This window comes from Cebidichthys violaceus, unplaced genomic scaffold, assembly GCF_023349555.1.
Source record: "Cebidichthys violaceus isolate CVI_PGR_0920_01 unplaced genomic scaffold, fCebVio1.0.p SCAF_3, whole genome shotgun sequence".
NCBI lineage: Eukaryota > Metazoa > Chordata > Actinopteri > Perciformes > Stichaeidae > Cebidichthys > Cebidichthys violaceus.
Window position 1 is genome coordinate 17,416,300 of NW_027176483.1, and position 144,179 is coordinate 17,560,478.

Below are 144,179 nucleotides of genomic sequence, written 5' to 3' on the forward strand. Positions count from 1 at the left end.
AGTAACTTTATTGACCCCGCGAGGGGAAATGATTTAGTTGCAAGCAGCAATAGGTTACAGTAAAAATCTTATTATATAAAAAATGCACACGTCAATACACAATATATTTTTTATATTTCTGTGCAAAAGCGTCATTTTTCAATGATTTCTAAGCAGATTTAAGGACATTTATTTGCAATGGACATTGGGGCTCCCTTCAACTCTCCCTGAAACTTGGCATCATGGGAAATGTGCACATGCTTTCTTGCAGAAAGATTGATCAATATGTAGCTGGAGCCGGCAGGCGCTTAGCTCAGCTTAGCATAAATACTGGAAACGAGGGGAAACAGCTAGCCTGGCTATTAAATCTAATTACCAGCACCTCTAAAGTGCAATAGATTCACATGTTGCATATTGTTTGTTTCATTTGGACAAAACTGTAGTATAAAAATGGCAGTTGATTTTTTAAAGAGGGTTTTCCTAAGATTTAGTCTTTGTGCAAAACTTAGCTAACGAGCGGCTGGATCCAGCTTGATATTTAACATACGATGTGAGAGTGGTATCGTCGTTTCAATCTAACCCTCAACAAGATGAGTCTTTTACCCAAAATGCAGGAAAAAAATCTTTAAAATGAATGCAAAGCAGGAAGATATAACAAAAAGATTGATTAATTTGATTAATTAAAGGTGAGTGTTTGACTGCGAGGTGGGACTCAGCTCTTTCATGGCACACACACACACACACACACACACACACACACACACACACACACACACACACACACACACACACCTTCAGAGTTAACACATGTGGAGGTATGTGTTTGAGTTTGCCAGCAAAAGGACACACACAGAAACACTCACATGCATCCACATCCACACATTCTCATCAAATCCTTCTCAGCGTCCCCAGCTCCCTCTCCATCCTCGCTCCCGTTACGAGCTCAAACAGCAGCATTACTTTCCTCCCCAGAACACAACGTGAAGAGTGGAGTGGAGCGAGAAGGGGAAGCCGTGTCAGCTTCAAGCAGAATAATAAGAGACGGGAGAAGAAAGAGGCAGAAAAGAATGAAGAGAGGACGAAGCTGGCTTTGTCTGCACTATTCTGACACTTTCTTTGAAGCCCTGACGGCCTCTCACATAAACCTCGTCAGCCGTTGAAACCGCTGCAGCTTCGACAGCAACATGGACAACAATTAAGCATTTGCAGCGATACAAGCAATGTTCATTCAGTGCAGCCGGCTTCTTTTGGAGACAGCTGCATGTTATGAAATCCCTCATGAGCAAGCTATCAATAATGTATAATAACTTGCATCTATACGTTTCTCAATTGTTTCACGTTAATGGTGTAATGGTAATTTTTTACGTAGTATATATTTCTACTCAGTATATTGTATTCATGCATAAGTAATTTTGCTCTGGACTTTGTTTTACTTCACCGTGTCTCTGTTGTGCAAAAGAAGAATTCTCCCTCTCTGTTCACAAAGATAACTAACTGTGTTGTATGAAAATATTCCATTTTCTAGGCCTTTGGGCCGCTTGTTCTGGTTGCTGGCTCATTGTTGTTTATATCAGTCTGAGACCAAAAGTCTGAGACCGAGATGTCTGTAACGTCGGCCATCGGCCCCCACCTTTGCTCATTCCGTATAAAGAAAGCTTGTTCAATTTTTTCAAGGTTCTTCCTCACTGAGACTGAACGCATTCTGTTGTGATGATTGAACCTTCTCTGCGCAGAGAATAAATACTTAAAAGACAACCTGGTTTTTGGTATTATGTATTTCAGCATTAAAAGACTCACGCAAAGCAGGTATTGGAATATTTTCCACCACATGGTGCAAACAGAAAACCGTGAGAGGAAAGTGGAGAGCGGAAACAATTGATCCCAGTGTTGCCTATAGAAACCTGAGCTGATGTGTTCCTCACCTACTGTACCGTATGGTTCACTGTAGCATACTTATATGTTTCTGTGTGTGGATTAAAAATCTCGACTGGGTGTCGTATTCAGAGGATTGGTTTTGATTAATGCATACTATCCTGAACGGCCTATCAAGCAGAAACGTTATCATTAGTAAATGGAGATTAAATTAATATTTCGACATCTTGGAAATTATGTTTATTAGCGTTCTTACCGAGCATCATTAGATCAAAAGATCAGCACTGCTATCATGGCTGTATAATACATTAAAGCTACTACCAGCATCCGCTTAGCTTAGCTTGGCATAGCATAGCATAAAGACTGGAAACAAGAAAATAGCTGTTAACCAATGTTAACAAATATGATTGTTTATGTCTAACTGATGAATTTGCTGCTGCACAAAGTTAATCATGTTTGTTCTCTTGACATAACCAGGCTAGCTTTTTTCTTGTTTTCCAGTATTTTTGCTAAGCTAACTGGCTGCCGACTGTATCTTCAAATTTAGCGTATATAGACATAAGAGTGGTATCAATCTTCCCAGCTAACTCATGGCAAGAAAGTGAATGAACGTATTTCACAAACTATCAAACTATTTAATGTCTTCACGGTGCCTTTGTTCATGTTCCTGAACAATTGAAACACTTTCCTTTTGGGGATTTCTCTTATGAGTGTATCCATGTTGTGTGTTTTTTATGCATCACAGTAGCTTGTATAAGTGAAGGGCACGATCATTTTTTTCTGTTTGAAATATGGTCTTTTGACCTCAGGCACTGGAAGCTGTTCAAAGCCAGAGCTGTTTGACAGAAAGAAAGGGGTTTGTGCATGTGTGAGAGAAAGAGGGAGAGATAGTGATGACACATGATTTGAATTCTTTAGGCTGCCAAAGGCAAGCCTACAGAATTTACAGAGGTGAGATCACACTCAATCCTTTCATCAGTCTTTTTCTTACGTCTTCATTGTAATTTCATCATCACTACCATCACTCTACCTTCTTCCATGATGCTTTCTAGGCTTTCCTTCCTCTCGTTAACCTCCTTTCACTCACTCCACTCTTGTTCTCATTTACTGAAATGATAGCGTGCACACAACAATGAAAAGGGGCATATTAAATTACAATTAACCTACAATCACTGTTCGCTGTTCAGCGGCACAGAGATGTTGTACAGTGCATTAACATATGGGTGGGCAGAGCTGTTCTGGGAGGCAGAAAAGGCCAACTGTTCTCACTAATTGTCACGCAGGACTCGAAACAAGAGAGCACAGTGCTGCAGGCAAGCTGGCTGGTTCACGAGAGAAGACGTACTGTAACGGAACGAGTTTAGAAAGAAAGATCGCAAAGAAAGTTTGAATGCGTCATCGAATTTCACCAGCTCTCTGGTGTATTTTCATCCATTTTCTGTAATTTCTAATACCTTTCTTCTTATTCACAAAAACAAATTAACACTTGGTCTTCCTCCAAACACATAAAGTGAACAGTGTGTCAGAGTAAAACCAGTAAACCACAGTAATTGGCTCATTTGTAACTTTCTGGTTTACATCTGTGTCCTTGTGCTTCGTGTTTTGTGTGGTGTACGACCCACAATACCGTCACAGAGACAATCAAAAGATGAAAATGCAAATGAATGCAGTGTTGCTCTGATTTAATGTATGGACTTCCTCCTTTAATTTTTCTCAGCTGTTTTGAGGATATTACATAAATGATACACAAGCTGGCTAAATGCCATGTTTTTGTGCCAGTGGAGTTCCCATCAATGTGCGAATCGCAACTTTTCACTTTGGAGGAAGGAAGTATATTTAGTCCTGCCCCTCCTCCCCCTCAGTTGGTCATGTTTCTGCCTCCCCATTTGTCACTCATCGTGATGAGCTGTCTACCTTGAATAAGCGTCGAGCCTGAGGCAAAGGTAACCAGCGTCCATCGGGAACAACAGAAGAAATAAACCACAAGCACAGGGAATGAGCAATTGTAGTTGCATTGCAGTTTTCAGCAGGTCTTGTCTCCTACATCTATAACCACGGCTACATCAAATCAAATTCATCACAATGAACGTCACAGAAACAATTTAGAAAATTGTCAATTTCAGTTAAACAAGATTGAAGCAGGCATACAAAAACATAGATATATACTGTTTCATTTGTATATGTATAGGAAAAAAAAGAAAAAAAGAATAAGAACATGAATAAAACCAGGACCTTGAAACTGAAGCGGTTAAATGGAATTCAGAAATCCTATGTAATATGATATCAGAAAAGACATACGGCCTTAAATCATTTTCACATCCCTGTATTGATGTTACTTTCTATTATTTTATATTTCCAAACAAAATAACATTAATATTTTTCTTGCGTTGTACAAAAACAGGAAGGAGATTCTAGCTTCCCAGATAGTTTTCGGTGTGCCCAGGTTTTGCGATATCTGTGAGATATCATCCTCCATACCAATTCTGATTTTGATTAAATTTGGTTTTTTGTGGTACTCGAAAAAGGTCAAATATGAAATTAAAATAATTTAGGAGCATCTGTTTCCAGACTTTTTTAAAACTATTTATCTGGATAATGTCAACAATGTACTTAGGGACTTTTTTTTCTTCTTTAGAAAGTCACATAAATGTCAGAGTCTGATACATCCACATTTTAGCACATACAGTTAAACCAAAGTGACAATTCATAAGCAGAACCAGCCAACTTACCCATTCTCGTCTGGGAGTCATGTCTTCATCTAGCCATCTCTTTTATTATTCAGGGCTATCATTGAATAGGCAAAGAGTCACATATCACACGCTTGAAATGATACGTTGAAAGGAACTAGGGATCCATAATAATCAGATGATCAAATGATTTCCGCTCTGTGAATAAGACCCTCTCTGTGACAGTAAATGCAGCGTTTGCACTTTCTGATCCTGGTGGTGACTTGCTACGTGGTTCACCATCCAGACTGGATGGAGCTGTAGATATTGTCTATTCCTGTCTTAAAAAAAAGCTCCATTGACAGACTTTGAGATGCTTTTCAGGAATTTAATAAAATGTGTAAAAATATACATGTATGGGAAAATACCCGTACCTCCGCTATCATTCCTTTGCCTGTAACTGGTTTCAATTCTAAGTAATGTTTAAGACACTTTGGGGAATACACCATTTGCTGTGGTCACATTGAGGAATGAGTTGCTATCAAGCACTGGGAAGTCAGAGCTAAAACAGCATGACAGAAGCAGTTAAGGAGATCACACACTCATGCAATCCATCCCTCAGCATGCTGAGTCTCTATGGCTGGAGAAGCTTAATGAAATCAGAGACTGATGCTCTAAAGCAGTGTAACTGTAACAAACATACGCACGAGTAAACACGCTGTGCGTAATTCTAACAGATTAATGTCTCCTCTATGAACTAGCATTAGGCTTCTTATTACACAACATTCATTAGCGACATCCAAAGCAGAGAAAGCTGCATGAACCATGTTACGGAGCAGGAGGACTCCCCCGCCTCAGCAACACACTGCAGACTGTCCACAAATGTCTGCATGGCTGGCTGGTAAGTGAGAGGGCAGCGCTGGTAGAAACAAAAGTAAAGTTCTCTTCTTTCAAGCTGAGTGTTTGAGAGATGCTCTCCTCCACACCAGCCTGTCTGGGCTTGCAGAGCGATAGTTAATAATTCACACAGGGAACAAGAGGTCTATAAAGGATCGCCATGATCCAGCAAAGTAGAGGACAGGCGCCTGTTTTAGAAAGCGAGGTGTGTGGGAGGAAAAAAGTCTTCTCTCTCCAGCTCTTTCTCTCTCTCTCTCTGTTCCACGTATCCGTAAGCAATAGAGACAGTGAGTGAGAGATGACAAAGGCAGAGTGTGTGTCAGTATTTGTATGTGTGTGTGTGTGTGTGTGTGCACGTGATGAAGCCATGCACGCTCTCCACGTAGGCAGATAAATCACACAGAGGGTGTGAGGGTGGGAAAAGGTCGAGGAGTTTTTTACCAGCAGAGAGGAGAAGCAGTGGGCATTCACTGAGTGATGGTGTGTGTGTGTGTGTGTGTGTGTGTGTGTGTGTGTGTGTGTGTGTGTGTGTGTGTGTGTGTGTGTAGGTTCAATATCGTATGGGCATCGCCTTCTAAGGGCTGTCGCTATTTGGTTCATCTCCCAGCCCTTGTGCAGACACAAGGATTTCTTTTGGTACTCTTTTTTTACAATTTCATATTTGCTATACTATGACTTTTTTGACTTACTATAATATGACTTAATTTTCTGCATTTTTTTTAATTTTTTTTTGATGTACCACATTATGACTTCTTTTTACTTTTTTGACGTACTGTATTATGACCTTTATTTAACATACTGTACTCTCACATTTTATGACCCACTATACTAATACAAAAAGTAAAATACTATTCTATGATTTAAAACAAAATTCTACATACCATACTGTGACTTCTTTTGACTTTAGGGGTCTATTACTGCCTTCTGACAAAAGAGTCCCGTAAATGACGTCGCATCTCTGGCCTCCTACATGAAAGTCAGAAATGCTACATCCTCATTCGTCTACCCATCCTCCATCCATGCTTTCTGCCTACAAATAGGGCACACTAATTCCTGCACTGGCACTGTCCTTTGGTTTTAGTGTTAATTGTGACGTGCACATTTTTCCAATATGGATGCAATTTTTGTATACTGGCCAAATTTAAACTGATTCTTATTTATTGTTTTTCTGTGTATTTTTTTGTGTGAAAAACCTGAGAACAGAGCCTTGAGTGCCTGACCACTGTTTTTATCTACAATCAATCTACAAAATGTTATGGCTAGACTCCTGTTTCTTTGTTGCTGTGGTAACTCATTGAGAGCATCCCAGTTAGCAAAAGCAGAAAGCCGCATTGCTGCTCCCTCCACGTTAGTCAAGGTAATGTCATTGTCAACGGAGAACTAGGCCTTGCTGACAGCTCTTCAATGTCGTCATATTTCAGCTTTAGTCACTGCTCAATACAAGATTGTTTGTTGCAGGAAGTTAAGTGCTTGTAACATGATGGACCTGGAAATAACAGTAAAATGTGAATTCACTGTTAGTCTGTAACATATTGTAAAATATGAATTTCCTGTTTTAGATCATTTATGTTTCAATCTTGGTTTGGTTTTACTTCTTTTTTAAACATCTTCCTGCTTGTCGTGGACATGACATGTCTAATGTCTTTTGCTATTCTCCTACTTTGGTTCCCCATCAGATCCTCAGCTTATCTAAACATCGTGTGTTGCAGGTTTTCAGCCTAAACGCTAAAGAAAACAGACTTTTGTCCACCACTCTTTTTTTGTCTCATATATCAAAACTGTAACAGAAGCAAATAAGTGACACTTACACAGTAAGTGAAATGCTTTTAAAATCTCCTCTTACCATTTTCAATCAATGTCTTTTCATCCATTTCATCCTCATTACTTCGCTCTCCCTTTCCTCTCCTTCTTAGTCTCTGTTACAGATACCTCATAAAAGGTGAAAAAGGATTTAATTTGTTTATTTATTCATTTTGTTCTTGTTTGCTTTTTAGGGTTAGGGTCATTTTTGTTTGAATACGGTCAGGAAAGCCCATTAACAGTGACTTCTAATGAGCCAGAGTTAGGTTGGCTGTGTTTTGGGCTTGTTACGCGCTTGTGAGGTTGTGCAGTTACAGTCGCTTAACAATTTTCTTGAAACTCCCAAAACTCTGTTTTTATTAATTATTAATCGTTCGGACCCTTATGGGTAGCAGAACAAGCTGGTGAATGTGTTCGCAAACAGTTGCTCATTTACTCATCCAGCAGACTGGAAATGTGCCATTTGTCACACCGAATCCGGAGACGCCTTGAAGCCAATAACTATCGACCAATGAGTTTACTGCCAGTACTGTCAAAGGCTGCAGAGAAAGGTGTCATCCAAAAACTGACGATTCTTAACACAAGCACTTTTGGCCTATATCGGATCCAGTTTGGCTTTGGAGCAAATCACTCGACTGAAACTGCTACCTCACAATTAATAGAGAAAATTAAGTCAATGCTCAATAAAGGAGTAGTCTGGGCTGTATTTTTGGATCAGCACAAGTATATAACACAGCCAATCATGATGTCTTAAAATCAAAACTCTCTAAATGTAACTTTTCATCGAGAGCACTGGCATGAATGTCTTCATATTTATCAGATAGGATGCAATGTGTTAAAGTTTGTGACGCACTGTCCAGTGACAGGAAGTGTACAAGCATTTTGCTTATGTATTAATGATCTCCCTCAACTGTGTACTGATATAGAATTGTAAATGTATACAGATGAAACTGTTGTACACAAGCAAAAACAGCTGAGTTAGCAGCTTCCAAGATATCAATTGCATTGGAAAAGATCCCACACTGGTTTGATCGATCATATCTGAGTCTAAATGTTAACAAGACCAAAGCTTTTCTCTAAAACCATGGCACCACCTTCTAATGCTGATATTTCCATCGAAGGTGAAAGGATTGACAAAGTCACTGTGATCCTGGATCCGAGTTTCAACTGTAAGGAACATGTAAACAAGAAAGGTTGAAACCATACAGTACAACTTGGCAAATTTGAGACATATTAGAAACTCTCTCTGGACGCAGCCAAGATATTTATGCATGGTATGATCATGTCACTTATAGTATAGTATAGTAACATGTTGTTGCAGGCTAATGAAACTATCATAAGACCTCTTGAGTCCTTATGAAAACAAACTATAAAATCTCAAGACAAAAAGCCATTGCATTTACATCATTTTAGGGTACTGGAGAAATACAATTTACTGAGCCATTATTTTGAATTAGTGCCTGGTTCATAAGATGTTAAATGGTTTGCTCCCTCCTCCACTCTGAGACGTTTTGTATTCTTGCACAGTAAGTTCTTTTAGATCCTCATGAATATGCTTTATACAAGATTGTACGGTACCATTTTGCCAAACTTTACAATTTGAGTAATCCGATTTTTCTGTAAAAGCTCCAAATCAGTGCTTGACAAGCAAACATTTGTGAGGTGCTATTGAGTGCTTTGTATTGTGTGTCTAGTGTGTTCTTTCTTGTATGACTTTGTGTTTTGATTCTTTCTCTCTGAAGCTATAATCTGGCAGAGAGCATCAAATGGTGACATTTATATTTGAAACTGTAGATGAGCCCCTTTAAATAAAATAAATTAATGAATGAATACGTCAACATTTGGAGTCGTGTTTCTGTCCACCTGATGAATGGAAGTTAAATATCCACTCTCCTTTTAACTCTGTTTTGGTCTCCGTCAACATCTGAGGGAAATATCTGACTCTGTAGCAGCTAAGCACTTCACGATGTTCACCAGCTGGTAGCTGTGTCTGCAGTTTGGTGCCGAGTCATCATATTCTCACACCGAACTGGTAAAACAATGCAGTTCGGTCAGTGGCCCTGCTCTTTAATCTATGACGCTCTGTAGGCACTCCTCTAGCGTCAGTTTTGGACTCAGGGATGATGACATGTCAGTTTCCACTTGTTACACGCATAGTGTCTTTTCAAAATAAAAGTACATGTTGACAGGAACATAGAGTTGCCACTCTTTACATGCATACAGTCGCTTTTGAAATAAACTTCCAACGTAGGTTTACTTGGTTTTTAGGTTTACTTTTTTACGCAACAAAACTTAAGTTCTGACAACAAAAGCCCTTGGATAGGCTTTCGAAAAGGTCATGGTATGGATTAAATGAACTACGTGTGTTAACATACATGAACTGTAGTGTAACTGGCGTAAGTAAAGTCCGGAAGTTATTTATCAAAACTACGATATAATAGTCAACTTTGACTTGGTTTCACGCGGGTCACGAAAAACGTTCTCCTGGAGGAAAATCCTGGGTTTTGTTTGTGCCATCCAACCTCTTGTCCTACGCCCGCCATAATCCTATGGCAGTTGCTCTGCCCATCCAATAATGAAGCCGATGGGTTTGCATTGGTATCAGTTGAAAGCCTGGTGCATCTCATACAGACGCTAAATGGAGCCTCAGTGCTTCGGTAGCATACGCTGAGGGGCACTGACCAAGCTGAGGTATTCAATGAGACGGGAGTGAGACTGGTTGGGTGCGCAGGTCGTGCAGAGTGTTTATCAGAACCTTTTCATTGAAAACAGCTGCCTATTGCAACTGGAAACAAGGTTGAAGAGAGCTGTGAGATGGAACCAAAAGTTTGCGGGTCGTAAAACCAAAACTATGAGCTACAAGATGCTGAAATGCACTGCTCAGCTGCGGGGAACTGCTGGGTCAGGTGATAACTTTTAGTGAGTTTGTTGCTACAAGCAAAAACCTTTTACATTTCACCTAATCACATTTTCATCCCCACCCACGCAAAACCAGGGAGAGCAACACAGACAAAAACAAGCAAATGCTCTCATAACTTTGGCAAAAAACATTTTGTGTTCATGTAGCACTGCATCACTCATAGAAAGAAGCAGAGTGAGAAAAAAGATTGTCAAGGCCTTCTAAAATCCCTTCCTCACTCTCTCTCTCTCTTCTTCTCTCTTTCTCACTCAATCCTTTGAACTGTCTCTCTCCTCCTCTCCTCCAAGGTCAATCAGTGAGCATCTGGATTGTCCGTGGATCACACAAAACACCTCTCAGCAAAACACAGCCTGTGGACACAAAGCCCTGGTGGACTGAGGAGAACTGCTCAGAAATAATGCAGCAATCATTGATAAATCAGCAGCATGAATATAGAAGCTGGCAGTGGAGTGGCACTAATGAGAAACCATTTATACATGCATTACATTTAAAAAACTGTAAATCATTACAGACTGTGACACATTCTGCAGTAAAGATGACTTCCTGACATGAGGAAACATAAGCTGTGACAGCCCAGCTGCACATTTTTTTCATCTGCAGTAAGGTACTGTGGGAAAAGAAAGGTGTGATTGGTAATGAAACCTCAATATTAAAGGCTTCACAAACTGCACAGCTGCCATATACAAGGCATTTGTTACTCTATCTTTATATTGCCAGAATAAACAGTTACTGTGATAGAAAGCCATTATCAACAACAGACTTTCATCACCTATTTTTATTTATTTTTTTACATCCCAGCACACTCTGAGGAATAATGAGGAGGCAGACATGTACGTGGAGGAGACAGCTGAAGCATACATATTCAATATCCTTACACTCCTGTCCATAGCATTTAAACCCTCTTTCTTTTCATCATCTTTTCCATCTCATGCCTCCTCCCATCCCTTGTCACATAACCTCACGTAGCAAGTCTTAACAGTCAGATTCACCTATCATCTCCTCGCCTCTCCTCCTCCTCCTCCTTGTCCTCCCTTTTCATCTCCTCCTCTGTCCTCTCACCCTCCAGCCATCAGTTATCTCCCTCAGGGTGAGGCAGGGGAGGGCACTGTTGACCTTGGATCTCTCAAGAGCACTCTGAACATCTGTGCCTGGATTTTTATTTCCCTGCAGAGGACAGTGACACAAGCAGCAAACTCAACTGCAATGCGAAACACTACAAATGTGCAGAGCCCACAAAAGGTTACGCATTACCGTGCTATGAGTTTTGCCTTGCTTCTGATCCACAGAGAAAGGTTGAGCTGTATTAAGATATTAATTATGCCTATTATGCCACAGGTCCTGACCACAGCGGGAGGGGGTGCACCGTCAGCTGTGGCTGGCTTCTGTTTGATGACTTATCCTGCACTCCGGGGCATACAAAAAAATAATCCAATCAAATGAGTCCCTGGCCCCCTGGCAAACTGGCCCCACCGGTCTATTAAAACCACAATTCACTGTTTCAGGATCGTAGGCTAGTAGCTAAAGCAATATATGGAGAGATGGAAGAATATGTGTTCGGATACAAGTGGGCAAAACCCTTTTTTTTTTTTTTCCCCAACACAGCTGGTTGAAAATCAGCAAAACTTCCCTTTCATCTCTCCCTCATCCTCCTGCATCTAACAACAGGTGAGGGAGGTGTGTATGCGGTATTGTGCTAAACCTTAAGCCCGCCCCCTTTTTAGAGGTCCAATCGAATGCAAAGGATTTGATTTAAACCCCTCAACTGTTCCATTTCACTGTGAAATATGTTACAGTACAGAAGCTAATGTCATATTCTTGATGATTGTTAATGTTTTCCCTTTCTCTTTGAAAAGACAGCCTATTACATTTAACAACTTTGACTTCTAGTAAGTCTCTTTCACCTTTCAAATAGTGGCTGCTTCATGTTTAGAGTAAGAGCAACACACTGCTTTACCTTAGAGACATCTTAGTTATTTCTGTCGGCATGTTTGTCAACTTATTAATAAGTGCAAATGCATATACGATATAGCTTTTATGTTTTGTTTAGCGTTTATTCCATTATACTTAGCAGCTTACGCAATATTTGTTCATTTAGTTACTCTTTCAAATGGAGGTCAATGGTTGTCAGCAGAAAAAACAGAACATTATACAAAAGAACCAAACCAGATTGACCTTACAGGATTAAAGGCTTTGTCACTGCTTCCTCTTCTAGGACACTTGATTTGATATTTTGCATTCAGCACTTTATGAGCTTTACAGTAACATTTTCAGCTGTGATATTCGGCATCTCTCCTCATTATCCAGACAGAACCTTATAATTCCAAGATGAGGTTAATGAGCTTGTATCTACTTTCATTTTTTGCTTAATGACAAGAAGCTCTGCAGAAGTTGATGTTCTCTTGGCACGCCCCTCGCACAGACGACCTTTGATTACATCCCCATCGGCACCATGCTCTGAGATGTGCTGTTGAGCCTGAGATCTTCGAGCTAAAGTGGTACCATAACATGCAAATGACCCCTGGTTCAATACCAGTCAGTGTTTGTCAGTAATGGTGCGTAAACCCTATGGACTGTGAAATATGCTGATGGACACTCCGCCTTCTACTCCTCGAGTAATTGTGGGTTGAAATCGGTTTGGCGCTGATGGCAATGGTTATGACCCATATCCTCATCATTATCATGGCTGTGTTTATCATTGTCCGCAGCATCATCATCATCATCATTGTTAGCCCCACCTGCTTACATCACCTGTCCACTAGATAGTCTGGGGACTGGTGGTATTCAGTGGTACATTGAATACCATCATAACCTTCTTTCCATATAAAGACATTATAATTACCTCACCTGAGAGCAGGAAATAGCTTTCACCATAAGATTAATAGTCCGACTCCAAGTGTTCAGTTTTACTGCTACATACGAGGTGGTTTAATTTGAATCTAAATTGAAGCCTGGAAGGTGGAAAAAGAAACTTGTTTTGGGGGGAAAGGAATTGGAAGGGATTAAAACATTGCACAAAATGGGAATACAGTGGAGTTAAGAGTATACGACCTCAATTTAATCCTGATTGCTGAGGGAATGGAGGAATCGGGTGTGCGAGAGTGAGAAGGAAAGGAAGAGAAGGATTGAAAGAAAACTTTTGTCAGTCTTGATCTAACACCTAGCCAGAGAATGGCGGTGCAAGGGCAGAGGAAGTTGTGTTAAACGTGCCACTGAGGTTTTCAGTGAAGCTTTCCTGACTTCTGCTTTAGCTGAGGCACTTTGTCTTAGTGCAGAGAAAACAGCTGGTGTGTGTGTGTGGGTGGGTGGATGTGTTTATACGAGTGTGCTGCGTGCGTGACCTCACATGCTAACTAGTGAATGGAGGAGAGAAAGCAGCAGAATGTTACAGAGGCAAAAGGGGACCGCAAACACTTGCACACACAATCACAAGTACACACACACACACACACACACACACACACACACACACACACACACATCTCTCCTGAGCCAGAGAGGCAATACTGCTTCAAATTGGGGCCAGCTGTGGCACAATGACAAGGTGGATATTTCACTCTCGGATTGCAGTCCCTTCTATTAAACTAACTTAAGGAGTCATTTAAAACCTCTTGCACCCGAGCGCACCCATCGGTGGTTCCGACGCATTCATCCAAAAATGCATCCACTCATAACGTGCTCTCATCAGTAACGAATATAATGATGCCGCATAGCTGCTCAAACTGCAGCTCCTGCGCTACAAAGTCATCTCAGCTGTTCGTACAAACTCCAAACACAACATATGACAAAGCTACGTATAATACCAAGTATCACAATCGATATAGCGCCCCCTAGGCAGTCCCACTCGCCACATTTATGCCAATAACGTTTTGAAAAATTCATTCAACGCTAACACCAGTTAGCTCAGGAGATCGCTAGCGACCAGAGGGTCGCAGCCATGTTTTTCACATTCCGCTACGACACAGCCTCGCAGTTTTACTTACAAAACAAAGCCATCATAACAATCCGCATTATCATTCACATCATAAACCAGCTCCTTACTTTGAGATGTTCTGCAGCAAAAAAATATATTAATCCGTTCATTTTTACTGTCTATCTGTTCATCGGACGCCGCTCTGTGTGGATTCAAAGCTGGCGCTGTCGGCATGTGCCTTGTGTGCCTGCTAGCTGAAGGGGCGGGGTTATACGTCTCAGCAAATTGAATTTGAGAAATTTGACACTCGGGTAGTTTTTTTATTCTGAACGGATTCTGTCATTCAAAGTCACGTTGGGTTGTCTCAACAGAGCAGGCTGTGACGCGTCTATGGAAGGTTCATTGGGTCAAATCGGCCCTTCACAAGCGCTGTAAGGCCCTGGAGGAGAAAAAAACTGGAATTCAGATGAGAAAATCCCATGGATGACAAACATTAACAGTCTCAGAGAGGATCCAGGCTCTCAAAATGATGCCAAACTGCTGCATATGGATAGATTGAACACGATTAGTGATAAAAGAAGTAAAATGTATAATTATATAGTATATAAAATTAACAGGAACAGCTGGAACAAGATTACATTTTGGTTGACCTCGTCTGACCTCTCTGTACTAGATCAAGATGTACTCGATAAAGCTTCACTTTATCAAAGTAAAAATGTGTTTAGAGACCCTCAACATATAGTTTTATGATCTGGGAGAGCTTGAACGCTCGTATCTACATGATTTCTAATAAAGAAATATCCTGAAATTGCTTTTTTTTTTCAGTCAAAAATTTTTATCTTAATTTACTCTTAACCAGTAACATATAAACTGATATTTACACATATCAACACATCTCACAAGTGTTAGGGTTATTTTAATACCAAAAGTATTAAAATAGCCCTTACAGTTGCAACGCTACACTCATTATCGTATGGGTATGCTATTTTCGAGCTGAGGGCCTAAAAATAGGTCTAGGGTGCAAGAGGTGTAAGGTATCTCTGGAGAGGGGATCTGGAGGAGAGAAAAAAGGCAGAGAGAAAAGAAGTGAAACAAGAAGCAGTAATAATGTTTTGAGTGACTGATCCTTGTGCAGCTCTGTGGCTCACCTTTAGATGCCTGATAATGAATAAAGTCATTTAGAACTACAGCTACAACCAATGATATTCATTATCAATTAAATCAGAAGTGGATGGTACTGCGCTCAAGAAAAAGTATTGTTACTGCAAAGAAATTTGACTCGAGTAAAAGTAAAAGCACTTGTCTACAAATGTACTTAAATTAAAGTAAAAAGTAGGTCAGTTAAAATGTCCTCTGAGTAAACGTTGCATTATATTTTTTAAGGAAAGGTCACACTGGTGGAACAACATCAGCAACATGAGCTCAGCTGGAGGATCAACCATGAAAATGTGAGCCAGACCCAGCATGCACTTGTAGTACAATGCAAGTCAAAGTACAATACGAAGAAAACGTAAGATTACAGATTTTTAATTGCTAAAAAAAACAGACTTTGTTGGCTCTGTTTAGGTGCTTGAATCACTGTTTTGGCTTTGTGAAATTTCTAGTAAAACAAAACGACACTTGGAGGAGAGTATATTTAAGTCAAAGTTGTGCACTTTCTCCGTGAAGGACAATGTTGTATCTGCATTGCTTTTAAGCAGTAAACCCCACTGAGCTGATATAATGTGCTGGTGTAGGCTTCTTCTATCATCCTCCCTTTCCTGCAGTTGAGTCTCTGTCGCTGCTTATCTGTTTATTGGCCGGCAGGCATGTTGTCTGGCTCCACTGTAACAACAGCAACTAATGTCGTCTTCCCACGTAACATGACACTTGCTGGGCTGCTTTCTCCGTCATGATAGACAGCATGTACACACCCACACATATACACACAGCAGTCAGCGCACACACACACGCACGCACGCATGCACGCACGCACGCACGCACGCACGCACACACACACACACACACACACACGCACGCACACACACACAATCTGTGGCTCACAGTCACACAAACCTCCAAACAGAAAAAAAACTGGCTAAACTTCGTAGATAGAAGAAACTGTCCCCTTCACAGAACTGATAATTCCAAAACAAACCTGAGGGAGAAGACGATGTGAAAAGCTATTTGGCCATCTGTGGACTTGATCTTCAGATTGAAGATGTCAGCAAAAGTAAAATATATACTCCACAGGGGAGCAATTGGTGAGGCACTGTATACTGTAGAGCTTCATTTATAGATAGTCTCAGATGTTATGCATGTCCTTGACATTCTGTCCGCGGTACGATGTTTAACCTCTGATGCTTTGCTCTGATCTCTGGTGTGGTTCTGGTTCCCTGGTTGGAGTCGCAGGCCAGATGAGACCATCCATCAGAGGGGTTTGATCCTCTTCCTGCTGGGTCCGTCCTACCCCCTCATGCTGCGTGGAGCTGCACTGAGCCAATACACCATCTGCCTGTGTCAGGCATGGTCTCCTCCTACAGAAACCATGCACTGCTTAAAGGTGCAATGTGTGATACTGAGCCACCTGCTCCAAAGAAACAGGGGCCAACATTTCCCCTCTACAACTGGGCGGCTGTGGCTGCTCGGATTCGGCAAAGAAAAGCCCAGCGCCGGGAGTCACAGCTGGCTGGTGGAGTGCTGGGTGAAAGCTGTGTAGGGGCAGAAACAGAAAGTTTGCTGAGCAGGCGGGGATTCAGGGATCCGAGCAGGGTTTGCTGGGCTTTGCTCTGGCTGAATTCAAGCTAACTGCTAACGGACATGCCGTATGTCTTCCAGAGCTGTCACACGCTGCACTCCTGGCGAAGGTAGCGGTGAGGACGAGGTGAGGATGGAGGTCATTTCTGCTACTTTGGATGTAATCCAAAAAACTACAAAGTGCACTCGGACCGTGGATATATGATTGACAGGCCCTCAGGGCAGTTCTACTCCGTCCTTTGTTCTCTGGACTGAGGAGCTATAATGAGTTACTACCAGAACTCAAAGAACAAGTGGTATTACAAAGCAGGACGGGCCGGGGCTGGTCGGTTAGCATGTTTATTTCAGTAGATAGTAGTCTCTTTGCATTTGACATAACGTCAACACTGTAACCTCTTTATATTCTGTTGTTGCTAAATAGCAAAAGTCTTTTTAGCTTTCCTACTATGGCACACGGTGGTATTTCTTGTTTTTTCTTATTGTGTCTTCCCATGTGACCTAATAAGACTCACTGACAGATATGACTAATATGAGGTGTGGGTTGTAAACATAATTAGAGCTGCAATCTGCAAATTAATTTGTTGATTCATTGTTTGGTCTATGAAAAGTCAGAAAATTGTGAAAAATGTCACCACATCCAAGAGCCCAAGATGCCATTTACACTCCAAAACACAAAGGTATTTAGTTTACTACCAGAAAAGACTAATAGATCCAAGACAAAGCTCAAATCAGCATCCATTTTTGGCATGCTCGCTAAAATAATGACATGATTAATATATTACATCGAAAACAGTACAGTTGCTATAAAACCCAAACAATGAGCTGATAAATGCTAAAAACGGTGCGATCATAAAGTGACATCTTTCTCATCACTCACAGTCGTTTTATCTGTTGTCAACTTGTTTAAACATATTTGCTGAACGAAAAGCTACGAGGAATTGAATCAAACAAACACTGGTGACCACACTGACATAAACACATCACAGACATTGCTGCCTCTTCTCTGTGAGATGGAGAAAACAGTGAAGAACCTCCAAGTAAGACGTATAGAAGGCAGGATTAACCATGTTCCATACAGCGCTGAAAGAAATATGTTCCTTATTCCACATACAGTCACTGAACATAATGGTGGCACAAGGTCTCCCCATTGAGAGCTTCTTGGAATGTGATAAAGAGTCATGTGGGGAAACACTGAGGCTTCACATTTCTTAGGTGACATGCTTTTTAAATCTAAAGAGAAGGCTTCCAATTAGACATTTGCACAATCTTACATACAGTATATTGATTCAGCAATAAACAATGAAGAGATTTAAAACAAAACGAAAAATGTTTTAAACAACATTTTATTAGAGTCGTCATATACATATACACACATACATGAAATGTAGCATCTGCGTTTAACCCATTCCTAGCTGAGAAGCTGAGAAGCGCCCGGGGAGCAGTTAGGGCTTCAGTGTCTTGCTCAGGGACACTTCGGCACACTACTAGTAGCAGCCAAGGATTGAACCGGCAACCACAACCACCCTCTCTCCCCCCTGGTCTTTCTTTGTCCTTCTCTTCCTGGCTGCACCTCTTTCTTCTCCACAGTCTGCAGTGAACTGGGAAAAAAAACTCATCCATCTTTAGAGTTTGATCATGTCCCGCTGTGCCCAGCCTGTCATTACAGGACATGCTTGAGGGGGGCTGAATGTCCTGGACTGTGGGACAATGAGACTGCTCTAAGCCCAGAGCCATCTGGCTTCGCTACATTTCCCAAAATCATAGTTTGAGCTGCACTTCTGCATTTCCCTCTGGTGCCTTATATTCGCTGTGTTTGTCTTGTGCTTTTATTTCCTCCCCTCTCTAACATTTAGTGTAATAAAATAAACTTTACAGTTCTGTACCTTAATTTCTGCAAATGTCTCCTTTCCTGCTTCTCCCCTATTCATTTAAATGATCCAACTTATGCCTGCAAGGCTGAGAAACATTTGACGACCATCTGGTATAAGATATTTTTTTTCCGTGTTGTGCTGCCTTCTGTCTTAAGAGCCTCTGCTTTCATCCTCTCTGTGCCCGTCATCAACTTCAAAGGTCAATCTCAGAACCAGTTCCCACTAGAAATGAGCTGTAAAATGCTTTTATTAGTTTTGATGACAAGATAAGAGATCAATTTTTCTCACGGTCTCCAGCTGATGAGCTTTTAAAGTGGCTCTGCTGCTTACCTGGGCCCATAATTATAAAACCATCTGGCCGCTTCCCAAAAATGAAATGAGTTTGATCTCTTTTTCTATCTCCGTCCCCCGGTTCATTTCTCCTTCATTAGTTGTGATTCTGCCTCCATATGTCTACATACTTTACAGAAAATGGCAGCAACACAGCGGCTCCCAAGAACCGTAGCGGTTGGTGAATAGGAGACAGATGATGTCCATGTTAAGTTACCCTTACAGGGATTATGTTGAATTGATGTTTTCAAAACATACGCATCTGGGTGCTGTTGATTATAGTGCACAAGGTTATCCAACTATGGGATGAATTGTTTTTGGAAGGAAGTCAGTAACTACACCTGTAGCTGTTGATGACAGTTTGGAAGCATGTTAGATATTTTAGTAAAGCTGGACCACATCAATTTGTTGGCTATGGTTTAGGAAGCAGCTAATTGCTATAATTAACAGTTAAATGTGTGAGTTCTGTTTGTATTAGACTTTAATGTGGCAAAGAACGTTTTCAAAGGTTTAAAACTGTTTTAGCTGTGATTTACAAGTGTTTATTTTTGCAAAACTAGTCTTGGACAAGTTGTCAGAGCTGCTCCCGAGATAGAAGCTGCAGCGCTTAGATATATTTAGAATTTTGTGTTTTGGCACTCTTTGAATATGTGCTTGAATAAGATACAGCAAAAACAAATGATGAAACTTAAAGCCCTCCAAGTCATGGTTTTAAATCTTTTCAAGACATGTGATCGGACTTTTTTAAATCCTTCATTCATTTCTAAATCTCTAAACTACAATATCTTACAACTCTGTCTCCTCACTGGGTAAAACAATGCTCTTTTTCTTTACAGATAATCCTTCTGAAGAGATAGCAGTCAAAGATGATGCAGTACAAGGTAGACCTTTGTAATAAAGTTATGATCAAACATTTTTATTGCAATTAAATGGAAATGGTAGTTTGAGTTTTGTCAGTCTATATATAAACAATTCCAGGCTTATTGGTTTAGTGCATTATAACGCAGCACATTATGTGACTTGTTTTGGTATGCCAACATTATTAAGCAAGCATGATAGCCAATTTACTCTACTATAATTTATGAATAGCTTGATGATATGAATCCATGTAAATTACTGTATTACTTGTTATTACTTTTAAGAACCTCTGAAACTAAACTCCCAACCTTGTGTCCACAATAGTGCACTACATTTGACATTGACTAAAATTGGTTTGTTGTAACCTGAAGTTGGGAAAACTCACTGGGGGTGCACTTCTGTCTTTCGCAGCATGACGACACGCTATCATTAATACATGGAGCAGGGCGGGGCAGTGCGGAACATCACAGACGTGAAGTGCAGGTGGACTATTTCAGACCACCGCATCAATCATTAAAACAAGCCACTGTATAGACAGACATGTCGGACGACCCTCTGATGGATGGGTGGACAGAAAGACAGGAAGGCGGACGATGGCGGGCAGCCAGATGGGTCCTTTATGAACAAGATTTACTATGAAATACCTTGATTATATCATGGGATAAGTCACGCGTCGTTGCTGGCCGAACAGAAGAGTGACAACCATCAGACAAACTGTATGATACCGGTACGACAGACTGCCATCAGGTACACAGAGACGCTCCATCCTGACTTGTAGTCAACTTATTATTAATGGATGGACAAGCCAGATCAGGAGATGAGGACAGTGAATGCGCCAACAGGTGAAGCACACAGTCCGCTCTTGTCCAACTCATCTATAAACCATAGAAAAGGTCCATTATCTACAATATACATTTTAATATTTTACCATCTGTACTGCAGTGCTCCTTTGCACTGCTGACTGTCAGTCGTTTTACCTTGTGATGGTGTATGCAAAGCAACAAACTTCATAATTAACTCGTACTCATCAATTTCCCCTCTTGTGAGCGGCATCAGGCACACTTCGACTCTGCCTCAATCGTTTATCATGATTGATTTGGTGCACAGGTACACTCTCAATCCTTTTTAAATAGAGGAATTTAAGGTTTTTCAGGGACAACAGACACACGGTCTCTATCACAGCTGTGTTCGATAGCTGCAGTGGGAATTGTTGTATACAAAAGATGTATATACAGGTATGTAAAGAACAATTTTTTTTTAACCTCATGATTCAGGTCTGATCTTCCTGGTTGATCAGGATCAAACTCAAGGGCATCAGGTGAGGTTTTAGTTCAGATTTCGGGTAGAAATCCTGTCAAAGTCTAGCTGTAAGTTACAGCAGCAGCCTGCTGGGCTCACATCAGATCAGGTTTTTTATTTCAGTGTCAAACCTTTTCTTTTTAACATGCTCCAAGACATTTACTCACTTTAAAACACACTGCCAGTAACAACACAAGACCACATCCTGAAATATAAATACTTTATATTTGAGAAAATATTTCACATGCCTACAATTTCCATATGTAATGTCATGAGTGCATACTGTCACAAACCATTACATTGTATGGTAACCATCATACCGTTACATGACATTTAACTGATGTGCTACTCTTCAAAATGCTTTAAAAGGCAACAAGTACTTTTTGGTTGTACTTTTGGTTTATCAGATCTTGTAATACATTACCTGAAGAAACATCACATTAAAACATTAACTAAAATTCACAAAAATTCTTTCATGGACTGCTTTTTGTCAGAACTGATCAAATGCAATTTTTTTTCATGATACATAAAACATATATCTTGCATCTGGTGAGGTCTCTCCCTCCTCAGAAAAGACAACCCTATTTCTTATCAGTGTTGCAGTGGTGAGGCAACATGTACGTTTATCATGGAGGGATTATCACAGCCAGGCAGTGTGTGTGCCAATCTGTCCTATTGCCCTTGAGAAGAAAAGGCTACAGGGAGCCCAAATGTTACACTAAATCCTTTGAGGGAGCCTTTCTGAGCTTACTGAGAGAGACAATATAAAGATACACATCTGGTGATAAAAGCATATTGAATACAGAAATAATGCAATCCCAATACAACTGTGGTATGCTGGGTATATGAGATAACACACATACAGATTTCAATATGGCAGCTTACAGATGTAATGTAAGATAATTGGAATTGAAGAATGGATGTATACCCAACATGGAGTTACATTACACAATGGAAGGTCACAGAACAAAAAAAAGGTGAGAGCTTGCAGTATTAGACATCAGAAAAGTTGATCAGCAACCTGGACACTTGTGTAAATGTCATTTTGACCTACTGGTGCTGTATGTATTACAGCACCAGCAGAAGAGCAAGTGGAAATGCTTCTCTTTTTAGCTTTTCTTTGATTCTCCTTTGGCCTGTGGTCTTATAATGCCTTACAATGATTGATAATAACACTTTCTACAAGTTTATCAACCTTAAAGCAGTAGTTGGACATTCTGAGAAATCGGCTTATATTCTACTTTTTATCCGCTTCCTGAAAGTTAGACAAGAAGCCTGATATTACTCTATGTAGCAAAAGCCAGCTCTCAATTATCTTAACTTGGCATAATGACAGGAAACAGCTAGCTCTGGCTCTGTCTAACGCGTACAAGTCCAGCATATCAGCACCTCCAAAAATGATCATCATCTGGGCCAGAACCAGTAACTTCCTGGAGGTGTTATTTTTGAAATCATTGAGTAGTGCCAAGCTAGCTGTTTACCTAATTCCAGACCGTATGCTAAGCTAAGCTAAAGGGCTGATGGCTGTAGCTTCATATTCAGAGTACAGACATGAGAGTGATATCGATCTTCTGATCTAACTTTGTGCAAAAAAAACAAAAAGTGCAACTCCCAAAATGCCAAACTATTGCTTTATTAAAATGGCAGATAATTTAAAAAATGCATGTAATATCATAGCTGAGGTAACATATGATACTCAGTCACTTTTATATTTATTCTTATGCATTGTCATATTATGAAAAAGTAATTCAGAATTTGTATCAAAATTCTCCGTCATGTATTTATTTTCTACATGCTGACCCTGAGGATAATACTGAAGCGTACGTGAGATACCTTTACTAATGTTATCCTATGGCTGAGGGAGGCATACTGGCAGCTAGGAGCAGGTTGTCTGCACGATGCAAACCAAAACCACTGCTGTGTGAAATTTAAACTCAAAACAGACAGGCTTAGACTAACAGACGGACACAAACTGGCTGCTAGGTTCAAAATGAGAGCAAAAGGCTTAATAAGCAGGTATAGCAGCTCTACTACTTAATTAAATCATGCCGTGGGGGAACTACAAAGAAACCTGCGCTGACTACTGATCAGATGCTCTTACTGAATTGTTTCATCCTGCATCGATAGTTTCGATAGAAAACTATACATGCGATGAAAGGGAAACTAAATCTCATCAAAAATAATTTGGAGGTAAGGCAAGGTCAGAAAAAGGGGAATGGTATGTTTTCTTTTGGCTAAAGGGAGGGTAGTCTGACTCTCTGGGAGGGCAGAGAGTGATGTTTTACTTTTTCACCCTGGATTCATATTTCATTTTAACCCTCCCTTGATATAGTTAATCATTACATAAATAGCTAGATCTGTTATGCAACTCAGTCACTGTGTGGGTTATACAATGGGCAATAAGAGCTATAGCTGATCTTATACATACTGTAAGTCTGATTGAATTGATATTTATTTTTTTATTTGGAACGTGGGGTGGGTTAAAGATAGTACAGCTCAGGTTCCTCAGAGCTGCCTCCAGAGCTCAAGTCACTCAATAGGAGAGGTAACAAGTTATTTACTACTAGCCCTCTAAAAAAAATAGAGAGGGACTCTATAAATGTGTCCAGTCGCACTTCTTATGTGTGCATTGGTGGCTACAGTATAATGTCATACATATTTGAAGTATTAAATGCCCAGTGAGTAGGATTTAGTGGCTTCTGGCAGTGAGGTCGCAGATCGCAATTAACTGAACATCAGGTCACTCACCCTTCCCTTTCCAGGCGTGTCGGCGAACTACGGTGGCCTTCAGGTAATGTAAAAATGTGAAAGTGCCTCTCTAGAGCCAGGCTTTGGTTTGTCCGTTCTGGGCTACTCTTACCCTAAGGTGATTATACACTTTAGGGTAAACAATTAAACAAGTTGTACCAGTTCAATATTGATCAAATATTTTGAAATATTGAGGGTTGGGGGGCGTTTTCTTTTTTCTTTTTTATTCAAAGGGAGGGTCAAAAGGAAATATTAATAATGAAGGGGAGGGTCTTCCTTTAAAAAAAGTTAAATATAAGATTTTACCCCACACCAATAATATAATAATAATAACACCAGTACATTTCTTTAAGCATGAAATTAAGTCTCACTTGGTTACATTTCATTTCCAAGTATTGCTTGCTTTAGTGCGTTGACACTAAATGTGTTCAATAAGAGATCAAGGTAAAAAAGACTGTTATATTCCCGCTGATTAAGTTATTGGTTAATTATCCAGAATGCTTATGAGTAATTATTTCACTGTTACTGTCTCAAAGAACAAGAGCGCTTTTTGGAAGAGCAAAAAAGACATCACAGAATGAGTGGATAGAGAGGTACTACAGACAAGTAAGGGGACAAAGACGATGTGATATAAATGACAATGCCACAATTATTCAGTAACACTGTTACATTACATTACATATTTTGATCTGAAGGCTGACGTGTTCTTTGGTGTCTACAAAAGATTTAGTGACTGAGGTGCAGTGCAAAGCATTGCAGCATGGCCACATGTTTTCATTATTTTTCTTATACTGTTTTCATGTAGCGTAAATTAAAAGACCAGCAATGCTTGTCAATTAAACCACAAAGCAGAGTCATAACACACAGATTGATGTCCTGTGTATTTACAATTACTTGGTGTACGTTCTGTGGTCTTGGCTTGGTGCAAAAATCAATTCCGGCTGCACAGACACACCAGCAAGTATGCCACACCCTAACACACACACACACACACACACACACACACACATACACACACACACACACACACACACACACACACACACACACACACACACACACACACACACACACTATGTATCATGAGAACAGTTCAGTGAGGTGTGTAGTGTGAACTGGGAGACTCATCAGTCAAGCAGTAGATTCCAGTGCAGGGCTACCGGTGCAGGACTGGTTGCTACAGCTGCCAGTACAACAGCACCGATCGGCTGTTAGTGAGCTGCCAATGTGAGTAATGTTTCTCCCTTACAGTTTCCATGTGCAGTACCCTTCAGGATCCAGGTAATGTAACAGAGAACAAATAAATAAATAGTATAAAATGCTAAAAAGTCTCCAAAGTGCTGCCTTGTCTTAATCAGACGTTAAAGGCAAATGTGTGGTTATTATTGCTTGACTGAAAATGCTAACTAGTTTGATCAAGGCTAAAACAGTTTGCTTCATTGCACTTGAAGGTAAATCATTTGGGTCTAATGATCCCATATATATATATATATATATATATATATATATATATATATATATATATATATATATATATATATATATATATACACATACATATATATATATCTATATATATATATCTATATATATATATAGATATATATATATACTGTATATATAGATATAGATATATATACTGTATATATCAATGTTGGTTTTGCCTGTGTTCTTGAAGCTAAGTGTCTCCTATGATAAATGAATCAACTTTGCAGCAGATTTTAATTAAAAACTTTAAATAATTAGACTCGTTGAAATTTACACACAAGCCCTGGGTTCTTACGTTGCCCAAAGCAACAGCCATGTTCAACCTAGTTTGACCCGTGTGTCTTGGCTGTATAAAAGTACCTGCAGCAGGATGGCCACGTCAATTATGATCTGAACTGACCCGCAAACCCAAAACTGTGCCGGGCTTTCGTTCAACACGAAGTAGGTGGTCTTGAAGACGTCCCCGGCCGTCCACAGCAGCACCATCTTCACACTGGAGCAATGGGGACACAGAGAGGTGAAGGTGTGAGGACAGGGAGAATTAAGGAGTTTTCACTCAAAGGAATAATTTGACATTTGGGAAAGATGCTGAGCATAAAGACTGGAAACAGCTGACCTGGCTCTGTCCAAAGGTAACAAACTGCACAAACCCCCCCAAAACTGCAGAAACACCAATGAAGTTAGCGGTGCCAGCCAGAAATAGTGCAGCACATAACTCCCCATAAAATCCCAACGTGTTGTTTGTACACTTCGGTTTTAGTGTGGATTAAACAAAGAAGATATAACTTGTAAGTGAGATTTATGAGATACTGATGGGTAGATTTTATTATAGCTCAACAGAGCCAGGCTAGCTGTTTCCCTGTTTCCAGTATTTATGCTAGGTTAAGCTAACAGTCTGCTTGCTACAGCTACATACTGTAGTGGTATCTGCCTTTTCATTTAACTCTCAGTAAAAAGCTAATTTCCCAAAATGTAAAACTATTCCTTTCATTTTTATTATTTTACAAAGCATTCTTCCTGCTATGGACGTTCATCAAAACCCAAGGCAAAAGAAAGTAAAAGTAAAATAACAGCAGCTATCTGCCAAAAATAAGTAGTTGCTCCCTTTGCACATGTGACAGATTTTTAAAAGCACCTTCCTTTAGTTCCAACCGTATAAAAAAAAACATAGAGGATGCAGTAAATAAATAAAATCAATGAACAGGGCGAAGTTTGGCCTAAACTTGCCTGTCTGAGAGCCATAGAGGCTGAGAAGTAAAACCTTGAAGAAGACACTAATCATCTGCTGTGCCAGCAGCCCGATGACAACACAATGCCCTCAGGGAGTCCTCTGAAACTTTATCTCTGCTTCTTGTACTCCTCCACTCATCACTTTCTGTCTTGTTTTCATCCTTCATCAGTTGTTTTTTTTCCTGTGCAACAATCCCTGCCCAACTTTTTGTGTTGTCATCTTGAGTCATTTACTGTCATGTTTCTTTAACTCCTCTGCCTGACTCATACTCCTGCGGCTGTGGCGCTGTGCCCATACGCGTTCAACGCGGGAACCTCTCATGTAGCATGTCATTTCTTTTTGATTTCAACCCGCGGTTTCCAAATCCTTTGTCAGGTGGTCTTTGATTTATGTGATTCAATAGTTCCACATACGTTTGACCCAACGCAATCCCATTGCTGGAAAATTTTTTTCCAAATAATTGGACGATGACGAGAAGCTCCTGTGCCTAGAATTAATAAGGGTGTTGTTTTTGAAAACTAACCTCCCGGCTCTGATGTCCAATCAAACTTCTGCAGCGTCTGTCATGTAGTCACATTATTTTCAGGAGGTGCTGCTCTGCGCAAGCTTTTCCACAGAATTATAAATCAGGCATTACCCTTCACAGTCTCTGCCCTCACTCTACCTACTCTGTGCTCCCTCCTCCATTCTTGCTCTCTGGACAGCAAAGTCCCATAAGGATGAATGTAATATGAGTTTATTCTTTTTTATTATAGGGCTGAATGGGCCTGGGGACGGAGCAGGGCCATCAGTCATCAATGAGACTTAATGTAAGGGTCAGAGAGGGGCGAGGGAGAAAGAAGACCGAGACAGAGAGCCTGCAAAGGACAGCATTTATGTAGCATGCAGTAAGAGAGACAGCACGAAGACAACAAAACCACCAGAGAGAAAGAGAGGGACCTCTATGAATGGGGAGGAGACCTCTGTGAGACAGATATGAAGAAGATGAGTGCGTATGGGGGTAGAGGCAGCCTAATGACTTTGGGGACTGCTTGCCCAGTACTGTCCTTGAGCTCTCCTTGCAGAGTCATGTCAAACGCCTGACTCTCCCCGGGCTGCCTCCAGGCCCCGATGAGGAACCGAAACATTTGCGGCAAACAATACATCCCTGGCATGGAACCGAGGACATCACTATTCAACAAAAATCTGTGAATGTATTAAATCCAGACACTGCATGTGGTATCGAAATGTGATTAACAACCCAGACTTACGCAGGCTGCAAACTGTGCTGTGGGCTGTGCTGGAGAGCTACAGGAGGTGAAATAAAACTTTTCTTTTGCTAAGAAATCTGTAATTATATCTTTGGTGCGTTTACTTATTTTGTCAAAAAATGTAATTCCCAAAATGAAGAAATTTAAGTTGTATTTTGACTCATTTTGGTTGAGTCCGTGGTAATTTAATTGGACCGATATCTGTGTGAGCGGATACTAAAAATAGTTTGTATCAGTTTGACACTATTACTACCCGTTGGCGTGCGCATGACGCTACCTTGCGTATCTTGCATCCGTTTGGTTGTGTACATAGTCAGAGATTGAACGTCTGGTTAAACAGCAAGTATATCTCCGGCCTTAGTCCCAGCTGTAATTTCAGCACTAAATACACTACTCTGTGACTCTGTGCAGTATTACTCCATGTTATGATTCAACACGGTAACACACAGAGTGATGAGATTACTCATTGCTGTGAGTTTTGACAAGTCATTTGCACAACTGGCGCTTTTAATAAATCATACCCACAAGGCTTTACAACAAACTTTTTCAACTAGGTTTCCAGCAGTCTCTGTGTCTCTGGGTCTTGGACTTCTTACAGTGCAGAACACAGATAGACTTAAGTCCTTTACCATCAGCTGTCCTCTCACCATTTCTCTACTCATTATACACCGATGACTGAAGTTACCTAAGTTTGCTGATTATGCAACTCTGGTGGGACTGATTTCCTATAGTGATGACACAGCTTACAGGAAGGAGCTCTATCGGTCAACTGAACATCAACTAAAATAAAGAACTTGTAGTGGACTGAGCTACTACGGCTGGTCATCAACAACCAGGTGGTGGAGAAGATGGACTATTTCAAATTCCTCTGGACTACAATCTCTTCCTCTCTGAAAAGGGAAGACAACATCGCCATCATACAGAAGAAAGCTCACCAGCTAAAACAACGTGTCAGAGGTTGAAATGTTCCAGTGCTACAGAGCAGTAATAGAAAGTGTGCTCCCCTTCTCAATAACTGTATGGCAATCTCTACAGCTCAAGAGAAAAGAACTGCTGGACAGAGTCCTGCGCAGAGCTTAAAAAAGAATTGACTCACACCCTGTAAACCCTCTATTCAGTCTTTAACCATCGGATAAAAGATACGCAGTATAAAGACAACAATATGTCTTTTTCACAATAGCACTTATCCTAAGCAATCAGCATCCTAAATCCTTCATCGGTTAAATTTACAAGCACATGTATGACGAAAACATCAGAGTGTGCAGGAGCTGCCAGATAAAACAGTGGGAATCAGCGCTAATGTTGCTAGAAAGCTATGCTAACTAGCTGTGACCCTGGTTTTCACCAAAAACAATATTATTTGCTTTTGAAAAATGGTGCACAATGGATGGCATCATCAGTATCATTATAGTTTATATTTCCCTTTACAACACTAAAACTTAATTCTTTTATATATATATATATATATATATATATATATATATATATATATATATATATATATATATATATATATCTTTCAAATGAAAAGTTGAATTGATAAGCATGATAACGCACCCTTGATCAGTGTTCTTTCCGCTACACTTGACTTGCTATGGTATGGAATGACCAGTAGCTTATGGAGGCTTATGCTAGCTCATGTTAGCTTACTTATAATGCTGTATAACACTTTGTTTTATTACTTACCCTTATCTAGCCAACAAGATAAAGCCAATCTGCTTCTGTCAACACACCGCTTCTTCCCTCTTCCGTCCTCCCACCTCCAATTTAACCACCTCAGGCTTTGGTAAGAATCAGGCTATTTCCACCTCTCCCAAAGGATGACCAAGGAGCGCTTGTTCAGAGCACATCTGAGTCTCACTGATGTCTTCTGCTCTCCTAACAATTTAAACCTTCAGTGCAAACACTCCAAGGTTTCATTGAATTGCTCCAAAAATAGGTGTGCTAAAGAATTTAAAATCGTTATGCTTTTTACTTCTTTCTCTCTAAGCTGCCGGCATTCCTCAGGGGAAATACTTGCTTTATGTTCCACTGAAGGTTTTTGTTCCTCAGAGAGCACCCTTCGCTGAAATTTGGATTTGTTGTTTTATCTCTCCCCTCATATTTTCCTTTTACCACGCCACTTTCTTCTTTTCTCCGTTGTCCCGCTCAACTGTCATCTTTACTTTTATTGCCTCTGTCATTGCCTTGACTCCGCTCCTCTCTTCTCTGCAAAAGGGAAGAAAGTCAGTGACTTTTATCAGCTTCAACTGCACACCATGATAAAGTCAAATAATGAAGATGCGTACTACGGCACAGTGCGCTATAGCTTGTTGGAACAAATCCTCCCCTAAACAGCTTGTGAAGAACATTACATTTAAAACAATGGAATTAAGAATAACGCTGTAGTTCTTTTGTTCAAAATTCATGTTACTGTTTGAACACGGTAAAGAAAACATTAATATAATAATATACGATCTATAATGGTCTGTTGAAATTCAAAATGTACAGTGTACAAGCGCAATAAGCCATGCCTTGTACTCTAGAGGGGAATGTTCATGTCCGTCTCACCCATATCCGTAAATTATGCAACTGTTCTCTTCACTTACACAAAATGGAGGAAATGTTTTGATTGAGCCGTACTGAACGGATAAACGTGACACGAAGCCAACCGATAATGTGAGGAAGCGTCTTGCGTTCCTCCCCATAGATGGATAAAGATAATGCTTAAAAAGTGCTTGTTAACTTTGTAAAAATGCAATTCCCTAGTAATTTGCCACTGAAGTGAGGCAGCGCAGCAGAGGTTTAATTTAGCTGAACTGTGAGGTAAAAATCAGTGCGGAGCTTTATGGCTCGCACAGCTGCACAAGAGAGCACAGCCACTCTCCTCATTGGAAATAATGGCTTTTCTCTTTGATGTGTCGAACCTGTGCCTTCAGTGTGAAATCTCTGTTCAAGCTTTAGTTCTTGAAAGAGTGACAGCACTGAGACTGCTTGGTCCATTTTTGAATTGAACAAAACAAAGAAGTTGAGTCCTATAGAAAATATAAGTCTGGGACAGGAAGCGAGTAAAGATGGAACGGCTACCCTTTTAAACATATTAATCGTGTTTGCGGATCATTTGCACAATATAACCATATGAATATCAGTAGTAAGAAGAGTTAGATGGCGTGCACATGCATCTGATTAGAGCTGTAAATCAGTGAATAGGAGGACAAAGAAGCAGAAAAAAGAGAAATGATTTATCGACAGAGAGAAATGTTTAATTCAGTGGAGGCAATATTTATTGGTTTTCTACCATATAAAAACGCAGCTTAAAATGCTCACATCTTCTGTGTCCTCTCAGCCTCTGCCTAACCTTCCCTCCCCTCTTTCGCCCTCCCTCACACGCCCGAATTCTCTGTTCCCCCGTTGGCTAATTTCTTTGCTCAAGAGACGGCAAACATCATTAACGAGGCTGAGTCATTAGCAATGTAATTAAGCAGGGCGGGTCATCTGTACAAAAGCGGTCTATGCAGCAGTGCAGCAGAATAGAGACAAAATGCCAGTTTGAGGTCATCTCTGGCAGGAACACACACACACACACACACACACACACACACACACACACACACTTCCCGCATTTTACAAACTCTGTCTGTTTGTCATGCTAGTCTCATGTAGCTCCATCTGGGACTCGTGCCTCAGTTGACAGGTGATGAAAGACACACAGAACAAACACTTGAACTTGGTCTCGAGCGAGGCTTTGAGTGTCCACAGGGAGGAGGAGTTATTAAGGTATTGATTTAGAAATATTGACTGACTGACTGACTACCTCAGTGTCACACACACACACACACACATCAACCAGCATGTGTGACAGTTTGCTTTAACAAATGGAAATGCAGCTCAACAGAAAATACAACCCATGGAATTGCTCATTTGCACACACACACACACACACACACACACACACACACACACACACACACACACACGCTGATGGACACACAGGCACTCACACTGACTCATTTCAGCTCAGCCTGGACAAGTCTCTCATCGATTACTACTGACCTGACGCCTTCATCTGAGCAAGTGGCAAGAGATGAGAGAGGAAAGGGTGAAATGGTGAGCTGAGCACTTCAAGGTTGAAAAGAAAAAGAAGGGAGCTCGGAGATAGATGGATGTGGAAGGATAGAGGTATGAAGGAAAAGAGGGAGATGGATGACAATGTATCCGGACAGGGGGATGATAAATCTAGAGAGGGGTGAGATAGTTGGAGAGTGACTGGATGGAGGAAGCGATGGAGGAAGCAAGAGGGGGGGTCTGATTGCATGCTGGGATGACTGTCCTGTATGCGGGCCAGGCAGCAATTGAGCTGTCAGGCCAGCTATTAGCTCCTCTAAGCGGCTGGAGTGGACAAGTGGAACAGTACTACAGGAAGTAGGGCTGAGTGACATTTGGAAAAAAGGACAGAGAAAGGAGAGGGAGAGAATTAAAAGGACATGAGCGTGGTTCGTGCATTTTAGTGATTTCACGGCCCAAATATTAGCAAAGTTGCCTGATCTTTAAATGTCACTTTGCGAAACAGCATCTTGTGGCAGGTCTAAAATAACTATAAAGCTCATACAATTGTAAATCAGTGCTAAAATTTCTTTTCAACTCTATTCACCTGATGCCTGAATTGTCCAGTTCTGCACATATTGGGTTTATTTTAGTTGGAGACGGGACGCAAACTGCATTCTTTAGTGAGAAACAACATGCTGTGCTCCAATCCAATGGATGTGCAGTAAATCATGTGCTGTAGAATAGAACTGTCCAATACTCCATTAGGTAATATATGCAGAGGAAACATTCAACTTCCTCGATCTAACGTGATGTAGTGATAAAACAATTAGCTAATCGATAAGTCAGAAAATGAATGCGTGACAATTTGAATCATCAATTATTCAGTGAAGTCATTTTGTTCACGCAAAAACACCACACAACCATAGCAAGTGGTTACAGCCGTGCTGCTTTTGTTCAATTTATTTCATCTTAATTTGAAAACTTCAGTTTTGAGAACGTTAGGCAAACAAGAAAATACACCATTTTAAGACTTCTTTTTGGGCATTTATCATCTACAGACTCAACAATTAATTGATCAATCGCTCCACAAAAGGCAAAAAACCCCCGTATATATCAATAGCTAGAATAATTAGAAATTGCATCCTTACACAATACAGTATGCTTTGCAGGCAATTATTGGTCACAACTGTAGATTTTCACTTTATATTAAAATTCCAGAGGTTTCTGAAGCAACCAAATACCTCAATCTGGATTACAGTGATGCCTTTGCACCAGACAACAAGCAGGTTTCATAATGTAATTTATTGGTGCAGCTATATACCACTTGAAACAATAGGGATTAGAAGGCTAACAGGCTGACTGTTACTGCAGCTTGTGGATTTATTGCTTCAGCTATACTTCATCAGAACAGGTATTCGATTAGGTTTACTCTACTCTATGTCCACTTTGCCTCTTTTCACCTCCCTGCAAATTGCTCACTGTTCTCACCTCCCTAACCCCGTGTTGGTCGATCTGTACCAATCTTTCTCTCTTTTTGTAATACATCTCACACACCTTCCACCACTCGTTCTCCTTCTCACTACCCCCCAGCTGTCTTCAACATGCTTCTAAATCTTAATCCACAGCCCTACTTCTCTTCTCTGCCTCTACTCCTGTCAACTTTCGTCTCGTTATCTTCTTGTCCCAGCCTCCTCTGCTGCCTTCCACCGTGTTTGCTGCCTAAGCAACCACTGGATGGATGGATGGATGGATGGATATTGGGATGAAGGAATTGAGGAAAGGCCAACTGGCTGAAAGTTTCTTGCAGGCACAAAGTTGAATGCTAGCATCTTTCTGCACCCATGCAAATAAGTTTCCACATATGTAAATTGTATGACTGCAGTCCAGAGTACAAACGGGGGAAGGTGACCGTGTAGTTAATGACATAGCTGCCATGCAAAGTTTACAGAAACAATGTTGACTAAAGTCTACAACTGTAAAATCAGCAGAAGGAACCGCATTTCCATTTCAGGCTGAGACACACTGGGTGCACTGGTTTGTTGCCTTAACACTAACACTGACGCTGTAATGACAATGGTACATTAGTCTGCAATTCGTGGTGAATTTCTCCTGGTTGAAAACATATTGTGACCAAAAGTATGTCATTGGACACATTTTTTCACTACTGTTGTGAAGTTCAGAAAGATCACAAAGTAAACCCAGTGCAGGCACAACGCTTTCAGTGGGGAATGTATGTGAGACTGTTAGACAGTCCCTGCTTGATAATATTGATACACAAGTTCATGGAAAGAGACACACTGGAGCTGCAAGGGATGACGTTTACCGTTTCAAAGAGCTCCAATCAGCTTTTCCATCTCTTTTTTTTAGAGTAACCATGCATATGTGCATTGGCATGATGTGTATGTGTGTGTGTCTTTGTATACACATGTGTGGGCCTACACATGAGGGTGGGTGAGGTGATTTATCAGCAGGGCTGTAGCTCTCCCTGAGGGGCAGTGGAGGGGGGGGGGGGGGGGGCAGATAGAGAGACGAAAATCAAAGGGCCCAACGGGAGAGAAGCCGAGCTGCTCTTAACCCACTAACCATGAATTATGCATGTTGATCGATCGCACACCAGCAAACTATGAAAAGTTCCCAACCTGCCAGAAAGAGATGGATTCCACTTTACCAAGCGAATCAGAGGAGAGGTGAGGGGAAGAAAGAGTATGAGGCAGAGTTTGCTTGGGGCTATTTTCGGAACTTTGTTTTCGGAGAATGTAAACAAGCCAGAACAGATGAGATGGCCTGCTGGTGATGGCTTCTTCGATTTGTCGTAGCTTTGTTTTAGAAAATGGTTACAGAAAAACATTAAAGCACATTCTGCAAGGCTACAGACTCTTCTAAAATCTATTTTAATAAGCTATAGGATCACTGTATCACTTATACATTTTTAAATCCTGTCATGAGGAACATTTCAAGCAGAGTCCTTCTTCAGTATGCAAAGCTAGACAAATGATGAAAAAACGCTCCCATTATAGAATTATGCAATAGGTATGTAATTGATGAGACGTAATTTATTAGAGAAATCAAACAGTGAAGAAGATTTGTCGTTAAATGAGTGATTAAACATAGATGTACTGATGAATAGACACAAGGAATCCCTCATTCTTTTCGGATAAAAGGAAACCCAGTAACCCCATTACTCACATTATTAGCTCTCATAAAAACGTCTGAGGTTTATGGGATAATCACGATGTTGGCGCTTCATGTCTAAATAGCACAGATGTCTTTGCATGCGGAGGAAGATCTCTCTCCAAAATGTTTGCGTCACAATGTTACATCAGAGGAAGTCAGAACGTTCAGAGCTTTTCTATTGCCTGACATTAGTAACAGGTAACAGTTCAAGACTACGGTACCTTTTATGTCTCCATTATTAAAGAATATAGAACGTTTTTTTACCTGTATCTTGAGGTGGATATGTATTAAAATACAAATAGTGAAAATGCATGTGCCAGATCCATTCAAGTAAGTGCAAGTAGTTTATGCTAATTAATTCCACGAGGGTTGTCCACTAACCACAAGGTTGGTGGTTCGATCCTTGGCTACCACGATGGGTTCATTTCCCCACTGCAGGACTAATAAGAGATTTATGTCTTTATTTAATATGAAGCACATAGTGTACAGAGAAACCATCCCTTCCACATTACCACAATTGAAGAGAGCCCTAAAGCCCAACTCAGTGGCCATCAGATCAGACTGTCCTGGGGAGCTTTCCGGTGTGAATCTGTATAATCATTAGGGAATGAATGAACTTCACATTTAGCCCCCCAAGCTTATTTCCACTATTATTTTCTATTTCCTCACATTGTTTCAAACACTCAGAGTATGACATGGTGTTTCATTCAAAGAATCAAGTTGTTTCTAGTTGTCCATTAAACACGGACTTCCCAGAGATACCGCAGGTTTTCGTCTGACAGCGTTTAGTCGTTGAGTTATGCTGTCCCCTGTTTGGCCTGCTTATACAAACAACAATGTGTTTTTGTGCGTGAGTGATTGCTCAGCACTCTGTGCTCTGCTGCCTGGGGAGTCTGCCTGTTTTTCTCTTCCCTCTCATTAAACCTTTATCTATTTCACCTTCTTTCCAGTTCTCCTTTCCCAATTCTGCACCAAAGCCGCCAACTTTCCCAATGTCACTCAGTGACAGTGGAGGGGACACTGATGGTGGCAGCCTGTCCGTCCCGATGTCTCAAAAGTATGTTATGCTGACAAATGCAGAACTGCTTTCCTTCTCAACTGATCTGTATCTTTGTTAGTTTCCTTTCCCGACAGTTCCTCTGCACTGTGTCTCTCTCAATTAAATTTACTGCATTTTATTGTCACGAATGAGATGTCCAACTACCAACATTCGGTCCATGAAGAGAATAGGATACATGCATGAACACTTGTTGGATTATTGGGTGCAGCTGCACATTCAGCTCCCATTCCCTCTCTACGTCACTCTGTCCCTCTCACACCATCCCAGCTAGCAGCTTGTTTCTTGCTCTCAGTTCTGAGTAACACCCTTCAAGCGTTAATGGAGGTCCTATTACCGTGTCCCTCCAATGGCAGTTGGATGGTGGTTTCACAGTTATCATACCTCGAGGCCATTTCGGACAAAGGGACGGTACCTTTACGGTTTGGCCCTGAGGGACAGCATGCAGAAACTGTAATGACCTCGAAGCACTTTGTGACCTGTGAACCAGAGCTGTGTGTCCCAAAAGGGAGCATATCTGGGAGGTGTGGGTCAGGACACATGGCTGCATATGTGGTACATGTGCGCAGTGTTCTAGATATGGCATCAACGGGTGGAAGAAGATGTGATTAAAGAATATATCTCTATGTCTATGTACTATCAAATAAACAGTGTTCTCCCGCCACTGATTTTGCGATACAGCAAACGTACTGAACCGCTAACCTTAGCTCACACCTGCTGCAAAAAGCTCTAAACATTGATGATTCAAATCATTGTAACTTAGTACTGTAATTTGAATTAATGGCCTATTATTCCCAGCTAAACTACTTGTGAAGCAGACGCTGGCACCACTTCCTCTATTGCCACTTTGGCTGACAGTGTTGTTCGGCGCCATGATAGAGAGATGCTCCGAGGTGCACTACCATTTTATTTCTGGAACGATGACCAGGACACATGATTTTTTATACGTGCAGATCTGATGTTTTCACATCCCAGATGATCAAAGGCACTAAAAATGTTTAAACTGTATAGGTCGTTAGGAGTTCAATCTGAATTGATTGGACTGCAATGTAACTAGGCAAAGGATGAATGATATCATATTTCTCATCATTCTAGAAACATTCTAACCCTAACAATGCTAACATGCTGTTTATCAGATGTTGTAGTGAAGTTATTTTACCATGTTCACCATCTTATTACTGTGTGGTAGCATGCTAACATTTGCTAGTTAGCACCAAAAGCAAAGTACAGCAGAGGATGATGGGAATGTCATTTGTTTTTTTTTATTTGGATCGTTAATACATTTATTTATTTTTTTAAAGGATAATGTTGAGAAGATTTATTATTTTTTTAAATGAAAAATAAGACAGTATGTGATAACTTGTTTGCGTGTGTCTGAATATCTGATAATTTAAAAAACATTCATGTGCTTTGTTCTGGTTTGCTGTAAATAATACAAACATTAGATTAGCTGATCAACAACAAATAACTGACATTTTTCAAATAATTGTATAATCTTTTAAATTATGATCAGAGCAAAACTGTCAGCCATTCAATGGGTTCAACTCTTGCAGTGTAAGGATTTGTAAATTGTAGCATATTTTTTAGTTTGAACTATAAAAAATCTCCAAAAATCTGAATAATACTATCGTGCAGCTCTATTGTGTATATAAAATGTGTGTTTATATGTGGTATCTCATTGAATATCCTGATCCTTCATGTTACTGTGCATATCAAAGAAGCCAAGTCTTTACAGGAGCTGATAACAGGAAGTGTGATGGAAATACAGCAGAAAGATTTTATCATTTAAATACAATTTGACAAGATCACTGGATTTTCCTCTATCAACCCGACCACTTCCATCACCAACAATAGTGCATGTTTTCTTTTCACAGTCATCGAACTAGAGGTCATTCAGGGATTGGCTCTTCATTTGTATTTGTGTTTCTCTCTCTGAGATATGTGCATGTATGCATGGCATGAGAGTGTACATGCATTTCGTGCCTACATCGTATATTGCGTAAGCAGAGCACATATAATAGTGTTCGCTAGGGCATAGTTAACACGATCAAAGCCATTGCATTGGTCGGTGCAGTAGCTCTCACTGCTAAATGAAGTCCTCTACTTTCCTGGGGCAAGACAAGACAGAAGATAGTGTTTAAGAACTCACATTTTCTTTTGTTTCTACAGTACGTGGTGGAGATGTGGAGAGGAGCAGTTTGCTGTGTCTAGTCCTTTGGTTGTACTGTGTGAAGGAATTTATAGATGCATTATTCTTATTATTTGGAGTGCATTAGGAAACACATTTATACACACAATCCTTCCAATAGAATACTGTATTATTTTCCATAATGGTAATGAATTTCGTTAAATGTCAAGAACTCGGGACAAAACTGAAGCAGAGCTGCGTAAATCCCATAAACCCACTGGCAACAGCCATGTGCCCATTATTTTCTATGTAAAGCCAGGGCCAGGATTAGTTGAAGGAAAATAAAATAAACACACACACACACACACACACACACACACACACACACACACACACACACACAGCCAAAATAGTTGGAAGTGCAATCTTCTTTAAACCGTGAATATATTTTCATTATCAATGTTGCTGCTGTTGTGAAAATGTATAAATACGAATAAGAAAAGCAGAACTATACAATTAGTCACACAAAACATAAAGTCACAAAAGCATATTGCACTATGGAAGAACTATAGGACAGCTATTTTTCAGCAGTTTCGGGAGGCTCAAATTGTATCAGAGCTGTGTTTTATCCACCCTGTTGTACGGTTCTGAATGCTGGAGAATGACACAAGAAGACCTCAACAGACTATCAACCTTCCACCCCAAGAGTTTAAGACGAATACTGCACATTTGCTGGCCAAACACCATTTCAAATGAAGAACTATATGACAAATGCCAACAAGAATGCATTGAGACCATCCTAATGAGAAGAAGATGGAGATGGATATGGACATGTGTTGAGAAAAGACCCTGCTGATATTACAAGGACAGCCTTACATTGGACACCAGAAGGGAAAAGAAAAAGAGGCCGACCAAGAAACACATGGAGAAGAACTGTGGAGAAGAGAAGAAGATGCAGAGCTTAAACCACGCATGGGGCACCATCCAGCGACTCGCCCAGGACAGACGGGAGTGGAAGACTTTTGTTGCTGCCCTACCTGCCAGGAGGCATAAAGGGCAATGAGATGAGATGAGCGGGAGGCTCTACAGAGGCACACGTCTGCATTTCCTGGTTGCAAAATCGCTAATTAGGTCATCATTTGGCAACTTCTGAGCGAGTTCTGCATTGATGCTGAGGACAGCAGGACCTCTTGGACATTACTGTCCCATTGAGCGAAAACCTTCGCTCAACAGAGGCAGCTGTTTGTTTCAGATTCTTCCCGGCTCCACTACCTTGACCTCTTCTCACTGGGCCATAGCTGTCACAATGAGGAAGAGGAAACTTATTGTTAAAAAATCAATTAATCAAGAATTAAAAACAAAAAAGACATTTCCTGATAAGCTATAGCTGGATAGGCTGGGTCATTTTTTGAGGAACTGCCAAAATACGTGGAGGACACATGCTCAACAAACCTGATTTAACCATTCTTCACTTGATGACTTTTGTACTGATCTGCAAATGTGTTACCATGGTGGCTAGATTATCTCGTATAATCATATAGATTGTTCTAGAGATAGACTCTCTTGTCTCTTTCTGGTATCTTTCCGTCATCACTCTCTCCCTTCCTCCGTTTCCCTGGAGTTGTGGTATGAATGTGCATGTGTGCGCACGCACATGTGCAAATTGTCAATAGTGACCAAGCAGCATAATTAGGCTGAGCACGATGGAACTTGCCTGTGTGTGTGTGTGTGTGTGTGTGTGTGTGTGTGTGTGTGTGTGTGTGTGTGTGTGTGTGTGTGTGTGTGTATGTGTGTCTCTCTCCCACAACATGCATCTGAGTGAAGGTGATCATTAGACGAGCTGGAAAAGGTGAGCAGTCCTTGATTAAATGGATCCATACACTCACCATCTCACCTTAGTAATAGGACTCAGGGGAATCTGACGGAACAATAACATGTAACTGTTTCACATGGGACAGCATGAGAGGAAGTGCAGACTACGTGCTGCATCATCATATCTGGAAAACAGTTTGCTCAAGCTTAACTGAACAAATGGAAGAGTCCTTAAGTGACGAGGGTCAAAACATCTAAATCATGTAATGTGCAAAGAGACAGAAGTGCTGAATGGGCTGTTTCCATCGCTGCAGGGTCATTCCTCCAATTAGGCCGGGGAGATCGATAGCAAGGTTAGAAAATACTAATGCTGAAATTACGGTATTTTCTGGAAAGAGTTATATCATGATGTAAAGTGTATTCCAATAACTGTGTTGTTTTGGTGGTTCATACTATATCATCATTGAGTATGCAGGGACTTTGCCATAGATCGGAATTTAGCGAATTGATGTTTCTGACTTTTTCATCAGTCATCTCAGAGGCCTAATGCAGTGTTATTGCATAGTTAATCTTTGATGTGGTATTGAGTTGGATGGCTGCTCACGGGAAGTGCAAGCCCAGATGTACACCCTGAGGACACTTTATGTGAAATGGGGCACATTACAGAGGAAGAACATCTTGCCATTCATACAGTAAATCTCCTCTACTGCTGCATCTTTAAGTACACTGCTGCATGTGAAGACTTTAAAACTAAAGTATATTCACAGCTTATTTTGTGTTGCGTTTCTATGGATGCATGTGTGATATGAGGCAAAATATGCACAGGCTTGGCTGGTTTTTCCTCAGGGTGTGTCTCAGTATAAAAGCTACCGTGAGGAGGATCCCCTCCAAGTGTAGATATTAACCTCTCATTCTTAAAAAAACGATTCTTACTTTCAGGTGATGATAAACTAAAGCAAACATATTCATTAATATTATGTTCCATTTCTGGCAATAGATCCCCCTAAATGATACACACAGGCACTTTAAAGAAGAATGTTGGAAGACTGCAGTATGTGTAAAATACAGTAGATGACACATCTGTCTCTTGTCTGTGGTGAAAAGGAATTAAAGGCACTTCTGGGGAATGATCAAAAAAACAAATACACAAAAATATATATATATTTTTTAATTTAAAGGACTGCCCACCAGTCTGGTAAAGACTGAAATATCTTAACAACTGAAAGCTTTGCCAAGAAATCTGTACACATATTGATGTTAAGGTCAGGATGAATTGCAATAATGTGTCCGACATTTTGGTTTATGACCAAAACTAACAACAATTCCATCAGCTGCAGCTGTACTTTGTGTTAAGGGCTTGTCTAATAAGCAAATCTGCTAACTCAAATAAAATAAACATGAGCATGTAAGCATTGTCACTGTGAGCCTGTTGTAATGCTGACAGCATGTAACTCAAAGCACCGCTAGCACGGCAGTAAACTTTTAGTCTTGTTCAAGCAACAATGCTAAACACAAGTTTGGACTGTTGGTCGAACAGAACAAGAAATTCAATTACATCATTTTGAGAGAGAGGAAATTGTAATTGGCATTTTTCTTATGATTTTCTGGCATTTAATAGAGCAAATAAATGAAGCAGAGCATTAGTTCATGCAGGACACAGAAGTCATACGCCCCCAGCTGTAACCAGCTGACAGCCAGACCGATTGAAGCATAGCTTCCAATCTGCCACACACCAATGACAGCCCACTCTCACTACAAGGAGGTTTATTTAAATATGACTCCCTCCCCACTGATTCATTCTACACCGACGCTGTTACAGACCGTACTGCTGGCAAAGCTTTGCCTCCTCCACCCCAGCCTCCTCCACCCCTTTTTAGTTCAGAGTTCACCTTTCATGGCAAATGGTTGAAATGTTTTTAAAAACTGTACTTCTGGCTCATTCCTGTAAACCCTCGGGGGTTGTTGCTCGGTGCTGCCCGTTTTTAGCTTGGTAGCTGCTGGCTAATCCAGGAAGCATTCAAAGAGCGGAGCCATCATCACCAAAGTTAACTGTGTTTCCATTTGTTGCAATACATGTTCAAAATCTATGACAAGGGTGTTCCTGACTGAATTACTTGATAAATCTAAAAAACAATTTATCATATTAATCAACAATTAAATATATCATAGGTTGCAGCCGTTAAAAACACTTATTTTCACGTATTGCATTTGTGTATGAAAGAACTTTGATTCAAGATATGGAAAACAAAACCCCTCCCAACCCGAGGGAGAGTTGTTTATTCCATCCGACGTCACTGCAAAATCCTAATTTTAGGATCTTCATCATCATATTCCCCTGGGATACATGTTAACTTCTGTCTGTTTGACTTCCATACTTCCTGAATATCCACTGAAAACAAAATGACAGGGGCTGTGTCCCGGAGAGAAAAACGGAAACATTTCTGAAATATTTTTGCTTTATGGAATATTTGGAAATATCTTTGTCTCTACAGGCTCTTTTCAGGGATGAGTGACCAGCAAATCATGCGACTACACCCCCCCAACACAATGCATGTATGATTTTTGCACTGATGGCAGACATAATGAGGATATAATGATCATAATTAGTAAGAGGTTCTGTCCCATTAGGAATGCAATTGATCTCACAGTCCTCTACCTGAGAGGCTAATCAATGTTACACATTGACCTTTGTACACTGTGACATAGTCTTAACAAGAAAAACATTAAAAATGCAAGCTAAGCTTTTTTGTTGTCCCGCTCCTTCACCCTCTACTTCCTCTTTCCATTTAAGGTGACCTTGAGTTTACCACGAGTACAGTCTTAACCTCTGGAATTACCTCAAGATCTTGTTTGTAATAATAATAATAATAAATAAATAAATAAAAAATAATAATACTATCGAGAACATTTCTCAGATGGAATAATAGATAGGTTGTTATTTTACAGTATTATCATCACCTTATATATTTTCTATAGTTATTAAAGTTTTCTGCCATTATTGTAGTTTAAACATGAGGCCTGAAAGGACGGATTATATGCAACATTCCACAATTCTTTATGTTAAATCACTGTGTTACTGTTCGTCATTAGTAATGCATTTACCCTTTAAATGAAATGGATAGATAACAGTTGGATAGCTGTTTATAATTGGGTTTATAACTGGGTTTATCCAAACCTTGACTCACTGCTCTAATGATTATAAATGACCTCATTAGCATAATTTGCTCATGAGAATATAAATTACTTGTTCTCCGTGGACATTAAGGTTAATGAGAATACTTTCTAAGAGAAGTTAGGGAGCGCTAATGAAGTTATGTGGCAGTGTGCCACTGTATGCCAATGTGAGTACAGTGAGACGTGAGCTTCCGGCACAGCTCCGCTTGACCTCAAAGCAGGCTTTACCTCATGCCTTTGGTGGAGCAGTTGTGGAAGTTTTGCAGCAGCTGCGGGAGGCCCAGCATGGCCTCAAACATCACGGCCAGGGAGCCCAGCGTCTCCACAAACACGGCAGAGTCCAGCAGCAGCAGGGTGACGACGGCACACAGCACGGTGAAGCCGAAGCAGAAGAGCAGGTAGTCCTCGAACGCGCTCCACTTCCAGAAGTAGCGAATGTCCAAGTCTGGAGAGGGGAGATAACAAAGTAGACACAGAGAGACAATTGAACCTATCCTCAGAACTTGTTGTGAATATTGCTTACAGTCTGAAAAAAAATAAATTGAGTTGATGAGACAGGTAGAGAAGAGAGGAAACAGAGAGGAAAGTGAAGATTGGGGAAAAGTGTGGAAGGATTTAAAGGAAATAAAGCAGACAGAAGAGCCTGGAGAGTTGATCGAATAAAGAAGCGTGTGTGTGTGTGTGTGTGTGTGTGTGTGTGTGTGTGTGTGTGTGTGTGTGTGTGTGTGTGTGGGGGGGGAGCGAGAGAGAGAGAGAGTTTGTAGTGCAGAAGGTTCTTACAGTATGTGCGGATGGAAACAGAAGAGCAAGAGTGGCAGGCAGAGATTGAAAGAGCGATGTAGCGGGAAAAAGACTGGAGAAGGAAAGAGCGGTAATAAGAGCGTTCCATTAAAGGATGCATAGAAATTCTGCAAAGACAGCACTCCTAAATCAATACTGTGCACATGCGTAAGTGAACGGAACAAAGATAAATGAGATACTCGAAAGCTTTTACATTTCTATTACTTTACTTTGGAACAATCTGGCTCTTGGTGAGGCCTTAGAAAGTTTATTAACTTGGGCTTCAAGCTATCTCACTGACAAAACTGAATTTATCGCGTGTGGCTTTTCACTGATAAATACCATGTTCACTGAAACAGATACTCAGCTTGAATGGAAGAGGTTGTCAGCACCACTGACTGCATAGAAAAGTCAGAGTATGATTTCGAATTAGAATTAGCCATCTCCTCAATGGACCATAATGTGCGATGATCGACAGTCTCTCATTGCTTATGCATTACCATGGAGCTGTGCAAGACCAGCTGACATCAGCTAAATGGGATTTACGGCAAAATAAGAGCACATTAGTCAGCTCGGGGAATCAAGTGTGACGCGCCATACAGCGGAGCGCCCGACTCGTTACCTTTCACACCGACTGAATAGGTTGCATGTATATGAGGAAAAAGTGCATGCGAGAGCATGTCCTTGAATTTCTATAGACGAATGCTGAAATTGAAGGCCGATAAAAAAACTAAAAAAAAACGTATCAAATGTGGCCGTTTGAGAGCTGCAACTAATTATTAGTGATTAAATCTATTGATTCATTTTCTTTTGATGAGCCGGTCGATCTATAAACTGTTCTTAATGAGGGCACCCCTGTGATATTAAAAAAGGAGGAACCAGAGAACGATTGGCACTTTTGGTGATAAATTACTTAAATTATTCATCAAAGCTGTTAATGAATCTTTTGTCAACCAACCAATTAAATGAGCAAACGTTCTAGCACCAGTTTGGTCAAGACTTGGATTAGTATAAGTAAGTGTACTGTACAACAGAGCTCAAACAATTAATAGACTAGTTAATTAAAATGTTATATTTGCTGTATGCTCTCCTGAATCTGTGTATCTGCTTGCTTTTCTAAATGTTGTATGATATCATGTTTGAAATGTCTTTTGTAGGCTTAGATTGTTTAAACAAAATCGTGTGTGATGTGAAAAAAATGGTGGTATTATTTTTAGGCCATATTGGCCAGCCTTACCTTGTCAAAAACAATTGCATTCCTACTTAAAGATTCAGAGATGGTAATTAATCCGGTCAATGTTCAAAGTACAAATAGATATAACAAAAGCACAAAAGGAATCAGGTGAGGTGAAAATTCTAAATTCTAAATGTTGAGTCTACTTTTGAGGAAACGCAAATATCCCTGGCTACTTTTCCACTGCAGTCAGTCCAAACAACTTCTCTTCCTCTCGAGCAGCATTTCCTGTTTCAACAGAGCCTCATGCATTAATAGCATGTCACATACTGTACATACTGTATATGTTCACACAAAATATTCAGTGCACACGGACACAGCCAACACCGGGCGTGGGACACTTCCCATTCCACTCCAGTGAGCTGCATCTGATGTTGCACCCTGGGACAGAGAGAGAGAGAGTGAGACATCCTGCAGCGAGTGCAGCGCGGCATGTTTGTGGCAAACAGCGAACGTGATTAATGGCTTTATTACAGAGAGCCACAGAAGACACATCGCCCACTGCTGACAACACACGCGAGAGGCGGGAGAGGAGACCAATACAAGACGCACGCACGCACGCACGCACGCACGCACGCACGCACGCACGCACGCACGCACGCACGCACGCACGCACGCACGCACACACACACACACACACACACACACACACACACACACACACACACACACACACACACACACACACACACACACACACACACACACACACACACACGCTTCTCAGCTCTCTCACACACATCATACTTGACAAATATCGACTCTCTGTGTGTGACATATGTCCGGCCTCACAAGCCATGATACTGACAGAAGCCAAAGAGCTGAAGACAAGCGATCCCGGCACATTTCTGCTACTTCAACACAACATCAAACCTGAGTCATTGCAGACAGTGGCGGCTGGCGATCCGGGAGAGGCCCTTTATCGTCAACATAAAAGCCCTTTCATTTCCTTTCGCACGAGTTCAGGGTGGTGAAGATATAAACATGCTGACAGCAGCAACAATGAGAGGAGTGGTATTTCAAAACTACTGTCAACTTTTCAGTGTATAAAAGCCTCCCGCTGAGCCGTTCCTATTTTCATCTCTCCATTTTTTAATTCAGCTTCCCCTTCCTCTCTCCTGCTTATCATCAGCACACACACACACACACACACACACACACACACACACACACACACACACACACACACACACACACACACACACACACCAGAAACCCTCTTGTCCTCTTACCAAGCAAATTCATTTTCATGCAGAAAGCAACACACCCACTTCCCCCTCCTCTTATCCCGACCCCCTCTCTCTCTCTCTCTATCCCATTTCGTCTCTCACTTATACAGCCTTGTATGTTTACCTGCATAATCAAATTGCCCTGAAGAGTTAAATGAGAAGAGAAAGCTATGCATCATTCATGGAGTCATCTGTTTTATTTGTCCTCCTATATCATGCATCATCCCCAGCTACCATTCCCTGACCAGCTCACATCCTTCCTCTCACCATTTCCTTGCTTTTTATTCCACCCACCTCGCTGACTAAAAAAAGCGTCCTCACTTCACGCTCACGCGTGGCTGCTGTCCTGTCACCCCAGGGCAGGACAGGTGGCCTGGCCTTTTCCGAACGGCGTCCTCCTGTCTGGTGTGTTGTGTCGAGGCCAGGGATGCACTTCAAAAGACCCCAGAGACTGCCAGGAGGGGGGCGAGACGCTCCTTCTTCACACCGACTCTTTGTTTACTCAAAGCCCATGAAAGATCAAACAATTCAATTACTAAAAAGGGCTAGGAAGCAGCCGCGAGGATGTCAATAACTGGTTATAAAGTTACTCAGGGAAGATGTGAAGTTGCTCGGCCGGGATAAGTCAATCAATTTGTGTGTGTGTGTGTGTGTGTGTGTGTGTGTGTGTGTGTGTGTTCAGGTGTATGTCTGCAATTGTGACGGCCTTAGAAGGTGTTGTATCGAGACTTAGTTTCAGTGCTTGTTAGAGCTTAAAAGCACCCTCACACAAGCTGCACAGAGGAGGGAGAGGATGATTAGAGGAGGAAGGAGGGATGGAGGGCGAGTGAGTTAGAAAAAGAGGGAGAGTAGCCTTGAGTCAGTCACGTAGATGTGCGGAGGCTAAACTCGCGGTATTTCCCATCAGGACGAGCAGAGAGTAGAGAGACAGAGACAAGGATGGACGCTGACAGCTAGAGAGCTCCCGAGATATGCTGACTCAGCACTGCAGGACTGCGAGCAGGGCGACTCGGCTCTGCGGAGCCTCCTCTGTGTGTGAACGTTGCCGTTTGAGATCTTTCGTAGGCCGTCATTCGGGCGCTCAGCTCACTAGTCCAAACTGAGAAGGGGTGCGGATCCTTGTAGGAAATGCAGGATGCAATGGACTATTCAGATTATTATAATGGTAAAAGACAACCATACTTTGTTAGCAGTAGTGCATCAGGAAACTCAAGGGAATAACTTACTACACCATCTAAACCTGATCCAGAAACTGGTCAGGGGCGATCGCACAATATCTACGAGCTGAGCCTGCAGACTGCGTTTTCTTTTTCAGCTCATGAACACAGCTCCGCAGAGTATTACCATCACAGGCACACCAGAAAAAATCCTCTTATACCGTCTTGACAAGCTTTTTAATAGGGACACCACAGGGACTCTGCAATCATTTGGACAGACAGAGAGTCACTGAACTGTTCTGAACCGTTCTAAATCCCCCCTCCGTCCCTCTCTCTTCCTCTCCATCCCTCTCTCTTCCTCTCCCTCCCTCTCTCTCTCCGACAGACTGAAAACCAAAGAAAAGGAGGCTAGTTTCTGCAGCACAGACATAACTTGGCTCACCAGCAGCACAGGTCTGAGGGAGGACAGATAGATCCCTCTCTCTCGGTCAGCTCGCTGAATAATACACAAGCTTCTAAAATAATGTCCACTCATTAAGTTACTGTGTGAATGTAACACACAGAGGCGCACACACAAGAGCAAATTGCCCTGCCAGTGGATTCAGCCTCTTGAACTAGTTCATATTTAACTTGAGAGCAGAAAAAACAAAACATCATTACACAACTGCCTGCTTTTGTAAAACACTTGGTTGATATGTTAGGACAATCTAATTCCATCTTCTTTTATGTTCACAAAATCATCAAAACACTTTATTTTAGCAATTATTTAGGTGCAGATCGACACACTTACCAGTCAACACAAACCTAGTTAAAGTAAACCAGTAAAAGTGGAATTAAAAAGAAACAATGATGACAAGAACCATCTCCTTATAATTCTAGAAAAGCCCCCCAATTTTCTGCATCTACCACCCCTCCACACCATTCGTTCCATTTCACTCTCCCTCCCTCCTGCCTGACTTTAGATGCTTCCTAGTGGAGAGGGGATGCTGCACAATGTCAGACTGGCACCATCACTGTGTGGAGAACGGCTCGAGACCAGTCATGCGTTACAGGGGGTTATTTGTGGCAACAAGGACGGCTATTTCTGCCCAAATTCACATCTGTCTAGCAGTAAACGTTCATGTTCTCGAGAGCTTCGCTCAACAGCTACTGCCTTCAATCACACAGATCGGCAACATCTGACCCACAAGAATGGGCTTTTTAATTGGCTGCCAAAAAAAAAAAAAAAAAAGCTCCAAGTAAATATGATTTAGAGTAGTCGAGCCAGAGAAAACCTAAATAACAGTAATTAACGGCTCATTTACCAGAACATGTACAAACGGAATGACTGAAAAATGTGCAAGGAAGTGATAAGCAATGGAAAAGTGCAAAAGACAATGCTGTTCAGGTCATTTTCACTGGGGAGTAAGATAACACTTTGCTTCGCTGTATACTTCAGGCTGATATTTTTATTTTGCTGAGTCATTACAATTTCTGATCTCGTCTTGAAGATGTACACACACTATTGCACAGAAATGCCTGAACACAAATACAAACATACACACACACACACACACACACTCGCATGCGGGACCAACAACGTCCAGTGCAATTACTGTAACTCTTTGATTTCCAATAGCTTCTGTATGCGTTTGCCACAGGGGGATGGGGCATATTGCAGTAGGCTGTACGACACATTCTGCATTTGAATTTTGATTTGTTTCTGTTGCATTGTCTTCTCAACTTACATATCCTAAATCCAGTTTGGGATTTGCTGCTTCACTGCCCAGTTTGTCGTGAGAGCATCCTCTATTTCTATCTTTGATGAGAGGTAAATTAACAGAATACATTAACAGTCACAGAGGGCCACATTGATTCTTCGGCCCCTGACAGCACAGCAGTGGTCTCTCTAAGCTGTGTTTGGTCACATCTGTCAAAATAATAAAAAAAAAGCCCGCCTGATCTTCTAACGCACATCTATTCACAGGGACATCTGGAACATTCATTTGCATAATATTTTTCGCATTACAAAAGTCACTCAGACAGAAACATCCAAGTAATACATTCACAAGACAACAGTTTGCAGTTGCTGGCTTGAATGCCTATGGTGAGGCACTGGCATCTACAAAGACTGTGCTATAGCCTGCATGGTGGAAAGCTAACATGAATGTTATATTATAGGACAGTTAGCTTATCACAATTACTGAATATTCATGAGGTCAAGAGCAGTTCTACGCAAAGAGAGGAATATACGTCCTCCAGCACGCCAACTTTTTCTAAATGTTTACTAAGAAAAAGAAACACACCAAATCCTATAAATAACAGAATGCAAATTAACAGTATCAATTTTAGCACATTTATTACAACATTTTCAAACGACAATAAAATGCTCCTTTATAGCCATCATACCCCTGCCTCTATGATAAAAACTGCTATTAAATGTATTTAACTAGCGCCCCTTCACTAAAACAAAACAAAAAAAAAAAGGTGAAAATTGCTGCAATAAGTAACTACAGTGCATCGGCACAACAAGTACTGGAAACCATATGGGCCTGAATTTGTATACTTGGCATCAAAGCATAGAGCTGTTAAACGCGTCAGCTTGCTGGTTAATTCTGCATTACCTTGGCAGTGTGACTTCAAAGATGTTCCCCCGGAGTAAGACAAATGAATTTATGAATAGCAAAACAAAGTGGTGTGTCTTTCCCTTGGGTTGCTATGGCTAACAGGAGCTAGCTTGTGAGCTTGCGGATGCTGAGCCTGCTTAAGCACAAAGTGTAGCGTCGGTGTTTGCATGGTGTGAACTCTGTCCTCTCCTGTCAGCAGATATACATCCGTGTACACTGACAACATAATATACCTATCAGCTGTCCATGTCCGTTTGGAGCATCATTAAGATTATCTCCACATTTAACTGAGAGAAAATGAAAATATTTAAATAAATAAAATCACATTTCATAATGACTTTTGATACAGCATTTTGATTTTAATCAAATGAAGTGTTAGTACTACTATGTATACTGTGCTGCTGCTGTATAGCTACTATAGATTTGAACTGATATGATTATCTATGGTTATAATAAGCACGTCTAATTCATCTATTTATCCTTTTTTTTTGTTCGCCTCTCATTAGCTGCATATATTTGCAGCTAATTAAAAAACAATGAAAAAGAGAGAAAGAGGAAAACTATGATTTGAGAGAGAGAGAGAGAGAGAGAGCGAGAGAGAGAGAGAGAGAGAGAGAGAGAGAGAGAGAGAGAGAGAGAGAGAGAGAGAGAGAGATAAAAGGGTCTTTTCGTCACAGTCTGGTCGGCTTGCAGCAAATAATAATCTTTCGTCAAGAACACTTTTTCCTCTGAGCTTGTGCCGCAGTAGCACTTCTGAAAGTGGGCAGCCTTGACCTTGCTAGTGAACCATGGCTGTGTTTTTCCACAACTGATTGCTTCCTCGCTGAGTGTATATGTGTGTTCCTTCTACCCTCTTGACCCAGACGAGACTCAACTAATGAACTCTACTGGCATTAATGACCCACAACAACAATTCTGCGACCGGCTGACCTCTGCGATGTACTCGTGTCTTCCACATCCGTACCTGTTTCATTAAATAACATAAAGAGCTCCGTAGCCGAGCCAGAACATACACTCCCTCACTGACGGGGACTCTACAACGGTCACATCACACGCATGGCAGGAGCCACTTCAGTGCAATATTCCTGTTAATGGATAGATAGAGACAGTCAGAAAAAGGTCTATTCAAACATTTTCTGTAAGCATGTGCCGGTGGAGTCGTTCACCTTCACGACAGGGAGATTGACGGCCCACGCCTGCGCTTGTTTGTGTGTATCCTGACAGAATAGCATCTATCAGTACAGTCAGTACATGACTTCTCCACACCTAACACTATTTATTTTTTTTTCAGCTTCAGTTCCATTGACAGTTCTGGCATACTGTCAAACACATCCACCGCCACCATCCAATTTACCTTTTAACATTCATTCTCGCTCTAGCGCCTCCATCCACTTTCCTCCCTAAAAGTCATTGGCAGGCGTCTGCGGCTCTGAGATAAATGAGGGAGTCAGTGAGTCTACAGTATGCACCACTCCCCCGAAAAGAAGTGCAACTAGTCAGGTTCAAGGCCTAGCGTTCTGCCATTACCATGTGGTCCGTATCTACACAGCTATATGTGTTTGCATAGGCTCGTATAAGGTTAGGCAATAATCCAAAAGGATGATCGTTCAATGAATTTGAGATTTTAATTCAAAATTGACTAAATGAGTTGTTTTTGTTTGCAAAGAGTTTTGACTGATGTAATACATAACAGCAGAAAATAGTGCATTGGACATTAATTCATTATTTTTAAATGGTTTTGCATACATTTTCCATATTATGATATGCTGTACATAGAATAAATAGTGATAGATGGAATACTTTATCAATCCATAAATGGGAAGTTGCATCATTACAGCACAATTGAAATAAGTGATAAATTATCCAAATTAAACAATATAACCATAAATAATTAAAATCTTAACTAGAAGCTGAACTTGAAGGGCTCCATTTCAGGTCCATGCTTGTATTTGACCTTTCTACTAGAACAGGTTTACATGCTTAAATGTTCAAAAAAACATTTTTGTCCTCATCATGCATGTCTGAACCCTCCCGAAAAAGCCCAGTCTGCTCGGATTGGCTTGCTAGATAAATATGTTGCACCTTTGCAAAGGTAGTTCTCAAGCTGTAAGTGTAGATATGAAATTAAATGTGTATATTCTAATGAACCTGCATGTGACATAAAGGGAGCCAAATCTGAATGACTTGTTAAATCACATGTTTTCTGATCTAAGCGGCACAAAAAACTGACTGGCTTGTCTTATTTCATAGTTTGTGTGTTGGGCTCTCCAGAAAACCAAATGTTGATGCACAAGCACTGATATATCACCTTTAAAAAGTAGAACTAAACTCTACATATATACTCAGCGATGGTGCCTGGTAACAGTCTGTGTATTGTTAGTACGAGTCTAGCAGATACCGTTCAGTGTCATGTATTGATGTGGCAAGGTGTCTAATTGGAATTGAATATGGCATATTGATGGTGGAAAAACATTCTTGACATTAGTAACGTGATAATGATTTTAATGGCATTTCCATGCTCTGCGTACGCAAATGTCACTACGATGGATTTTCTTAGTCTCTCTTTATTTCTGTCTCCCACGCTCTACTAAAGGTCATCATATGCCCGTTGGACCCTAGTCGCCCACACAAAGTGCATAAGTGAAGTAAAAAAAATGAAAAAGAGAGAGAGCTCCAAACTGAACATTTAGACACAAACCGAAACAGAGCAGAGGATAATGAGACCTGATCTGAAATCTAAATAGGAACAAATGGAAACACTGAGAGTCATTTTTCCCTGCACTTCATACTTCACACTCTTGTGATTATGAAAATGCACCACATGATATGGAGTCTGCTCGGATCCACTCAAGTATAAGTCGTACTGACACACAGACCTGGGACACTTGACTCCAAGAACACCTCTGCTCTCTAGTTCTCTCTTTGAAGCTCTCTTATCAAGGTCCCTCTCACAACCTGTCAATCACAGCCCCTCCTCCCGCTCCCCTTTCTGTACTCTTCATCCCCTGTATATACCTAGTACTGTAAGTTCCATATAGTAGAGGAAATCAGAGATAAAAAAAAGCACTTCATTGGCGTTGTCCTTCAGTTGTCCTGATAGCATCCGTATAAGCCTCTCTATCCTGCCTCGCATGCCAGCTAAATCCCTAAATGTCTCAAATCCTTTCAAGATCGCACAAGATCGGTTGTGTCTGCCGGAGGTTTGGCCTCAAGAAACCTCATTGTTCTCTCTGTGAAGTTCATTGCTCGTTCAGGATTTGCCGTCTATAGCAAAGTCAAAGTTTGACGTTTAAAGTTCTGTACTTCCGTTTCTTGTGTTTTTCAAAGGTTGTGATGAGTGAGCAGATATGTTTTCTTATTATGGCTGTTGGTTGGTGAGCTGTTATCTCCTAATGCCAAACGCTTAAGCTTTCATCTCTGCCAGCTATGACATAACAGACACTTAGACACAGCACCACTCAGTTTCCCCCAAATCATTCATTTTTAACTATTCTTTATTAATAATTTTGTTCTCAGAAACTTAAAAGACGCCGACAGGCTGACTCTCATTTTCACCAGCGGTAGAACAACGGCTGAGGGAACATCAGGAGATTCAGATTGGGCAAAACATCCCAGGCCTCACTTTTATTCACGCTTTCAAACCAGTGTTGTCAGCTCGTGCTGTCAGGCTGGGGTTCAGAGCACCGACACCGAAGCTGAGCCGACAGTGAGCAGGAAAGTCCATCTTTTAAAGCTGTGCCTGTAGTTATAACTACATGACCCAATGCAGCCCCTCAGGATGTGAACAGTGACATATTGTTTTATTGTTCTAGCTCTACTCCAGCACGTTGGATGACAAATGAAACCATGACTTAGAAATGAAAGTGCTGGCTTTCAGCTTTACGGGTTTTTGATGTTCATATTTTAATTGGTCTTACAATGTTGGACCAATGCTGGGTTTTTTTATGTCCTGCAATTTTAGGATAATGCAGCAGGACAATAATGGAATAACTGTCTGTGTGCCAAGAACTTTTTTTATACAAATTCATTTGTATGTCATAAATCTGAGTGCTTAGCCACTCCTGCTTTTTCTCAGTGTGTGCTGGCATTTTATATCAAATAAGCATATTTATAGATTTTGTATTATTTGTCCCAGGCCATGGTTGTGGTGTATACATCCATGAAGAAATGTTTGTGATACACAATAAGCTGACCAATTATGAAGTAACTCACTATTCAAATAGTTGTTTTGATAATATTCTTGAATCATTGGGCGTGCAACAGTTTCATATTCTCATGCTCCTATGAGTTATGAAACTCTCTTAACTGCACAAACGTAACTTAAATGTCGTATGTGTCTCGTTTTAACATGATGAATGCAAACTGTTCACGAGGAGGCGGGCTTTCATGAGAAACCTGTGAATGCAGTTAGAAAGCAAATGGTCTTTTGCTTTGTACATTTTTCTCTGCAGTTTTAAGAACAATGAGATCACAACATTTTAAATAAAACACAAGTTAATAAATAGTTCACTGGTTGGTTTGTAACAATCCGATAGATTCACAATTCTTGTAGCTCTCTTCTGATGCATGGAAACTGGGTTTTGTATGTTTCCCTCCATACAGTAATTAAAGTATGGAACTATGAGAGAACGGTACAATAGTGGGTTTTTATTCAAGATATATTTAAGTGTGGTTTCCAACATACGTAATCTATGATCGACTCTGATGCCCAGATATGTATTTTCATGCACTCTTTCTATTTCTATCATTAATCATATATTTTACTTGACTATTGGTTTGTCAATTACCTCCTATCTAAGTACAAGAAGAAACGGTAAAACTAGTTTTCTTTTTGGCTACTTGGATTACGGCAGACATGACCGGGTTCTGGAAGGCTGTGGTGTTGGTATGCTGGAGGGATGGAGCTGTGTGTCTTATGATGATAACTAGACAGAGCGGTGTAGCAAGATGCTGAGACGCAGTGACCTTGGTGCTGAGGATGGCGGAGTGAAGTGGATGGAATCGAGGAGGCGACGAGGAGGTGGACAGAGATGGAAGAGAACAAGACCTGGACTCTATCTCACACACTCTCTGACGGACACAGGCAGACACACAAACACATGTCAGTGGTGTGGGTGTAAATACAGTACAGTGCTTCATGATGTGCATTCACAAAAGGACACCGACTCCCTGCATCCTTCTTGTTTAAGACACACACACACACACACACACAGGTCAAAGTTAAGCCCGGCTGTTTGTGAAGGTGATCTGCTCCAATAATCAGCTATTGACCAGATGGAAGAGTCGGTGGGTCCAGATAAGGACACACAGCACAGGGGACCTCAAGGGACCATTATTAGGTTCCGGTAGAGCAGACGCGTTATCAATGGGAGGCTTTCTTCTTAAAGAGATAAGCAGGTGTAAATAAAAGATAATGGGACTAGAACATAAAGTCAGCTATTATTAGCTGCAGAGTGACATTGTGTATGTCAAAATCTTTCCAGATCCAACAATGACTACGTTTACATGCACACTCATATTCCGCTATTATGCCAAATATGACAATATTCCAAATTTAATATGGCTCATGTGAACATTGTATTCTGAATAAGGCCTTATTCCGAATGGAGCATTTTCCGACTAAGACATGTGGGATATGTCGACATTATTCTGGTTTTAGGAGCATTATTTGTATACAGCGCATTTTGAAATATGGGAAATAGGGTTTTTTACGGCACTTTGCGACACACAGCCTCGTTCCTGTTAGCGACCAGCTCTGTGCGTTGTAGACAAACCAACTAGTCAATAGTTTGCAAAGCTGGAGCAGAGATGCATTCCCAAAAGAAAAGCCCACATTCCTGGTCGGAACGAGATATCAAATAAATGAGACATGAGATTTAACAACTGCAGATGACAGATAACCAAAAAAGGAAGATTTGTTTTGTTTGATCAAGTTCAAATTTGTATGAGAACACATTAATAAACACGATTTGATTCAGTGCGGCTTATGTCGTATCTCTCCACATCTCCTGCTTAGTCAGTTTTGACAGAGAAAGCTGTAACCAAAATAACCAATTATGTGTAATTTACGCGACTGACATTACATGCACACAGTACAAGTTAACTAACACTTAACAGTTTAATGTTCTGCTTGAGCATAATTCATAGAAAACAGAGAATGTGATGACATAATAGAGATTGGTGAGTGATCCCAAGAATCCTAAAAAATATTTTTTTTCTGTATCTATTGTCACAGGGTGTGACACAAACGTAAGCACACTCACACACTCGCACACACACACACACACACACACACACACACACAAACACTTTATCTTCTTCCTAAGGGTACAATTACCTCATCACCCAGTCAGAGTAATTAGCACAGCAGTGCTTCATTAAAAGTCATTATTTAGCTAAAAGGTCCATTGACCTTCCTCACAACGCAGCTGGCTGCTTTGTTATGTTCCCTTCTCCCTGTGTGTGTGTGTGTGTGTGTGTGTGTGTGTGTGTGTGTGTGTGTGTGTGTGTGTGTGTGTGAGTTTATTGGGATTGTTTAAACCTGTAGCTTGTTAAACAGCTATATTACCGGGTGAGAGGCAATGTGAGGCTAACAAGGCTACTAACTCAGTAAACAGAAGACAGAGAGAAAAGTATCTTATTGATTGACACCAACAGCTGACAGTCAATATGACATCTTTTCTTCCTTTGTCTTTTAGTATTACAATGCTTTTTGTGTTTGTTTTTTACATTCTTTACACAGTGGAGACAAGGAAATAAGAAGAAGCCGAGGCAAACATAATATTCTACAAACGTCTCCCTTTCAAATGACTCAGATGTGATGGTCACGAAATGCAAACGCATTACTTGATAAAAGTCTGCATTTGTACATCTTGAAGTGATTTCATGTAAACAGATCAGCTGATAAAAGGGACGTATAGACTTCATCCTCACTCTCACAAAGGACGGACCGAACTTTAAGGATCTTATCACTTTCCACAAAAATACAACAAAGCCAACACAGCATCTCAGTGTGTCGACGCTGATCGATGTTGAACAACAGGGACTGGGCCTCTCTGGCCCTGTTCCTGAACGACTTTATGAAACACCTCAGAATCTGATCGCACATTGACGGTCAATAACTCGCCACTTGTTCCAGACACGTCTGGACATGTCTTGTCACAAATTAAGCACTTTTCTTCCCTTTGGTAGATGACCGCAGCCGTGGCTCTCGGTGCTTGTTTTTACAACATGATGCAGATGGAATAGGATCCGAGTATCAGCCAGCATGGTCTTGCTCTGGAGTTGCGTCAGTGTCCACTTCCTTTGCCTCAGCAGTTCCCGAGAGAAGAGGAGAAAATTAAGAAAGATGTATAGGGCTGGGGAGAGCAGGGCCGAGTAAATGAATGAGGTTTAAGAATGACAAAGAGATGGTTGGCTGCAGAGATGTTTCTGCTGCTTCTAAACTGAGGAACCTCTCGGGGGAACAAACAGTGAAATGTTTCCTGTAAGAGTTGATTGGACATATTGTCCAATAATACTTCTCCTCGTCAATGCGAGACATGAAGACAGTCATCTGAGGAGCAGTGGCAAACCTTGCCTACTTAGGGTGGACTGTCGGTTTGAAGTTGATTAAAGGGCTAAATACACGATTCCCAACGCCAATAAATCTGTGTCACCAATTTAATTATTGCTCTACCCTAATACCTACAGAGAAACGACCGTCTGATAGTGATTCATCACATTAGGACATACAGTAAAGCAGATTTGCTGCGAGGTTTGAAAATCTATTTAGCTTCGAACAAGAACTTATTGCTTGCTAAAATGAAAGTTTCAAACATTAAGTAATTTAATTATTGTTGGGTGTCCAGCAAAATATAGTGCCTTGTGTTAAAAGAGTCACGTTAAATGGAGTTAGGATTAATCTGACAGCAATAATGATTAAAAACGGTTAATCATAGCCCACTTGAGCCCGTCTCCATTTCTTTTTTGCTCCTATTGTTATTCTGATAATTATCTGAGCTGCTTGTTTAACACCCTGCTTTGTTGTGTGTGTGTGTGTGTGTGTGTGTGTGTGTGTGTGTGTGTGTGTGTGTGTGTGTGTGTATGTGTGTGTTTGGGTTTGAGGGTAGTCCTGCAGGCAGTGATGTTCTCAGGAAGCACAGTGGGACATGCTGGAGACGAGTCAGAGACATCTGCATACGTCTGGTGTCTCATGGACAGCACGGTGCCAATTAGGAAAGTGGGAAAGCAGAAACCCTGCGACATCCTGCACTGCACACACTGCTGCAACTTCCTGTTCCTCTGCAAAATGGATCATCCCAGAATCTTTGTATAGTTTAGAGATTTCAAACTTTCTATGAGAGGAAGTGTTTTATGTCATGGCAAGCTTGTGTGTTGGGTAACCCAGTGTTTGTCAAATCATGACACACGTAGACTTAAACACGCCGCTAAAATCCCTAACACCTTAGATAATGTATATTTGGCCAGTTATCCACTGAAATACGGAAATATACCAATTTTGACAAGTGTTAAGACTGCAGGGGTGAGACGGAAAGTTTTCTCTTAATGAGCGCGCCAGGTTGTGTTTTTTTAAGCTGAACTCTATCGCATATCTTTTGATGAGGTCTGATCAGAGCACAACACGCTGAGCACCGAAGCCGTGAGAGTGAAGGACGAGAGGTTGAATCTCATTCCGGTTATAATGAGCTTGAACCTCACCGGGATCTGTTTATCATGCCAGCTCCTTGACATTGTGGAGTCAAGGACTAATGTGCATTAACCCTCAAGGAATTGCGTGAGTCGCTGGACAATTTAGCTCACCTTACATGCATCGCTGGAGGACTGTCATAGAGATTCCTATGCGGTGTCACAAGCCACTGCCCAAACAAGGAAACCAGGACAGAGTTACTGTATCATTTCCTCGATAGGGGTCATACACTTTGGGAATTTGTGTTTAATGAGGTTCTTGGTGTGTGGCTTTAGTAATCCAGCCACACCACAATGCAGCTGATCAGGCTGCAGTTTGCCTCCATGGTGCACCGGCGGCTGGCTAGAGCAAAGAGGACATCGATTGTGAGGAGAAAACAATGAGTCGGACCACAGAGAAGCAGTGATTTTGTTTTTACCCTCCGCATGTGAGAAAACCCCTCACAAAGCAACATTGGCACAATTCCAAAATACACCTTCAGCCAAGCTGAAGCACAACAGGAAGCTAATCTCCCCCATCACCTGAAAGAGTGCATCCCAGTGAGTATAGAGCAAATTATGGACTCATTCATGCGCATGTCCAACGTGCTAATATGCTGTAACTAGCAATACAAGCGCTTGACCTAAACAACAATAGATCCTGTTCTCATTCGTGGCTGTTAACACTACCGAGATGGAACATTACAGAAAGACAAATATGCATTATTACTCTTAGCTTATTGATCTATTATTACTGTGTCACTAAAAAAACTCCATGATGGCCATGCCACAGACATCTGAAGTGACAGGAATCACACAGCTCATGTGTAGTAAAAACGCTACTTTTGTGCTGTCATCATTTTAAATGTAATATTTGGGGGATTTTAACACTTTTTAAAACTATTTGATGACACCACTCTGGGCACTGAGGAAGCATTTCTCTCTTTTCTTTTGTTCTGTATTTTCTACAGACAATATTATTGATTAATATAGATGATTAATTGCTACTAAAAAATGATTTAGGGTTGCAGCTTTAGTCATGTTTCTGCATTTGGAGTAACTTAAAAATACTACAAGATCTAAATAAACATGCTTTAGTCAATTTCAGGAAACATTTTAAATACTATAGCAGCATTATTTTATTCAAACTGTATTGTTTGGACCAGCGGGTTTTCGTCTAGGGCTTGTCATACTACACAGACAGCCCAGCGACAGCGAACAAGCTGAGGATGGTCTTTCATCGATTTAACAGGCACTCACAACGTATTGACTTTGTGTTAACAGGCATCTGGCCGGCCTGATATATGGATGTCTTTATCGACACGTCAGAAACACACAACACACTCGCACAATCTGGTACCCGCACACTAAAACAGATGTGCAACATGCCCTAAGCCTCCCTCACACACACTCAAATTTACTACACACACACACGTATATAACAGATGGGAACACATACCCGAACACGTCTTTTCTCTCACACACACACACACACACACACACACACACACACACACACACACACACACACCTGTCGGGTATTATGGCGGAGATGGATGGTGATAGATGCTGTCTGTTTGTCAGGTCGTCTCTCTAGTGCTGGTCTAATGAGGCGACACACCGTCCTGACTGACACAACCAGTTCAGCGTGGGCCAAAGACAAGTTCAGGATTTCTAACCCACATCCATAAATAACCACAAGGTATCGGAGCAGACCCTCAGGGAGAGGCTGAGCCATTTCCTCAACATCACATTTTTGATTAGAGAGCCAAAAGCAAGTTTCTATTCCGTTTGATTTTTTCTCAACCGGCTGGGTCTGATGAAAAGTATTTCCATCATTTTCATTAAAACAAGTAACCCTATGACACCCACTCTGCGTGTAGACTGAATGTAGATGTTTTGCCTTAGTTTGGCTGATTAGCTTTCCCGCCCTTTCAGGTGCAAAAAAGCTAACAGACATGAGTGGAAAGACAGGTCAATCGAGCGTCTGAACAAACCCACGCAGTCCTGAGAAGAGGTCTAATCCGCGGGAACAGTGGGTATGAAAGGCCTTTAAAAATCAACTTTATCTAATAGGAAAAGTTCTATAATCGGTGCATTTATGTGCTTGTGGGAGGGTTAGTCATTTGAGATTTGAGAGTGGGCAGCAAACATTCATTGAATGCACAAGCAAGAGGGTCAAATATCAGAGACATACACATACATTAGCACAGTAGCTAGGGGGGAAATACGAAAAATTAAACAAATGTAGATAGATGACTACGTTTTCACCAGGGAGGTATACTGAGATATTAATATACAAGGACGCTTGGAGCACAACACCGGGACACAAACAGGTCTTTATTTCACATTTTGAATCGCCTGAGTAGGAAAAAGCAGGATTCCCTAATTACATTTAAAGGTGCTATGTACGGTTTCAAAGCCTTGATATAGCAGCAAACAACTAAACTAGTTTAGATATAGTTGATTATTATCTACCTGAGCAGAGAATGAAGTCCCTCTACCTCTCGTCCCGGAGGCTTAGCACCCACCCTCTGCTTCAGCACTGTCAGCACTTTTTCAGCAGTTTGCACTGTTAGCTGCAAGCCGACGACTCAGCTGTTGCCATGTTGAGAGCCCTAGAGAGGCAACAGAAATGCTCCCAATCTTGTACATAGATGGTGCGATTGTAATAAGGCGTCCCCGTAAACCGAGACCGCGAGCCAGCATGTACCAGGACCCTGAAACCAAAAGGGATTCAGCAATCATTCATTTGGGTTTACGTGTTATATTGTGTGTAACAAACACACACATATATACGCACACTTTGGAGAACATCAGAAGTAGACCTCGCAGATAGAGGATTCATTTCAGGACACGAGACCAACAAACAGCCCTTGCGGGCCGCCATCAGACACAATGGTGAGAGTCACTCCTCAATCTTCATGGTTTTAATATCCACCAACATGCCACCGCTCCTACTGCCAAATGTATCAAACACTTCTGAGACACACCAGGCAAAATGATGACTGTGAAAGACTGCTCCGTATATCCAAAAGGTAGTGACAAAACACGTACCTTTGGTTTGAGGAAAATGTTTTCACATGGCGTCTCTGGTGTGAGCTTCCGTGAAAACGATTGGAGCGAAAGAATGATCTCGACAAATACTCCCTCTGAGGCGTGTTGTATTATTTCCATTTTTTAAACATTCTTGCCCAAGTAATCCAAAATGCTCGACTGCGAACAAAGCAACTCCTGCCTACCTGACTTCATTTGACTTGCTAATTAAACTCTTATCTGGGGTTTAATTAAACTCTCGACGTTGAAAGTAAGCACAACACTTGTCTGTGTGTTGTAGGATATGTAAATTAAATTGGATGGGTTGCACAGTCTCTGTCTTTGTGTCCGTGTGAGTGTGTGTGTGTGTGTGTGTGTGTGTGTGTGTGTGTCCATGTGTGTGCTTGTTACACCTGATTTGTCTTGCTGCAGTAGTGCTGCCTGAGTGTTGCAGATAAGGGTGAGTGGCAGAGTCATCACACTCTGCACTGCACCATTCAGTAATTCAGAGACAAATGCAACATGCATATATGCAAGTGCAAAAGACGGGACGATTCCGGCCTGTCAGACACAGGGAAACACACTCACGGACAGACAAGGCACTCCTTTACATGTAACACAGAGTATGTCTTCAAATGCAGTCAAAAGTCACACACTAATCTGAGAAAATGCAAAGACATTCACCTTAAGAGTGGCATGCTGACTCAAGGTCACAGCTCACTAATACTGTACAAGGGAGTAAATGTGGAGAGTAGTGCAAGAAGCAGCCTCAAGACTGGGAAGTTAAAAGTTCAAGCTCGGGTGCAGCCTGGTAAAAGTGAACAAATGAATTATTCAGCTTTCCCTCCCCTTCAAGCTGTCTTTCAGGGGGAAAGAAAGCACTGAGCCCCGAGCCGTAATCATCTGTCCATTGATTCAGTCGTTTATTTAAAGGGTATACTCCAAATTAAATAAATTGGTGCTCAAATAAATTTCCCGCCGTATGGCAGCCTAAGTTAGTTACCGCCGCTTAGTGCAGAACGGCAGAGAGCAGTGGCTCTGTAGAACAGTTATGGTGAGAATTTATGAGGGCAATAAGTTGCTAGGAAATACCGTATGTGATCACTTGTTCTCACCTGGGTGAACAAAAGCAGAGCGATGGCTCATTTTGCACCGTTACAGACGACGAATTAGACACCGACTGAGCACGCATCCTTTAACAATTCCCATCACGCGTGCAACGTCTGCTGCGTCTAACCTCTCCCGAAAAGGTTATCATGAGCAAATTGAAATTGCTTTTACCACTCGAGAGCTAAGGGTTTTAAGGATGACTGCGGGGTCAACGCCAGCTATCAGAAGTCCAATCTCGTCCTCTGTTCATGGTCTGGTGAGCTCTCCTTGGTTCTCACAAACAGGATGTTGTGGAGCAATTGTGGCTCTTTGCTAGGGGACTCACAAAGTGGTGAGGGCTGCTATTGTTGGCTGGTTAAAGGTAGGGAGTAACGTACTGTAAGAGGTAGAAACGGCATGCACAGGTTACAAAGAATACCTTAAGAGCTGAGATCAAGCGTTGCAGTAGATATGTTGTGCTTTACCCACTCCAGCCAGTAGAGGAGGATGTTGTTCCACTCATTATTTGTATTAAAATTAACTTCTGGTTGCAACTCAACTCCTAACTTCTATTCAAATTTGAAACTTAAATAATTCACAGAATACTAAATGCAATTCTGTAAATAAAGAACTCATTTGCCTTCACTCTGTTTCCCCAGTCCTTACATTTACTTTCACTTGTTCAAAGTTACTCCCCACTTTCATTGCAGCCAGCCTGAGGTCACATTTGTCTTTGAACATAATCTCTCCCCTCGGCCCCCTATCAGCCTCCCAATCCCGGTATCATAAGGCCAGGATTGTTAATGTGGCACCCTGGGGCAGCGACTGGAAGTCACTGCAAAGTCATAACTCGGAGTCAGCTCAGTGTAGAGACCATTACAAAGACTCTGCTGGTAAAGCACCCAGGCTCCAATTCTGATCTGCAAACCAGCGAAAAAGAAATGAATATTCTTCTGAATAGGTTTTTGCTGACCTTTCATTCTGTACTTAGAGCAACCATCACCATATTAAAGAAGCATAAAGAGCTAAAGTAGAGCATACCAACACACACACACACACACACCACAAAGAAAAAAGATTTAATTCACCCAGTCCTTATCTCCTCAGACTCAATAATGGTAATGAAGGTGACCTCGCTGGAGAATTTAATTCCGGTCTAATCACGTTGATTCTCTCTCAGTTTTCACTTCAATAAAAAGGGCAACACCTGAAAATAAAAACAAATCAGTGTGCATAATTTGCAATGTTAAACCTAGCTATGTGTTGCCCGTACATGCGTGTTTTAAACGTACAGTGTGTGAGTTAACTTCACACAGGACGGTGTTGTCCAACCTGAAAAGGTGCGAGTCAGAATGCAATAGATACTCGCACAACAAGATTTGCGAGTATTCACGTCCTGATAACATCACTGCTGGCGTTCTTGCATTGCTAACAAGGAAACAATGAAGATAAAATACCTCGCTGACACGTGCGCAAAATAACATTTCAACCCCCAACTTGATGCGACGCAACAATTCTTTCCCAGGACGTTTGCTTCCTTGTGGACTTCACTCCTTTCAGTCATGCAAGCGTGGCACCATCCGTACATTGTTCTTCACTTCCCTGCAGACATCAGAAAGGGATCCAGCATTGTGTCCTGGCAACACCGTTAAACACCTACACTTTTTTGCAGCCCAGCAGGCAAACGCGTCGTGAAAACGGCCTGAATATGATTCTCTTAATTCGTATTCAACTTATGTCAAAGCATTTAGGATCACAAAGCCAGCTGTATTCTGAACAACACAAAAAGCTTGGTTGAACCCCACATGAATAAAGGCACTATGCCAGATGTAGTTGGCAGCACATTGAACACCCTTAGGTGATCCTCAGGACTAAATTCCACAGACATTTATCACTAAAATATGGAAAAACACCTACCGCAATACACACATGGCAAGAGTGGAAAAAGGGACCAGAGCAGGTGGAGGCTGAGGACATCAGCACGATCAGCAACAACACAAGGTCACAAGTAAAGGAATCAGTAGCGTATCTATGAGTCGCACAGATAAGTGACAAGTAATTCTTCATTTCACATGCTCATTGAATTGGTGTTTTTCTTATGCGTGTGTGTATGTGTCTTTAGGAAGTGGAAAATGAGGTCAGTAAGTAGGGAACAGGTGTTGGCAGGCAAGGCCAGCGGATCAGAGAGGACCCTGGTATGACACACTTCAGTCTCAGATGTCCAGTGAGGGACAGGAAGCGAAGGAGAAGAGGTGGGAGACGAAACGGCAACAGACGGACGGAAAGAAGAGAGATGAGAGAAGAAGAGGAGCCGTGGAGGAAGGTGGGAAAAAAAAAAGAAGAAGAAGGGAGGCGGGAGAAGAGGAAGATAAAGGGCAGAGAAGGGTGCTGGGTGGGTAGTGGAGAAATGACCGGAGAGAGAGCTCAGCGTGAAAGATCTTCAGAAATAGTTTGTAATCACGCCAAACATGCATCTTGGGGGTGAAGAGAACTACTTTACAGAGATGATGACCCTGATCTGTTGGAAAGACTTAGCGTTGGAGGGAGGGAGGGACGAAAGACTGATCTATTCTTGTCCTGACCCCACCGTCGCCAGTCGTACCCGAGCTCTGTGAAACCGGACCTCAGGCCCGTCCTTCGGAGAGAGGGGGGGGGGGGGGCTTAATGTGAGAGGGTGGTCATGCTGTGTTTTAGTAGCCGGGGGGGTCATAACAGACAAACTCACGTGTGGAGATTTGATCCTGAGCTGCAGCACTCTTAATCGTCTCTCTCTGTATCTAAGCCTGTTTAACATAGAGGACACACACGGCTCACAGGCAGACTTATTGTCCGATGTATTTGCAACATGCGCAGCCGATTCACCACTAGTCGTCATAAATGATCCTATTCACCATGTAAAAAGTTTAAGCGTGGGCTCATGGTGAGTAATACACCAGCTCTTTGCCCGAGACGAGAGAAGCAGTCGAAGATGATGCTTACTCTTACGCCCAAACACACACACACACACACACACACACACACACACTCTCTCGTCCCGCAATCAAAAACTTTGAAGATCAATTGCCACCGACAGCGGACCGAAAGCGTTCTGCTTTGCTTTATAAAGAAACATTCCCCTCCTTGCAAATAAAATCGACATAAAATCAAACACTGATCATAATTGATGTCTTCAATAACGCGCTCCGCTCTGCATGATCAAAGTACGACAAGATCCCATCGTTCAGTTTCCCTCCGTAGGCTGTTGTCTTATAAAAAACTGAACTTAGATTGAGTTTCTGTCGGCCCATTTGCAAAAGCAATCAACTCGAGCGCCTGTAAAAAAAGAAATAAAACACAATTACCCATAAAAGACAGCACCCCATAAAGAGTGACCCTGAAAATAATCTTGGATGTGCTTCCTCCCTTTGCACTCACAGACACACACACGCAAACACACACACACACACACACACACACACACACACACACACACACACACACACACAAACACAGTGGATGCTGATGCTTAATCTTTAGCCCTCTCCATCCCATCTCCAATCCTCCCTCACCCTGCACCGATGCTACCTCCACACCACACACACACACACACACACACACACACACACACACACACACACACACACACACACACACACACACACACACACACACACACACACACACACAGAGTCGAGCCCAGAATAGGCTAATCTCATGTGTGACATTACAGCATCCATAGGACATTTATGCTTTGCACTGTCTTACATATCTTAATATCTATTCCACAGTTTAATTACCATTCAGGCTTTAGCATAGCCAGTGCGCAGAAGCATTTAGTTTAAGACTGGACACAAGGAGCCTAACGTAACTTTTCAATCAGGAATAAGACAATAAGACAATGGATATCAGATAACTGGTAAATAAGTGGCGGTCAGGTGAGGCACTTTGAAAACAGCAGCCTTGTCAGTGAAGATATTCCAATGGCACCCTCTTTTGGCAAGAAGTAGGAGCTGAAGCACTTGACACCTAAACTGCTGACACGGACAAGCGGCGTGCTGGATATGTCGTTCACTACCCTGAAATCATTTCTAACCGCTGCTGTTACATGACAGTGATTACGGCGTTCGTTGTCGGTCACAAGATGGTTTCGGAGCAAAGCTGGTTACCTGAAAGTCGGTGCTGCTTGGTGCTCACTCGGTTGGTGTTCTGGACCGTACAGCAGAGGTGGAGCATGGCAAACATGGTGAGGATCATCACCACACTCTGCAGCAGCAGGGTGAGCTCAAACTGCTTCCCTATCCTGCAAAGGACGCAACCAAAACACCGACCACATTACAGACTTTACCGAGTTGATGTGTGAGCAAATACACACTTATAGTGTGAATATATATATATATATATATTATATATATATATATGGCCTTTGCAATAAAAATAAGGATAAAAACCACAAATAAACAAGGTATGTATATACACCACAGTTAGCACACAATATTATACTATTCAATTACATGGGTTGTATTTTAGGACGTGTCATACAGCCTATAAGCGGCACAGAAAGACCTCATAAATAATACAATGTTCCCACCAGATTCCATAAAGAATTTATTAAATTCCCTCTGCTGTCCCTCCAGTCGGAACAATGACCTGTGCGCTCCGATGCGTGAAACTATTTGAGAAGAAGCCTCAAAGTGAACAGCATATGGCTCACATTATATAATGAATCTCAGTTTATTCTGTGACTTTATTCCTATTCCATTAATTTGTGACACAAAGACTGATCTACGATCTTTTAAAAGGCCTGTGCCTTCCAAAGGGGGAAAATAAGAAGAAAAAAAACATTTCTAAAGACGGATAAAAACACAGGCCTTTCCCAATCTTCCTCACCAGAAGAAGATGCGCAGGATGTTGGCTAGGAGCAGCACCAGGCAGACTCTGGTGGAGAAGCCCTCGCTGTTGTTGCTCCTCTGGATATCCTGGTACTGTGGCACGTAGGGCAGCGCTCCCCCGAACACCATGAGGCAGGACGCCATCCAGAACAGCAAAGACCACGAGTCCTCCATGTCCTCCTCCTGGAGAACCGCCTCTGCATCCATCACGCCGAGATAAGCTCAGAGGTGTCCAGGGGGTCTAAAGGTTGCACCTGGAAAGCAGCGAAAGAAAAGGAAGACAATGGGAGTTCAGCAGAGTTATCGCCGATGTTTGTTCTGAGGTAGCCAGAGGCCCGAATTAACATTCCCACAGCCCATCAGCAGAAAAACCTATTACGCTGATTGCATTTAAATACCTCAGTTATGCAATTAAAATAACTACCCCAGAGAATAAAAATGTGTATGAAACATTAGAGCAAGGGGATTTTTTTCCACTGAATACATGTGACAGCAGAAAAAGCACAGGTTAGAATTATACTATGAGTGATGGCTGGATTACATTTAAACAGTGAGACTTACTCTTGAGTTCATTCGTGAGGTTATAGAGTCTCCGCGAGACAATTCACATATTTGTATCAGTCTTTAACATGCACAGCAGCAGTAACAATACAATATACAGTTAAACTACCATGTGAGTGTAGATTTTTTTTCCCTGTATAGCTACTGTACATATTTATCTAATTCAACATATCTCGGTTTTAGGTTGAGGACGCCAGTATTTCCCTTTTCCTACATTGTTTGTTTCCAACCATTGACAAATCAGCCAGAAAATAGAATTCCCCTTACTGACTGATTAGTGCGTTAAAACAAGTGTAATTCATTACATTTTTTATTGTTTTATCAATATTGTAAATCATTTGGAAGCACCTTCACCTGAACTTTGCAACTTGTCAAATAAGTGGAAATGTCCCAGAGAGAAAGAGAGAGAGAGAGAGAGAGAGAGAGAGAGAGAGAGAGAGAGAGAGAGAGAGAGACAGAGAGAGAGCAAGAGAGAGAGACAAAGAGAGAGCAAGAGAGAGAGACAGAGAGAGAGAGAGAGAGAGAGAGACAGAGAGAGAGCAAGAGAGAGAGACAGAGAGAGAGCAAGAGAGAGAGAGAGAGAGAGACAGAGAGAGAGCAAGAGAGAGAGACAGAGAGAGAGCAAGAGAGAGAGAGACAGAGAGAGAGACAGAGAGAGAGAGACAGAGAGAGAGAGAGAGAGAGCAAGAGAGAGAGAGAGAGAGAGAGAGACACAGAGGGGGGGGGGGGTCGAGGAGGCGTCCTGGGTGGGAGGTGTCAGTATTAGCTGCCACTGTGTGGAGAAAACCCACAGGTCTGTGTCTCCTCCTGCTAAATGACTTCTCTGTGACAAACAGTATCTTCACTCTTGAGTGTTCACACAGTGGAACACATACTCTGACCAAGCGGTCCTGTCTGCAGCACAACTAGTTCTCCTAAAAACACAGTGGTGTTTTGAGCAAAGTGCTGGCAGGCATTCTTGAGGGGATAATAACATCAAGAACTAAAGGTTTGTAATTCCTTCTCTCTCCAGAGCAGCCTACAGAGCAAATAGAGTGATTCATTACATTTCAGACAATATGATCTCTTAATACAGATAAACAGCTTCTCGGAAATGGGATTGGTATGTGGACAACATGTTTGGTGTGAGAGCCCGTATGTTGCTGTGTACACAAAACCATGACCTGCACATTCTAAGCTAATGGTGAGAATAAAAGGGAACTGGTGCGGCGTGATTCCCATGTGACTGTGTAATAACAATAGTGTTGTAACTTAACAGTATGATTTGTTATTGACAAATCTTTAGCAGGCAGTGTCAGCTGATAAGTCACTCAGTATGGCTCAGTGGACACACTAAGGACTGGTTTAGTCATGACACAATAAAAAAAAAAAAAGTGAAAACTCACCAGCAGGTTCTCTGGTGGTGACTTTTGATCACACTATAGTAGACTAATTCAACACAACAGGAGATGCAGCTGCGCTTGGAGCACCGAGAGTCATCCAGAAGATGATCGGGGTCTGATTACCCATGAGACGTCTGTTATTTCACATAACTCAGCTGTAAGTAAGGGCATAAGGAAATCAATATTCCAGCCAAGACCGCACTGCTTTGGAGGATAGAGCCAGGCAGGTGGATCTGGTGGAGCAAAAGCCAATTCTCAAGTAGTCTAGACCTGCGTAGGCCTCCCTGTTATTTCTCTAGAACGTTTAAAAACAAAGATTATTGAGAATGCAAAACTGCAGAGCAGCCCTTGAACATAATCCATAAGGGTGTCTTTTTATAGGTTTCCTTCAGTTAAACATTACACAAGAATGTAACAATCCAAGGTGTCTTGAACTGCTTCCTTCTGCCTGGCTGTGTGAGTAAACCATCACACCCTCACCACAGCAGCCTAATGTGTTGGGCCACTTCTAGTAACAGGGCTTGCTGTTATGCAAGCAAAGCATAGCTTCATGGGGTTGGGTCACTGACATGTCGGAGCATACAGGTATTAGTTTTTGGGCTACCGGGCTACTACAGTACCCGCACACAAAGAAACAGCTAAAACACCGTGTGGTTACATTGTATGCAGAGCAGGTTTAAAGCGTGACATTTCGAATTTCACCACTTTGTGCTTAACTCTAAAACCTCAAAAACAAAGCGTCCTCTGAGAGTCTTTATCTTTGTTCTGTCATTTTTGTTTTTTAAAAATGCGCGCTCACATCACGGACAATGCCCACCGCTCTTCTGGTTGCGTATCGCCCCTGATACCAATGTGTGTGTCTGTCTATAGGTAGCATTATTTAACATTCGGCGTTTTGTAGGTAAAACGTGAACAGCACCCAACTTTACTCACCAGTCGCCTTTATTCACCTTGTCAAAACAAAAACAGCAGCTCGCGCACTCACACGGGTACGAGTGTTTCAGCTTCAGAACACCCCCCTTGTTCCCTGGCTGTTCCAACTTTCAAATCCCAACTCGCTCTCAAGATGTGCACACATCCGATCTCAAGATGTGAACACGCACGGGGCACACGTGCACACTCGCGCACATAATATACACACACACCGTTGTTCACTATTACTTTTAGACTTAACGTTACCATATTCCAACATTAAACATATAACGTTTCCTCGTTAGGACACTTAAGGGGATGCAGCCGGACTCGACTGAACAAATACAATGAATGAATGGGTGGTCTTCTCCATACGGGTTAAACAACACTATTAAGGTAACGTGCAGTAGTATGCCGACTCCTTATTAAAAAAAACTCCATATTCCACATTACTTAGCACCCTGCTATAGCTCTCGCGAGACTATTGGTGTTGCAGGGCAGCTGACTGTGCGGTGGGTGGTGCCAGGGACTGCTCTCTATTTCGAACAGTTACACACACACACACACTCAACTGATAGTGAATATAGTCGGTACACTGCTTTCTGGATTTCAGTACTGTTTAGCCGCTGATAATAACTTACACCACAACATGGCTGAGACGGATCCCAAGTCGGTGCAGGACCTTACCAACGTGGTGAGTCGTGATCGAGATGACAAGCTAGCGTTAGCTACAGCAGCCTAGCTGGCAATAGCATACAATAAATGCTAACGGTGGTAAGCTAGCGTTAGCTAGTTTGCGAGCAAAAAGCTAGCACGACTGTAGCACATCGTTAGCATTTGATGTTTATGTGTTTGTGCAGTTAAACAGGTGTATGGGCTCTGCGTGTTCAACCTGTTTACTGAAGTCCTGACCTTTGTTTAGCACGTTATGTAACATCAGTGGTCCGCTTTTACGTGACATCACATCACAACAGAGTAAACCACGTAGCGTTACATAAACAGGGTTGTTTCTGTGCAATGTTACTTCTGTAGAGACGTGTTCTAATTGTAATTAACTGTTTCCATTAACGATATATTTAATAGTGTAGTATCACTGTTTGAGTGTTGTCATGGAGATGAGCTTACGTGACTCAACATCCTAAACCTTCAACACTCCCCTGTGGTAGTTTTATTTTATTTCTCATTGTTTCCCTATATTTTAGCCTATATTTTTGTATTTGCAGCCATTGTCGAGTAGAGCGTCTTCTAAGAACACTTTCCTCGAGGACGCCCAGTGATACACATGTTCTATTTATGTTTTTAATTAACCTTCATTTTAATCACACTGCCCCTTGTGATCAGGCTCTTCACCTCAAGCAGTTAGCGTCTGAAGAACACATTTGGTGAAATTAAACTGTGGGCACAGACACCCCTTTAGAGAACAGTGTTAAATAGCCACAGTATATGATGGGCAGCGATGCACCAATACAGAATGAATCAGTGGCGCCTACTTTTCTCTTATCACAGGGAATTAAGGAATCAATCTCCCATGGAAACAGAGCTTTTACATTGTTGTCAAGGAAACTAGATACTTCTGTTATCATTGTACCGCTGCTTTTTTTTAAATCATTCATAGACCACAGGCATGGTGCATTAGAGTGGGAGTGCTGATGTTTTTCAGAGCCAGAGGTATTGTTAATGGTACAGAGTCCACTGACGACATCATTACTTAAATCCCCTCGTGTCAAACTTAAGATTAAACTTAAGTGAACCAGCTCTGATCAGTAGATTGATGCATTTGTGTGTTTCACAGGTCCAGACACTGCTGCAACAGATGCAGGACAAGTTCCAGACCATGTCAGACCAGATCATCGGGAGGAATATCCTAATTGATCATTTAAAATACAAGCTATCAATTGTTCACTGATGAAATGCATTCGTGGTACATATTTTAATCTAAAATAATGATGGATTGATGTCTCGATGGTGGACTGACCTGGACATCATTTCACCCATTTAGCAGTAACTTTGTGAGCTCTTGTGTTATTTATATGCCTTAACTGCTTCTCCACTTGATGAGATGAGCACACGCATTGATGACTTGGAGAAGAACATCGCCGACCTGATGACCCAGGCTGGTGTTGAAGAGATCGAGGCGGCACCGGAAAAGGCTAAAGAGGGTCAAGGCTCATAATGAAGGTAAGCCGTAGACACATCTGGCTTTTGAAACAGTGCAACACTGGCATAGTACCCCAATAGCTTTTCAATTCTGCTTCCATGGTTGTGTCCCACTTCCTGATTGACTCGTGAATCCTAAGAATATAGAGATCAGAAGAGTGGAGACTCATTTGCTTTTAGTTTAGTTTCTTAGTTAATCATGTTATGAAGGATGTTTGAACCAGTTTACTCTAACGCAGACCATCGTTTTGTGTCCCGCAGGTTCCCGGTGTGAAGTCAGTCCTACGTTCAGGAGCAGCAGACTTTTCGATCCTGAAAATGACTATTAATTTGGTGTGTCGTTGTGTGAAATGCTTTTTTATATATTGAATATTGTGATAAACAGTTAGTTATGTAATGACTTGAAAAGTTGAACGTCATTTGTAAGTTAGAATAGTGTGCTATGCCCTTCAGAACCATGTGCAGGAATGCAACTGGAGGATTTCTATGCCATCATATATCGTAACTAGTGAAATCCCGTGAGCGGATGGCTGATGGGGACAGTTTTGCCCGAGCCTGTGCTGAGAAGTACAACCTGCAGGCTTGTAGGCCAGAACCTCCATCCCTACCGACATGGGACATGGGCACAGTGAACATCTGAAGCCTGTGGTGTTTAACACAGCACCGTTACTACCAAGCTGTGGGATGCATTCCAATTTCAACAGATTTTCTTCTATTAAAGCTATTTAATACAATGCTCTCTGTCATGTATTACACAATAAATATTTGGCCAGGTGCTGAGTGAGTTTTTAAAAATATAAATAACTCCTAGGTGCTAATTGTTTTTCTGTATTTATTTTTTTAAGCCAGAGTTGCATTTGATCTTGCAAACCATCTGAAATGTCTCAGTGTTGCATGATGGAGTTTTTTTTATGGCAGAGATCGTTTGTTTTAAAATGACAGTTCATTGTTACACTTAAGGGTCAACTAGGCTGGGAAATAGGGAATTTACTGTATTATGGTCAATAAGATGTTTTTAACTAACGTTTATTGTGTACCGAATTAGAGGTAATTGCAACAATGTTGCTTAACTGCATAGTAGGAACCTTTATTCAAATGAGGGCAAACAAAACAAATAAGCAGCAAAACTAAGTGCCAAACACATCAAACAAATTAACAGCAGTAAGCAAAACTTGTCACACATTACCATGACGTACAAAATCAGTAGTAAACATTATGAATGAATGCAATATTAAAGTTCTGTATGTATTGTAAAGTGAACGGTTCCATGATTGCATTTTAAGGTCAGCTTCTCAAAGTTAGAACTCAAAGTCCTCCTCCGTCATGTCGATGGCCCAGGCGAACTTGTCCCTTTGGCTCTTATTGTAGATTTTCTCTATAGGTACCTCCATGTTCTTGCACCTGAACACATGTAAAAATAAATAGTTTAACCCACCATTTGGTCTTCTGACAGGTCCCAAATCTTTTCCCCTGAAACAAAGTACAGAGGTATTCTGATAGAATGCAGTCAATAGAAATAAACCCCCCAGAATGTAATGGGCTTTACAGGAGTGTGAAAATGATTTAAACAGCCTCATTCTACACGGCTTGACTGTCAGCAGAATTGGTATTGAATTGATTATATTTACTGACAGTACTGTGTTTGAAGATGAACCATCTATTGTAATGAATAATACAACTTCATAGCTATAAACACCATATTTGCTTTGATGCTGAAGAGAAGAAAACTACAGATAATTAAAAGCTTTAATTAAAAGATTAGAAGAATATTTTATATTTATCTGGAGACTTAGTTATGCTACTGCAGATATGAATCATCCACAATCATCGTTTCAATGAGTCTATAGAAAAGATTATTTACAAAGTCTCCTTGTGTTATTATTATTATTGACTAGTGTCCGCTAGCTTCCTGCTATTTGTGATAATGGTTTATAGCAAGAGCTTTCCAAGAAAGACTGGTCAGTCAGTGAGTGGTTTATTTATACATTTTGTTAAGATCCAGCATCACAGAACTAGAAAGCCCAAGTTAAGCCCCAAACTGGGTAGGTGACTCACTAATCTTGCTTTGTGATTCAGGCCCCAGGTGGAGGTGGTTCTATTGGAAACCTTCGCTGTTGTCTGTGTGCTCTCACGTAGGAACAGCAGGCGCATTTTGCAGAGTTTGTCGGCAAAATGTGTTTTCACCAAGGTTGCTTGGAGAGTGTTGGTGTTCACTCACCAAGCCACGCTGATGCGTGGGTCCAGGTAGTTGAGCTTCGAGGTACCCAGTGCAATCTGTTTGTTTTCTTCCCTGTCAGTCGCCTGGACCTCCAACTTCAGCAGCTGCTCCTCACAGCGCTTCACTGCTGCCTTCTTCCGCTCCACCAGACTGACAGAAAACACAGGAGGTTCAGTCTTTCAATGTGACTTCTTTCCACAAACTGTGTTTTCGTCGGTATGCAGCCTAACTCAGAAGATGTTTTGTGTAAATAACTCAAAGTAGCAAATGTCCCAAGCGGCAGAAAACCTATGAATGTACTAAAAACAGAACAGTCAATATGGTAAAAAAACACGCTTGGGGATAGGGGTGATAGCCAGGAGTAAACAGACCAATGTGTGGGTTTTGTAACTGCGCGTAAGTGTCCTTTTTTTGTGGTCACAAATGGCTTACATTCTATATTGAAAAGTCCCCCCAGACATCCCACAGAAACAAGTGTTCCTTTTGTGTGCACTACATAATGCTCTCTGAATCATGAGCATCCAGTGAACACACATTTCCATCATGATTTAAAGGCAATACACAGAAAAAGCAGTTGTCCATTGCACTGCATCGTACCACTAACGGAGTGTTTGTAATTGCCTTTTGGCTCTAGGCCCAAAGACTAAAAGGAATAGCAGGGAAGCTCATCTCTGTGAGTTAACAGCAGGACTGCCACCACAACTAACACCATTTCATGGTCAGGAACTCTCTTTCTCACAGCTTTCACCCACGGCTCATTATTCACCGTGAAGCAGTTATCTCTGTTGTTTGGAGGCACTTAAACCTGCCGGGTACCTTTCTCTTTGGTACTTCTTGTTATTAGAATTGTTTTGTCCACAGCTTGCTGATAGTTTTTTTCAGCACTATTGTGACACGTACGAGCTGCCTTTGGTCTTCGCCTCCTTCTTGGCCTGTTTCAGCTCCGTTTTAGCGAGGGCCAGCGTTTCCTTTCGAGCATCAATCTGGGTGGAGCACATATGGAAATGGACATGTATTTCTGTTAAGCTTTAAAATATCACTGATCAAGGCTGGAATGGTTATGAAATCTGCACTGGCCTTCTTTCAACAAACTGTTACAGTGACACAAGAACAGGACAATATCTTCCCCTGTCAATGTGATGACTAAACCAAGTCACGCTATTCTTACCTTGACCTGAAGGTTAGCCATCGACTGATCAAAGGTCTTTGGCGGCGCCCGCTGGTGGTTACACAGAATGGCAACTGCTCTGTTAGCCCTGTTGTAGGACAGCAGTTTCTCTGGCTCATTGTCGGACTCTGTGGAGTGAGACAGAAGAGTTATTTGTATTTTAACAGGACAATCCCACGAAAAACACAAATCTGACCAGAGACAATGTCCAATCTTGACTTTGGAACACACACACACACACACACACACACACACACACACACACACACACACACACACACACACACACACACACACACACACACACACACAATTTTATTTCATTTATTCAGATCCCTATAAGCTTCATCTACTATTCCTGGGGTCCACACAACACACGGTACAACCACATGCCATCCTGCAGATTGTCTCTCAGCGGCAATCCAGCGATGAGAAAAGAGCGTGACACTTCTATCTCTGAGTGAGAGACGGTGGCACAGGCAGCCAATTGTGAGCCAGAGATTCACAGCACTGTGCACCGTGATAATGTACTCCTGCAATGGCTGGAAAAGCTGACTGGCGTAAGGGTATCTTGAATCAAGCAAGCTAAAAAAAAAAAAATCATTAAAAACATTAAAAGTGTGGCAGTTTTATCATGGGACTCCATGACAAAAGCAGTCAGGTAATAAGACAATGGTGGTGGGGGGGGGGGGGGGGGTCATATTCCTAGCTGGTTAGGAATATGAGTGTTTGTAATGTAATGTTCCACTGCTTTATAGCACAGTGAGTGTGTGGGACTTACTGTTTGTGAGCTCTTTGAGCTGCTGCTGTAAGGTGATGGAAGCGTTGTATGTCCTGAAGACCTTGGCAGACAGACCGGCCATTAGAGAACCCAGGTGCTTGTTCAGCATGCCTGTCTGCAAGGAGAGATGGGAAGGAGAGGCAACACATTCACATCAGCGTGCTTTGCAACTAATACCACACAACCAAATGAATCAGACCTCGGCCACTAGGTGGCACTGTGGCATTGTACGACAGCAGTGTTTAAAGCGTCTGTACTGTACCATAACAACTGAAATGCATACAACACCGTCTCTGCCTTCATTACCATCATCAGTCTTTAGAGCAGAGAATTAAAAGAGATCAGAGTACCATTTCCCCTCTGACATTTCGGTAGGTATTATAACAAGTTAGAGCTGTCAGAGCCAGTGGTTAGATAGCCATTAGCTCCTGTCAAACGGCTGCAGCTTCAACAGAACAGGAAAGAGATTAAACAGAGTTAACAGTGTAAGGGCACACGCTGCTATGAAGGAAAAACAAACACGTATGCTCCCTGTTCCAATACTGATATGAGGTGTAAACACATGGACTTGAGAGGCAGATAGTGCGCGCATGCATTTCTAAACACAGACGAAAGCTCACAGGCGTGGAGAGAAAAAAAAAAAAAAAAAAAAAAAAACATCCAGATGAGCGTGCTGGTGAACTCAGCTCTTAGCAGGAGAATCATCATCGTTCTGCTGATTCTGGTGAGGATTACAATAATGATGAGGTTGGTTTAATCAGAGCAGGGTCAGGACCCAGCTGTCAGGGGCCACACACTTGAATGAGGTCGTGAATGCGTCTCCCTGCAGGATCCTATTAGAAACATGGTGAGGGAGGGTTTTCATGTATCCATACGTGTGCTGGAGGGCGCACACGCACACACACACACACACACACACACACACACACACACACACACACACACACACACACACACACACACACACACACACACACACACAGGCTGCCGTGCCTGTCTTGCTAATGAGCTACCAAACTCTCCACCCGCAATGCTAATGAAGGTGTCTGCAAGTCTGAGGGGCAAGTATGATAGGTCTCTCCCTTGGTATGGTGTTTTGTGTGCGCACAATGGTGTGTGTGTGTGTGTGTGTGTGTGTGTGTGTGTGTGTGTGTGTGTGTGTGTGTGTGTGTGTGTGTGTGTGTGTGTGTGTGTGTGTGTGTGTGTGTGTGTGTGTGCCATCCATGTCATCTTCTCAGGCATTTATTACACCTTGCCATTACTGCAGTACCAATATCCTATTTAAAACACAGGACGCTGTGTACTGGAAGGTTCTTATCAACATACTGCTAGACAATTTGTGGTGACGGCGACGAATGTCAGAGTGAAATACTGAGCGTCACCGTGCTAAACTAGCTATTATGGGGTGCTTTTCATTTTTCATCGGTTCCCTGTTAAAGGAAAAAAGGGATGCAAAAGAGTGGAGGCAAATGTAAATGTGCCAAATAAAGCAGCTCAAAGGGAGGAATATACTACACAGCTAGTAGTAATTCATATGTTTTAATATAAACATTGAGGAGCACTCCTGCTCTCTACCTCAAATGTTATTCAAAACAATTAGGCCTCACTGTTTGCAACACTGAATGCTAACAGGTATCTGAAAGCACGGGCCACATTAAACCAACATTCTTCAGTCCAATGTACATTATTTTAGTAAAATCAATATAACCGTCTGCCTTGTTAAAGTGGCCAGAGACACAAAGGAAGGAAACGTCCTGCGCCGGATTTGAACCCAGGATGTTCCACTAAAATGACGTGAAGTTCAAAAGACACAACTAAACAAAAAGAAAAAATACAATTCCTGCCTCACGGCTCTATGCCCGTCATGTCGCAGTTAACACTTACGTCCATCCAACATCATCATTTTATCCTTTTAAATATTTGCATGAAATTGTCATAATTAGCACATGAATGGACCGGACGGAGCACCGGTAAACAGAATGCCTCCGGAGCCATAAAAATACATTTTCCAGCATCTAATTCAGTCTCTATGTGTTCCTTCTCATTCTATATTCCGTTTAACTCCAAAAAATATGCACATTGTTCAAAATAAAGACACTTCAACTTCTGTTTCACTGTGAAGGTGTAAAGGTGAGACAACATATTTTACTACATGAGTTCCACATCCCAGTTTGTACAATCCGTGTTCCTCCCCTCTCTAGCAGCTCTCAGCACTGCTCACCAGTCAAGCTAGTTTAGCTCCAAACACCACAGCGGCTGTTCAGTGAAGAGGGCTTTGTTTCCTTTTCATGTTCTTCATTTCCATTTCAGACCTAATCTGTTTAATATGTCTTCCACCATCTCTATAGCAGCACACTCTGCAGCTCCACCTCTCATCGCCATCATTCTTCCCATTTCCACATCGTCCTCCTCCTCCTCATCTCGGCCTTACAGCTGCTACCTGGTTGTCGACTCCATCATTTGCTTTCTTCCCTCCCTCCATCTTTCCTCCCTCTCTTCCACCTCCTAGCCTTTCACAACCATCTTCCACATTCTCCCTCCTAACCTCCCCTCACCTGGACCATCTGTCACATTCCTATCGCTCTGTCTACTCCCCCACACCCTCCCTCCCTCCGCTCTCTCAGTGGCCTGGCCTTTGCGGGTGCCAATCAAGCCTGCCCACAGCAGCCATTACCATTCCACCTCCAACACGCCCTGACATTTCTTGACACACTAGAGGGCAGAGAGCAGCGGCACCGCACTCCTTCCTTCAATTGCTCCATCTCCTCGTCTCACCCTCTCATTCCTGTCCCGTCTTGCATCTTTCTTCTCCCACCTGTCAATCTGTAGACATGGACACGAGGCTGGCTCCCAAACCTTCCTGGTTTCTTTCTCATCTGCATCTCTTTCTCACTCTGTTCCGTTAACCCCCTCTGCTCCAGAGCGACCAATCGTCCGTTGCGTACGTTTCTACCTACAATCTCGTCTCTCTTGAGTGTATCTCAAGACAAGATATTTCTCAGCAATCACAGCACTTAACCCAAGATTGCCAGGCTGTGAGCTGCTGTCGCCATCGTCCGTTTTCCACTACAAGAAACCTGTATATTGAGCGATTCTGAATACGTGTCCTCTCCCAGGATGATCTGTTGGCCTTGGGTCCAGTCTCAAATAGACAGATTATGTTGTTTTAAAAGGGCCGAGTGCCCCCTGAAGAGCCCCACGTCTCCCTGCGGTGGACTAACCATGTGTACAACCGCTGCATGCTGTGTGGCCTCGCTGCCTGCAGGTAGAGGAAGAGGTTGAGAGGACGGCACATTTCTGCGCGTTGAAATTCATCCGCCCAGCATGTTCATTCTCAATTTCCACTTGCGCAGCTTCATTTTTATCTGTCAGTGTCCATCCCCTCTCTCTTTTGAAACTGCTTTTTCTGCTTTCAGGCTCCCTGCTCCCAATACTCTTCCCCTTCTCTTCAATTTAGCCCTTTCATCTCTCCACACCATTGGCTCATTCAATCTCATCCCTTACGCCTTACAATTTAGCCCCTGCTTTTCCTTTACCGCAGCCTTCTGTAGCCAGAAAACATAAAGAAACATCAAATATTACACACCTTAGGAGAGTGTCTCACTTATTAGTAGTCGGTTATTAAACAACCCCAGAATAAGAAAAAAAAAAAAAAAAACAGGGAATCATTTGTGGGCAGATTTCACAAATAATGAAATGACAGAATGACTGAAATCATTGTAAAACACTGTTAGTAGTTAGTGAGACACTTACATTGAGGCGGTCAAAGAGGTCATCTCCAGGCCCTTTGTTCTCCAGGAACAGTTGAAGATTCTTAAAAACCTGAAAAGACGTACAGACAGTTGATCATGCATGTGTAAGAACTGGGGAACAGCAAACAGGCCAGTCAGTGAGCAGAAATCATTTGGCAACATTACAGGCACAACTGTGGCAATTTGTATGTTTATCTTAAACATTGTATTTATACGAGTTAGAAATGCTTACAAGTCAGATCTAAAACAATTACACTCTTATACATGATAATGAACGTATAATAAAGACACAAGGACCTTAGTGTGTGTGTGTGTGTGTGTGTGTGTGTGTGTGTGTGTGTGTGTGTGTGTCTGCAGTCTGACTTTATTTGTCCATCTTAGAACAGAGCCAGAGGAGAGAAATTGGCACGATTATATCTGACATTTCCAGCAACTCTGTGGCTTCCGCAGACGCACCGTTCCCCTAATAAACTTGTAAAATATGCAAGGCACCAATTAATAGCAACAGATGTGTAGCTTTACAAAACACACTGAAATTTTCACTAACGGATTCGCTTGGCAATTGTGTTCCCCTTGGCAAACAATCTGAAAATATAAAAAGAACAAGTGCTTTTGGGATGAAAATGTAAATCAGTGTCTGTCTGAAAGTCTCAGAGCCGGAGAGACACCAAAGTCAGCGTGTGTAATTGGTTTAGTTGTGTGTGTGTGTGTGTGTGTGTGTGTGTGTGTGTGTGTGTGTGTGTGTGTGTGTGTGTGTGTGTGTGTGTGTGTGTGTGTTAAGAATGGAAATACATAGATACATAAATGCTCAGCAGACTGAACGTACCCAACACAATGCGTTTATGCGTCTGCAGGTGTCCCCACACTCTGGGGCTATTTGATAAAGTCATTCAATGTTGGAACTGGTTTACAAATTGAGAACTAAGAAGAGATTTGTTTTTAAACAATAGAGAGATACACAGAGGCGCTAATCAGTCACTGTGTAGGCATCAACGGTTGGGGAAAGGCACATTAGCAACGGCTTAGTATTAACCCTTTTGGCTCCTCCCCATTCCTGCTGAGAATCAATGACTTGACTTTTTCTTTCCATTTAATAACATATGGAGCATAACAATGTTGGCACTCCATATTACGCACAGCCTCGCTCCACTTCATCCCCTGTAGCCCCGTGTTCTCTGCACGCAGAATTTTAGCAGAAGCAGCAAATTAAATAAACGATACATATAAACCAAATTTACAAACCAAATTATTAAATTAAATGGTTAGAAATGGAAATCCCCTTCCTTCCATGCTTGTGCCATTATTACAGTCAAAGTGACATTTAGCAGCAATCTCACTGATTTCCTTGGGAATTGATGATGCTAAAATATGCAAGGGACTAATTATTTCTAGCTAATGTGTTGCTTTTGAATGCACTCATTTGAATAATTATACATTCTGCCAAGAAAGAAAACACTCTGGCTGTCAGGTGCTAACATTTCTTTTCCCCATCTCTGGAACAGAAGATAGCGTGAGCCGAGGCTAGAGGAGGGGTTGGAAATTTACATATGTGTGCGCGCGCGCGCGCACGCACACGCACACACACACACACACACACACACACACACACACACACACACACACACACACACACACACACGACAGCTGTTTGACAGATTGCAGCGACTAAACACACTAAAAAGTTTCTTGTATTGTAACCTTGGCTAACCTGCTCATTACAGTACGCATCATTATTTACTGTATCACTAGCAACAATATTTAATTACTTTTTGTTTAGAGAAAACCATGTTGGCAGTCTTTCCCATTGGCATTAGTGATAACTGTGAAGTCGCTTGGCAGCATGAAGCCATGCCAAATTTCAATAAGCTAAAATTACAATTTGACAGTAATGCCGATTGAGCGTTTCGCTTTAACTGCTCGTAAAATATTGTCATTATAAAAGCTTTGAATTGATTTGCGTCAGACATATATATGCCTGTTTAGTGGGTGAAAAATAATTAGTAAATAATCACCCAACATGGACTTCTCTTTCCGCTTTCAATTACAGTGATTCTATCATTCTTTACATCCTAATATCAGATACTATCTGGTGCTGAGAGGCAGAGGGATTAGACATAGTATTTGGGAGGGGCAATTCAAGCAAAAATACTGTTTTATAATCACTGGGAACTATTCGATCCCCCCCGCAGCCGCTCCGTGGGGAGAGAGACAGACAGATAGCATGCAGAGATGTTGATTTTTAAATCTATCTTGATGAATTAAAGACACATTTTGAAAGACTAACCAAGAGGGTTTTGGTGAGTTTAATTTAGTTTCTGCTCCGCCCCCTTTAAACAATTCTCCCAACTACAGGGGGCGCTGTGCCACAAACAAGCTGACGGGAAATAGCTGAACTGAACTTGCCCGAGACTGTAAAGTAAAATATTTTAGTCGCAAAAAATACATTTTTTATAATTGAATGACCCATTTCTAACATCCTAAAGCTGTACTGCACTGAAAGCTTTCTGTTAGAACTATATGTACACTGTGAATACCACTCCTGAAGGGCAACAGTACTGCAGATCGCAAAGGTTTTCACTCCACACATGTTTAGTTTACATGTCTTGAGGAGTTGCATTCTGTGGTATTTCTGTCTTGTGATGTCATCGGGGTTGGGGTGAGAGTACACCTGTGTTACTTCTTTGAAGGTAAAACGTGCATGGTGACACTCAGAGTCTGTCTAACGCCACTAAAGCTGCTCTTAAGGATCAGTTAGTCACGTGCACTCTCACACTGAGACTTCCGTTGTCATAAGTGAAAAACAAGTTAGGACTGCAACAAATCATCATTATGATCCACCTCTCTGCTAATTATTTTGATCAATTTATTCCATAAAATGCCAGAAATAAGTTATGTCAACAGAAACTTTGCTTTAAAATAGCTTATTTTGTCTGACCATCAATGTAAAACACCTAATAACTGTCTAACACTACAGAACACCAAGGAGAGGTAACGAAAGAAAAGGAATAAACCGCATTCTAAGATTCGACAAACTGTTGCCAGCAATTGTGTCAGAAGAGTTGCTGCATAGAGACCGTCTAACACAAGGGAAAGAACCGATGATTCCCACCGTACTACAAAGCACTGCTTATGGAGTATAAGCTTGACCGCAATATTCAAACCATGTTATGATGCTAAGATGTACAGACCAACTCAAGGTTACCTCAAGTTGTGGGTTAACAATTCACCAACATGTAACCCAAGAGCAGCAGACTGGAGCAGAGACAAATTAAACCAGCACAGCCACAGGAATCCAATCTACAACTGTGCTCAGGGGACATTCCTCAGTTCCCTCTCTGCTGCAGGCTCAGTGCATGTCGATATGCATGCAAGTGACCTTCTCTGCAGGGACTTCTGCCAAAAACCCAAAGGGCAAAACCTAGATTATCATAATGAAATATTTTGGTTTTGTACTGCAATGAACCATATGTTAGTAGAAGAAGACCTCAGCAAAGAAACAGAGTTGTTGCCTTTTATTCAGTTTGGAAGTGCTTTTGGGGCTCCTTTACCTTCTTGATGACGGGGACCTTGTTGTAGTAGCGAATGGAGTCTTTACCCAGGAAGTCAAATTCCACCACACACTCGTTGCCTTCCAGTTTCTCGTGGAGGGTGATGTGCTCCACACGCAGCGAGCAGCAACCAACTGTGTCCGCCGTCTCTCCCTCCTCCTTCTCATTACCTGCTCTCAGCGCAAGCTTTTGTTTGGGGGGGGGGGGGGGGGGGTCAGAAAACACAGAGATAAATGCACTCATCTACACTCCCAGCAATTTGACCATCATCCTCCCCATTCACAGAGCAAACATGTGCCGACCATTAAATATATACACGTACACACAAGACATGTGGCGGAAATGAAGATCTGCAAATTAAAACACAAAGCGGAATCAGAATCCTTTGGCATGAGTCAAAAGCAATCACACACTCAATCTATCGTCTCACTAAATGCAGACCGAGATAATTAGCGTGGGGTGGCTGAAAGAAAATGGCTACATATAATCCATTATTTCATTGCAAAAGACCTTCCATCCAGCTATGTGAGAAGATAGAAAAGGCAATCAAGACACATCGCATTGATTTCCAATATGTTCACATGGCTCTTGGTATCACTGAGGAGAATCTGTGAAACTGACAGTTTATTTCTAGCACCGGTGTGTAAACATGTAAGAAGTTGGCATGCTAATTGCTGCATCTTAACAAAGTCAAAGTTTTTCCTCGACCGACCAGACCTTGTCTATGAAGTAGAGGGCCACAGCTCTTTGTCGCGTAACCATCTGTTTGGATTTGAGATCCTGGCTGTACTGGTTACGGATGTCGTCCACGCACGACTTCAGTTTCCGGGCAATCTCGTATTTTTCCCAGTCCTTCTCTCCCTTCGTAGGATGAAAAGTAGAGGAAGAAGGCGGAAGAAGAGTGGCGGAGGCAAAGAGAAAGCAACAGGGAGCAGGAAGGGGGGAAAATGAAGAAAAGGACACAGTGAGAAGTCGGGATAACAATAGGGGAAACAGCAGAGAGAGGAGAGGAGGGGGGAGCAAATATGTAACAAAGAACTAAAGAAACAAAATGAGAACAGAAAAGTAATTTTCCTTGAAAAGCCTCTGATCAAAACAGTAATCAAAATGGTAATCATGACATGAAAGCAGGCGGCAATATCACAACTCTATTGACTACATTTTCTTTGCCTGTTTGGCACTGGCTACAGTGTATATCGGGAGACGGGATTAAGACACAATTAAAGCCACCAACGGTGAATACACGCACATATTGTCATGGAGACTAGGAGAGGAATAACTTAACCTTTACACGTGAAAGAAGAGGAAGAGGGACGAAATGGAGGGCGGAAAGAGAGACGGGGAAATAATGACAAGTCACACAGAAGTCGCATTTCTAATTTACTCTGCAAACAAAACCATAATGGCATTTTAATATTTTAGAAACCAAAAAAATATTGATATAATATATATACTGCAAATCTCCCACACAAACATTTGGGTTGTATTGACCATGACAAGGATGCATGCTTGGTGCTTGTAGTTCTACAATACAGATCTACGGTCAGAATCATAGTTCTGGTCTGAGGTCAACAGTGTGAGGACCGATAAAGGAACGAGATGACACCCTCTCAATTTGTAAGCAAATAAAACAAACACGCTCCGAACAAAAGCACAGCCTTGACTGGAAACCAATAGGGTTTGAATTGGCCTTTCTTTATCTAAAAGTTTGTTAAAAGTGTAAACATTATTTGTAAGTGGATTGACAAATTGAAAAATCCATCTGGTCAGGTTTAAAGTAATGTGTTTGTGTTGGAACTACAGTGCTTCGGACCAATCGGCATCCTGTGAGGAGCTACGAGGTTAGGCGTGTCTGACGGAATGACACAGAGGCAACTGTTCGCTCAAAACAACAATGGCGGCTCCTAAAGAGGTTAGCGTAGACGCTGCAATAGCATCAGCTACATCACAACCGGCGAGTAATTCTTAATTGAAAGAAGAGCAGAGGATGGTTTTGCTCGTCCCTCGACTGGCTTCAGAGTTTGATTGACAGATGGTTTATTCAATCACCCGACAATTTTTTTTTTTTTTTGTTAAAAGTTCCTGCCATTTTCCAAAGACGGAGTCGAAGATGGTTTTGTCTAACAAACCATCTGGCACATTTTGTTCTACTTGTTTATATTCTAGCTGAATATATCTCTTTACTCTCAGTTGGATGGCCGGCTGTTTCAGTGTGTGCTAGAGGCAGGCAGCCAATATTATTTGCCAATTTTCAGACACCAACCTGACCTCAAATAATTAGCACCAACAATGGCAAGATAATCAAATGCTTTGAATCGCTTAGTTTAAAATAAAAAAACAAGGATCAGAACTGATTTAGCGGACCAATATATCTTTTTTTCATTTCACATTTTCTTCTTTCTCAACAAAACCTGGCGTCTGCATTACCCGCATTCCTCTCTTGTTATTGGTGTTGTTAGCCCACGGTGCTTTGCTAATAGAATAGGACAAGAAAAAAAGCAAAGGCAGATAAGGCTGAGCAGTTTGTTTGAAAAACTAACTCTAACTCTAAGCCATGTTGACCATTTTCCAACACTGACTACAGGCTTTGATTGATGAATGTGTTTTTTCTTTTCTACCTTCCAGTCAGTGACTGGTCTCCATTCATGTCAGCTTGTTAAGAAAAACAAATTAAATTACCTGTAAAAGTTGCCTTGAGATACATAATCCGTTGTGACTTTAGTCAATATTACAATTTTTGTTGAGTGGCAAGCAGCTGAGAACAGAGGCTGCCTTGGCAACATTTGACTGGTGGTGCATTAAGGTGCTTGCAGGACAATTGGATTAGTTAGTATTTATTAACTGAAAATCCAATCTAAACCTTAAGTCTGCAAAAAACATTTGAGTTAAATAAAGCCACACAGACAAACAGTCTGTGCCTTCCCGTCCCTGAACTACAGCAAATAACTGTTTAAGATAAAAAGTGTTCACTTAGCCCTGAACCGGTTAGTGTGTGTGTGTGTGTGTGTGTGTGTGTGTGTGTGTGTGTGTGTGTGTGTGTGTGTGTGTGTGTGTGTGTGTGTGTGTGTGTCTGTTATACACAAGTAGGAACATTTCTTGCCTGTTTGCAGCAGACTACTACTTCTGCTACCTTGAGTTTGGAGTTGGCATTCAGCATGATGTATTTAATGGCGCCCTGGATGTTCTCAGTCCAGCTGGCCAGCCATGTCACGGTGTTGTCATGTCGAACCTCCTTCCAGCGGTGACCAGTAGGCGGCGCGGGGATGGGGGCTTCTCTGTCAATTAAGGAGAGAGTGCGAGACGGAATGTGTGTGTGAGCAGTCACAGCATGGAAGTACAAGCTACAGCATCCCAAAGAGGCTCACGCCTTCTAAACATACAAGTGTGACACCAGCACCAGAAATGGTGACATGAATTAAAGTACAAACTTTCTTTAAGGTTGCTTTAACATTTCTGAAGTTACCTAAAGCAAACATTCACAGTCAAAATCCAAACACCGCACCATCTGTAGCAGTGTGCTGCCATTAACTGTGCAGCTGTCAATACGGATACGCATTGCTTCATACTAAGAAACATGGGAATGGGACATTTTGAAAAGATTTTCTTATGAATCACAGCTTTTAAAAAACACTTTGTGCATTGGGGTCTTCCAGCTAGAAGGTCACATCAAGAGGTGTCACCACTGGGTTTTTAGCAAACGCTGCTTTTCGTCACACCAGTCTTTACTTATGCATCCCTACACTGTCACGCCGCTCTGGGTACGGTTTCATCCCCTTGCCTCACTCTCACTTGCTGCAGTTGATGATGACATCCTCCGGTTGGATCCTCTTCTTCAGCATGCCCTGTTTTGGGTGCTCGCCTCTGCCCCGGAACAGCCCCGGAGGCTCGATCTTAAAGTTTCCGATGCGCTCTTTGTGGTGGTCCAGCAGACAGTAGCCGTATTCATCCACTACCTTCTGGTTGGCCTCTTTCAAAACCTACAACAGAAATCAAACAAACACAAATAAGTTGAATTTAATATATTTCTTTAACCAAAATGATCCATGTTGACCTTCTTTAGACACTAACGGGAATAATCTTATGATATGGAAGATATGGCACAGACAGAGACATCGTTTTTTACCAGTTTCTCCTCTTTGGTCAGGACTTTCCTGGCCTCCACCTTGGCTTTATGCATGGCATGGAGCTCTCCAAAGTCACACTTATCAAGATCTTTGATCAGCGACCTCTCCTCATGGGTCATTTCCTAAACAGACACAAACACACAAATCTGACACTCTGGAATGTTTGTAAGTTACATTTGCATAAAAACACAGATAGCCTTTAGTGATAATAAGGTGCGTATATGAGAAAATCAATCATCAATTTTGATCATCAATACATCTCTTCAGTCAATAGTTTTTGGTGATGGGCATTTTCACCATTTTCTGGACTAAATAATTATCCATCCATCCATTTTCCGCCTCTTATCTAAAGTTCAATGGAAATTCTGATGAAACCAACTGACTTCTTAAATCAAAACTTCAATACGGATCATAAAAAGTATGCAAATTCAAACACTTGTTCTGTGCAGATTAAAATGTTTAACTAAAGGAAGAACGAGACAAAGGATCCGCACACAATGCTGCTTTATTCAATTTACTAGGAGCTATTAATAGAGTGCACAACCTTTGTCTGTCGCAGTATACAATAATGCATCATAAAAAATAAATAAAAGGAGATGAGCATGATCAAAGCAGATTAGTGACCTTGCGCTTAATTACTCGTCTTTATGGAGGCTGAGCCGACAGTGGCATCGTTAGGAAAGGCCAGAGGATAGACCATTTCCTCCTAAGAAGGCATGACGCAGCAGTACACTGAAGGCAGCAGAGGGGCGGCTGAGTTTCAACTATAATTGTCAACCTTCTAAAGTTATTGCACAAGCGGTCACCCCATCAGAGAGGTCACTAACAGTGCAGCAATACGGAGCAATTCAGTGGAGACTTTATGGTTCATCTTGGACGGTTCTGGTGCCAAAATGTCACGACAACACGAGTGGCGTTTACACTGAATTCATGCACATAACACACACACACACACACACACACACACACACACACACACACACACACACACACACACACACACACACACACACACACACACACACACACACACACACACACACACACACACACACCTCTCTCCAGAAACACTCTTGACAGAACAGACACGCAGTCAGTCTCCGTGTCTAAGGATGACTGACACCCAACTGTGGGCGGGTACTGAGGGCAGTGGAGCGAGGAAGAGTTTTTCCGGCTATAATAACAGTTTAATTGGATTTGTTCATATGCAGGGGAGCTACTTGTATGGATTAGCATATCAATGCCTTCACACAAATCGTGTTTTCAAGTGCATTGAGCACTAAGCAGCGCAAAATTAATTCTGCATGATACGACTTGGGGCTTGGCACGGTGTATTCTCTCTGCATAGGACATCCTGACAGACACCAGGGTACAGATACCAGCCACACTTTACAACACAAAGCTGAAATACAAACTACTAACACTGTACTTGGATGTTATGTATAGGTTAACTTTTGACTAAGCCAAAGCACGTAAGAAAATTATAGTTATATAATTTACATTTCTTTTTTTCAATAAATATTGACTTTTTCAGCAAGGACTGAGATCATTACAGAGGCGAGGACACGGCACCTGTGTGGGTGTGTGTTTGAGAGAATTTCAACATTATGAATGAAGCTTCAAACTGCTGGGTACAGCCCTAGTAGCTGCCCATGTACCCCCAACTCCAGCAAGGCAAATGTCCGTTGTCATTAACAAAAAGAATGCAAGTGCACCTATATATGGCGATTCTTTGGTTTTAAGCCAAACAAAAAAGGAGAGCCTGTGAATGAAGTGATTTAGAAACTGTGCGATTATAAAGTTGGGACTAAAGATGGAAACACCACAAATCTCCACTTCCATCTTAAAACTCATCTTTTAACAGAATACTCAAGTGAGCCTCAGACTCCATTGAAGAAGCAAAAAAACTATCACCAAGAGCAATTTACCCTGAATCATCACCTTCTGCAAAGGCAAGCAACTATAAACATGACAGTCAACAGGGCGAGCCTGTAGGAGGGCAGTTACAACCAGTAGACTGAAGGGGTCAGAACATTTCTCCAGAAGCGACTCGATGCACTGACAAAACATAAACAGGAGTTTAGTCTTTACTGCATTTGGCTGTCATTTACAGTCCGTCACACTTGTTTCTCTCCTCTCCCCTGATCTCCGTTTCTCGAGAGCGGAGCTTAAACACACTCCTTGAGCCCAGAGCAGAGAGGCGACGCTCGGCAGTCCGCTGGCTCTCTTGCTCCCAATATTAACTTCTCTGATTCAATAATGCTGAGCTGAAAAAAGATAATCATGCAGGCTGACAACCAAGCAACAGTAGAAGAGCTATACGTAAGGAAGGCGAGTCCCACGAATACCGCTATTGAAAAGATGCAGCTTTTTACATTATAGACTGAGAGAGGTCAGATTACTGACTACCAGGGTTCTGACTGGTTGTATTAAATCTTGAAAAAAAAGTTTGCAGTTGTAATTGTATCAAAGTGTGAAGCCAGTGAAGATTCACACTTCTAGTTGACTGATGTGAATCATTGATCTCAGCATAACATACACATACATCCAAGACTCGTTCTGGCTTTACCTTCCTCCAATCTCTGAAGTAGTTCTCCCGGAACACCTTCTTGGTGGTGTACTCGTGGTCCAACATCTGGGCAAAGAACAACGCCACCTCTTCAGCTACCAGGCTCAGCTTCACCTTCTTACCTGCACACAGACAAACACAAGCTCAAGTTCAACGCCACAACACAACACGGGGTTCTTCATTTACAAGTTACAAAAAAAAAGTCAAACACACACATTAGGAAGTTCAGATCTACATCCCACATGTTACAGTATAGCAGCCACCATAGTGGTGCCTAGGAGACAAGGACAAATATCTACATGCAGCCCCACTACTAAGAGTGAGCTACACACAAGTACATGCAAGTACAGGAATTCATAGATCACACCATCTCCCTGTAGGACACTGTTGTGGCTTGACTTCTTAAAGCAAACGCAATCACAGTCATCAATCAGCGTTTGACCCAATACACCTTCAGCCTCCTGAAGATCCAAACGTGCGTGTGTGTGTGTGTGTGTGTGTGTGTGTGTGTGTGTGTGTGTGTGTGTGTGTGTGTGTGTGTGTGTGTGTGTGTGTGTGTGCCTGTACACCTTCATCCATACATCTGCCTGCTTCAAAGACCTCTTTTGTTTTATTCGCAACTTGTCCACTGCTCCTCTACAGATTAATACAGTTTGACAATCTACATAATTCCAAGATGATTTCAAAGTAGTTTCTTTTGATGTCACGGTAGAATTTGCCGGTTTCATTTTCATATTTGTACAAAAGAACAAAAGTCTTTTGACTCATCGGGGGCCCCAATGCAATTTAACACTTCAGACATTTCCCTTAACTTTAAACACACCGGACGTTGCTTCAATGCATTTTTAAGGTCAACTGTCCCGCTGGGGGATGATTGCTCTTTGACATAACTAAGCCATCATATACATGATAATGGTTAAATATGGGCATAAAACATACATGTTCAGACAGTGTGTCCCAGAAACCACAGAAAAAGTGATGGAATTAGTTGAATTTAAAAAGATAAAAAGAGAGCTGGGAGAACACTATAAACGAAACAGAAATGATGTCACCAAAAGGTACAGGCCTGAACCTCCTGCCAAGGGGGGGGGGGGGGACAGCACACGCTGTAAGACTTTCCTCAAACTTGCAGCCAAAATATACTTTCTTTGCTATAATTGGCGAAGAAGAGACGAGAACAAAGCCGAACTTTAAGGAGTTCCTTGTAATTGAAACAAAAACTGTGGCAAAATGTGCAATATTCACATCAAATAAGTTATAGCAATAGACCATAAATTAATCATTTGCTCATACGTAGGCCTATACATTAATAAATAAATATACCGTAGCCTATGCAAACAAATAAAATAAAGGACCTGGCTTTGTTTATCCATGTCCTCTCCTGCGTTTCAGAACCCAGGACAGCATACACACAAACACAGCCTCTACACACAGTGAGAAGAACTCCTAATAATTAATGTTGATGCAGTGAATAATGTGGGATTATGATATATTTCATATGACATTTGGAGGGGATTTTTCAGGCTATGCGTATAAAAAACAAACAAAAACCCAATTCATTCGATTACTGCTTTGGGTAATCGATGCTTCGAAGCATTAGAGTCAGTCTTATTTCACTTGTGTTCTAAAAGTGCACATGATCGTAAACTTCATTGAAGTTTATGTTTTTGGTGCATTGATCTGTTGTCTGATATCTATCTTGTGGATTATTTGTTGTCACCATATCTTTATTTTTGGTATCACTACTTCTGCCTCCCCAATTGATTTACTGATCTTAAATAACAGTTTTGTGTCATTTTGAAAGCTCTCCACATGGATTTTTGTTTTTAGAGCTTTCCGCTTTTATGCAGAGTTTATGAAGCGTACGTCAACATGAACCTAGTGCTTTTAATTTACTTTGAATGGTCTGAACAGAGTGGTTCCAATCCTTGTTTTAAATTATAGTCATTAGAAAACATGTGAGAAACTCTTTCAACATTGTTTGCATCACGCGTTCTAACTCATAAAACGTCCATTATCAACTGACCATGATAGTAGAAGTGAACGTTGTCCGGCAGAGGCTGGTACTCAGGAGGGAAGTAGGGTCCATTGTGTTCCAGGAACTTCCACTTCACCCCATCTTCATACTTCTCTTCCTCCCACCTGACAGAAAGCAGGATGGTGAGAAGATGAGGATGCATTCGAGAAAGTGAGGATTGCTGATCTCTGGATTCCCGTGTAGTTTGTGTTTGATTATGTGTTTGATTATGTGTGTGTGTGCGCGTGTGTCCTGGTCAAGGCCAGCTTAAAAATAAATAAAAAAATAAAAGGAGCAGCATTTCCAAACCATCTCCAGCGACTCTGCTCCTCCTCCTCCTTCTTTTTGATCTTCAACTGTCTTGCCCCCTCAATATCCTCTTTTGTCCTCTTTGGTTTTTTGGAGACTGAGTGCTCTCCTTCCTCTTTTTTTACCATCTGTCCCGAGAAACACACACTCGAGATGTGAATTCAAACACTCCCATCGTGAACCACATTTCCTGCAAACTTATATAGAGGGAGTCATTTTGATGTCGACAGAGGTTTACCTTCTCTGCTCTCTTCTTCGGCTTCTTTTTCTGAGCTTCTCTGTCATTTTGTTCTTCCTGCCCATGTTGCTTATTTTTCTTCTTTGAGCTGCAGGTACCCAAAAGACAGACAGAGAACAGTTACAGCTAACGCAATATGGAAAAAAATAAATATTCATACACAAATATTAACATGAGTTTCAAATGACAAAACAACTGTGTTAACCATACTCTAATAATGTTAAGTATGCTCTCATTTCTGGTCAATCCAGGGCTAAAAGTGCTGACTTACGCAGGTGAAGCAGTGGAGCGTGAAGGGCCTTCCATGGTCTCATCTTTAATTCTTTTCCTTTTCAATCCTTTTTTCGTTGCAGCAAAGTCTCCATCCTCTGGCTCCTGTTTCACCGACTCTCTAGACCACAAAAGGAAGTGAGGACAGTCGTCGTCAATATGAAGTGGAGTGAACTTCTAATCTTTACATTGTTAATGGTTGCTTTTTTCACCCCAATCAGAAGTCTGCTTTGAAGGTACAATTCTTTTCATATGTCGACACACAGCACACAGTAGACTGCAGCTTTGTCGTGAGGCTTAGAGTAAAGCAACAGCCACAAGAGTGAGCGCTGGTTTTCATTTCAATTGCATTTTATAAAACCTCATTTGACCCTATTTGAGATCCTCTTTTCTTTAATATTGCTGTAATTGAAAAAACACATTTATAAGATGTTATTGTATTTTTCCTCTTAGAAAATTGAGCTGTTAATTTTGAATTGGGCTCGTCTTTTGTTTCCACTGCTGTCTGCCACACTGCAGGCTACAGAACGAGGACAAAACAACCCCGCCACGCAAAGTAGAGAGGGGAAAACAATCCTCAAGCACACAATGACCACAAGAAATCACACATAATTACGGTAATCAAGCAACATTATCGAAACAGTAATGATAATGACAAAATTACAGCAATTAGAAATTAAAACACAATAAATACACAACTGCTAGCTTGGATTTCCCTACAGAGTAAGGAATTACTGGGTAGGGAAATTCTCAAATTAAGAAATCAACAAATTAGAGTCACCACTGCTAATAGACAACAGTTAGTTAAGGGGGAGATGTGGATAATGTAAAGCCTGCAACTGTCAAACTGGCTTCTTGAATCCTAATTACAAGACGCTATAGCAGCAACTACCTGGTGCACATTGTATGAGCCTAATGCACTCTCTCTGCACTTCCAGTGTGACCCTGATGTCTCCTGATTGAGAGTAATGAGCCTTCTCCCAGCCTCTCTGGTCTCTGACTCCATCGGGTTATTGCTGCTAGCGCTGTACGTGTTCGGGTTCAGAACAAAGATCATATGGGACCTTTGTTCTACCTCTAGAGCAAATGCATTTTGAACGTCAACAGATACAAGTTAAAAGAGTAAAAGTATATTCATGCTTAGAGTGATTATTCCCACTTGCATGACATTCTCCATCAAGACATCATGCTGACAAAAACAGAAATCTTCCAATAATGCTGCTTTTTCTTGTACAGTGAGTACGGGAGAATATGGGCTGAATACAGCTCCGCTGATGTGGTTTTGACAGGTTACCTTTGCACACGGCTTTGAGAGCCAGCTCCTGTGTGTCTAATGACATGTGAATGGCCTGCCTGCAGGGGTCATGAGTCACAATCACATTCATGCTGACAATCAATGCTCTCAACTTTCGCAGTAGGTGAACTACTTGAGAGCCAAAGAAATACAAAGAAATACACATATGGGACCGCTTCGTCTAACTATGTCCTTGTTGTCCTTAGGGTGAGGATGTTCCTAATGCCCAATTTCTCGGACGTTTAAACGGAAATTTAAACTTAGACTAGTCGATTTGTCTAAAAGTAAAAAAAGACACTCAGAAAACAGTCAAGATGTTGCACAATTCAATTTAAAAAAGGTTAAATATTGTTTGTGGGAGCCGTTTTAAAATAGTTAATCGTATTTAAAAAAAAACAAAAAAACTTATTGCATCTAAGTCCTGCTGAAATCAATATGTCTCACAAACTCGTTGTGTTGTGATATTTGATGAAACGACAGCGGGGACTGTGGTCTAAGAAGAGTTATGATTTGGCATAACTTATACCATTAATTGGTATAAAAGTGTGCAAGTTACCTTACACCTTCTCCTCCCCTCTGTGTGTGTCTGTCTCACTCACACACACACACACACACACACACACACACACACACACACACACACACACACACACACACACACACACACACACACACACACACACACACACACACACGATTGTATGTACAGCTTTTATGTTTGTGGATGTTTATGTCTTGCCAGCCAGCTGCTGATTTTAAATCAGCAGCTGGCTGGTGAAGGGTGTTAGCCCCGAAGTTAGCAACATGTTGTGCTGAGGCTCACTTAAGGTGGGCTGACCTTTTTCCCTTGTCTTTTGGTGATAATGTCGTAAAATATAACAGACATTTAATGCTCCATTCCAAAATCAAAGCTTACTACGACAAAAAAAAACAAGAACCAGACTGACTGCTGAACCCAGCAGCTAATTGAGAAAGAGAAGGCGGTGGCAGGCGGGTGCCGGGAGAACACAGCGGGCGGAAGGAAGTCGGAAGCGGCAAAGTTCAGATCAAAGCGGAGAGTCACCGCTGCTGCAGAAGGAGCTGGTGGCTCTTTGCAGCCACAGCTGAGACAGCGACTAGTATTTCTGGTGCCGACTAGCGAGGATAGCGACGTTTAATCAACTAGTCGACTCGTCATGCACATCCCTACTTTAGGGCTGCGCTGAATGTTGGTTTTTTAACATCCAAAGCTTGTATTGAGGTTTTTTCAAATTAAGCTTTGAATGATTGTCATCAAACGTTTTGACATCATCACCAAAGAAAAAGGAAAACCTCAAACAAAATCTTCAATCTGAGTAAAACGATTCGTCGGAAGTTGGAAACAATCCCATGCAGCCGCCACTGGAATCTAATTCTACGAGTAATATATTACTAATAATATTATTGTGGCCTGATCTTTATCTGCAACATGCAGAAATACCAGGTTTAAACGTAATAAATAGACATGTAAAAAAAACAGCATTCGAATGTTGATTTAGGATTTAAATGTCAACGTTATGAATGACACTTCAAACTAAGTGTTGTAAAGGCAGAGTTCTTTTTTGTTTACTTTGCGAACTGAAGTGTGTGCTGTTGCCAAGCTGTTCAGTTCAACTGCTCAATGCGGAGAGAAGGAAAAACAGAGTGTGTAGAAATGGTCATGTTTTTTTGGTCCAATGCACCACTGAGCAAAATCCATAAAAAGCTATACAAAAGGAGGGTGGGTCACTGCGCCCATTGACATTTACGGTCTGTGGTTCTAATAGCCTTATGTTTCTTCCCTAACTCTGCTGCGAGCCCTTAAATTTCCTCCCTGCATGAAACCCACTCAACTTGCACAGTTGCCACCTGAGCCTTTCTGCAGGAAAAAAAAACCCTGAAGGGAACCATTAAAAGACAGAATTTAGCAAAATAGTTTTTCCAACGGACATCTCCTTTGAAATGTCTCTTGTCATATTGCGCCGGGTTAAGTCCACATCTGGGAAACAATCCATTAACAACTCGAAACGAAACCATGCTGCGAGACAGATTTGACACAGCAGGTCTTTGGCCAAAGTCTGCCATCCCAGCAGCACCCTGCTGAGCATCAAACTACTCAAACCACGCATTCTCATTTATTACTTTCCTGACAAGCCACAGATATTTGTCTTCAACGCAGATAAAATACATTTTCTTTGAGGCCGCTTAAAACATTGTAAAATGAAAAAAAAAAATGGCTTGGTTTCTGTCCAAGGCCCTTCAACATCAAAACACAAGAATTAATTTCCATCAGCTCAGGAGGGAAAGAGGCAAATAAGATTTCTGGCTGCATGGTAACTTTTCAATAAGGTTGGGCCTGTGAAAACGTATTCCGAACAGTATGATATGAATCCAAACATGGGACCAGATTGCTCTACCAAAATAAAATCCCACGAGGTGTCACACTTGACTCTGCAGCTGCTCCAGAACATTACATAATGGAACTGAGAGAGCCCACTATTGAGAATGTAGGGACTTGTTTTTCCGCTCACCAGTTTCAAATCTAAAATGTTGCCTTATCGGCGCAGTTTTAGTGTTCTTTGTGACTTACTCTGCTGTGTCTCGTGAAAAAACACACGTGAACCGTGTGCATCCCCTTCACATCTCATCCCCTTCATATCTCATCCCCTTCATATCTCATCCCCTTCATATTTCATTTCCTTCATGTTGCCTGGCACTAAATTGACACTAGTGTCTCCGTTAGTCCAGTTAATAAACAAACGTAGTAATATATTAATAACATTGTCATATTGCTTATAACCGTAACAGATTTTATGTGAGTCCCCGTTGTATCCCTCTGGTTGCCGCAGGAAAAAAAGTTGCAGGGCAGAGAGCTCCAGATTTAAACTGGAAATCAATCCAACTCCACCAGTTTAGTATCACAGCCTAAAATAAGGTGCAGTCTACTTGTATTATGACTTGATCCCTACCTGGGACTGCTGGCTGACTCCAGTGTTTCAGTCTTAGGCGTCTTGACCTGCGGGGAGGAGTTCAACACAGCATAACTGTGTCTCAATGCACACAGATGGCCTCTGACACTACGCACAGTAACTGTGCTCATGCTTACATAAACATACATAAAGTCTTTAAACATTCATACAATTCAAAAGGAGGTCATGTCATATATTCTGGCTTCTGGTGAGCACATGTATGCACATTTGTTGCACATCATATTTTTAACTTTGAAACACGCAATGCCTTGATCTGGAGCTCTTGGTTAGAAGCTGGCATCATCAAGATAAGATTAGGATAAGAGTAAGATAATAACTTCCATGGGTCTGGGTGTTGGTATGCATGTAAATATTCCCTGACAATGATGTAAGACTCCCACAGCATGGACGTAACCTAGTAGGACAAGCTGTTGCACATACTGCAGCTGGGTTAGTCTGCACTGGGGTCAGTGGGTAACTGGGGCAGGAATCTTCACCCCTGTGCTAATTCCAGACAGGACACGAGTTATGGGTGGACTCACATGTCTATCACAAGCCTTCCCCTCGTCAGATGACACTGAATTTCCATTGAGATGTCCTAAATTGGCCTCAGCCTATAAAAAGGACGTCTGTGCAGATTCCAGCCACATCTCGCCCTGTGCAGTATTGCGAAAAGAGACACAAATCACCGATTTACCTTTTTATGAGACTTTCCATTTTCAGTTTTCTCTGTAGCTTTAGCTGTCTTTGCACTGCTCATCATCAGGATGTCAAGATCCGCCGAGATGAAAATGAGAGAAAAAGAAAAAGGCTTGTTACTGATAAAGCATTTGTATCACACGAGCAGTTAAGAGAAATATTGTGGAATGTGGGAGAAAGCTGCTTTCCCTTTTATAGTGACATGCCTGATTACTCAAGAGTTTGAGCTGCACTTAAAGCTGCAGCTGGTAACTTTAATAAAGACAATGTTGTCATATTTGCTCAAACTGTCACTATATCTTGACAGTAGTACATGAGACAGATAATCTGTGAAAAAGGTTTCTCCTCCTCCTCTTACTGCTCCTAATGGCATTGCAAGATTCCACCGGGGCCTAATGAAAAACAACCAATCAGAGCCAAGAAGCATCTAACAGAGTGTCAATCATTGCTCGAGAAGCTCGTACACGCCGATCAAACTGTCAAACTAGGGAGCGTTGATCCAAGATGAGTCAAGATTCTGTTAGTGCATAGTCTTTTACTTGCCTCAAATGTTTCAGACACATATTTTAGTGTACTGTTCAGAAGTGTAGTAGTAGTAGTAGTAGTAGTAGTAGTAGTAGTGTTTCAAGTAGGATAAGATGTAAAAGGTTATGTCAGCTGCTTTAAAGATGTCACTGTTTAATTGTCACTGTTTAATTGTAATGTAATTCTCTTTTTGGCTGTAGTGAAGTAAACTTATACTAATAATAAAACAGTAAATATCTTGGGAGTTTTTTCCAAATAGTCTGTATTGCTGAGATCCAGGTTGCTCAGCAATACAGCTCATTCACAACTCAATAACAACAGCATGCCTGTTACAAGACAACTAACTCTGAATGAATCGTATTACATTTACATTATGGGGCTGGCTACTCCTTCCAAAAACACATCTAGGTCTTTACCTCACTCTCATTCTTTTATGGAGCCAATAAACACATCCTTTCTTTTGAATATTATTTTTTGTTCCCTTAATTGCCAATAGAGATTGGTAGAATCATGCTTAATGTATGTATACACGTTTTAGGTCAGCTTTCAGGTGAGAGCATATCTCGATGTTAGATTCATGTCTTTAGTAAGACAACGTTATAAAATGCCACCAATCAGACGAGCGTCGTCTCCGAGGATCCCCTTGTAGTTCTGAACGTTTCTTTACAGTTTGACCTTTCCACCATTCAGAGCTACATGTAACATGGAATTGAGCAGCAATTATTTCCCAGCTATAATCTCTTTTTTTTTTTTTTTCAGAATTTCCAATTTTGTACATCAGATTATGGCAGTGCAACATTTAAAGAAAGAGGCCCTTTCCTGCTCAGGTGGTCCATGAGTCTTGTAGCTGATGAGGATCAGTTGAAGCTTAATCAGTAATGCAGTCAGTGTGCCATGAAATAACATGAGGCTAGCTGTAACAGAAAGCCGCCTGCTCTACCGCCAGTAGCGCCTTCAGGTTTCTATTCATCTCCCCGCTCCCATCAATTACACAAGCCAGTGACAGATCGCTCCACATTCATTTGTCTGCTCACATGTGCATGGTAATGAACGCATCAGATATCAAGGTAAATTAATTTATTCATATGAAGATGGAATACCCACTGTACTCAGTGAATTTTAATGCATGCGTTGTGTGCCACTGGCCTGCACGACAACTCAGCCATGATAACACCTTTGTGTGTGTATCCTTTAGTAGCACACACACACACACACACACACACACACACACACACACACACACACACACACACACACACACACACACACATCCTGCCATATGCATCTCACTCTTACTTGATTTATCACCACTGCAAGGAAGTGATGTTTATCCAAATTGATTTTTAAACACATAACAACAACACAAAAAGCAATGCTCCTTACAAGAGCCATGCAGAAGGCAGCTTTGATGTGTGGGTCTGATGCTGAACAGATGTTGGTTGTGCTGCTCTCGGGTCACAACCATATAGTGTAAGAGAGCAGCTTTAACTTGACAACTATGACAGGGTAACTATAGTTTTGAAAAGGACTTTTGATGGATTAATAATTCCATAGTGCAGATACTAGTGCTGGCTGAACTGTGCCTCTCAGCAAATCATGTTTCTATCCATCCACACACACACACACACACACACACACACACACACACACACACACACACACCTCACCTGTTCTTGATCGCATCTCCCCCGGCAACCGCGCTTTCATGATCACTCAGCCTTTTCAGCTTCGTTGCTTTGTGTTTGGCCTTCCCTTCTCCTTTAGTGTCCTTCCCTCTTCCCATCTCTCACATGTACCTCTGTAGAGTACAGTGAACAATACATTGAACGCAAAGAAAACAATCTGGGTTCACAATGTAAAAATTATAACCGCGCTGGAAAGCTTTGGCTTTCCCAAGTTAGCCAATTAGCTAGCTAACGTCAGCTAACGCAGGCAGAGAAAAAAATTGTTAATTTCAACGTAAAGGTTAGCTAGCTAAAAACAAATAGTATTTTATTCCACGTTCGCGAAACATTACATGGCTAGGAAGTGAAAATGTAACATTGCAGTATCATAGGACTCGCTCACCACTTGTAATGTGGACAAATACTAAACTATATTTAGTAAAAAATACAAACTTTTTAGGCGGTTCAATTCACTTGGTGGACGCAGCGGAAACTCTCCCGATGTTTGCTGGCGTTGAGCTCCTGGGTTGAGCTGAGGACGCGTCAATTCCAGCTGTCTTCCGATTGGTTGAAAAAGTTCCGGGAGTTGACAGATGGGCGTGCATGAGGTGGTGTTACACCGTATTTTGTGACACGTCTTACTTTGTGACCCGTTATTCTATGATGTCTTGTTTCCCCTTGGCGTTAAATGTCGCAGATATTGCTAGCTTTGGGTCTCCTTCACACTTGACATTTCTGCAACATCACTGATCTGACAAGCATGAAAGTATAAGATGCAGCATCGCTGTGTCTGGGCATTTAATATATGGATTGGTCTGGTAATGGTGTGGTATGGGCCTACCTACAGATTAGTATGTCAGGCTTTAAAAGGCTACACAGTCAGTTTAATTTTAAATATAACTTGGATGGAAAAGGCAAAGCTTGTATCATTGTTTGTTTTGCCTGTATTATGAACTGTGTGCGTGTGCGTGTGCGTGTGCGTGTGTGTGTGTGTGTGTGTGTGTGTGTGTGTGTGTGATAAAAACAGTGTTAGAAAAGATTAGATAGCTAATAAGTAATAGAAACAGATATTTTTTGTCACAGTCTCTTGAGATACCGTTGCATTTAACAGCAAGCAAGTCTCAAGGAACCCTTGACTTAGTGGCCTCGGTTTGGTTTCTGATTAACCTCCTTCAACCCTATTTACTCCAGTTATTTGGTTTACATTATGGTCACATCCTCTCTTCTACAGCTATTTGTTCTTGTATTCTACTCCATTTGAACAGACCAATCTAGTATTTTTTTTTGTCTTCCTAGTCCAATCTTTGCTGAGGCACGGATTTATGTCCATCAGCTCCACTTCATCCCAGACCCAGAGGAGGAATAGTTGATTGTTTCAAACATTATGGAAAGGGGACATCAGTGGTAAAACTGTGGGGGTTTTGACAGACAATTCTGAAATATTTTCTTTTATACTGAGACTTTTAATAATTGTTATCATTATCTCTACCACATCTTATTATTATCATAGTTGCATTCTTGTCAGAATGGAAACCCTTTAAATAGCAATAAGACTATTACAAAGTTCCTCATTAAAAACCAGGATAATTCATATTATTTCGGGGTTTTGGCTTCTTGACTTAATCTATGAGGAAAGGATAACAGATATTCAGCAATAAAATAGTTTTAATTTTAACTTCACTTGACAAAAAAAAATGAAACACTGAAATATGAAAAGAGCATAAAAGGTCACTGAACCGAACAAAGACTGTTTTAATATCTTCATACTGCAGTCGTATAAAAAATGTCAGTGGATGACACAATTAAGTAGCCCATAGTTAATATACCCTAAATAAGTATTATCAGTCTATAGGGAGGCATATCAAACATAACTAAACAACAAAACAGATGCTTGATGTTTTCATCTTGTATGATGGATTCCAGAGGAAGAAGCTTTAACTTAGTACTGTGTGTATGTATGCATACTGTGGTTCTCCTCTGTCTTCCTTTCCCTCCTTCATTTCATCACAGTCTCTTCTCTTACATTGAAATTATACAGCACAGCAATGAAAACTGACCGTTTGCTAAACCCCTCCCCTGAACAGTGATTGTCCAATCATAGCTTAACAGGCGTAAGCAGAGTGCTGCAGGGATAACATATTTTTGCAGGTCAATCCAAACAGAGTTTTCTAGAATTAAAATGGAAAAATGTAAGATCCAACTCTTATCATGCTAGAGCTAACTAGCTCTACACTGTCTTCCGAATCTTCAGCTGGTGAGCGTGCTGGCCTTTTGCATAGGGCTTTACCTACAATTATTTAGCATCAAGTACATATTTAAGACACATATTTACAGGGTTCTTGTTTTAAGACGAGTCAGCTAGAAACATTACAAAGTCATCCAGGGCTGGCATTAAAACCAACTCCCAAAATCTGCCAGCAACAGTTTCTCCATGAGCAAAACACCCCCCCCCCCCCCCCCCCCCGCTTTTGTCTACCTCCGTCTGAAATAAAGGACCCGGTGCACTAAATGTGGCCCGTTATCTCTACAACATCATCCGAATCTTCAGCTGGTGAGCGTGCTGGCTTTTTGCATAGGGCTTTACCTACAATTATTTAGCATGCAATCATGTATGTAGCCATCAAGTGCATATTTGAGACACATATTTACAGGGTTCTTGTTTTAAGACGAGTCAGCTGGAAACATGACAAAGTCATCCAGAGGCATCATTAAAACCAACTCCCAAAATCTGCCAGCAACAGTTTCTCCATGAGCAAAACAAGCTGCAAAAACCTCTGCTGTAGACAGAAGCAGCCTCAGTGGTTAGTGGACATGCATTATTATCTGTTTGCTTCTTTTCACCTTTTTTATACACGTCTCCAAAAGTGAGGGACGGTGCCCACTATTTCATTCTGAGAAGCCTCATGTTTGTCTTTAGAATAATGTACAATGAAATATACAACAATACAAGTGCTGTAATTTATATAGCCTACTGTGTTTCTATTGTGGCAGCCAAAATATGATTTGGGGTCTCATTATGACGATAAGAACATAATGCTTAATTGTGAAATCAGAAGACATTCTTGACAAGCTATTTGTGTGACGTATGATCAGACCTTTCTTTCCAATAAGTTAAATGTTTTTATTATTATCCTTCTTTCAAGCAGACTCCCATTTTTAAGCTACAGATTATAAAAAGAAATCAACAACAATCCTCTCTCGATTCACTTCCTATGGGTACTCTACACACCGCATTAAACAGCCATTGGTTTGGAAACAGACATTTGGATTTTAAAATTATGGTGACCAAATTGTTATTTGTTGTATGATTGGGATGTTACTGATCTTGGAATGGAACACATCAAAATACAAACAATAATTCATAGGAACATGACAACAACAGCATCAGATTTAGAAATGAGCATTTATTCCACAAAATCCCGACAAAGTATTTGAGTGATACACAGTCTGGGTCTGATTTCTGAATATATTTTCATAGTAAACAACTCCATCAACTCTGTTATCAGTATGAGAAAATTAATGAGAAAATGAGATAAAGACAGCATATAGAAAACTGATCAAAATGTTGGAAATTACAGCTGTTAAAAATAACATAGAAGACATCTTTATATTTAATTTGTTACATGGATAAAAGTCATGTAACAAACTTGATTGGCTATACAGAATGTGAAAGGGTCTTCCCAACTGTGTTTTTTTTTTTCTAATAAAGGAGATTTAGTTGACCGACATAGCCTTGGGGTAATAGCTATTGCACATTGTTGTCTTTTTGGTTATTTTTTTAATGCAAATTGTTACACCTTCCTTCAGATATGTAGTCGATTCCCTTCATTCTGAGTCTGTGAATTTCACCTCTTTCCCACAAGGGCGCTTTTACCTGTATTTCTAGACCACCTGTGATGAACCTTCTGGCTTGTGGTCGTGACAGCTGTACTGTCTCTTTAAGAGACCCGGAAACGGTTCGCTCCTGTGTGTTCACTGGTCCAGGGCGGTCGTGGATCCCATACAGACAGCTGAGCATGATATTCCATCCTGCCAACTGGGCTTTTCGAAGCAGTGTGCGGTGCTGGCGAAGCCGGGCTGTCCTCAAAGCAGCTCTGAAGGCCTCGGACGTCAACGGTTGCCGTTGGTACTCGACCCCAATTCGTGGCGGTGTCACGGGCATGGAGGAGATACTGGCGAGGGTCGTTGCACCTTTACCCACATACGAAACGAGAGATAAATACCCTCCTCCTCCCGAATCAAACAGCTTGGAGTTCATGCACTTTTACGGAAGTCTCGACAAGGAAGACAAACTCGGCTTCCTGACGAAGCTGTCGCAAGACTTCGGAGTAGACCACAAGGGAGTTTCAGAGCTCGCGTTGAGGCTGTTGGACGCTCAGCTACGAGACTTGGCGACCATTCTGCAAATTGAAGACAGGCTACGATACGGCCTGACTCCCCGTTACAAACAGTTGCTTAACCATATAAGCAGGGCCGAGGGTGGGGTGAAGTTTCTGGTGGATCTCCGAGCCGATGTGCTTGAAATAATCTCATCCAAAGCTAGCGAGACTCCGCACATAAGGGTAATTCATTTGTTTACATTATCTACGGATGCTCGCATGAGCCAAAGCAGTGCTGTTCGCGTTTAGACATTTGGCACTTCCGGCCTGGACAGCTGAACCTTAATGTTCAGTAATTTAGAGGCATTGTGTGTGCTATATTTTAACAGCATTAGCAGTAGGCTGAGTATAGCTGCTTGCACAACTCACCCCCTCACTGAGGCACAACTGCACTCACGTGGCTCACATTTCCTCACAGATTGTGGCAACGACCTTTGTCCCAGATTACCTTCCTAATCAAACTGTAGGAACTAAATCTGTTTTTTATATTAATTTATGTATTCATTGCTTAGAGCATGTTTACAAATAGATGCTACCAAGCTTTTTGCCACAAGACCGTGCCAAGCTCAATTTCAGGACTTCTTTCGTGTGTTTTGCTCGTCTCTGCAGGACTGATCCACTTACTGGACTGCTCTTGTGTTCAAATGGACCCTATAATAATATTTCATTCTATACATGAAGAGACGAGAGCTTCTGTATGCTGAATATAAATCAAGCATGTAATGAATATGCTGAATAATTTTTAAGCAAAATACATTTATATTTTTAATTAAAAACAGATATACATGAATAAACGTGTTTCATCACATCACACAGACATGGTCTCCATGCTCTTTGTCCTCTTAATATCATGTTTTTGGCAACTTATTTTTCAGAAAAGCTACCCTTTTCGAGTCTCATTATTCAGTTATTCATGTTCAGTCAAATATAATTACAATTTTCAATTCAGTTCAGCACTTGAGTGTAGGAGTTTTTATGCGCACCTTGGACTAAAAGTGGAATATTTTTCAGATGGCAGGCTTGCTGTCATAAATCCATGCTCTTTTGTGCGGGTTTGTTCCAGAGTACAAATGAACTCTGGGGATTAATCTCATCTAAGACCTGCATGGATTTTCTTTTTTTCCCAAAGCACAGCTGTATACAAAGTATGACATGTACCGTAGATGTTTTGCTATTAATACATGCTCACTCACTCAGTCAATAGAAAGAGAGTAATTTGACAGGCGGACTCTTTTACGAACATGTGTTAAGAGTGCAGCTTGTAGTTAAAGCACATCAAAGCCTGCATTTCTACCTACTTTCTTTCTGCGGTATTTATTTGCCTACAAGATGAAACAGGATTTTTTTTTAATCAACAGATTTTTTTTTTAGCTTGAAAAAGGATACAAACCTGTGTTCTTGATGTTGGCTGTATGTCTAAGTTGTACAGAGTTGACGCTGCATGAAGCTGTATTTATATATCTACAAGTAGCTTGCAGGCTGGAAATTTGCTATTTGTGTGTCAAAGACCATGAGCAGCTCTTTTATTAACAGGATAAGCAGTAGCCCCTATAGTGTGTATAGATGTAGATCTACTAGGAACAAAAACCCGCCATCTAGAACGATACTTTGGTTTTGTATTTTGAAAACACAATTTGAGATTTAGTGACTTAATCCAAAGCAAATACTATTTCTGCCATATTTGACATGTTGTGTCCACTTATCTGAAACACATTAGATGAAATGCAGACAGCTGATTTGCAAAGTTGTGATGCTGAGATGCAATAATGAAGATCACAAAAGTGATGTTTGTGCAATCAAAGGCTATAATGGTCAAACTAAAACTGGCCTGCTTGAGATAATTCGGGACCATTTAAACAAGCGTACTGATCATCATGACATGTGCTGTCTTTGGATGCTGATTAAGGTTTGAGTGAAAACAGCTTTCTATCAATGTTGAGATACATTTTTATGTTTTGTTTGGCTTTGGAATAGAGCTTTATGTGAATTTTCCATCGCCAGAGGACTTCTGGCCTCTTCTCCAGCTCAATACATATTTTATTCCTGCTGCGGTGTGGTTCAGATACATTTAATCTCAATAACCAAGACCTACTGAGACCTTTTGTAGCTTAAAAAGGTCTAAGCTACCTACGGGGTACTCGTACTGAATGCCGGCCACCTTGGACTTGGGGGTGCACAGCAATCTTTTCTTGTTATGGCCAGAATTGATTGAGCTAAAAATGAGAAAAGGTCATGGTAAATATGAAGCTTTTAGTACATGTATTGATAGTAAGTGCATACCAGGGGAGAGAAAAACCTGTTGTCCATAATGGTTCAGATAATCAAAGTAGCACAGAGACATTATGGGGGGGATTCATACAATTTACAAAGATTACTAAAGTAATGGTAGTTTGAAAGTTGTGTCAAGGCTGCAGATACTTTGGTTCTTGCAAGAGTGTAGAATTCTACTCTAGATGAATCTCTTCTGGTTGGGTAATTGAGTTTTCATGTCCCTTCTTACTCCTTTTACCTCAAGATCTTTCATTCTTGTTCGTCTGTCCACAAACTGAGTGGATGAGACATCGTTTTAGTTGGCTCTTTGGGATTTCACATAGTATAAGCGAGGCAATTTTTTTTTTCCCCCACAGACCGACTGCCAGGCTGACAAGTGGCATGCAGCCCACTGGAGTGAAAGTATTGGCGCACTCTGAGTTTGATCTGTAAACACTTTGGCAGTCGGTGGTCATTTGGCCTAGGAAAGACAGACTGTTCCTTCCAGGCACTGCACAATATACAAAGTATAATCACAATATAACTGCAGCTCAAGGTAACAGAGGCTGCATCAGCTCACAACATCAGCGCCTCGCTGCATTTATACCGCTCCAGTGTCAAAAAAAGTATTGCTTTATTGTCTTTCCAATGGAGTGCAGGATTTTTGTCTTTTCCCTTCCCTCCTTTCTTCCGTGTCTCTCCTAACCTGAGGCTTCCAATGCTAGACCCTTCCATTTCAAAAGACTTCCATCTTCCCCTAGGTCAATGGAACACGCATCTCAGTCTGGCCTTCCTTTTGTGTGGAAGAGAATTGGCTACCCAAGGCAGCAGCTGTACTCTCACGGGTTGTTTATCTGCTGCGTTTTCCACAGAAAATGCTGGGCTGGGATTACCGGCCATTTTATAGATTATTTCACCTCTGGCAGATTGTGAGGTTAGAGGAACACATATATATATATATATATATATTATATATTATATATATATATATATATATATATATATATATATATATATATATTATATATATATATATATATATATATATATATATATATATATATATATACATACATACATACATACACACACACACACACACACACACACACACACACACACACACACACACACACACACACCTTCACAGAAGTAGTGATGTGTCTTGCTAAACTTTTGATTTGCTCCTCACTCAACAGAATTTTCCAGCGTGAGACCTCTGAACCATAGAGATGAATAATGCAGTGCTTAATGCATATATGTGGGGAAGACGTTCAAATTTTGTTAGTTTTGGTTTTATAGTGACTTGCAGAGAATTTCAGCCAGTGGCTTTCACACCATGACTGTACTTGAGCTTGTTTGTATTAGCCATTATTATGACTGACAAGCTGGCATTAAAGTAAGCCTGAAGTGAAGATATCCAAAGGAACAGCCAATATAAGCTGTATTTATGTGCCTCAGTGTGTTTGAGTGTGTGCACCGCGGCCGCTTGTTTGTGTGTTTGCTAAAGATTTGCTTTAAATGAAGTCTGACCTTTTGCAGGAGGACAGGCCTGCTTTGAAATGGCAAGTTGTTTATTGAAGTGCCTCCTCTACATTGCGAGCTCAAACAAATCACTACTCATAATGTGAAAACATTCAAACGGCATGCGAAGGCCTCGGGAACCATACACCCCTCACAGTGTGTAAGATAGCGGTCTGGAATTGTTTATAGCCGACAGACAAACTTGAGCAACTTGGAAGCTAGTCAATATGATATAGAGCTTGTACGTTCTCCCAATAAAATAGGTCCGTAAGGCTGTTAGGACTCTGTTTATCCACCTCTTTTAATAGTCCTATAAAAGTTGTAATTTCTACAGAATTAGTTTTTTTGTTTCTCCCTCATAATATAGACAAGAATGACAACAGAATCCTCCATAGCAAAGTAAAAGGACAGTGCTCAGATAAGTTAATGTAGTGGAGACCATAACATTCTCTTCCATATTCATCAAATAGGATTTATTTGCATACCATTGTTTTATTTTTGCAAAATATAGTTCCTATTATGAAATACAAATGCACCATTCAGCTTTCCTTCTCCGGATTGACCGGCTGCTGAGCTGCTCAACAAAGGAAAGAATGTGGTGAATTTTCAATTACCTGCTAGATGTAGATGTTAATTCTAAACCCTGAACTTGTTTTGCTCTCCCAGGACCTGAACGGCACGCTGAAGAGCTTGCTGTCTGAGTGGTTCTCTGTAGGTCTGCTCCGACTGGAGAGAATCACCTGGCAGTCCCCCTGCGAGATCCTGCAGAGGATCAGCCAGTAAGTGCATTCATGCTCTCTCATACTGACTGTGGTTCTCCTCTGTCTTTCTTTCCCTCCTTCATTTCATCACAGTCTCTTCTCTTACATTGAAATTATACAGCACAGCAATGAAAACTGACCGTTTGCTAAACCCCTCCCCTGAACAGTGATTGTCCAATCATAGCTTAACAGGCGTAAGCAGAGTGCTGCAGGGATTTTTGCAGGTCAATCTAAACTTTCTTTTCTAGAATTAAAGATGGAAAAATGTAAGTTCCAACTCTTATCATGCTAGAGCTAACTAGCTCTACAACATCATCCGAATCTTCAGCTGGTGAGCGTGCTGGCCTTTTGCATAGGGCTTTACCTACAATTATTTAGCATCAAGTACATATTTAAGACACATACAGTATTTACAGGGTTCTTGTTTTAAGACGAGTCAGCTAGAAACATTACAAAGTCATCCAGGGCTGGCATTAAAACCAACTCCCAAAATCTGCCAGCAACAGTTTCTCCATGAGCAAAACAACCCCCCCCCCCATGGTAAACTGCACATGTATTCTACAAAATGTAGAGCTTGGCGAACGTAGCGACAGTCGCTAAGGAGGGCGGGACTTAGTGAACGGTTAAGTGAAAACTGAAAAACTAACCAACAGCCCTCTGCCAGGTACGAGGCAGTGCACCCTATCAGAAACTGGACAGACCTGAAGCGCAGAGTTGGGCCATACCGCCGTTGTTATGCCTTCACCCATGCCGCCATGCCAGGAGAACCCCTGGTGGTGCTGCACGTGGCCCTCACTGAAGACATCTCTGATAACATTCAGGTTAGAATCGATAGCTGCAGGCTGTTGTAATGGTTTGTCTCTCTTTACCACACCTTGGGGGATAGTTAAACATCTGGGATTTACTAGCTTGTTCCTCTTCTCCGCTGACAAATGGATTATTGCTGTGTGGAAAAACAATACAGAGACCTTTAAACTGCGCATCCCTCTGGGAGCAGCCTCTACTCTGCTGGCTTTCTTTACTTGGTATTTACAGTGAGGAAAAGGTGGTTTTGACAACTCTGCAGTTTGAGAATATTCCATGGTGTGAAATACCGCAACGATATCCACAGTTTTGTTCCAGCAGCTCTAGCATAGCTATACTAGACTCCTGCACAGCTATCTAACCACCCTGGGCTTGTATCTGGATGAGTGACTCGCAGTTTGTCTGTGTGACTTGACAAAAATGTCTGTCTTCTCACAGAGCATCGTCCGTGAGTTCGCCACTCTTGACTCCGAGGAGGACGTGAATAAGATAAATGCAGCCATCTTCTACTCCATCTCCTCCACTCAGGCTGGCCTTCAAGGGGTGGAGCTGGGCAACTACCTCATCAAGAGGGTGGTCCGAGAACTACAGGTGAGTGCGAGTGGGGCGTAGCATGTAGCGTAGCACAATGGTCAGCCAAAAGAACTATAGCTGTGGAACTAGGACTGGATGTTGCAGCACTTGATTATTCAAATTTAAAGTTCTCAAAAGTGATTCGTACTCTTCATCATTTCAAACCCCGGCATCTGCATACACTGTACATTTTATAATCTTTGAGGAAATTACCATTTCATTTTAAAATGCAACAATGACTAAAATTCACAGACGAACATAATAACGTTGCGATGTTCTGATGCATTTTCTGTATTGTATATTACCTAATTTGATACAGTTTGTTTGATATGTATATTTTGTGTTGGTAGTTTTACTAATTAAAATACATAAAATACTGTAATAGAATTACTTTAATCCATTCTATTTGAATTCCTATAAAGACTTGGCTTCAGTAGAACACAACATCACAGAAAAGGCAAGGTTATGTAAACATTGGTTATCTAAATACAATAACTATAAACCACATAGTCTTATCAGTGAAGCTTTTACACCACCCTTCCCCAGTAAAGCTACATAACACCTTATCATTTACAGTGCATGGGTACAGCTGTTAACTCCTGCAGAGCTCTTCAGCTCCTCCCCTATGCTGTAGTAGCAAAGAGTGTTGTTAGTCTCCTCCACAGGATCTTTCACTCTGCATGACTCACACGCTGAATTCAATTAAAAGGCTTTACGGTGGCCTTCAGGTGCGGCCCAGCTGGCACGGCGTTATTCCAGAGAGAAATGTAGCTGTGCCAGGCAAGATTTTTTTTGTTTGATTGCTTTTCAAAAGTTTTTATTTGAGTCTCAGTGCTGAATCATAAATATCCCGCTTGTTCTAGCTCTTGCTTATACACACATGAATGCATACACACATACGGGGCTGTAGTCACTAGACAGGCAGTAATGAAATCTCATCCATCCCTGTCAATGAGCGCAGAAGAGCCCTTCACGTTGGGCCACTCCAGCAAGCTCTTGTTAAACGATTGGATGATTGAAAGGAACATCAGAAGCCACTCCAACAGATGGAAAGTAGCTCTTTACAGTGTGTCCTCATAAAAAAATCAGGTTTCAAAGATTTAAGCAGCGCCCACTTTAGTTATTCCAACAATGGAGTTGTGCTTTGATTGGTGCAAGCTTTTCACTCATTGCCATTTTTATTAATGGCAAAATACGCTTCAGTGAGCTCAGCAGATGTTGCATTTCCTGCTTTAGCATTAGGGCTGTTTGTGTCGGAGTGGAAAGTAGGTTATACTGCTGTAACAGCCTTACAGTCGGGGAATGTTGTCTTCATCCAGAGGTCTACTAGCTTTGCAACCCAGCAGCTTCTCCCTCCGTCTTTGTTGTCTTTCTAATGCAAAAATAGTAATTAAAAAAAAAGGCTTCTCTATACTACCCTACAGATTTGTCTACTTTTATTCATATTTATATTGAAATCAAGGTATTAATTTATAGTTAACAGCTTGTGAAAAATCAATAAGTGAACTTAGTTTTAGCTGGCTATTTCACTAGCTAGCTTTCTCTTGGTACCAAGCCAGAGACAAATACAACAAAAAATTCTATAGCATAATAATTGTGAAAAGACAGATTCTGGTTGTAATATGTGTCTACTGGATTTTGGCTTTGTAACGCAGTATAAAATCCAGTTTGGAACTTGTACTTTTCAATGTGTCCTCCGTTCCTTTTTTCTGGACGCTTTTATCCAAAGCATTCCATCAGTGCAATTATATTTTCATGACCTTCGTGGGAGTTGAACACCTGACCCCAACAGTGTAAGTGCCGTAGCACCGACGCCACCTAAAAGACAACACAAACTCGTATTCTTCAAACTTGTATTCCGTAGAGGGCTTGGCTTTCTGACAGGGTGTTATGTAAAGGTGAAGAGAAGAGCGGTGCAGCCACAGAGGGACCACTATGATGATGGATGGATGATAGAGTGGAAAAGAAAAGGTCACAGCCGTGATTTAAGGTGAAGGGAGGGGGTCTTGCTTGTCTTTGTAGATTGGCCCCTAGAGCACAGGTCTGGCACTGCCCCTCTTTTTTCTCTGTATCCTTTCCTCCCTGTTCCTTTATCACCTCTCCTACCGCCTCTTTCCCCATTTCCACCTCCCTCTTTTCCATCCTCATCCTCAGTTCATTGGGAGCAGCCAGTAGTTAAAAGTAGAAGTTGGTGTGAAGAGGGCAAGACCAGGATACAGTAGAGCAAGGGGAAACATAAGGGGAGAGTCAGCGGAGTGTTGAAAGTGAGAAGGCTGGATCTTGAACTTAAGGGAGGGCCAAATCAAGGATGATGAAAGGAAAACGTCGCAAAGCAACGCGTCCCTCCAGGGGTTGTCTGACACTTCCACTTTTATCTGCAGCGACTTTCACTCCTCTGCCTGCCACATCGCTCCGTCACTTATCAACCCAGATGCCTGAGTGCGAAGATGGGTAGAGAAAAAGGGGAGGATTTTTTTTGGCGAGAGGGTGGAGGAGAACTCATGAGATGGGTGGGTGGGTGTTGTGTGGTCGAGACAAGACATGGGGTAGAGGCGAGTGAGGGAAGAGGACAGGTATTAAAGGTGAGAGTGCAAGGGACTCAGGGGGAGGGAGGGAGGGGGAGAGAGAGAGAGAGAGAGAGGGGATCATCCGTCTCCATCAGCGGGGCAGGATCGTGAAGCAACAGAGTTGATTTGTAATGCCGTCCCTGTCTGAGCTGCCGACTGAGCGCAAACAAAAAAATGTTGTTTTGTGTTTTGATACTGAGGTGGAGCGTTCATCTCCCTTATTTCCACCGTTGCAGAGCTTGTGCCCCTGCGCTCTAGTGAAGATCAAATCTCTGCTGCCTCTCGTCTGTTTTCTTTTCACCGTTACCGTGTCTTCTCATCCCTTTTCCAGCTTTCTCTTTTGTTTTCCTCTCGTCAAGCTGGTTAAAGCAAGTTGAAGCAATTCTGCGTTGAAGTGTCTCCGCTTGCATGCAAATGATTCTGCCACTTTGTGTTTCAAAATAGGGGATATAAAAAAAGAATCTTTTTAACCCTTAAATGCATGAATGTTTTGCCAAACCTTATATTAGGTCTTTAGAGACCCGTTCCATATTTACCACAGATTGGGCTACACCCTAAAATAACATTGCTTCTGAATGTTTTCAGAACACAATATTGATAAAATTACATTTTAACCATGTATTTTTATATATATATATATATATATATATATATATATATATATATATATATATATATATATATATATATATATATATATATATATATATATATATATATCAACATAGCTTTTTATATATTATTTGTTAATGCATATATGACTGTGTTTCACACAAGCTACCGTAACTGCTTTGTGACCAAACACAAATTAGTCGGCACAGTATAACCTTTTTTTTTTTTTTTTTTTATTAATTATCTGACTGATCACTTTGTTTAAAAATATATATTCCTGGTCTTCTGTTTCAGTCATAAAAACCCTCCAACATCACAGAAAGTGCTGCTCTGCAGTGTGCGCGACACACTGATGCTGCGCCATCGTGTTACTAAGACCTAATCAAACTTTTTCATCATTATGTCATAAATTGAGGCCAAACTGGAAAACATATTACAGATGTTATCTGCTACCTGCATAGTGTGAAAAAAAGGCACACTTACATTCCTCAGGTCTGTAACGACAAAGGGAGTTCAGGGCCTAGTGTATTAGACAGGGCCGTATTCATAATGCTTCCTAGTACAAGGTGTACTTAGTGACGAAATTCAAAGAAAAATTCTTAGAATTATGACATTTTCTAATAATAATGTTAAGATAAGCATCCTGGTACAATACAAGTTCACAAAGCATCCTAGCTCTTAGGAGTGTTCCTAAGATGAAAAACTGCAAGAATTTCTAAAAAGAGAAGAAAAAAGCACCATGAATCACAGTGAGCTCGTCACTGAAGGGATAGGGATAATGTCTGTCGCTGATCTCAGAGATGTGCTCACATCTTCCACCAAATGCAATATCAGCAGAAATGAAAGGGATCACAACACTAACATATTTGCAACTTCGGGTAAAAAAGCAACAGTGCTCGATTGTTTATAGATTTACATGCAGACCAACGGCGCTACTTGTATACACTGGCCAGCAATCGCATGAAAGCTGATGATTAACCAATTACACCATTTAAAAGAATGCGTCATATTGGGGGTCAACCACTCCTCCTCACTAAGGTAAACATTTCTGTCCCTTCCTTGTTTTGAGTTTCCTAAATCCCCAAGACTTGAATAAATGTTTAGGCAAAGTTAGGAGCTCTCTGGGGAATACTCTCACAATGTTTGTGAATACGCGCCCTGAAGTATACGTTTGAGGGTTAACTCTACCTTGCCCCCCCCCCTCTCTCCTCATGCCTTACAGAGCGAGTTCCCTCACATGGCCCAGTTCTCCAGCCTGTCTCCGATCCCGGGCTTCTCCTCCTGGCTCCAAGGTCTGCTCAGCCAGTACAAGAAGGAAGGCCGGGGCTCTGACCTCCTCTCTGAGCAGGAGTGGAAGGAGGTGGAACAGGCCACTGACTCGGCCCCGGGGTCTGCAGCCATTGAGGCCCTCCGCAAGCTGATCGCCACTAGTGAGTGGATGCGTTCTGAGCGCCTGACCCGCGTCCTGGAGCCCGCCCTGATGCGTCTCTGTGCCTGGTACCTCTACGGGGAGAAGAGGCGAGGCTACGCTCTCAACCCAGTGGCTAACTTCCACCTGCAAAACGGCGCCAGCATGTGGCGGCTCAACTGGAACGGCGACACCAGCCCAAGGGGCGTGGCAAACTCTTGCGGCATCATGGTGAACTACCGTTACTTCCTGAACGAGACGTCTAAAAACAGCGCTCTTTACCTGCAGAATAAGGTCCTCAGTGCGTCGGAGCAGGTGCTGGGGCTGGTGTCCCAATTTCAGAAGAGCAGCAAACTGTGAGAAAGAGACGAGGACAAACCCACAAATACAAATCTGTTCGGCTAGAAGGCACTTGACGTCATTAATACGTTAACTGACGAATTTAATGATACAATATTTGACATATTAAAACTGCTTCAGAGACACTGAATGGACGTCAGCTGATATTGCTTTTGAATTGAAATTAGAACTTTTCCCACATGACGTGTCTCATCCCATCATCTGTATGTAGTGCATAGGTTAGGCTTCTTGCCTCATTGGGTTTCTGGTTGAAGCTGTTTGATATTGTGTAAGTGCCTCTCAGGCTGAGAGACTGTAGCTAATGAAGCACGAGGCATCTATCAATGCATTATCATGTTCTTGGATAACAGTGTGTGTAATGGTGAAGCACGAGCAATGAGGGAGTGCAGCTACTGGAATAAATGATGTTTAGATTCTTTCATTTGGCTGAACCGTCTCACTGCAAACATGTTGATGAATGGGAGAGAGTTGGAGTGTGTCTCTTTTTTTTCTTGGGCAGGGTTTCAATGGGGTTTCCCACTAAAGCACAGTACACAAAAGGCATGAAATCAATAAGTACAATTATTATATCATTTTACATAACTCTAAACAAAACGGTATTTGTTTTCGTCGACTGTGCTCATTCTGAGCCACTGGACTAGACCCTCCTGATGCCTCACATGAATCACATGATTTCATTTTTTTGATAATTTTCCCTTCACACACACACACACACACACACACACACACACACACACACACACACACACACACACACACACACACACACACACACACACACACGCACCACCAACACACACACACACACACACACACGCACCACCAACATCTCCAGAGAGCCATCGTTGACGTTGTAACTGCTCTGTACAGGTGCCAAGCAGGGCTCATACCAGCCCACACTCCATTGTTGTGAAATAATATATTACAGCAAGTTGACTGTGAAATTACATTTTATCTCTCCAGGGAGCCAAACTTTCTTCTTGTTTTTTTCACACCATCTGTAGCCCCCCCCCCCCCCCCCCAATTTTTCTCTCTCCCTGTGCTGCTCTGTGTCCTAGAAACTAATGGAGTGGGAAATAAAGTTAAAGTAAATGGGTAGATTGATGGTGTTCAGTTGTGAAGGAAGGGGGAGGAGAATAAAAAGGACAGTTGTTTAAAGGATGCCCTTGACAGACGGTATGAGTGTCTCCGGAGATATTGGAGACAATAAGAGAAGCCTACTCCTCTGTGTGCGTGGGGACACGGAAGAGAGCGACACTGTCACGCCATCTCACAGTGGATTATGGTGCACACTTATATGGGTTGCCAGGGAAACAACCATAACATATTCCACACTGCTGGCCTGTTTTAAGTAGCCGTTACCTAGAATCGACCAATGGTTAGTGACCGCACAGAGTGGTTTGTGTTAGAAGTCCAGCAGCCTCTTAAAATGAACTTTTTAAAAGTATAGCACGTCGTAAAGTGAAAGTAATTACTTTTTTAGTCAATAGTAGTCAGTCAGGTATTTCCCATTGGAAGAATAAGAAGACAAATCACTCACACAGTGAGCTGTTACAGCACTGAAATATGATTTATGAAAGCATCGGTCCCACTAAATGAAATAATCCAAACCTCTTCTGTGGATGCTTAACAGGACGGGTCCACTTTTCATGTGTTAAATGGAGCTAATTTGAAAACAGCTATTCAAATGAATGGAATCTGAACAATTTACTTAAAATTCGAATCTGTAATCAAGTAAAGTAAAGCAGTAAAATTGGATAGCCATGTTAGAGATTTTTGTAGACAAATGTAATGGCACGTATTCTGATCACTGACAGTTTTCATATTGGCGCAGTGTGTACTTAGACCAGTCTTCATTTGTATCTAATCAGATTACAGTTTTGTCACATTTCCAGCATAGCACATGTTAATAATGGATTCACAGCCAAGTTCAATATTGTACTGCTCCGTTGTCAGACATGTCTTGCCAATACTTTCCAAAAAGCAGCAGAAGACCTGATTACAATTGATTAGAAACTGTCGGCTGTGGAAATTCATGCCTCATCTAAAAATAATTCAGTAATTCAGACGATTCATTTCTTTTTTTAAAGATTGGGAGTGCATGTGTGCGTAGCGGTGGTGTATTTGATTTCTTATCCCTCATTTGGAGGAAATTGCCTTACAAATGAAGCTAATCCATTTTTTACAGATCACAGTGACCAGAGAAGTCACAGAGTGATGGTAGAGTGGTGGCCGTGACATTTTCATGTTCTAATTCATTCTGATAAGGTCTGAGATACAAAAGCCTTTTGTCTTCATCTGTACGGCAAGTTTGAAGTACAACTATTGAACTGGATTGTAACACTGATAAACTCTGATATGTTGCATTTCATAATATATTAGAAAGTTGTCAATAAAACAAAAACATAAAGTGGGTGACAGCAAAACGTGGTATTCCAAAACTACTCAAACAGTTAATACAGTTAATACTGTCATGATTTTGGATTGGAAATGGTTTCTATAGATTAATAATGTCACTTAGCGGTTAATCAGAAAGCCCAAAAAATCCATCTGAACACTGGTGGTGTCTTTCTCCCAAATTAAATGCTTCAATCGCTTGTCAGTTTATTGAAGCACTTGAATGTATTAAATGGTATGGAGAATACACATTGGCACTGGCACAGAACACAAACAAACCCATTCCAACTCAGTCCAACATTTCTTGTGATCGCTGAGGAAAACAGGGAGCGCACAAACGTGCCAAATCAGACTCATTGGACTGGTGGCGTCCTCAAAGGCAAATATGGCTGAAGAAAATGTCACAAAGGACAACAAAACATAAGATTGTAATTTTTTGGAACTATCAAATTGTTGTCCCAGCCAGCATACAGTGAACTGTGACCTTTGCTAAGTACTTAAAGCTTAATTGTCGCTTTTTATTGCAAAATACAAAATCCATTGAACCTCAGCCACGCTTAAATACCATGAGAAACTGGTTTTAGATATTATGTGTTTTAGTAACATTAAAGAACTATGATAAGAACAAGCAACAATCAAAGATTAAAGCTGCAAGCAGCGATGAACGGGCACCGCCGGTGGGGGCTCTCGGGTACAGAAGGTTGTTTATACTGTGGCCTCAATCAGAAGAAAGAAAAGTTTTTAAAAGCTTGAGAAATAAAATATACATATGTTTTTTATTTTATTCTTTTCCATATTTTATGGATCAGAAATCATTATATTCAAACATAAACAAAAACATTCACCGGCGCGGGTGCGACAAGTGATACAGTCACCACCGAGGGATCTACGTGACGTGCGGGCACCGACCCGGCTGTGTTGCTCGGGTGAATTCCATACATGCTGTTAGCACTCTCTCTCATCACGCCAGAACGAATTCGACCATGGAATCCGTTCTGCCGCTCTAGTGGCGCTTGAGTAACACTATGTATAATACTTCTGATGTTATTGAAATGTCCTTGTAACATATTTTTGCAATATTGTGTGATTAATGAATAATCTCAAGAGTGGAATGTAATGGTAAAAATATGCATACACTGTGTGTCCTTGCTGTGAACTTGAAACTAATAAATGTATCTTATTGATTCTTAATATTCATGATGAAGCGTCTTCAATGTCATAAGGCTTTCCTTACTAAATTTGAGAATGATCTGGTCAACTGGCTAGGAGGAGTAAATACAAGTATAAAATGTGACATTTCCTTTTGCCAGTAGGTGGCGCTATGAGTTATTGAAAATGGCCGCCACGCCACGCCAAGGTTCTTTCATGAAAACTCACCAATTTGATACATTTTCATCACAAAGGCCTGAACCTGAAGAGCATCATGACCGAATTTGAGGTTGATCCCATGAAATCTGTAGGAGGAGTTTGTTAAAATACAAAGGCTGAAAACTGCGAAAAGTGACAAAAAAGCACAACATGGCGGGTTTACTGTAGTGCCCCCTGGTTATGGTTGAATGAAATACAAATGTCAGGGTATGTTACAGGATGCAATGTGCACATATGCTGCAAATTTGGTGATTTTAGGACAAATGGTTGAGAAGTTGTGTATTTCGATATATAAGCCACACCCCTAAGACGTTTATTGGTCCATATCTTGTAAACACAAAGAGATATCAAAAAGCTTTTGATAACTTTTGATGATGTAGATCCAATAATGATTCAGAGCAAATTTGGTATCAATCGAAATCAGCGTGTAGGAGAAGTTTGCAAAAATGTGTTTTTCACAAAATTCAAAATGGCGGAAAATCTAAGTAGGCGGAGTTTATGGACCTGAGAGGCTTTTTTGTAGATCTAGAAGAGGTGGACATGTGTGTTGAATTTCAAGTAAATCGGACATACTGGCTGAAGGGCGTCGCTGGTCAAAATTCTAGGGGGCGCTCGAGAGACATTTATTTACACACAAATATGCAACCTATATCAGATGGCTATATTCACCAGGCCTGAGAAGTGTGCAAAATTTGGTGAGTTTCGAGTATGACAAGTCCCCCAAATATGCGCCCGATGTACTATGTGTATTCAAATTGCAATAGGGCTTTCATGGCCCGACGTTATCAGTTGCTCGGGCCCTAATAAAGCTTGGGGGAAAAAAAACACCCCTTGGTATTGTTATTAGGTATTTAACACTCATAAATGCTAATCTGTTTCATCAGGACTGTGGGGATGTAGTTCAGATTTGACTAACAGTAGCCCAAAAAAAAAAAAAGTCATGCCAACTGTCATATTTAATTTTATGTAGCCCTGGTGTACCGAACCCAAACACCCCATCATTCCAGTTTAAAGGGTAACTTAGGTCTACTCTATATAGTGTTGGGGTTCTATATTTAAATATCGCAAAATTCTGATTGGTGATTAAAAGTACGTGACATCACCTTTTTCCCATCAGAGCCCAGCCCACAGCGAACTGTTATTTAAAAGCACGGATAAATGCGCATGGACAGAAGTCTCTTATGGGAAATAACCAAAATGGCTTCAACTTTGGCAGATCATTTTAGGATCCAATCACTCAGAGACAGATTATTGAAAAAGCCTTTAAAGGTGCATAATAGACCCTTTTAGAGTTTGTAATAAGTGATGACATACGTAAGTGTGCGCACGCAAGTACAGCAGAGTGCAATAGCTTGTTAAGCTATGCAAGGGCATTGCAAATGCAACCTAAAACAAGTTTAATCAGTACATAGCACAGTTGTTTGTTGCTATTTTAATGTTAAATGTTAAATACAGTTTCTTTAACTAACTACTGACCAACCTACTTTTCAGTAAAGTCAGTAAATTGTATCTAGTGTGCTGTTAACATGAATGAGTCATTTATGTGGCTCAAAGAGTCAATACACTTGCTGATGTATTTTTTTTTAGGGCATCAGCTCAGGTTGAAGGATGTGTCCGCTGAAATTTTATAGGGTGTGGCATTTTATTGTAACACTTTCTCCTGACATTTGAGGGAAATCAATGCACCCCGCTTCTTCGGCTTCGTAATTTTTTATGATGAGGACTTTTGCACACATTTTCTAAATGTCATTGTGTGGTCTTTTCACAGCAGTGTTTGCGGATAAGTGATGATGTGTGGAACGTGGGATTTTCAGTTAAAACTGAAGGGAGAGGGAACAAAAACTTCCCAAAGGCTGGTTTTACCTGCAGGCCATTGACTTATCTGTGTGTGTATGTGAGGGGACAGTTCATCCAATTGTGTTAATCCATTCTTCCTGGTTGCTGTCGCTGGTCCTCCTTCATGCTTCTCACCTCAGATCATCGCCATTCTCCACCTTCTCCACCCCTTGGTAACCCGACCCTGCACCCAAAGCCCATCCAATCCCTTGGTCTGTCTTCAAAGGGCTTCACGGTTTTACGAGCAATCAGGACGTACACATACACACACACACACACACACACACACACACACACGTTCCACATGTGAATAGCCACACGCTCTTGCAGGGATACACACTGCCTTTTGAATCTGCCCATATTTTTGCAAGATGTAACCTTTAGAGGGCAGCAGAGTTTCACTCAGAGTGAATAGTCAGACACGCCATAATACAGTAGCTGGAAGGATGCTTCCTTGGTGTGTTGGCCGGCCACACACACACACACACACACACACACACACACACACACACACACACACACACACACACACACACACACACACACAAAACACCTTCCCTGCTTTCCTTAATTCCCATACCTCTCTCTCTCTTCTGGCATACCTGCCTTTCTTTCCTTCTTCTGTTATTTCTGTCATTCCTTTCAGCTCACCCATTCTGTCCCAGTTGCGGAGCGAGTTGGAGATTGACAGATCTGCTATATCTGGTTATAGGCCGTAATTAAAACTAATTTGGCTTGCTGATGGTATTTTCCGCCCCCCCCCCCCCCCTTTCATCCATTGCAATTAGTCAGTATTAGCTGACCTGACGTCTTGTATCAGATTAGGTTATTGAATGAAAAGAGGTAAACAGGCGGAGGTAGTGGTGGCATCACCCTAGGGTGAAAGCCACTCCAGGCATGATACAGCTGCCAGACAGATTGAAATGAGAGTGTGAAACCTCTCTCTCCCTGTCTCCTTCACTCTCATACACACACATGCACACACTAACTGTGCATTGATTCTAACAGTTCCCTGGATCACTGAGACAGCTTTTCAGAAAACATTGACCAGAAGTTAAAGAGCATAATGCGTAGAAGACACACATACTCAGTGGGCTCTGTAACTGAGTTTGTTGATCGGGTAAACAGATTGAGACCCACAGGTGATGATCACTCACAAATCACCTTTCATTTGTCCTTCCTTCTCTTCATCCTCTGCCCTTGATATCGGGACCACCTGGAAATTTCTGGAAACACATTTCTGTTGATCTTGCTGCTAATATAAAGTGCCTCCTACTGTGCATGAGTCAAATTTCTCAAACTTTTGACAGTTGGGAAACAAACCAGATGTTGAGAGATTTAACAAAACAGATGCTCTGACACACATTGTTTGTACACGTCGTCCTTCCTTAAAGTTGAATTGACAAAGTGACTCCCCTGAGTAGAAAGACATCTTAAAGAGACCAAGATATAATATTTACAAATTTACAACACAATGGTACATTCATTGGTCAGTTTTTGATTGTGCAGTAATATTGTCAACCTTCTTGTCCATTGAAACGATTGCCATTACAGATGAATGGTATCCCACAATGTAACCAAAGCACCAGCTACTTCATGTAGATGCAGACATTATTACAACAATCTACTAGATCCACATTTAAGGGTCTACGGCAGGCTCTATTAGGCTGTACCGAGCACATTGGTGCGTTGACCAGAAACATGCTAATGTCCATGCTAATAATCAGAGGGTCGGCGGTTCGATCCCCGGCTCCTGCTCTACTAGTCTCATGTCAATGTGTCCTTGAGCAAGACACTTAACCTGTGTAGCTGCGTCTATGGTGTATAGATAGATCCTGAATTGTAAGTTGCTTTGGATAAAAGCGTCTCCTAAATGACCGTAATGTAATGTATCCCAAAGCCCAGCTGAGGCTGATGGGAATGTCATTAGTTTTGCAGATATTTGGCCATAAAGTATTGAACAAACTGACTCTCTGACCAGATGAATGCCCAAATACAAAGAAATTACAACTCATCTTTAGAGGTACATGAATTTCTGTACCAATTTTCATGACAATCCATCCGATAGCCGACAAGACAACACAAAAATCACCAATGTCAATCTGATGATGACACATGATGAAAAGACGGATTCACCAAAGCTTTAAAGATTCATACTTGGGAACCATATCTTCACAAAATATATTGGCAATCCATTCAATATTTCGGTCTGGACCAAAGTGGTGTACGGACTGAAAGAATATTCAAAATGATGGAGCAGAGGCAGAGATATTCTGACTTGTATTATTGGTCAAACTCCAAAAACATTGGATCCCATGCTGTAACCAACAGACCTTCCCTGCCTGGTGCCCACATCTTTTTTTAAAGTTTGTAACACAGGCTTTTTGTTAGTACATGTAGTCATCAAGCCCAAACTCATTACCCTGATGACAGCACAGGTTTTTTTTTCTCAGACTTGATAAAGCTCCTTCACAGCTACAGAAGATGTTATATTATTATTAACTATTAGTCTCTTGAATGCCAAAAAAAGATCAGAATCCCTTGTCTCTTATTCATATTAGTAAAACATATTTTAGGATCATTTATGAAGTCATGCTGCTAATTAATGTTTCATTAAAGGCTCACAGGTGTGATATTCATACTCCATATAGTCAAAACCTCCCAATTCATTTTTAATGAATTTCAGCTTGTCTTTTTAACAGATTCCTTTATATGATGAAATACACAACACATGCAGTGAGAGAGAGAGAGAGAGAGAGACTTTTCTTCTTACTTTTCCTCTCTTCCACTGACAAGCTGAGTAATGAGTCTATGGCTTTTCCTGTCAACACGGTTTGTCTTTTACAGTCACTGCGTGCATCCCGGCGACCCATTAAGGCTGTAGACCTCCTCTACACTTTCAGTCTCGCTCATGCATCTGCAGAGTTATCTTCAAAAATCGCTTTACTCCATTTCCCTCCCTCAGATCAGCTCACACCGCGCTCTCTCCTCGTCTCCCTCTGTCTCGACTCTGTGTCTACCTCCCCTTCACCCAGAGCTGCATATTGAAAGGGTACGTGGTCGCACTTCATGAAGCTGTGAGTCTCATTTAAATAGATGCAGCAGCTGGGCTGACACGCAAGCCTCACCTTGTGAATCCGTGCTCCTCTTGCAACAGGAGAGAGGGGAGAGCGGAAGCCGACAATGGTGTGACAAATTGCGTTTTCTTATTTTCATTCCGCTGATTTATTCCTTCCCTCTACTGCACTGCCACCCATCAACACCCCACTACCCAGCACCCACATACGTCAGCTACTCCCCCATCCTGTTTCCCATCGCGCTCTATCCTGTGGAGCGGAAGGCCTATAGCTGTGGTAATGAGGAAGGTTAATTGGCCTTGCTGTTGCTTTAGGAAGCTGGATAGTGACGATAACAGTGTTCGGATGGGGGGATGACAATTTTCTCTGGATGCCTACCTGCTTACCCTCTGCTGTATTCACATAATCTGAAATCCTCCTCCACAGAGAGTCCTCTTTGTCTAGGCAGCGTGCCGACAAAAGAGAGACTTTCCACGTGGAAACTTTCATACACACACCGGCAACTTCCACGCTATTCTATTACTCAGGGGTCACACTCTGATACTGCATGCCATCAGAAAGCCGAGTTGATTTGCATTTCCAGGGAATGATAGCACAAGTTGGGCAAAAAGGAGGGGCGACAAAATGTTCAGGTGATGGATTACCTGTCTCTGGCAATTTTCAAGAATCTGCGAGTTGTTGATGTTCGTAGTGAAATGACTGAGAATAATGTTAACGTGCTTACTATGGTATTGGATCATATTGGGGATATAATGTGACCATGGAACAAATTAAACCTGGTTATTCATATACCTGTACACTGACAGCATCCATGTTTCTGTTACCTCAGCCAACGAGGACGATCTCAGTTTGGTTTCTAGGGTAGATACCTGTACTGGACTGGACCGCTCTATGTGAGCACCAGTGATGAAAGATGATACTGACAACACAGTTTATCATTTAACATTAGTGTTAGACTTTCACATTACACTGCTGATCATCAGAAAACCTCATCAGACTAACTTTGACATGACTTATAAAAAAGTAGAAAAGCAAGAACAGTAAATGCAGTATTTATGTGTTATTCCCCTGTGCAGAAAGGGGCTGTGAGGTCAATGCATCCATTATTCCTCATCTGTCTCTTTCTTCTTATTTACCCTAACTTTCATCAGCACAAACACCCCCTTCCTTTCTATTTCCACTCAATCTCAGCCACTCCCATCTCCCTCCATTCTAGTCCCTTCATCCATCTCGATGCTGCGGCCAGTTGGGCCACTCCAGGTGACCGATGAGCAGGGCCATCGATCACTATAAACTCAGCCTTTTACAGTTAATGAAATCCCTGTTGGCTCACTCCGTATGCAAAGTGTCTGGTGGAGCTCCACCAACACATATACACACACACACACACACACACACACACACACACACACACACACACACACACACACATATATGGAAGTCGAGCGTTGGTGGGAACTTGATTAAATCAATACTGGTAGAGAGAGACGGAGAAGCAGACAGATGGATGGATTCAGCGGAGCATAATCTTGTGTTGCACTCAACACTGCTGCTTATTCACCATCGAGCATCTGTTGGCTTTTTCTTCTTGACTTCTTGCCCCTGTCTCTCTCTTCCTCTCTGCATGTTTTTGACCATGGCGTTTATGAATGATATCAAGGAGCCTTTGATTAGTGATGAAGTGTTCGGGTGAATCTTGACAGACTGGCAGAGTGTCAAGATTCAATACGAACCCTGATGGCAGGCACGTCTCAAGGTTTTCCATTAATAAACAAATGCAACAAACAAGATGCACACAGAAAGGACAACTAAAATCACTGGAGGTCAGAGCAAGCTGATGCTAAAAGCACATGAGCTCAAGTGGCGCCTCTGAAGACTCGAAAGAAATACAACACACACACACACACACACACACACACACACACACACACACACACACACACATTTTATGTGTGTAGGAAGGATGTAGGATGAAAGTTATCCCCTAGTTTAACGAGCCAATGATGAATGAGAGAAGCATTATAGGATGCCATTGAAATATTGCATTTGTATTGCAGCATAGAACACCAACTCAAAATAATATATCTTAGACATTAGTGGTGAATGTTATTAATTTATTCTCTAAGTCAAGAAATATATTTTTATGTTTGGAAGAGGATACCCCCTAGGCCTCTCATCTTACTTGCCACATGCTTTGCATCACATTGTCAGTATTGGGTTATTTGTCAACTATTTGCTGGAATGTCGGCTGATCCGATCTCAGCCGCAACCTAATAACCCTGGCATGTGTGGAAAAAGAAAACTGCAACACACTTTGCTACAACAAAAAAAAACTTCTTTAAAATATTTAAAAAATAATATAAGTATCGGTATTTTCATGTTTTTTTTCTCCTACTCAAGAGTGTTCTGCTGAAAGGACCATTGTCATAATAAACACGCCACCAATAGCCAGCATCCGTCCACATGCATGTTAATGGTGTGCATGGAAACATATCTAAATTCTAAATTTAAGGAAACTGTTGACACTAATTATGTGAACATCAAGTCTGTGCTGGTGGAGGATTTTTGAGGCGAGAGCAGAAGACTTCCATCCAGCAGCTGTCCCCTGCTGAGTGATAATATGCAGCTCAGGTAGCCAAGAGCAACCACACTTTTATGCTTCTCCAGACTTGTTTGGGCAGGAAAAAGAGGAATTTAAAGCCTCATACTTCATGAAATGACCAAGTATGTGGCAACATTCATCCGTAAGTGGCAGCGCACAATAAGTAATAATGAACGTATCCCTGGCTCAGACTCGTTGCAGAACATCTTAAATGGAGCTGTGCAGGGAGAGCCACAGCTTTACCTCTAGATGTGGATGTGGCTTGTGGCTGTGACACGGTGTTAAAGACAGGGAGACACATTGTCCACTGTGCCAGATGCTGAGGTGAGGGAATCTTGCCTTTTATTATGGTTAATTAGTGATTAGTGTTTACACAGATGGCCTCTTTAGTTCGGAACTGAGGGACGAAGGAGGCATTGCAGTGCAGCATCAATGCTAAATGGTGACTAAACAGAGCATGGTTTGTAATTTAATTTCTTAGACACAACAGTAAAACAACAATAATGGTGGCCACAGCTTTACATGGTGTCAGTGCATCCTTTAAAAAGGACAGAAGATCTATTGCACCAGACATATTAGTTTATTCTCTCAGGCAAAAGCACCTTATAGATATGTGTTGACGTTTGGGCAGTCACTAAATAAATGGTGTAGTGTAATAAAAGATGAACCCTGAACTGCTCTTAAGTGAAATACAAATATCCGCTACACAGCAGCATCACGGTGCAGAAATGAGCTGACAGCAGTCCAGCTCCTCCACCAGGAAGTCTGCCACATTCAGTACTTCTCTCTGATTTGATCCTGAACAGACAGGACCTTGAGGTGACCTGATAGTCCCCTGCTGTCAGTGAAGTATCAAATTATTCATGATTCTGCTGCCACATACCTGATGAAATACAAATTATGGCTCTACATTGTTCTTGTAAAATAGACAGGAAAGGTTTCCTGTACACAATATCTCTACCATATACAACACTTAAACTTCCATTAACTCAGCATGCTAATATAGTGTGTTGTAAGCAAGTCCTTGTTATGCAGACTGTGGTGCAGAGGGTATTAGATAGATATATAGATGCTACATGTGGTTTGGAAATTATGTGTTTTCACTTTGATGTGCCTTAAAACATCTGAGACCATCTAGGTGGTTTAAAATAGCATAAGAGCTGTTGTCAAGACATCTTAGGGGCTTTTACATCAGAATTATAATGAAGTTAAATGTTATCACATTGCCTAACACACACACACACACACACACACACACACACACACACACACACACACACACACACACACACACACACACACACAGGAACTGTAGCTTTTTATCCATGCATTTCTTCTCTACATTTTCCAGAATGACAAAATACACACACAGACACACACAGACATGCATTAGTGTTTGCGCAGCCTTGAAATGGAAGACCAAAGGAACATTAATGGATCTATCAAGCCTCTCGCTGTCCTCCTCCCAACCATACAGACATCACAAACAACCTTGTTGCTACTCTACGACGGATAGCTTAACCAATCTCAGGCAAAGCAAAGGAATAAACAAGTCTGCAGAAGAGAGGGGGTGAGAATAGAGTGTGGAGAGGGTAAGAGGAACAACATCAAAGAAAAAACATATACAATCTTGGAACCCATCGTTGTCTGACGACGGATCAGCCTCTCGGGGCAAGGGTCTATATTTCTGGGGGTTCCGGTGTGACCAGCAGATATCTGGGTCAAGACTTCTTTTTTTTTCAGTGCGCTGCTCATCGTTAACAGTCCAATTAGCAATTTAAAAGAGTTGAAAAGAGTTAAAGTTGAAAGACAACATGTACGACCGGATTGTTTCACAAGAAACCAGTTGACACGCTAATTTTAAAACAATCAAACTCTAAATCATCGTCAGACAATAGTGGGTTCCCAGTTTCCATTTCAGCCAATGCGTTCCACCTCTTTTTCTCTCTACACAGACTGTTTACCTGCATTCAACTAAAGACTGCTCAAACGTGATTAGGAAATACAACATGGACTACAAATGGAATCTGTTCATAGAGATTATAAGATGTATAAATAGAGGTTTTTAAGCAACTTTGCTGAATGTAATATTATAAAAGCTTTTATTTTCTATTTAGCCCCACAAGTCAAGCCTGAAGACTTGATCGCAGATGAGCTCTTCTCAAGTAGTAGCCTAGTCTGCATTTAATTGAGGATTCGTTAAAAAACAATTGTCCTTGTCACTGTGCAGACACCATAACAAGGCCTGACAAGGTTTGGATTTGTCCATGCCAAAGTGGTGTGCATGGGACTGTAAGAGAACACTCGTTACAGAACGTAAACTACAGACGTAACATCATGGGACATAGCGATTAGTAAAAATAAGTTTCACACGGGACACGGATGAAAGTCCTGTTTGGTGTCTTGTGCGTTGGTATCTGACGCCCCGGGAGTGAGACCATGCTGGATGTTGGATGTTACACGGATAAATGCATTAAAATACATTTCTGCTTCACTAATGTCATCATGCTATGCAATCTTTCTTCCTCACATAGCACAATTAAATGATGCTTTTACAGATCCAACAACATTGTGGTTTGATGAGAAATCCTGATAATCAATTGAGTCGCCTTTAGAACACATCACCCGCTTTCTGTCTACACATGAATCTATGGAACTACAGAAGCACAGTGGTTTCACTTTGTTGGAGAAGTTTGTCTTAGACTTTGTAGTAGAAGTAGTGTTTGTTTGTTTTCAAACGTGGTATTTTTACACCAGCTAATAGATAGAATTATCTTTTGGCGCCAGATTACATGAAATTCTCTAGTTCCACCATTTAGTATATAAAAAAAGCCAATGACCCCTACTTCCTAAGCACAGGCCTTTACAGGAGCATCTGTCAATTTAAAACAATTATTCTATTCTATGGGTAAAGTCCTACATTAGAGGCACACACTCACTCACACACACACACACACACACACACACACACACACACACACACACACACACACACACACACACACACACACACACACAATGTAAGTACTGTTGAATACAATGTGTTATTACTGCATTCAATTGCATTTCTTGAAGTGCTGCCTGACAGGCAGTTCCATTTTTCTTTCCCTTCTCAACTCAATAGCCTGTAATAGCCTAAATTCATCTAAATATAACTGAATAAAATATAACTCTCTTTTGCCTTGCTTATTTATTAACCTTTTATCTCGCTTTCTCTCTCCTTCCATTTGCCTAATACTTCTCAAATGTGTTTTTTTTTCTGCCTCCGCTTTCTTTACAGCCCACTTCTTGCATGGTTCTTTCACTTCTGTATAGCGTATAATGCAAACAATGACCCATTTAATCAGGATAATCCACAAATCTTGCTTTCATTGGCAACTGTTTTCTACCAAAGGTATAGAAAAAATCTGTTCACAGTCTGTTTATTTAATTGAATAATCAGGATGTTGCTTGTGGAAAGAGACGTTGTTGTTGAATTTGACAATTGCAAAATATCATCCTTCAGGTGCTACTTTAGGGAAACATGATGGAAAGGAAATGGTGCATGCCACTCAGCCAGTCACTTTGTTCACATATATGACTCCATCATCAATCTTTCTCCACCTGAAATGTACCCAACTTCAACAAGGAAGAATATTAAATGGCAATCATACTGTCGTGTACTCCCTTAAAGTGTGAGACAGATCCAGTTAGTCAATGGTGAATCCATATAGGATGAGTTAAGGGAGACAGGGAAAGCCTTGTCCTCTAGATGTACCAGCAGTGTCAATAGAAATGAGGAGAAGTCAGGCGCTAAATGACTCATTATGATGTCCATGCATGACATATAGTATTAGCATATCAAATCATGCTAGCTAGTTGCCGTCAACTTAAGCTGCCCTTGAGTTGAAGGCAAGGGGGAGCGTATGTGTATGTTTGCATGTCAGAATTAGAGAGGGAAAGCAGAATACACAAACATGTCGACTTCACGCTTCAAGTATTGTCTCCTCTCTTTTTAACACTAGCAAAGCCATTAGCAAACTATTGAGTTGTTACAAAATGGCAAAATCATAATGGTATCAAATCAAGCGCCGGAAACAATGTTTGTGCTGGTACTGATACTTTCCATCTGTTTTCATTAAAATGAAAATGAGACAGCTCATCCATCTTTCTGCCAACGTGATTTGCCTGTATCTAGGGAACAAGGACTGTGAAAGCATTAAATATCCAATATCCATTCAAATTACTATGCAACTGGTATGTACAGTATGTATTTCAATAAATTAACCATGGCTGAGGTCACAAAACCACACATTCCTCATGAAGATTCAATTCAAATTTAAAAAAGTTTGTTTGGCCTCGAGAAAGAACTGTAAAAAATCTGTCACATAATGTACTTAGTATAATTCACCTCTTATACCATATTGACACTAAAACAATGAGAAGAACAGACAACGAAAATGAAAATGGTGTTGCATCATTCTAAAATGGTTACCTGCATTGCTAGCCCCCAGTAGTACCGTTGTATTTAAAGTGAGTAATTGTTATAGTTTTCATGCATGTTAGCTTTGGATTAAAACTGAACCTTTGCCGAGCCCCACCCCCTTTGCCTGTGAAGTTTTCCACAGAGGAAAAAAAACCACCACTGTAACACCCACTAACATCTGTCTTTTTTCTGAGGTGGAAAATGTTACAATCAGCATTTATTCTCATGACAAATGACTCTGCAGTTGTCACGGATATTTATCAGCTCCAGCTTTGATCGGCAGTGATGGAAACACATGCAAGTTTTCGCACGTTGAAGTAAAAAAAAAATCATAAGTACATTTTGACAATCATTATAATTCAATAAAGTACAAAACGTACAATTTATATGCTCTCCTCTCCTCAAAGACACCAGACTCAATTAGACGACAGCAGCTTTACCTCGCTGATTGTCGTAGACTATCCACTGTTCCAACAATCAACAACTCTGGTTTGAGAAGTAACTGAAATGAAAAAGAAATAATCACTGTTACATTCAAATGAAGTTCTAGCGTAAGTTCAGTCAGGAAGACTATACTCTTGCATAAGCCCGAAGTTTATTTCTCATACATCTGTCAAACATTCCTCACGCAAGCTCACTCATTATTTCCTTGCTGTCGTTGTTCAGGGCTGTCAATCACGATATCAGCTGTTTAGATCAGCCGATCTCCTCTATCCAATAAGCATAACGAAACAATTACGTCGTCAGCCTATCATCTGTCTCTTTTTAAATATGATTGTCTCTCTACCTTCAGTACGTTCATGCTGCTGTTACGCACCCCTCCACCTCCCCATCTCCACCCAATCTTCACAGATCCATCAGCTTCATCATTCTATCAGCCTCATCACCACCAGTGTCTGGACTCTACGGGGGGTTTATCTTGCTGCTGCTCAGTGCAGACGCCACTCGATTACAAATCTCCCTGTAGAGTCCAAGCACCAAAGACTCTGTCAAGACTTTATCATCACATATCATCTGTTAGTAATAAACAATTATCTTTTCTTCATCTGACTTGTCTCTCCTGATTGAACTGACTAACCCTTTATTCTGGTGCCAGCTGTCGCTTACATGTCATCACTGAACATGAATACCAAAAAACAAAAACAAAACAAAAACTGGGGAATGGACACTCGCTGTTTGGGGGAGTGAACAGTGAAATAAAGGGCGAACATTACCTTATGAGTGTGGCCGCTTTTGGTTGTTTATGTTATGGATAACATACAGTAGATGAAGATTCATGGTACTGAACTATGGACAGAGAGGGAAAAGTTGTAGAGGCAGTTTGGTTGGTGATGGAAGTGGAAGGGTGCGGGGCTGCATTTAGAAACCAACGAGGTATTGTTACAAAGAAAACTGATCAGCACAGCTGAATAGGCCTTTATCCTCCTGATTATTGTTTGATTTCTTGTTCTCTGCAAATCACATGCCTTTTAAGTTTACGTCCTTTGGTTTCCTCTGCTCCCCGTCTTGCTGTGGTTTCCTCTCTGTCATCAGGTCAGAGTCTGGAGAAGTGCTTGTGGTGAGAGTGACCCTGCTGAAGATGTCACCTCTTCCTTGCGTGCTCACCCTCTTTTGCCCTTTTTCTTCCACTTCCTTGAACTTGGTGGTTGGCATCCTCTTTCATGAACTCCACTCTGCTGTGATCACAAGTAATTTTTAGAGGCAGTTCTGATCTTGTTGTTGTTGTTGTCCTCTTTCCAGGCAGCTCTTAGCCTGTTGTTTATCTCCTACTGAGCAGCAAGGAGGGTTTCCCAAAGGAAGGAGATCTCATTTTCTTTAGTCTCCTCTTCCCCCTACACGTGTTTGATGTCAGGTTGGTCTTGTTTGCAATCTTTGTTCTTCATGTTTTGGGCATCTGTTTGAGGTATGAACAACTGTCTCAATGTTCTTTGTAGACTCTTATTTGCATTCACCAGTTTAATTCTTTCATGCTGCCGGATGAGTTACCACTCTCCTCTCTCAGGGTTTTTATAGCCGAACAAAGGGCTAGTTTTACGTGACCAAACTGGGAGAATTTATGGGGAGTTTATGTCTTTATTATATCACTAAATATTCATGAAGATTGAAATTGTGAGGGCAGTTAGTTGAGAGCACCACACCTATGTGTTCACAGTTATTGTTCCTTACATACACAAATAATTTCCTATGCATTCGCACTGGAGCTTTGGGTTTGGAGGTGAGTGTAAGGATGCATAGATGTAAAAACTACACAGATAGATAGATAGATAGATAGATAGATAGATAGATAGATAGATAGATAGATAGATAGATACTTTATTAATCCCGCAAGGGGAAATTTGTTCGCTACAGCAGCATTATGATACAGGTAAGCAATCAAAGTAACAGAGTAAAAAATAAAAACTATTGAGTATAAAAATGCACAATATATACAAGAAAGTAGAATAATATTAAATTAACTAACTAAACAGTAGTGCAAAGTTAGTCAATTACACAGATGACTGAGTTATTGAGTACATGATGATAATAATGATGGAGAATAATTATTAAGACTCCTATAGATTCCTATTTGTGTTATAACTCAATGTTTTTACATCAGTTCATTTTGCACTACAAAAGAAAATGATTGTTGCAACAAGGCAGCTTAAAGTCCATCCACACTGTAAGGATGTGCCTGTGAAATGTGTGGGTGTGATGGGGGTGCTCATTTTCAAGCATTGTGTGTGAATTGCAAGAGAAAAGTCTCCCATTTAACATCCATATGCATGTGGTTTTAGCGTCATACTGTCACTCGATTCTGTTACTGAGGCTGCTGATTGGTCAGTATGTATTTCCATGGCTTTTTTCTTTCCAGTGTGATAACAACGTGATTTTTTTCCCGATTGTTTTCGATATCAGGATTGAGATTCCTGTGAGATGGATATTGACTGAGGAGAGGTCTGCCAGAAGACGTAAATCTGTGTGGTGTTATTTTAGGAAAGAGCAGATTTTTGAAAGAATAATATAATATCCAGATTGCAGGAGGATCCAAGTTACAGCTTTGAATTTCAAAAAACAGGCCTCCTCAATAACATGAGGAGCAGCCTCTACATGTAGATGTACAGCTTCATCTTTGAAATACCCTACAAATATATCTTAGCAACTGCTAGCAACAAAGTTTGCTTTACAGTAAGTCTAGACTGCAGAACAATATTGCATGTCCATAGTTTCACCCCTATGCTTTTATACAACAACTTAAACAAGTCACTTTTTATTCTCACGTTCCTGTATATATGAATGTGTGTTGGAGAGGCAAGAATGCCGTTATGTACATTACACAAGCATGCAGAGAAGATGTGATTCTGTTTTTGAATGCCTACAGGCCATTTCTGCTAACTGTGATAAGTGCACTGTATTTACAGGTACACTGACTGAAAGGGTGCACCACACGATGTATAATACCCATCTGATTGATGCCAGAAGGCGCTAGCTGTTTCATTATGTGGTCTGAGTAATAGGAGCACCATACGTTATGCTAAGAAACTATGGTAGTATATTGATGACAAAGGACTTGAGAAAGCACAAAAGAAATCAGAGCGCTACTCAGTCTGAAAGGCAACCTTCGGGAGCGCACAGGCACGGATGTGACAGAGCAGAATTAGATTTGTGCACGAGCGCGGTCAGAATCGTGAGCGTAACGATGATTTTGAGCAGAGAGGAATTGTGTAATTGCTCACTTTGGGGCGGAATCCTCCATGTGAAAACTCAAACTGAAAGCAAGGCTATTGAATGAAAGCTGGGACATGGTCTTGAGATTTGGGGTATGGCACATGCGCAATGCAACTGGAGCTTTGTTGTTGGCGCTAGAAAAAAAAGGGATGTTGTCCGCTAAGGTGCTCTTTGGGTGCACTCGGCCTGACAGAACTTTTTGGGCAAGTGCAGACCAGGTTTTTGCTGTACCCCAATGATATGACGCGTGACATCTCCTTTAACTCTACCTGACTGAGGCCAAATCCCAATGTCCCTGCTTACGGACTCACGGACTTTGAGGCGCGCTCCTGCGAAGTCCGTGAGGGTTTGGGGATGTCCCACTGTCAAATCCTCAAGTGTTTGAGGGCTCTCTGGCAGACATTTTGAGCCCTTTATGAACCCTTTCCGTAAGTTAGCATGGTATGCTGACTTAGCCTAAGGGAATTACCCACAAGTCATAGCAACGTGACGTTAAACACGGGGTAACCAGTGGACGCATGGAGACGTTAAAAAAAGGTAAACAAAGAGGACGGCTCACGTGTGTTCAGCCTGTCTTATTATATTTACTCAGAAACATTAAAGGTTAGAGATGGAACAAAAAATAAACTTGAAATCAGATATTTATTTATTTATCCATCAAATATTTGATTTTGTCATCGAAGATGTTTTGACAAAAACAAGTACATAGATTATATCACCTCTCATCTTGTGAGGAAAGAGCCTGAAGACGTTCAAATCAGGGAGTACAAAGTATAAAATAAATACCCACAATTATACATCTTATTTTTTGTCGTTTTCATGGTAACGTGATATGTTGCAGCAAAGTGCTGTCCCATTCATATTTACACCATTTCAAGCCCTTGCAGCCTCTCACACTCAACCACTTACCAGGTGACATCAATTAAGTCCTTGAGGGTTCAGGGCTTAGGGTTTAGGGAGGACATTGGGATTTGGCCTGAGAACAGAGTGTCCCCTGTTCAGTTTGACCTGGAAGTGATGGGTCATCCTATTAAACCCTTCCTTCTACTTTCAAAATAAAAGCTCAGACAGTGGTGTTTTTTTTACATCATTGTAAAATAAGATTGTCTAGTTTAAACCAATTCAAGCTTTTATAGCAGAGTGATTTTAAGAGTCAAATGAATTCAGAAGTAAATACTAGCTATATATCACAGTGGCTGTGTTATGGTGTTAATGTTTGTTCTTAGTGTGATTTCCTGAACCAGATGTAGGGTTTTCTTATTTCTCCTTTTTTGTTTTTATGAATAATTTTAACAGATTAAATGAGTCATTATCACATCTGAGTGGAATGCTGCCCGACTCCATGTGGGATTAAAAAAAACTAATGTTTCAAAAAATAATACTGCTAATAATAAAATTATTAAGGGCTGTGGCTAAACCAGAAATACAGCATTTTTAAAATAGATGTGACACAAATCTAACACACAGGTATCAACTAGAAATCAGTTGGATCTAAATTTGGCTGAACTTTAATCTACAGTGCAGATTCACACCCCAATAATTGAAATTGTAGGCTAGACGATAAGGCATTAAAGCATAACACATCTAAATCACATGTTGTCATAAAAAGTCATATTGGCCTATTTAAAGAAGAGCAATGTATTCAAAGACTTTTTCTTTGTGCAGACTTTAACTTTGAAAAAGACACAACGTTGACATCTGAATGTAGGTGTGTTCAGTTGCAGCATGCTTGTGAAAAAAATTGTTTCCAAGGGACCGCTTGCGATCTCAAGTGCTCAGATGCCAAAACAACAGGAGAAAATGTGCTCCAGAGCAGAATCTGGAGTGCATGCGTGACCAGGATTGCACGCCCAAATGGCTGGTTCTGAATCCTGTGAATCCTGTGCACTCTCAAATGTTGACCTGCAGACTGAGTAGTGGTCAGAATTTACACTGTGCTCTATCAAAATCTTTGCAATTAATATACTTCCATATTTTCTTTGCATAATATGTGGTGGGTGTGTTGACAAAGCAAGCCTGTTCCAATCCTCCATGATTAGGATAACAAAACTTTATTGTCCATTACTTGACATTACTTATTTTTCCCTTTTCTTAATTCATATTGTTTATTCTTGTTGTTTTTGCCTTTAGTAGCTAGTGCACAGGGGAGAGTGACAAGCACATGGGGAGCGAAGAGGACAGAGGGATAACACATGCCCATCTATTTAGACCAAGGACATCCCTCTTACTTGGAATGAGCTTTAAGGTGAGTTCAGACTGGGCACAAAGCTAATTTAAGAGGCGGTATGCCAGCATACGCAGATAAAGAAAATACATTAATGGACGCGGGTTCACTGACTGACATTTTACTGACAATAGTGTTTTCATTTTTGTTTGATCGGAACTTTTCCTGGAGCAATGTGCTCATTTAGTTCACGATCACAGTGTGGATTCACACACACTGAAATACTGTAGATATTGTGTAACATCTGAGGTACACGGTACTGTTATACAGCAATAGACCTGATACAATTACAAATACTTCTGGAAATAGTTGGAATTTACTCGTAATACCTACGACAGTGCACACAGTTAGGGCTGGTAATGGCTGTCAAATAGATCATCTGTAGATACAGTATCAGGCCAACTGTAGCAAAAAAGAAAGGTCTGATAATTCTATTGCTACCGGTTTAGCACCAAACGGCAGACAGACGAAGTTAGCAACCTGCTGGTGAACATAGCATCGCACTGTGAGCCTTAAGAGCCTTAAGAGACAAATCATTTTTCTCAAAAATTAGTGGGGAGCAAAACCGAGCTAAAAGGAGAGCAAATCGATTCAACAGGTGGCCAAAGCATGACAACTGTTTGCAAAGAAGTTTGCAATACAACTTATAAAATGTTTGTGTTGTGCAGCTTGTTTCCACTGTCATGTGGTAAAAACAACAACTAATGCAGGTTTAAAGCAAAGTCAAAAGGTCAGCAATGAATTGACAGTTTCTCACTAGTCTACAAGCCACATGCTGGGGTTTTCAATACAAATCCATAAAAAGATTTTGCAACTTGTTTTATTCTGTTTTATTTACAGGCAAACAAACAAATAATGGCAAGTAACAAGGCAGACAGGTTTGTTACGTGTAAAGAGGTAAGCAGGAATGACTGTAACTCAAAGGTGAATGCTGAGTACCGTAGGGGGAAGTTGGGTAGTATGGGACATGGTGGGACACAGTGTTTATTTCCTGTTCTACCAAAATTTAATCAACAGGACTTTTACTATAGGCTTGGCATCGATGTCATGTGACGGAAATCACACATGGCGATGATGTCACAGAAAGGGGTGCGGCACTTGTCAATCAGGAAGCTCCTCTGGGAAGTGCATGAGAAGGTCAGCGACATAGGATTCTGACAAGATTAAGGATAAATCTGTCATGAATAAAACACTGCTGTTAATTGTTATCAAATTATGTTTGTGATCTATTCAAGCAACAAAATATGCATTAAAGTGTTGAGAATGTGTGGCATTTTTTTTCTCAAAACATTTTTTAGTTGTCCCACTTTAGTTAAATATGATTGAGAATGTGGGACGGCTTGCTTTGGGTGATCTGGGACAGTCATTTAAGTTATTCAGATGGGGGGAAATATGCATTTAGGGACTTCCTGAGGTTGCATAATGTTGGTAGACAATGTTCTGTACACACACACACACACACACACACACACACACACACACACACACACACACACACACATTAAGTATTTTGTAAATGTTAATTACGTACAAATGTGAGAGTCATTAGTCAGCTAAACTATGAAAATATCCATGACCTATAATTACTCAATGAAATGTGTTACAGAATCCAATGGCAACACAGCATCAGGAAAAAGAAACCGAAAGCGTGAGGAAGAGAGAGAGAAAGAGAGAGAGAGAGAGAGAGAGAGAGAGAGAGAGAGTAGGAAGAAGCTAAACGAATGGTGTGAGACTAGAATGAGGGGAGCTATAGTTGAGTACAGGTAGCCAGTGGAGGCAGGTAGCTTCTCTCAGCTTCACTTTTGTTCCAAGGTTGACCCTTGAAGGCAGTTGAAGGCACAGGGGCCCGAAAGCACACAATCTGGAGGCAACCCTTTATCTCCCAAGACGATGTAAATGTCCTCGCAGAGCTTGTGAAGACACTTGGGAAAAGATGGTTTCTTCTAAGGATGGAAGATATCCAGAACCTCACCTTCTAACTTGCTTAAAATAGAGGGATGAAGGGCTTTTCCGCAACCAAGGAAAAGCTGGTTACGCCTGGATTCAGGGGTTCCTGGAATGCAAGTCTTACCTGATCAGATAGCCTGAGGGTCTCTCTGCTTCCAGAGCAACTGGCTTCAACTGCCCCCCAGTTATAAAGTGGTTCAGGAATTATGTAGACTTCATTAAGTCCCTGGGCTTAGAAAATGCGCAGGACCATATTTGGAACTGCGATGAGACCACTTCCTCTCCTCCAGGGTGTTTGCCAAGGTTGTGGGACCATATTTCAAGGATTACTGCTGGTGAGAAGGGAGAGACCCCCAACTACCTTGACAGTTTGAATGCTGCCACTGTTTGAATAATTCTATTCAAGGGCAAACAGGTGAGGGCAGAGTGGCTCTGCGGTGTCCAACAAACACTGTGGGGAAAATGTCTGACAGCGGGTGAGTAAATAGTCAGTTATTTCCACGTCCACATGTTCTTCTGCTTAATGGACACAGCTCCCACGTTTTTATCTTGGAGATTTTAAACCTAACGACGGTCAACAATGTCTATGTCCTACTATCACACACATCACTCACAACATGCAGCCAGCAGACAGGGACGTCTTCATTACTGGAGGCTGGAGGGATTGGCAATCACCAGAGTGAGCAGGGGGAAAAGGCTGGACAGAACCGTGTCTTATATGAGCAAGGCAGCAACGCCTTCCAATCGGCTGGCTGTTGGGGGTAGTGGGAATCGACGATGCCCTCTTTGCGGTAAGTGAAACAAAGGAGAGAGAACATCAAGAAAGACCTCCAAATGCCCCATAAATCCCCGCAACGTCTTTAGCCTTGCACGCTCCTCACCTAAATCCTGAGGCCCCCCCCCCCCCCATGCAGGACCATGTACAGGCAGCACAGCTCCTTTTGAACGAGCGTATGTATAGACATACCTATGTTTCAACCTCCACTTTTTGGTGCACAAGGTCAACATTGTTTGACATTAAGAAATGTAATTCTACATTTAAATTCAGTCTGACTCTCCCCTTAAAGATTGCCGTCTTACATGATGAGTCATGACAAATCATGGAAATGTAATCGTTTTGTTTTATGCTCTGTCTCTGCAAATCACCGTGGTCACGGTCCTAAAAACAGGTCTCAGCAAGAGCTGGCTATTACACAATTACATGCAAATTAATGAACAAATAAACAAGATGGTCAATCAATAAATCCATTAAGTGGACCAGTCTCCTGGGTCTCTCATGGCGTCTGTTACATTACCAACCAAGTGACTCCTCCAAAAGAAGAGCAGTTGCATGGTAACAATGCTAAATGGTTCATGGCTGACATCTTAAATTAATATATGGGTCGGAAAACAATTTAACAAATCGCCTCTTCACAATTAAATCACCCTTTTCTATCTTCTCTTCAAAGATTCAAACTACTTAGCACGCAATGCTCGTTAATATACTCAAGCTGGAGCTGATTCACATTCAGCTCCTCTTCTGTTTAAATCAACTTCAAAATGATGGACAAAAACTGCACTCAACAAAACTCCAGGAGGAATTTGACTCCTCACCACACTGGCCTGGTCTCGCAGTTTGGTCACTCAGCTTAATTGGATCGTAAATATTAATTGCTGTTTTCAGCAGCATAGAGGGATTGATTTTGACAATTATGCCATGTAGTGCCACAGTGTGGCACACACATGATTCTGCAGAGGGCGTTAAACCTCTGCAAACTCCTTCCCACACCCCACCTTGTTGCAACATCTTGCCTCTCAGTCTATCAAGTTTTAATTGCTCTGTTATTCATATTTAACTTTCACTCGCCCTCTCTGTCAGCATCAAGATTGTTAATCACTGGACAAAGCTCTGGGCATGTCTTCAGACAACCTGCACTATCACTGAGACTATTCATTCATCACTTCATTTGAAAATACCTTTCCAAATATATCAATGATGTAAATCAGGTTCTTTTATGCATCATGCATAACAAACTTTAGCCTGGTAGTGATGTGTACACTATTAAATGACCCGTGCAAATTACAGGCTGGAAATAAATGCTAAATACAGTCACCAGCCAGAAATGACTAACACCTACACTAGATAGATGTAATTTACTAAGTTATGAGAGTGGTACTCCGATTTAGTGTTGCACTTCCATAAAGTTGCAGAACTCTTCAAAATTGAAGCAGCAGCGGCCGAGAAATCCTGCAGTAAGGGTCATGCTACAAAAATGCTGGATCCATCATCCTACATTTACCCGAATGTAACTCAACCCTTATTAGACCCTCCCTGCCTCCTAAATACCCACTTCTTTCAAAGACCACACCTCAAGTTTGTAAACCAGGCTTTCTGTGAAAAATGTTAGATCTCAAGCCCGGGCCGAGACAAACCTGACATCACAGGATTTTTTTTTCAAACATTGGAGTGCTCACCCCTGAGACAGAGGAGACATTTTAAAAACTGCAATCACAGGCTGAGTGTTGCACTTTCCTTTGGAACAGGAAATTGAACCTAATGAGTAAAATTGGCTTTCTGAATAATTGTAAAATCATTTTGTCAAGATAAAATACCTGAAATTGTCTTTGCAGTTTCCAACAAATAACATTAATGTTCAAATGATTGTAGCCAAGTATGTGACACTGAGAAATTCTGCTCATTTTAGCCTCCCATCCAAAGGCATAAGACTTGTGTGGACAGTTGTTACATGTGTGATTTCTAGCTATTTATGTTAACATTTTAACAAGTATGCGTTGACTGACACTCCACCCAAAGCCTGTCTTTTAAGTATTGAACACTGGCCGTTAAAAAAGTTTCTTTGTCCATGAAAAACAGTGTCTGTGGTCAGCTTCATGCCCGTATCAATGAGAAGGTTTCACAGCAGAGTATCAGAATGTCAGATAAATCTTCTATAACCCCTCCAGCAGTATAACCCTCTTCTATCATGTCTATCCATCCTTAAGCTTGTTATGTTTCACATGTACTTTATATATAGATATGGCAACATACTACTTTTGGCAGAAATTTGGAGCATCAACAAGGACAACAATCCTACACAGAAGCAGTGTATTTAACCACATTTTAGGAAAGAATGATGATTCAGCTGCTTTTGTCTCAGGAGAGCTCTGGGGTCTCTCCCTGTGTTCCCACACCTGTCTACCAATTTCACATGATTAAATGTCTATTTTTGCCTGACTCAAGCTATATGCTGTAGTTTGTGAAAATGTTATGTAATGAATGTGTTGTAGTAAACGGCCAGTGTCAGGTATGCCTTTTCTGGGAAAAACGCAGTAAAGTGGTGTGTTATTTGTCCAGGCATCTGCAGCAGCGGTAAAAGTATGAAAGGTAAACGGTAAATGATGCCAGTGTTGGCCACACCATGTAAATGCTCTGACTACTGGTTGGTTCTGAACCGCCCAGGGTTACCACACGTGGACAACATTTCAGAACCTTTCTTTGACTTTTCAGGACTTTCCAAGAAAATGTGCAACCTATAAGTACATGAACAGAACTGTCAGCCCGGTTTCTCTACAATTTGTAAGTCATTTAGCGTGGAATAACAACGCCGTTCTTGCTATTCACATGTCATTTTACGATACTGGGCCGATACTGACACAATTAGCTAGATCAGATATTGGTGACAATGAGGCCAATCTATTCAATTCAATTCTATGTTTATAGAATATATACATTATATACTGGAATTTCAATTACCTTTTTTAAGTTCTGACCAATTTGCTGTTGCATTAAATTGTTTACACTTGAATTGTGATTGTCAGATTTCTTTTACCGAGTTGCTTGTATACATTTTATTTTTTAACAATAAGAATCAATTCAGTAAATTTATTTCTATGTAGTTACATTTTGTTTTACAGAATAAAGAAACCTGTGTTTAAGTCAAGTCTGATGTTGCCTAAAGACTGATCCCAGTCACTTCCACACAGTGGTACTCAAAAGCCCAGTTATCGCTATCCTCACTGAAAAAACCTGAAAAGCGTATCCCTAGTCTCTACTGACTGCAGGGTAAATGCATACGCGTGAACATGCTACACTCAGAGCAAGTGAAGTAGTATAAAAAGTGAGAAAGACTACATATGGAAAGAGAGGAGGCGGATGAGTTTAACACAGGACTTTCAGCCAGGAGGCAAGTGTTCGCGGCTGGTGTTCGTCTTCCGAAGCTTTATAACACAGACAGAAACACACACGTTGGCAGGAAATATTCCAAGCTGCTGTGGCAGTAGGCTACTCAAGCCCA

At 41.4% G+C, this 144,179-nt stretch overlaps 4 protein-coding genes across 5 annotated transcripts; 2 read left to right on the forward strand and 2 right to left on the reverse strand.

The window, feature by feature from the left end:
• Positions 1–25,556: 25,556 nt before the first annotated feature.
• Positions 25,557–71,056, reverse strand: si:dkey-246g23.2 (solute carrier family 66 member 2). Its single transcript, XM_068723472.1, has 5 exons — positions 70,769–71,056; positions 67,891–68,146; positions 67,170–67,303; positions 43,455–43,671; positions 25,557–25,867 (listed from the first exon to the last, which is right to left on the reverse strand). The coding sequence occupies exons 2-5, from the start codon at positions 68,097–68,099 to the stop codon at positions 25,693–25,695; spliced, it is 735 nt and encodes a 244-aa protein (XP_068579573.1). The 5' UTR covers positions 68,100–68,146; positions 70,769–71,056; the 3' UTR covers positions 25,557–25,692.
• A 184-nt stretch (positions 71,057–71,240) lies between these two features.
• Positions 71,241–73,679, forward strand: hsbp1b (heat shock factor binding protein 1b). The gene is made up of 4 exons (XM_068723037.1): positions 71,241–71,441; positions 72,540–72,606; positions 72,799–72,925; positions 73,166–73,679. Exons 1-3 carry the CDS (start codon positions 71,397–71,399, stop codon positions 72,918–72,920), a joined length of 234 nt encoding a protein of 77 aa, XP_068579138.1. The 5' UTR covers positions 71,241–71,396; the 3' UTR covers positions 72,921–72,925; positions 73,166–73,679.
• Positions 73,680–73,970: 291 nt separating this feature from the next.
• Positions 73,971–101,583, reverse strand: zgc:173742 (DNA topoisomerase I, mitochondrial). 2 transcript variants are annotated; one of them, XM_068723035.1, is made up of 20 exons: positions 101,500–101,583; positions 101,050–101,180; positions 98,856–98,910; positions 98,159–98,205; positions 93,900–94,019; positions 93,629–93,716; positions 93,391–93,518; positions 93,091–93,206; positions 91,065–91,186; positions 88,495–88,617; positions 88,161–88,348; positions 87,502–87,646; positions 85,089–85,232; positions 84,372–84,557; positions 80,825–80,893; positions 77,072–77,186; positions 76,291–76,418; positions 76,023–76,105; positions 75,123–75,272; positions 73,971–74,305 (listed from the first exon to the last, which is right to left on the reverse strand). In XM_068723035.1, the coding sequence occupies exons 2-20, from the start codon at positions 101,163–101,165 to the stop codon at positions 74,203–74,205; spliced, it is 2,226 nt and encodes a 741-aa protein (XP_068579136.1). In that variant the 5' UTR covers positions 101,166–101,180; positions 101,500–101,583; the 3' UTR covers positions 73,971–74,202. The 2 variants fall into 2 exon arrangements, with proteins under 2 accessions (XP_068579136.1, XP_068579137.1); XM_068723036.1 differs by lacking the exons at positions 73,971–74,305; positions 75,123–75,272; positions 76,023–76,105; positions 76,291–76,418 and adding an exon at positions 76,476–76,875.
• A 3,432-nt stretch (positions 101,584–105,015) lies between these two features.
• On the forward strand, positions 105,016–116,705 carry mlycd (malonyl-CoA decarboxylase). Its single transcript, XM_068723599.1, has 5 exons — positions 105,016–105,608; positions 109,866–109,978; positions 110,625–110,781; positions 111,203–111,355; positions 115,739–116,705. The coding sequence occupies exons 1-5, from the start codon at positions 105,063–105,065 to the stop codon at positions 116,282–116,284; spliced, it is 1,515 nt and encodes a 504-aa protein (XP_068579700.1). The 5' UTR covers positions 105,016–105,062; the 3' UTR covers positions 116,285–116,705.
• Positions 116,706–144,179: the final 27,474 nt, after the last annotated feature.

Bases quoted from the DNA above. Each gene is read 5' to 3' on its own strand.
- si:dkey-246g23.2 (XM_068723472.1), bottom strand. From the start codon at position 68,099: ATGGATGCAGAGGCGGTTCTCCAGGAGGAGGACATGGAGGACTCGTGG. The intron at 43,672-67,169 runs GTAACCAGCTTT...TCCCCTCTCCAG, and splicing joins CAAGCAGCACCGACTTTCAG to ACTTGGACATTCGCTACTTC. The intron at 25,868-43,454 runs GTAAAGCCTGCT...CCATTGCTCCAG, and splicing joins TGCTCCACCAAAGGCATGAG to TGTGAAGATGGTGCTGCTGT.
- hsbp1b (XM_068723037.1), top strand. From the start codon at position 71,397: ATGGCTGAGACGGATCCCAAGTCGGTGCAGGACCTTACCAACGTG. The intron at 71,442-72,539 runs GTGAGTCGTGAT...TGTGTTTCACAG, and splicing joins TGCAGGACCTTACCAACGTG to GTCCAGACACTGCTGCAACA. The intron at 72,607-72,798 runs ATATCCTAATTG...CTGCTTCTCCAC, and splicing joins AGACCAGATCATCGGGAGGA to TTGATGAGATGAGCACACGC.
- zgc:173742 (XM_068723035.1), bottom strand. From the start codon at position 101,165: ATGGGAAGAGGGAAGGACACTAAAGGAGAAGGGAAGGCCAAACACAAA. The intron at 80,894-84,371 runs GTAAAGGAGCCC...ACGTCTTTTCAG, and splicing joins AGGTCCCCGTCATCAAGAAG to GTTTTTAAGAATCTTCAACT. The intron at 76,419-77,071 runs GTAAGTCCCACA...CTCACTCCACAG, and splicing joins GCTCAAAGAGCTCACAAACA to AGTCCGACAATGAGCCAGAG.
- mlycd (XM_068723599.1), top strand. From the start codon at position 105,063: ATGATATTCCATCCTGCCAACTGGGCTTTTCGAAGCAGTGTGCGGTGC. The intron at 109,979-110,624 runs GTAAGTGCATTC...GCCCTCTGCCAG, and splicing joins ATCCTGCAGAGGATCAGCCA to GTACGAGGCAGTGCACCCTA. The intron at 110,782-111,202 runs GTTAGAATCGAT...GTCTTCTCACAG, and splicing joins ACATCTCTGATAACATTCAG to AGCATCGTCCGTGAGTTCGC.